The sequence below is a fragment of the Glycine max genome, chromosome 1 (assembly GCF_000004515.6).
Source record: "Glycine max cultivar Williams 82 chromosome 1, Glycine_max_v4.0, whole genome shotgun sequence".
NCBI lineage: Eukaryota > Viridiplantae > Streptophyta > Magnoliopsida > Fabales > Fabaceae > Glycine > Glycine max.
The window spans coordinates 37,706,420-37,846,457 of NC_016088.4; the positions used below are offsets into that span (position 1 = coordinate 37,706,420).

The following is a 140,038-nucleotide window of genomic DNA, read 5'->3' on the forward strand; positions in this document are numbered from 1 at the left end:
ACTCAATAGGTTCCCAGCTACAAGGTCATGACGAAAGACAACGATTGGTACCTCAAAGCCTTACACTGGGGCAATGAGGGGCACCGTGCATGAGCCTCAAGTGAACATAGGGGCCGATCAAAAGTTCACACCCGTCGATGTTTTTAAACAAGAAAAAAAAGGGGGGGACAAGCCCTGGAATTTCAATAGATTGATTAATTATCAAACGACTCCATTCCCGTCACTCCAAAACGGTCAAGTGACTAAATCAAACAGAACATACACTCTGAGGGAGTTCCCAGAGAGATTTGCAAAAAGATAGGATGAGGTTGCATGAATTATCACCTCTTTCAAAAGGACAGTCAATCTGTGTTTTCCAAAAAAATTAAATCTAAATCAAAATCACAAAATAGGGAAAGAATGCCATGAACATTGTACAACTTTCCATTGCATTGCATTGTTTCATATAAAGTCCGCATTTACCCAAATTTCACAACAAAGGTTGCATGCATTTGCATCCCTAAAAATCATGTTAACTGCATAGATTTCCTACATCTAATGTCCAAAACTTGTGGATTTGGGATGACCGGCCCTCTCGATGAGTCGATCTCTTGCTTTCTCATAAGGGTGGACCCTTGGGTACTTGTACCTATCATCTTTAGAGGACTACACGTCCTCGCCATCAGAGGGCTGCACGCCCTCACCTCCAGAGGACTACCTGTCCTCGCCTTGAGAGGGCTACACGCCCTCACCTTGGGTACTAGTTACCCTCACCAGTGAGAGGACTACACGTCCTCGCCATCAGAGGGCTGCACGCCCTCACCTCCAGAGGACTACCTGTCCTCGCCTTGAGAGGGCTACACGCCCTCACCTTGGGTACTAGTTACCCTCACCAGTGAGAGGACTACACGTCCACGCCATCAGAGGGCTGCACGCCCTCACCTTCAGAGGACTACACGTCCTCGCCTTGAGAGGGCTACACGCCCTCACCTTGGGTACTAGTTACCCTCACCAGTGAGAGGACTACACGTCCTCGCCATCAGAGGGCTGCACGCCCTCACCTTGAGAGGACTACACGTCCTCACCATCAGAGGGCTGCACGCCCTCACCTCCAGAGGACTACATGTCCTCGCCTTGAGAGGGCTACACGCCCTCACCGTGGGTACTAGTTACCCTCACCGTTGAGAGGACTACACGTTCTCGCCTTGAGAGGGCTACACGCCCTCACCTTGGGTACTAGTTACCCTCGCCTTCAGAGGACTCCACGTCCTCGCCTTGAGAGGACTACACGTCCTCGCCTTGAGAGGACTACACGTCCTCGCCTTGAGAGGACTACACGTCCTCGCCTTGAGAGGACTACACGTCCTCGCCTTGAGAGGACTACACGTCCTCACCATCAGAGGGCTGCACGCCCTCAGAGGACTACATGTCCTCGCCTTGAGAGGGCTACACGCCCTCACCTTGGGTACTAGTTACCCTCACCGTCAGAGGACTACACGTCCTCGCCTTGAGAGGACTACATGTCCTCGCCTTGAGAGGGCTGCACGCCCTCACCTTGGGTACTACATACCCTCACCATCAGAGGGTTGCACACCCTCACCTCTAGAGGACTACATGTCCTCGCCTTGAGAGGGCTACACGCCCTCACCTTGGGTACTAGTTACCCTCACCGTCAGAGGACTACACGTCCTCGCCTTGAGAGGACTACACGTCCTCACCATCAGAGGGCTGCACGCCCTCACCTCCAGAGGACTATAAGTCCTCGCCTTGAGAGGGCTACACGCCCTCACCTTGGGTACTAGTTACCTTCACCTTCAGAGGACTACACGTCCTCGCCTTCAAAGGGTCATGTGCCTTCACCTTTGTAGGGCTACACGCCCTCACCTTCAGAGGACTACACGTCCTCACCATCAGAGGGCTGCACGCCCTCACCTCCAGAGGACTACATGTCCTCGCCTTGAGAGGGCTGCACGCCCTCACCTTGGGTACTAGTTACCCTCACCGTTGAGAGGACTACACGTCCTCGCCTTGAGAGGACTACGCGTCCTCAGCACCAGAGGGCTGCACGCCCTCACCTCCAGAGGACTACACGTCCTCGCCTTCAGAGGACTGCACGTCCTCACCTTCAGAGGGCTACACGCCCTCGCCTTTAGAGGGCTACGCGTCCTCACTTTCAGTGGGCTCCATATCCACACCTTAAGGTAATTTAAGGTCCTCTGTCCTTAAATGCTTAACCGAGACTTGCACTCCCGGTTAAGGGACCAGTAGTTTCCTTTTAACGGTTCCTGGGCCATCCCCTGATATTGGAGGAGGCCCAACTGTGCGAGCACAACTAGAGAGGGAGGCTATCACACTGCTACTATGCATACTGGGGCAAGATTTCACCCGTGCCGCTGCAAAGAGACGAGTGCGGATCATGCGCACTAACATGACCACCCTTACACAGATATAGATGACATTGCTACTTAGCAACATTCTGCCCAGCGACCGCAATGCCAATCTCCCCCTGCAAAAGTATCAGTTGGTCTGTGTCGTCCCAACATGGGTAAGTATGCATATAGTTCAACTGATTTCTGATACCATCTATTGTTTGCAGGGATCGCACCCAAGAGACACCCAGTGGACCCGGAAAAGTCCAACAGGGCCCTGGGGTTTCCAGCTTTGGTTACGGGCCTCTATCAGTCCTACAGGGTGCTCGTACCCCCCCCCCCCGACAAGGTCACATCATCATAGGTAAGTATGCACATCGCTCAACTGATTCTGATTTCATCTATTGTTTGCAGGGATCGCGCCTGCAAGACACCCAGTGGACCCGAAGAAGTCCAACAGGGTCTTGGAGTTGTCAAGCTCTAATTACGGGTCTCTGTCAGTTCTACAGAGTACCTGTCACCTCCAGCAAGGGCATTAGGCCCCCTACTAATCGAGCTTTCATCAAGAAGTACTGCGTCTCCAGGCAGGCGCAGGGCGAAACACCACAGCAGCCTGGGGATGGTCGGTAGCGGGCAATAGACGCACCGCCATCACCACTAAAGTTCACCTCAGCTCATCCATAAAAAGGTTAGAGCGTTGCCTACGACACATGGCCGACCAATAGGCAACCAAGTCCAAAGCCAAAGGTAAGCAAAGTACTAGGTCAGTGACCGACAAGTCATAAGGCGTCCAGCTAAAGACGTTAAAGAAGCGCTACTAGGAGGCAACCTAGTACCTTTTGAATCTATGCTTGTTATTTGATCACTTTTTATAGTAGGACACACCTAGTTGCTCATGATCCTGGGAATTTAAATAAAACAAGCGCAAGCTCGGAAGGTAGTCATACCTTACAAAACATATATATGTATGTTTAGGTAGTGAAAATACCTTAGATATGCATGTATGTAAACAAAAAACACTTCACAAAATATATATATGTATGTTTAGGTAGAAAGATACCTTAGATATGCATGTATGTAAACAAAAAATACTTCACAAAATATATATGTATGTTTAGGTAGAAAGATACCTTGGATATGCATGTATATAGCAAAAATACCTTACAAAACATATATATGTATGTTTAGGTAGCAAGATACCTTGGATATGCATGTATATAGCAAAAATACCTCATAAAAATATGCACATGTTTAGGTAGCAAAATACCTCATGAAAAAAAAGAAGAAAAAAAAAAACAAACAAGAAAAAGAAATAAACAAATGATAATGATAAAAAAAAGAAGGAGAAAAAAGAAAAATAAGTTGTCTAGCTAAAAACCGACATGCTTTTGAAAAGAGATGATTTCCAACTTTTCTTTGAAAAAAAAAAAAAAAAAAAAAATCACTGATCATAACTAGTTTTTGAAAAAATGGGTATACACCTGAAGGGTGAATGCTGTGAAGTTTTCCCCGGACGCCCGAAATGGACTTGGATGAATGCACAAATGGATAAAAGAACATATTTTGGAAACATTGGGTTGACTAAAATAGAGGAAATGAATCCTGAGCCCTAGCATCACATGACCATAAAAATTTGACACTTGAGTGTCCGCATAGGTGCATGCATGACCAGTTTTGCATAAAGTTTCCAAATCATCATTTTTGCATTTGTGTCATGGAAATAATGTGGGGCATCCCTTTTTATCCTTGAACCAAACCAAACCCTGACATGTATCATGTCTAGCCATTCTACAAGCCTTGAGCCAAAATCCTGACTCACCATAAACCTTACCCTCGGAAGCAAAAAAAAAAAAAAAAAAAAAAAAAAAAAAAAAAAGAAGGAAAGGGAATTTCCAATCAAAGAGAAAGCAAAAATGGAAGGAAAGGAAATTCCCAATCAAAGAGAAAGCAAAAAAGAAGAGAAGGAAAATTTCCAATCAAAGAAAAAGAGAAGGAAAATTTCCAATCAAAGGAAAAAAGGAAGCAAGGAAATTCCCAATCAAAGAGTGGGAGAAAGGAAAAAGAAAAGAAAGAAAATTCCCAACCAAAGAATGGGAGAAAGTAAAAAAGAAGAAAGCTCCTGGTCGAAGAAACCAGAAGAAATGTGCTGAGAGGTCTTTGGGCCGGACAATATCTGAACAATACAGAATTGTCACCAAATGAACAAAAAAGGAAGGAAAGGAAACCACGACCTAAAATGGTCTTCTCCCTTTAATTACCAACCAAAATCCCGTGCGCTAGCGACCCTTTTTTTTCTCGCCCCGCACTAAACAAAAAAACAGAAAAAGAAAAAAGCCAGAAAAATCAAAAGCCAAAAACACACAAAAGCCGAAAGAAGAAACCACCAAAAGAACCCATTCCCAAGGGAAGCCCTATTGATCCATGATCACGCATGTAATTTTTGGTTTGATAGGAAATGATTTGTAAAGTCAAGTCATGACATATCAATGGTTCGGAATTAGGATAAAACACTTACCTGTGCGAGATTGATACACTTTGAGTGGATTTCTTCTATTTTTGTTGAACCCAGTGTTTCCTCTAAATGGTCATTTAGAAACGAAATGCTAACATCCAAAATCTCATTTATGGTTATGGGAGATTTCATCAGCAGACTCTCCTTCCCCGGTAGACGCATTGTTTTTCACTCAAAAAAAAGAGAGCATATGCTGCTCTAAATCAGTTGGAATATTTGTCTCTTTGCTAAAGCATGTTTGCATTTTAGCGAAGAAAACACTGAGACTCTTCCAAGTCTCACAAGTTATCCAGAACTACGTAGGTCTGAGTTCCTCATTGGAGGATACGTAGGAGCAAGAGCCTTGCTTTTGTCGACCACACCGCCTTTTGTTGCCATAACTCAAGAGCTGGTAGCCCGCGGAGACACCTTACGGTTATCCGCACCTCGTCATTCAGTGACCCCAAGTGTGATTGACGAGCAGAGGCCAATGTGGTCATCTGCGCCCTTTCCGGAGATGTCAGCATCTTCCGATGGAGACTTTTCAAGTCTCACAAGTTATCCAGAACTACGTAGGTCTGAGTTCCTCATTGGAGGATACGTAGGAGCGAGAGCTTTGCTTTTGTCGGCCGCCCCATAATCTTTGTCATACTGACCCTGAGGTCATGTGACGCGCACCTTTTTGTCATCCAGAGGCGGCGGGCCCGATGACAAGCAGAGACCAAGTTTGGTCATTCTGCACCCATGATACGCGGAGATACCTTATGGTTATTCGCACCCTTTTGTCATCCAGAGGCGGCGGTCCCGATGACAAGCAGAGACCAAGTTTGGTCATTCTGCACCCATGATACGCGGAGATACCTTACGGTTATCCGCACCCTTTTGTCATCCAGAGGCGGCGGGCCCGATGACAAGCAGAGACCAAGTTTGGTCATTCTGCACCCATGATACGCGGAGATACCTTACGGTTATCCGCACCCTTTTGTCATCCAGAGGCGGCGGGCCCGATGACAAGCAGAGACCAAGTTTGGTCATTCTGCACCCATGATACGCGGAGATACCTTATGGTTATTCGCACCCTTTTGTCATCCAGAGGCGGCGGGCCCGATGACAAGCAGAGACCAAGTTTGGTCATTCTGCACCCATGATACGCGGAGATACCTTATGGTTATTCGCACCCTTTTGTCATCCAGAGGCGGCGGGCCCGATGACAAGCAGAGACCAAGTTTGGTCATTCTGCACCCATGATACGCGGAGATACCTTATGGTTATTCGCACCCATTCTTTTGCTATCTGTAAGACAGAACGCTTGATAGCATGCAGGGGCTGACACAGTCTTCTGCACCTTTTGTTCCTCCAGGAACAACAAAGTCATTTACATGCGGAAATTTCATGGTCGCCCGCGACTCTCGTCAACCGAGAGGAGCGAAATTAGTGTCATACACTGATTTTCGGGGACCTTTGCTTAATGACATGCGACCATTCTTTGGTCCTTGTGAGGTGCTTGGCACCCATCATTAGGCAATTTGTGAAATCCTAGGAACGACAAGTCACGGTCACCCGCGACTCTCGTCAACCGAGAGGAGCGAAATTAGTGTCATACACTGATTTTCGGGGACCTTTGCTTGATGACATGCGACCATTCTTTGGTCCTTGTGAGGTGCTTGGCACCCATCATTAGGCAATTTGTGAAATTCTGGGAACAACAAGTCATTTGCATGTGGAGATTTTATGGTCACCCGCGACTCTCGTCAAATCGAGAGGGACGAAATTAGTGTCTTATCTTTACTTTTCTTTTATCTCCAATAAAAGACAAGTAAAGAGGGGCAACTGTCATACCCTAATTTCGTCCGGGGACCTTTGCTTGATGACATGCGACCATTCTTTGGTCCTTGTGAGGTGCTTGGCACCCATCATTAGGCAATTTATGAAATTCCAGGACATGCCGAAAAACCAAAAAAATGTTGATGCACAATCCGTAAGTTTCCGTGACACATCGGAAATCAAATGGAAGCATCGTTGCATAATTAAGTGAGGTTCCGTAACATTCCGTAAGTCAAAAAGGGGATGATTATGTAATCCGCAAGGTTCCGTAACATTATGGAAAGAAAACAAGTATCGTTACGAAATTCGTAAGTTTCCGTAACTTTACGAAAAAAGAATCACCAAAAAACAGCAGAGGGGGGTGTACTTAGTAAAAATGGGGGTGCAAATAGCACCCAGGCCCATTTGGGCCCTCCAGAAGATTCCTCCAGAAGGCGGTTGCTTCTGGAGGAAGCAACCCTGCTCGCCTGGGCGAGCTGAGCTCGCCTGGGCGAGCTGGGCGGCAACCACCTCCCCTATTTTGCTATAAATAGGGGAGGAAATGAAGAAGAAAGGGGTCCAGCCCCTTAGGCACTTCTCTCTCTTTCGAAATTGCTTGGAAAAATTGTTTCCGTGAAGAAAATCTAAGCCGAGGCGCTTCCGAAACGTTTCCGTAACGTTTTCCGTGAGGAATTTCGCAAAGATTTCAACCGTTCTTCAACGTTCTTCATTCGTTCTTCATCGTTCTTCGATCTTCAACGGGTAAGTACCTCGAACCAAGCTTTTCGATTCATTCTATGTACCCATAGTGGTCCACATTGTGTTTCGTGCATTTTTATTCTCGTTTTGTTTACTTTTTATACCCCCTGTTGACGTGCTTAAGCCATTTTACTTAAGTCGTTTCTCGCTTAACTTAAAAATAAAATAAATTTCCACCGAACGTTTGAATTGTATTATCCATTAACTTCGGTTAAAATAAATTCCGACTGTTCGGTCGTGCCATAACCACGTTGGAAATCAAAAAGAGGTAAAAAATAATATAATAATCAAAAAGACATCTTTTAGTAAAATAAAGCGGAAAATCAATCGGACGTTTTCTCTTTGGGATTTCTCATTCTTAATCGAATTGATTAATAACTAAGGTGAAACAAAGGCTAAAATCAACTCGCCTAGTCAAGCTCGTCCACAAAAATAGGCTTTTGAAGTTTGTCATTTCAATTTCTCTCTAAGTAAAATGGATCATTTTTAAGGTCCAACGCCTTAAAATGATCACCTCTTAAAGTAAAAAAGAATCATTTGATAAGAAAGAACTACGTAGGTCTGAGTTCCTCATTGAGGATACGTAGGAGCAAAAGCCCCGCTTTTGTCGACCACCCCAAGAGATCGTTAATGGTCCAATGCCTTAACGTTTCCCTCCTTTCAAAAACAAGAGATCGTTAATGGTCCAACGCCTTAACGTTTCTCCCCTTTCAAAATCAAAAGACCGTTTAATGGTTCAACACCTTAAATGACCTTTTGTTCAATAAAAACATATTTTGCAAAAAAGACAAAAACAACTTAACCAAACACTTTGTTCCAAAAGAACTACGTAGGTCTGATTTTCTCATCCCAAATTGAGGAATACGTAGGAGCAAAGGGAAACACCCTTGTCGACCACAAAAAGAGAAAATATAAAAAGGGTATAAAGGATATAGAGACATAAAAAGGGAACATAAAAAATCAAAGTCATGTTTGCACATTCGATTAAAGGCTACCGTCCCTTGGGACGGACGTGTGGGGTGCTAATACCTTCCCCGTGCGTAAATACAACTCCCGAACCTTTCACTTAAAAGTTCGTAGATCGCGTCTTTTCCGGTTTTTCCGACGTTTTCCTCAAATAAACGTTGGTGGCGACTCCGCGCGTATTCCTTTCGTGGAACACGCATCCCGCGAGTCACGCGTCGCCCTCCCGCCGAAGGGTAGGTTGCGACAGTGGGCTGAACCATAACTAAAATTCACTAATCATAATTAGTGAAATTTTGGCTCCACAAATTCAATTTCAAATTCAAGTGAAATTTTAATTTCCCTCCAATTTTGTGTGACACTTAGGTTATAAATAGAGGTCATGTGTGTGTATTTTTTTGAACTTTGATCATTTGAATATTAAACTTCAGATCTCAAAGCTCATTTAGAGCACAAAATTTCGTGCTCTTCTCTCCCTCTCCCTTCATTCATCTCCTTCTTCCTCCAAGCTCTTATTCATGGCCTCCTATGGTGGTGAGCTTCTTCTAGACTCATCTTCTCCTTGAAGTGGCGTCTCCTCTCTCTCTTCCTTTCTCCATTCCGCTGCCATTCATCTTCCAAGAAGAAAAGGAATCCATTGATGAAGAAGATCCTAGGCCTACAAGCTTCAATGGAGCTTGCATCATCCCCTTCCCCTTGAAGAGGATTTGACCTCAAATCTGTTAGTTCCTCCTCCTCAATATCAGCTCCACCTGCAAAAGGAGTTAAATCAGAAATGTTAAAAGTGGTGCTGACTCCATACTCTTCTGGGAGGTCCAACCTATAGGCATTGTTATTGATCCTCTCCAAAACCTGAAAAGGTCCATCCCCTCTAGGGCTAAGCTTGGATTTCCTTTTAGTAGGGAATCTATCCTTCCTAAGATGGAGCCAAACCCAGTCACCCTCATTAAGAACTAGCTCTTTTCTTCCTCTATTGCCTTTAGTTGAATACACCTTTGTTTGGTTCTCTATTTGGTTCTTAACCCTCTCATGCATCTTCTTTACAAATTCTAACCTGGATTCCCCTTCTTTATGTATAAAAGAAGTGTCCAGTGGGAGGGGAATGAGGTCTAACGGTGTTAGGGGATTGAACCCATAGACAACCTCAAAAGGGGACTGCTTGGTGGTTCTATGAACCCCCCTGTTGTAGGCAAATTCTACATGAGGAAGATACTCATCCCAAGACTTATGGTTGCCTTTCAGAAGAGCCCTTAAAAGGGTGGATAAAGACCTATTCACTACCTCTGTTTGCCCATCAGTTTGTGGATGACAAGTGGTAGAGAAAAGAAGTTTAGTTCCTAACTTAGCCCATAAGGTTTTCCAGAAGTGGCTAAGGAACTTAGCATCTCTATCTGACACAATGGTCCTAGGCAAACCATGGAGTCTCACAACTTCCTTGAAAAAGAGTTTTGAGATGTGGGAAGCATCATCCACCTTGTGGCATGGTATAAAGTGTGCCATCTTGCTAAACCTATCCACCACCACAAAGATAGAGTCTACACCTCTTTGGGTTCTAGGAAGCCCAAGGACAAAGTCCATACTAATGTCTACCCAAGGTGCAGATGGGATGGGTAAGGGTGTGTATAGGCCATGAGGCATCACCCTAGACTTGGCTTGTAAACAAGCCGCACACCTAGTGCAATGCTTATGGACATCTTTCTTCATATGGGGCCAATAAAACTTTTCTTTGAGTAAGACAAGGGTCTTGTCTATCCCAAAGTGGCCCATGAGCCCACCCTCATGGCTCTCTTTCACAAGTAATTTCCTAATGGATCCTTGGGGTATGCAAAGCTTTCCCTCTTTGAACAAATACCCCTCAGCCAAATAGAATCCATCTTGGGCCTTTTGCCCACAACTCTCATAAATGGGAGAGAAATGTTCATCTAAAGCATACAAGTCCCTAATATTATCAAATCCTAAAATTTGAGCTCCTAGGGAGCAAAACAATGTGTGTCTCCTAGAGAGGGCATCAGCTACCACATTTGTTTTTCCCTTTTTGTATTTGATAACATATGGAAATTGCTCTAGGTACTCTACCCATTTTGCATGCCTCTTGTTTAACTTGCTTTGCCCTCTGATGTACTTAAGTGATTGATGATCACTATGAATGACAAATTCCTTGGAAACAAGATAATGTTCCCAAGTTTGGAGGGCTCTTATTAAGGCATAAAGCTCTTTATCATAGGTGGGGTAGTTGAGGGTGGCACTATGAAGTTTTTCACTAAAATAAGCAATAGGGTGCCCACCTTGTAACAATACAGCTCCAACTCCCACTCCAGAGGCATCACATTCTAGCTCAAAAGTTTTAGAAAAGTCAGGAAGAGCTAGAACAGGTGCCTTAGTAAGCTTTTCTTTGAGCAAAGCAAAGGCTTGCTCTTGTTTTTCACCCCAGGTAAATGCCACATTCTTCTTCACCAGCTCATTGAGAGGTGATGCAATTGTAGAGAAATTAGGAACGAACCTTCTATAGAAGCTTGCTAACCCATGGAAGCTCCTAATATCTCCCACACTTTTTGGGGTGGGCCATTCTTGGATGGCCTTGATTTTCTCAGGGTCCACTTGGACCCCATTTCTACCAACTACAAAACCTAAGAAAACTATATTATCTACACAAAAGGTACACTTCTCTATATTTCATAGAGGGTGTTTTTCCTAAGGACTGAAAGAACTTGTCTGAGATGTCCTAAGTGATCATCTAGGCTCCTACTATACACTAAAATATCATCAAAATAAACAACTACAAATCTACCTATGAAATCCCTTAAGACATGATGCATAAGCCTCATAAAGGTGCTTGGTGCATTAGTGAGCCCAAAAGGCATCACTAGCCATTCATACAAACCAAACTTGGTCTTGAAAGCAGTTTTCCACTCATCACCCTTTTTCATCCTGATTTGGTGATAACCACTTTTAAGATCAATTTTTGAAAAGATATTGGCACCATGCAACTCATCAAGTCTAGGAATGGGGTGCCTATACTTTACAGTGATGTTGTTGATGGCCCTGCAATCTGTACACATTCTCCATGTACCATCCTTTTTGGGCACCAACAACACTGGCACAGCACATGGGCTTAGGCTCTCTTGGACCCAGCCCTTCTCCAACAATTCTTTGACCTGAGACTCTATCTCCTTAGTCTCTTGAGGGTTAGTCCTATAGGCTGGCCTATTAGGAAGGCTTGCTCCTGGGACTAAATCTATTTGATGTTCTATTCCCCTTAAAGGAGGTAGCCCAGGGGGTATCTCTTTGGGAAATATATCACCAAATTCATGTAAGAGTTCTTGGACCTTTGGGGGTAAGGTCTCAAATGTAGGAATTGTGGCAGTGCTAAGGGATGTTTCCCTTGATAGGAGAAGGTAGAAAGATTGTTTAAGAAGGAGTGCTCTTTTAATATCACCTTTTGTTGCAAAATGATTTTCCTTCTTAACAATCTTCTTGGAGGAATCCTTTCCCTCTTTTTCCTTCCCCCTGGCCTTTGAAGACAAGGCCTTACTATCCTTCTTTTTCTTTTGTTTTTCTAATTTTTCTTCCTCATCCCTCTTATCTTTCATAGTTAGTTGATCTTTGGCCACCTGTGAAGGTGTTTGAGGATGCAACACAAATTTAGTGCCAAGATGGGTGAGGGTAATCTCATTAGTTAGGCCATTATAAATGACTTCCTATCAAATTGCCACGGCCTTCCTAAAAGAATATGCCCTGCCTCCATGGGAACTATATCACAATTAACTTCATCCTTATATGTCCCAATGGAGAAAGGTACCTTCACTTGTTGGTTAACTATCATTTCCCCTTGCTCATTGAGCCATTGAAGTTTATAAGGTTTTGGGTGGGGAATGATAGTGAGGTTCAACTTGAAAACTAATCTTGTGCTACAACAATTGCAACAAGATCCACTATCCACAATGAGAGAACAAGTTTTATCTAAAATTTTGCATCTTGTATGAAAGATGTTCTCTCTTTGGGATTGAGATAGATCACAAGATTGACCTCCAAGGAGCCTTCTAACCATTAAGAGGTCACCTTCTTCATGGGGGTAGACTTCCTCACTAGACTCTTCACCCTTTACTTCATCTTCACTTCCACTAGAGAAAGGGCAAGAAGTAGTCTCCTCTTGACTACTATAAATGTCTTGACCCCTCATGATCATGGTTTTCTTTGTGGGGCATTGAGAGGCAATGTGACCTCTCCCAAGACATTTGAAGCATTTAATGTTGCTAGTCCTTTCTTGGGAACTAGTCTTAGGGGTGTATTTCTCTATGGTCTTACCCTTATCTTCCTTGGGTTTTGAAGGTGCAGCCCCTAAAATTCCATGGGCTTGGTCCTTCCTTGGATAAGAGTGAGAGCCATAAGATTTTGAAGAAGGCTTTCTTTTAAGTTGTTGCTCCACTCTTATACAAAGTTGGACTAGCTCATCTAGGTCCCTATATGGAAGGAGTTCAATCTTGTCCCTCACTTCCATATTGAGCCCACTAAGGAACCTAGCTATGCTTGTTCTTTCCTCCTCCCTAAGTCCAGCTCTTAAAAGGAGTAGTTCCATTTGTTGTCTATATTCTTCAACACTCATACTCCCTTGTCTAAGCCTTTGGAGCTTGTCCATAAGCTCCCTTTCATAGTAGGAGGGAATGTGCCTCTTCCTAAGGGCACTCTTAAGATCATTCCAATACTCTACTGGAGGATCCCCATGAATCCTTCGTTCTTTAACAAGGGAAGTCCACCAATAGAGGGCATAGCCTTGAAAGCTAAGGGTAGCCAATGGAACTTTTCTCTCTTCGCTAATATGATGGCAAGCAAAGAGTTGTTCAACCTTCATTTCCCAATCTAAGTAGGCCTCAACATTATCTTTTCCGTGGAAATATGGGAGGCTAATGTTAACCTCTTGAGGCCTTCTATCCTTTTCTCTTCTTTGGGAGTGATGTTTAGTATGTGAACTATGACGCCCTCTATAATAGTCGCTAAGTTCTTCACTTAAACTCTTGCAAGAGTCATGACTACTATAGGAGGCATGTTTTTCTCTTTTCATTTCTTTCATTATTTTTCTTCTTTCTTCCTCTCTTATTTTCTCTCTTTCATCTTGACTTATTTCTTCCACTCTTTTTTTACCTTTTTCTTTTCTCTCTTGTTTTTCTTTCCACAACTTAAGGGATCTCAACTCATCTAATATCTTATACAAGGGGTCCTTAGGAGTAGAATCCTCACCATTAACACTAGATGAAGAATGAAGACTCATGTTGGTTCCTAAGTTATGGTTCTTTCTTGTTGGGGGTTTGAAAACAAAAGGTAAAAGAAACTATGGTTGAAACTAGCCAAAATAAACACTAAAAGAGGTGTGAAAGATAAGGTAAAAACTAATTGGTAAAAGGCAAGCTATCTAGGTGGTTTGACAATGGAGGGTAAAAGAAATAAGCTATGAAAGTAAGCAAGAAATTAAAGTGCAAGAAATGCAAACTAGGCGGATCCTAAGAGTGTTTGGATGACCTTATTTAAGGTTCCCAACAAAACACTCACTATCCTAAGGGAAAATTGCCTAAAATTATTACACACAAATGGAAGTAGGGTGACCTAGCGGAGGCTCCCAACTTACTTCCAATGAAAGGCCTTTTTGTTACAAAATTTGAAAGCAAAGCAAATTGCCAATTACAAAATTACAAAGAAAAAAAAAGTCCTCAATTGTGGTGGCTATCCTCTCTTTAGTGTTTCACTCAATTTGGAGTGCTTCTTAGTCCAATAGCTCTTAAGGTGGTTGGCCCCTTTCTTCTTGACTCAAATTCTTCAAGATATGGCACCAATCCTCCTTTCCAATTCCCTATATGGCAACTCACAACCAAGGAAACAAAGAGACAAGCAATAACCAAAGACCAAAAAAAAATGAAATGAAAGCTAAACCAATAGAGTTTTAACAAGACAAATTTCCAAGGATTATTCAACAATTAAAGCAATGAAAAGCACAAAAGAACAAGCTAGGACTCAAAGAGAAACCTAGAATGGCTCTAGAGTAGAGTAGAAAAACTCTAAAAAAAAAAAGACTCAAGAAACCTCTAGTTTTGGCACTTGTTTTCAAAATAATTTTCAATTGAAATTTCAGAACTAGGATTGGTATAAAATAGGCACCAATTATAGAAAAAATTTTGAGCCAAAACAACAAGCACACTTTCCTTTCACTTTTCTTTTTTTTTTCCTGGACACTGATTTTTCTGCCAACTTGTGAGATTTTTCTTTATTTTTCCTTTAATCCAAATCGCTTGGTTCTTTTTTTATAATTTTGGTCCAGATGTCTAAAAAATTCAGTAAATGTTTCAACTCAAAAAACATAGTGACCAATTCCCAGTAATTTATACAAGTTCGTATGTTCAAGCTGCCAGCACCAGCGATTTCAACCTAGAAATCAAGAGTAGTGTTTATGTTGCTTAAGGCTTGGATAGTTACAATTTGTGTTTGCTTATGCTCAATTATCTTGAATAACACAATTAAAGAGAGCTTAAGACTTATTTTGATTCACAAATCCAGCCACAACTCAGCACCACAACTCAACTTCATCATAGGCATCATGTAGGAAACTTAGAAAGCAAAAAAAAAGTTCAAGAACAAGACTACTTCTAGGAATTGATTTAGAACATGTTATGAACTAAATAACATGCATGAATTAGACTCAAAATTCAAAAGATAGGCTAAGAATGACAAGAATACATGAACAAATGTATCTAGAATTCAATCAACAAAATAAAATTCAACACAAACTTAGAACATAATGTGACAATTACTATGACTAAACATGACTCTAAGACAACATGGATTAAGTGATTTACACTTAGATTTTTGTGTTTTTTTAATCAATATTTTGGAAGAAAATTTAGATCTAAGGTTCAGCACAAGAATATTATGAATGAAAAATGATAGAACCTAAAATCAACACAAAAACAAGATTCAAGAGTAGATCTACAAAATTTGAACCATAGAAATGCAAGAACAAGTGTAGATCTAAGATTTAATCGGTTTATTTTTTTTTGAATCTACTCTAAACAGTACCAAACCACAAGACAATGGAGGATATACATGGAGAATAAGATGAAGAACAAGGAATTAAAGAGAATTCACCGAACAAAAAGATAGAGGAAGCAAAAGAACATCACCTAGATGAAGATGCTCTTGATACCACATGATGCAAACTCCATTGGAGCTTGTAGGCCTAAGATCTTCTTCATCAATGGATTCCTTTTCTTCTTGGAAGATGAATGGCAGCGGAATGGAGAAAGGAAGAGAGAGAGGAGACGCCACTTCAAGGAGAAGATGAGTCTAGAAGAAGCTCACCGCCATAGGAGGCCATGAATAAGAGCTTGGAGGAAGAAGGAGATGAATGAAGGGAGAGGGAGAGAAGAGCACGAAATTTTGTGCTCTAAATGAGCTTTGAGATCTGAAGTTTAATATTCAAATGATCAAAGTTCAAAAAAATACACACACATGACCTCTATTTATAACCTAAGTGTCACACAAAATTGGAGGGAAATTCAAATTTCACTTGAATTTGAAATTGAATTTGTGGAGCCAAAATTTCACTAATTATGATTAGTGAATTTTAGTTATGGTTCAGCCCACTAATCCAAGATCAATTCCAAGATTCTCCACTAAGTGTGCTTAGGTGTCATGAGGCATGAAAAGCATGAAGGACATGCACAAAGTGTGACTATATGATGTGGCAATGGGGTGTAGTAAGCAAATGCTCACCTCCCCCTCTAAAATTTAATTGGATTGGGCTTCTACCAATTCAATTAAATTTATTTCCAACCACACATATCAAATATCCACTTAGTGCATGTGAAATTACAAAACTACCCCTAATATAAAAACTAGTCTAGGTGCCCAAAAATACAAGGGCTGAAAAATCCTATATTTCAAGGGTACCCTACCTACAATATGGAGCCCTATATACAAGGACCAAATATAATGACATCCTAGTCTAATATGTACAAAGATAATTGGACCCAACCTTGGCCCATGGGCTCAGAAATCTACCCTAAGGTTCATGAGAACCCTAGGGCCTTCTTCAGCAGCTCTAGCCCAATCTTCTTGGAGCCTCTTGCTCATGGTTCTAGTGATTGGTCCCTTCCTAGGGAGGATTGCATCATGATCCCTCTTGTTGGACTAGACTTAGCTTAAATAGCTTATGAAAGTTTAGACTAATTTAGCCTAAGCTTTGTCCTCAGATCCCTCTTGTTGAACTAGACTTAGACCAAACAGCATTATTGTAACAACATATTTAAAACCAAAACTTAATCTGCAGATCCCTCTTGTAAGACTAAGTTTCAATTATGCTTTATTCAAGTTCTAAGGCAATAATACATTTCCCAATGCTAAAGTCACCTAACTATGCACACAAATGGGTGATCAGACTAAGAGCATACAAAATTTAAGCACTGAAAGAAGCATTGAACACAAGAAACACAATCAATTAGATATTAAAATAATTACATCAGCTGTTCTTTAGAAATTCCCAACAAGGGTTTTTAGCCAACCATTACAGAAGAAACCCTAACAATAATGAGATTACAAAACCTAGGTATCTCTGCAAAAGATGCTCCTCTTGCTGCCTCTAGAGCTCTTTTCCCAAAATAGGCACTATGGTGTACTCTGGAATGTTGCTAAAATTATGCTATAAAAGTTCTGTACTCTAATTCTGCACAAGACAGGCTTTAAATAGGCTTTGAATCCGCGACGTTACGCTCAGCGCCACCCTCGCGCTTAGCGCGAGTAAGTGGATTTGAGCATAGCGCTAGTTGTGCGCTGAGCCTGGCTGAAGACAACTTTTGCGCTTAGAGCACTGATCTCGTGCTTAGCACGCGGCCTTGATATTGATGTTCTGCCAGAGTCTTCTGTCGTGCTATGCGCGCTTAGCCCACTGATGAGCTAAGCTCAACTGTCACTTTTAGCACTTCATGACTTAGCCTCTTTTTCACTTGAAATTGTACAGATTTCATCATTAAATTCAATGGAAATATTCTAGAGATAGCTCTAACCATAAAACAAGATTTATTTACAAACTACTACGAAATAACCATAAATTATGGGAACTATACAAGTTTTGGAAAATTTTTTCTATACAAAAGTTAGTTGTATAAGACGACTAACACTGTCCAAATTAGTTCATCTCATATAAAGTTGAACCTAATAACAACTGTTATAGATAAGAGTAAATCTGATTTACAAATTCAGAAATAGAAAAGAGTAAAAAAATTCAGAAAAACTAATAACAGAAAGATAGGACAGATGAAGTTATGTTGTGAAAATAACTCCATCTACATCAATTCTGCAAGTACACTTACCAGTATCTTTGCATCTTAATTAGTCAGAGTTGTGAAAATTGAGTTCTCTTGTCATTCCACCTTTTTTTAACACAATGACTCTTGGTAATAATTTCTCTTTATTATTTCTCAGGATATGTTCACTGGAGGGACAGACACAACTGCAGTTACTCTACAATGTTCACTGGCAGAACTAATTAACCATCTGACAATCATGGAGAAACAAGGAAGGAGATTGACTCTATCATTGGCAAAGATAGAATGGTAATGGAAACAGATATAGATAATCTTCCTTATCTCCAAGCCATAGTGAAGGAGACACTGAGGCTTCACCCTCCATCTCCATTTTTATTGAGAGAGTCAACTGGGAATTGCACCATTGCTGGATATGACATTCCAGCAAAGACTCAGGTTTTCACTAATGTGTGGGTTATTGGTAGGGGATCCAAAGTACTGGGATGACCCTCTTGAGTTTAGGCCTGAAAGGTTTCTTAGCAATGATAATGAGAGTGGAAAAATGGGTCAACTTAGAGTCAGGGGACAACATTATCAACTTTTGCCTTTTGGGAGTGGAAGAAAAGGGTGTCCTGGAGCTTCACTAGCACTAAAGGTTGCTCACACCACCCTTGCTACTATGATTCAATGCTTTGAATTGAAGGCTGAAGAAAAAGGAGGGTATTGTGGTTCTGTTGACATGGAAGAGGGACCTTCATTTATTCTTTCAAGAGTTGAACCCCTGATTTGTGTCCCAAAATCAAGATTCATGCAATTCCCTTTGTATCATGCTAAATACTAGTTCTCGGTGTCACTCAAATTAAGACCAAGTATGAAACCTAGAAGCATTGGATTTTCAATTATCATACTATCAATTAAGAGTGTTGCTTCTTTCTTGTTTTTTCTTTTTCTTTCATTGCTTGGTTGTTCTTCTGAAGTATAAATGAGTTGACTATCCGTGAATTATTCAAATCCTTTCGTTAAAATTTTAGCCAAATTTGTCGGTTTAATTAAAAAATGTTTAAATAAGTTTCTAATCCCTCAAATTTAAGTCATTTTCGTTTTTTGTCCTCCAAATAAAAAATTACTAACAAAGTTAGACTCCTTGTTGATGTAGTAAACAAAGTTAGACTCTTTTGGTCCCTTAGATTGAAAATTAATTTTTTTAGTCCCTTGAATTTAAGTGATTTTTTAGTCCTCTAATTTGGAAATAATTAATTATGGTCCACAAAATTGATGTTAAGAAAATATGTTGATGTAGCTGATAGTGTGTTATCTTATAGTTTAAACTCTCAAATTTAAGATGACAAGTAATGCTTTAAAGTAAATTTTGAAACAATTTTAAACCCCCAAAATCAGGAAAGCCAAATCAAACATCGTGTTTGCACATTTTAGCTACAAGTCATCATACCTTAGTCCCAAAATAAAACTGAAAAAACCTAATTGTAAGATGAGATGTGAAGAGAGAAAAAGAACATGAGTGGGCAAGAGAGATGTGGAGGGAGAGAAAAAGAACATGAGTAAGAGAGATGTAGAGAGAGAGTGGGCAAGAGAAAAAAAAGAAGCCAGCAGAGAGACGATAACAAGATGAGATGGGACCTTGTCATCGTGGTTGTGGTAGTAGCCACCTAACTGCAAAGTGGGAAGGGGAGACTAAGAAAGATAAGGGGAAATTCTTAAAATTATAATCCTACATTGAGTACTTCAAACCATCGATCTTAAAGACCCAACATATCTAACCTAGGTTAGTTCTAAAAACTATTTTGAATTGAACTAAACTGATAACTAAATTCAACAAGGCAAACACAAAGGCACAAAAATAGGCAGACAACGATAGCATATGAATTACTAAATGTTGGGTTCAACCATTTTTCTATCATGGAAGGAAAAAAAATGTTTCACGAACAGTGATACTTACCTTTGATGGAAACTTCACTGATCAACTTCTCTGACGTTGCTTCGCAGAGATTGAAGACACAAAGGCACAGTGCAGGTGAGCTCGAGGGTCACTATAAACACAAAGGCATAATAAGCATTCAATTCCTATGAGGGTGAAATAATCAAACTCGAAGACAAACAATTAAGATGCTCTTTTAGCTGAAACTTCAACATTAATATACTCAATCTCAGTACATTAATGTACAGAAAAAAAAACATGAAAATAGTCTAAAAATATTCTGATTTCATGAAAGGAAATAGACAAGGACATGACAAAATGATAGAGGGCCTTCGTCATATACAAAACCAAACTCGTAAAGATTGACATAACATACAAAAGAGAAAAAGGGATAGCCATTGGAATTGGAATGTCCTATAGTATTATTAGTATATGCAACACATAAGCTGGAAGAATCAAGAAATTGCTACATTAAACATGTGGGTACAACCAAATCAATTGTTATGTTGCCAAGCTTTAGCTTATTGGTTCCCCGGTCATATAAACTATTTGCTATACATAAATGCCTCTTCCCCACTCCACCAACCCCTCACTTTACTCTCCCTCCCTCCATAACAAATTTAATTCAATGCACATCTCAAATCAGGAAAAATATGCAATCCACAAAGTCAACCCTATTCATTTATCTATGCGCATTGCTTAAATTTTGTAGCAAAAATCAGAAAGGCAGCTTGCAACGAAAACCATTCAAACAAAGGAAGAAGCAGACGCCACTCGAAGCAGGGTGCTCACTCACGCTCTAGAATAGGGGAAATCACAACACGATTTATGACCAGAGAGCAGAGAAAGAAGCAGGTTTGCCCACATACCTAAATCGCAACACTCACGAACACGAACTCGAACGGGAACTGGTGCGAAGTACTCGAACTCCAACTTGAACACGAACTCCAAATCCAACTCAAACATGAACTCGAATGGGAACTGGTGCGAACTCCAACTCAAACTCCAACTCCAACACGAACTCCAATTCGAACGGGAATGGCAGCTTGAGTGAGGAGGACAAACAGCCTGAGCGATGAGGAAGAAAAGGAGAGAGGGTTTTGGCAACTGGTCGCGTGGGAGGAAAATAGATTTTCGAGGTTTTAACTTATGAATGAGACAACATCGGTTTTTTAAACGTAACCGATATTAACTAGTTGATGTCGACATCGGTGTTTTAAAAAAACCAATGTTAACTTTCAAAACCAATGTTAACTAGTTGATGTTAACATCGGTTTTTCAATAACCGATGTTAAGATATCAATGTTAACATCGGTTTTTGAAAAAGCCAATATTAACATCAACTAGTTAACATCAATTTTTTCAAAATCAATATTAATTAAGTTAACTTATTTACAAAAATATCATCGCATTTTTTTTAACATTGGTTTTTAAAAAATGGATGTTAAGTTTGTCATGATAAATCATAAATTGCAGTGGTGAACTAGAGCTGTCAAAACGGGCTAGCCCAGCCCACATGGGTAAGCCCGCAACGGGTTGAGCTAAAAGTGGGCTAGCCCAGCTCGGCCCACTTTTGTGTGGGCTAACAAAATGTCAGCCCGGCCCGGCCCATCACGGATTGGTGGGTTATGCGGGCTGACCCACTTTTCTGCCTTTTTTGTAAAAAAAAATAAAATTATTCCAAACAACTTAAAATAAAATCCAATATAAAAACCAAACTAAATCAAATCCAAACATTCAATATTAAAGTGATTGAAGTCTTCAAAATAAACATTCAACATTAAGATAATTGAAATTTAAATATCATCAAAAATAAACTTCTAAACTATTGAAATTAAACATTAGAGTCATGGACTGTGAAATCCAGAACAACTTCCTCTTCTTTTTCAACATCACCATTAATTTCATCTACAAAGACAAAAAAAAATAAACAATATCATTAATAAGTCAAATAAATAAAACAACACACATATTCAAATTTCACTTGAATTTGAAATTGAATTTGTGGAGCCAAACTTTGGAGTCAAAATTTCACTAATTATGATTAGTGAATTTTAGTTATGGTTCAGCCTACTAATCCAAGATCAATTCCAAGATTCTCCACTAGGTGTGCTTAGGTGTCATGAGGCATGAAAGCATGAAGAACATAGTGTGACTATATGATGAGACAATGGGGTGTAGTAAGCAAATGCTCACCTCCCCCTCTAAAATTTAATTGGATTGGGCTTCTACCAATTCAATTAAATTTATTTCCAACCACACACATCAAATATCCACTTAGTGCATGTGAAATTACAAAACTACCCCTAATACAAAAATTAGTCTAGGTGCCCTAAAATACAAGGGCTGAAAAATCCTATATTTTTAGGGTACCCTACCTACATTATGGAGCCCTAAATACAAGGCCCAAAAATAATGAAACCTTAATCTAATATTTTAAGAACAATTATTGTTATGCTTTTACCCATTACTTGATATTGATTATGAGAGTGAGAAATTATATAAATGTGAAATTTACTCACATTATTGTTATGATTATTTTAAGAACAATTATTATGATTATATGCTATAAAACTATACTCATATCTTTGATGATTTCAAAGTTAAGTTAATTATTTTATATTTTACTCTTTTTACTTATTTAAATATTAATAAATATGAAATATACAGGTTATAAGAAAATATATGATAAGTTATTTTAATAAATCATAATATTTGATATATTGTATTTTATGATGATAACCCCATGAAAAGATTGATCATCAATATGTTTAATTTTAAAAGATATTCATAATACTTACAAATTTCATTTATAATGAATTATTTATAATAAATTATAAAATAAAAAAATTATTTTATAAATATTTTATAATGCAAAAGTTTAATGAATTTAAATTTAAATAATTATAAATTTATATTTACCATTTTCTTTTTAATTTATACACATAAGGAGCAAATCATGGAAATTTTCAATAGGCTTAAACATGTTTGAAGATAATACCTACGTAATTAAAAATATAATTAATTTTTTTACTCAATTTTAATGTAATTATATTTAATATGATACTAAATATTTAGAAAAGAATAAATTTATTGATATATATATATATATATATATATATTAAATAATATTAAATACCAATAAAATATTAAGAAATTATATTTGTAAGAAATTAAGAAAGGTGCAAGCTTTGCGTAGTTGCCTTGCGGACCATTAACCCTTACTAATTCAATTCAATTGTGCTTTTCTATTGTTTGGTCTTGTTCTATTACCGAATGTGAATGGTCACTTGTGTTGCTAGCTACAAAATAAAAATTTAATTTCTTAATAATTATAAATTTATAATAATAATAAAATAAAATAATATATTATTTTAATTTGATGAGTTGACGGGTTGATCCACCAATCCATGGGTTGAGCCCACCTAACCCACGGGTTAAGTGGGCCGGACTAAAAAAATTGCTGATACCAATTTTATTTTTTTTAAATTGAGCTCGACCCACTCTAGTGCGCAGTGGGCCGAAACCCATATTAACGGCGCTATGGTGAACGTTAGTAATTTAATAAAAGAAGAAAAAACAAACAAAAAAAGAGAGACCCATTTTAACGACTATCCCGAGCTGTAGAAGAAGATATGAGGGGGGTGTTTCTTCCATGGAACCCACCTTGCTTCCACGACGCACTCCATCTCCCTTCCGTCTCGCTCCTGCCAACGAGACCCTTCTTCTTCACCCTCTCAGCCTCCTCCACCCCCTCAGCGCCCGTGGAGTCCGCGTCGCAGCTCAGCGCGCGCGAGAGGAGGCGCGCGAGGAGCGAGAGGAGGGAGACGAGGAGCGGCGCGAAGAACTGGAGGGAGGTGGTGGAGGAGAGGCTCATGGAAAAGCCCAAGAAGCAGAAGGGCTCGTGGATGGACGAGCTGAACCTCGACAATCTCGCCAAGCTGGGTCCACAGTGGTGGGTCATTCGGGTCTCCAGGGTTAAGGGAAACGACATTGCGCAACTCCTCGCTCGCTCGCTCGCCAAGAATTATCCCGATATGGAGTTTAAGGTGATTGTTTTTGTTCTTGTTGGTTTGTTATCTGCCTTGAAAATTTTATTCTTTGGGTTCTGAGGGTTTGGTAACTGCTGTTTAGGTGGATAAGGACGAATGGTTTAGACTAGTTGTTCACATTTTTTTTCACAAAAATATTAAATTTGATTTTTTATAATTCTTTTAGAGAAAATAGCTTATACACAGTCATAACCAACGATAAGTTTTTTAATTTTTATGATAATTATTATTTTGAAAGTCATATCAAATCAAATAGTAATTTGTAATTGGATGACAATGTAAAATTGTTTTACATTATCGATGCATGGTCATTTAACTCTAATTTTTATCTTTTAACTATTTAATATAGTTTATTTGATATGAGAGACTGAAAATAAAAGTATTGGGTGTAGTGTAGGTAGTTTAGAGAATAGTTAAAGGGTAAAGTAGTTGTTAGCTTAGAGAGGAGTTGAAGTATAAAGTAAACTAATGACAAGTGGAGACCAAAAGAGAGTATTTTCTTTAATTAATATAGTTATAGATTATAGAAGTTATAGATGAAAAAAAATTGTAAAAAAAAAAAAGTAAAAATCTTGAAAAGAATGTTCTAGTATTTATTTAAGGCTTTAAGTGCATATTTAATCACCTCTTCTTAAGTGAAAACTTATTCAGGAGTTAGATCAGGAAGTTTATTGAAATGAGTTAGAAGAGTTTATTTTAATAAGCTTTTCCATGAAGTTTATTAAACATACTAAGAACAGTGTACAATAAGGTTTTAACTTGCTTACATAAGTTCAACTAAGTTTTCAACCATTCTCATGATAATTTTCAGTAAGCTTCATAATTAAGCTGGTAAATAAGTTCTTAGAAGTGTTTAATTAAGTTAGTTAGTCAAATATATCCAAAAGTTAAAAAGGACAAAACTTAGATGCAGTTACAAGTGTTATTGGTGCTGCTCTCCAATTTGAATTGGAATTTCACTTCAGAGGTATATGTTGACCTTTATTGTGAACCTTTATTACACGAATTATCAAGATGAAACTCCCATTTCAATTAGAGAACAACACCAAAAGCATCTAAAGAATTGCATTTAAGTTCTGCCTATAGCTTCTTAAAATCTTTTATTTTGTTGTTGTTCATTTTAACTTGGACAAATGGTTTTTAGTTTGCTGTTAATTTTTATGAAAAGTGCTTGTAGTCTCCTTGTTTGAATGAGTTTTAGAGAATGGCCATGTTAATTGATGTTTGTAGCAAACAACCCCACCAGCTTAGGGGATGAAAAGAAAAAATTGAATTCAGTGAATGAGAAGTGATGTTCCATATAAGTTTATTTTATTTATTGATTTGGTAGTGTTTGGTTTTAGATATATGCTCCATCTGTCAATGTGAAAAGGAGATTGAAGAATGGCTCCTACTCCGTTAAACCAAAGCAACTGTTCCCAGGTTGTGTTTTCTTGAGATGTGTGATGAACAAAGAACTACATGACTTCATAAGAGAGTATGATGGTGTTGGAGGCTTTCTTGGTTCCAAGGTTGGAAACACGTAAGAATCTGCTGCTTCTGCCTTTTGTCATTTAGAATTTTGATGTAAATCATTTTATGCAAAGTTGGGTTATTGGGCAAGGCAAGATGCATGATGATAGTTGAGAAGTTGAATATATGTCTTCAATTCATTAGTTATGATAAAGTGACCTGACCACAATCTTGAAAACAATTTCAGACAAGCAATCATCTGAATGAAATTTCTATCTTGTTTCCATTGGTTTACTTGACACGTTAATCAATGGTTAAAGTACAAATTTTTTAAGTTACACTCTTTACTGAATGCAAAGTTTGATAAATATAGACTCTGTTTGGATAAGTTTCTCCATAAGATCTTATAGGAAAAGAAAATAAGAAGGAAAAATGAAATAAGTTTCCCCATAAGAATTTATAGAAGAAAATAAAAAGGAAAAATGAAATAAACTTCACTACTAAGTAATAAGCTATGATTAGCTTTGCATAAACTTAAAATCAGTTTTTTGGAGAAGCTAAATGATTTTAACTTATTCATAAAGATAATTTTAATTATGCATAAGCAAACATATAACTTATGCATAAGCTAATTTTAGTTTATGGGGGAAACTTATTTCATTTTTCCTTCTTATTTTCCTTCCTGTAAGTATTTATGGAAAAGCTTATCCAAACAAGCTGTCTTTGAGCATTGAGGGGTATATCTGATCAAGTTATGATGAATTCAGTTGCTAAGATTTTCTAAGATTTCAAACAGGCAGTATCTTTTTAGTTTGTCTACACTTTTAAGTTTTAATTAATGATTTCAGATGTTAAAAATATCTTAAATCTAATGCTTCTAATGCATATATACTGAAAACTCATAATTATTTTCACATTTGCAGAAAGAGACAGATCAATAGACCGAAGCCAGTGTCTGCTGAAGATATGGAGGCTATCTTCAGACAAGCAAAAGAAGAACAAGAGAAAACTGACCAAGCTTTTGAGCAAGAAGAGAAAAAAGCTTCCCTAGACTCTGGGATTCGCAATACAGAATTAGAACCCGATGATATTTTAAATGCTATTGTTGATTATAAGTCTAAAAGGGGATCTAGAAAAGCTTCTAACCAGGTCAAAGCCACAGATGCTTCATCTACTCGAATCAATTATAAACTCCTTGTTCCAGGTTCCACCGTTCGTGTTCTATCTGGAACATTTTCAGGGTTTACAGGCACCCTCAAGAAGCTGAATCGAAAAACCAAATTGGTGAGCTTCTTCCTTAACATGCATAAATTGACATAAAGATTATTTTTCAGACACACACAAGTTAATCTGATTAAAATTGCTGGAATGCCAATATGAAATAAAAATGCTTATGAAAGCTGTAAATAATGTGTGAATTAGCGGGTCAAGTAATTATGTGAATTCTTTTCTCCCTTCTTTGTAGACTCAAATATCCTTCTTCATGCAGGCCACTGTGCATTTCACTCTATTTGGGAAAGAGAACATAGCAGACATAGACGTTAATGAAATTGCTATAGAGACAAACTGATGGTATGCTTCACGTGTCCAGCAGTAATCATAGAATCGCCAGTAGTATTGAAAAGAAAAGCTTTGAAGAGTTGCACACTGCATGCTCTTTCAGCATTTTTCCATTTGTGGATGAAGCTGGATTTCTTTATAGAGAAATAAATGCATTCTTATATCTTACCTGGAGCTTACTTGTGTATTTTGAGTCATGCAGAAGTTAAGAAATTCACTGCAAGTTTAGCAGGACACAGGTGGAAGCCTTTTGCTGGTGCTTCATTCCCAAAACTGAAATCTTAGATGTATACGCGCTGAAAGCCTAAAATATGAGGTTTGTAGTTGCATTATGGTATTGCTAATGCAGATTTCACAACTGAATCCCTCATTCCCACTGGCTCTGTAAAAGGAATTGATAATTTGACATAATGAATGAACTTTGTGATTATTGAGTTAAAAAGCATGAGTTGGATTTGTACAACTTTGACTAAAAACAAATTAGGATGACGTGACGTAGTTTTCTTCTCCATTGTGTACATGTTTAATTATTTTTTTGGAAAAAACAATAAAAAAATCTTGAGTTCTGAAACTTAGTAATAATATTTCCTATATAATGCCTTATAGGCTCAGTGCCATTTCTAACCATTTGTTTTGTTAACTGATACCAGATATATTGTGTTAAGTTTTATTGAGAGATTAAAGAAATAATTGACATATCATCAGTTACTTACTGGGTTGTCTAATGTAACGAACATTTGTTGATTCTCTTTAACAAATGCTTGAAAGGTAACATATCGGATGAAAACTATCTTCATTCCCTGCGTCATTTTAAATTGCTATTTTGCCAAGTCAATAATTATAGCTATGTTGGTCACTTGGTTGTTAGAAGTCATGACTACTGGTTCTATGAATAGGAGGACAATGTTAATTTTTAAGTCATACCCAAGGCATGAATTTGAATCCGTAAATAAGAATAATCAAGGCATCACTTGAATCAATCACCCATTGGTAATGTTATCAAGACGGTTCATAAGAAGAAAAGTATTTATTATTGAATCAATTACCCATTGGTAATGTTATCATTAATGAATGTTTAGAAGAAAAAAAATTGATACGTAGGAATCAAAATAGAATGAGAAGGATTATAATAACTCACATTATGGGTCTGTTTGGGTGTAAGCTTCTCTAAAAGCACTTATAGAAGAAGAAAATAAGAAGAAAAAAAATGAAATGAGATTCTCCATTAGCTAAAATGAGTTTTCCATTACCTAATTTGTAGATATCATCTCATCTTTTAGAGAAGTTATATTGGTGAGCTTCTAAAAATTAATTCATGGAGAGCTTATTTTTACTTATGGAAAAGTTCATCTCATCTTTTTTTTTCTTATTTTCTTCTTTTAGAAGTGCTTCTAAAGAAGCTTACCTAAACAGACCCTATGTCTAATCAATTGAACTGAACTAAATTCCTTTGAAATGTTTAGAAAATCAAACCAGTTATTGAATTCAATATTTAGAAATGACTGATATATGGTTTATTGTTTGATAGCTTAAGTTAGAATTTCAATATTTCTTTAGTAAAATCATCTACTGTATAAAAAAAAAGTAAAGCATAAAAATTTATTAAAATTCAAATCTTGCTAATAGAATCAAGAGCGGTCAATTTAGAATTTAGATGTATAAAGTTTAAACTTTATAATTTGATAGTTTGGTGTACACTTCTATGATATTTTTACATTGAATTCAAAAGTTCACTGACTTAGCGAATGTGTTTCGTTGTTTTTAAGTGAAATGAAATATTTGTTTGTTTTATTGTTTTTAGTTCCAAAATATGCGCTTTTTTTTACCATTCGTAAATTGCTAAACGTTGAAGTATAATGTACCGCATTAAAAGACATGATTTCTAGCTAAAAAGCTTCTTATCTTTGCTATCTGAAAAAAAAAATGTATATAATATTTTTTTATTATTATGCAACTTGAAATTTTATTTTTAATTAGTTTCTTTAATATCAAACTATTTATTTTAATGAATTATTACATTATTTATTTTGATTTATAGTTAAAATATTTGATTTCTAAATTAAAGTTGATAATAAAAAAATCAAAATTATATGTACACCATAGCGGCCAAATCCCAACAAAAAGATATTCGATTTTACTTACTTTTTAAGATGATAAGTTTTTAAAAATAAAATTTAAATATTACATGTTCATTAAATCAGCTAACTTTCATATTTTCGGTTCAACTTATCAACTTTCAGCTAGGTTATGAGTTTTCAGCTAGTTTATAAGTTAATTTTATCAAACATGACCTTAGAAATGAGATAACTATGAGTTTGTTTACTTAGAGTTTTTTAGTTTTTTTTTTAAAAGTGTTTTCTTTTAAAGGATTATATAAAAATTAAGTTGTTGTTTTTGTTTTGTTATAATTATAAAAAAAAATATTTTGTACTTTAAAGTTTATATTTCAGTTTTTTTCACAAGTATAATTTTCTTTTGTCCTGTATCATAGACCATATGAATATTCAAGAATTAGGAGTAAATAGTTTCAAAATTGTTGGCAGCATGTCCTTAGCTTTTATTTGTTCAATGCAAGGTTTTAAAAAAGGGTCCTCAACCTCGATTTAGACCGCAACATCAAGATTGTTTAACTGTCTTTGACTTGCAATTGGGACCATATTGATCACATTTGTCCATGATTTGTCGCAATATCAACAAATACAATGAAATCAAAACATGACCACGATCGATATTTAAAACCTTGATTCAATGTAAATAGTTATGGAGCTGAAAAAATAAAAATAAATGGTAAATAGCTTAACTGAATCATGGAGGAGAGGCAGAGGCTCTCATCTTTGAGTTCCTCTAAAAGCTGTTTTCAACTGTTGTTGTCATATTCTTTTCTAGTGTTCCTTTGTATCTCTAGTCGGATTCGTACTAATAAAGTTCAGCTGGAGTTATGATCGAAAAAGAAGGAAACGAAAGTTATGTGGAAGCCTTTTTTATTCATATGGTAAGTGATATAGAAGTCTTTCTGGAATGCTTTTAAATTAGGCAGACAAGGGAAGTAGTGGCCATATTGCCATACTGATACTGACCTCCACTAGGACTTAGCCACAACAACACCTAGTTTAGTGGTCCCTACGTTTCTAATGTTTGATCTTTAGTGAGTGTTTAGTTTTGGTAGTGATTCTACTTTTCAGAATTTTATGATATCATCTTAAAATTATAAATTATAAATTTAATTTAATCTTACAAAATTGACTGTTATTCCTCCTTATATACAGTTGTCAATGTGAAATCTCCATCAGTTTGTGTCATCTTTGGAAATCTATGCTCCAAAATCAAGTTTGGCCATGATCTCCGGTTTGAAGTAAGGTAACATTCACTTGCTACTGTGTTTAAATTTTTGTTTTGAAAACTGAATAAATGAACTCGGATTGGATTATATCATTAGAATTCATATATACATGGTTACAAGACAAAAGAAACACAAGATCTTCGAGAATAACATAAAAAATAACTATCAAATAACTAAAGGTAATAAATGGGGCATTGAAGTTGTGATAACAAATGAGAATTTTATATTTTTAAGTTTTTATTATTTTTTTCTATTTTTTCTTTCTTTTAAAATTTTGGTGAGTTAATCTGCTTGTCTATCCGTAAATGGGGTGAGCTACATTTTTCAACACATCCCACAAGTAGGTGATTTGACCTTTGTGCACGTTTTGGTAAGATTACGACAAAGCAGGGCAAAACGATCCACTTTATCGTCTCTACTTGATGTGTTTTGTGCATTCATTGGAAGGTAGAATTTTAACCAATTTGTAGAACAACTTAACTTACTATCACAATTCACAATAATGATGTAAGTGTAATTTGTAGAACAAGTCGCTACTTTATTTTGAAGGGAAGACTCAGCCATAGCCAAGATATCTTGAGGTAATGTAACACTCCAAGGACTACATATCATAATAGTCTTTGCATAAGGTTGGATATAAATTGACTAAGCTTGTGGACATTGAAGCTTAAGTTAGACCTAGTATTAGTAAAATACAGCAAACGCATATAAATTTCCGTAAGACTTGTGATCTGATTCACATTACTAGAAGAAATTTGACAGTTATTTAACAGACCAACTTTTAATCTTGCCACCTCCAATCCTTGAAGAAATTTTAAGTGCTTGAGATCCTTGAATTTGAACTGATTATCCAGAATCTGTTTAACAGATTGGATTTCACCAATGTCATGTTTTGCAAAAACTCTGTTGTATGTCAACCTAAACTAACAAATAGTAATGTGAGGTCCAGTGCGTTTAACAAATAGTGTAATGTGAACCAGTCATGTAGACCTCCTCATGAAGTTCGACATGTAAAAGGATTATTTACATCAAGTTAAAGTACATGGCAACCTTCGGCAACATAGGAGTTGAAAGCCAATGATCTTAATAATAAGTGATAAGGTATTAAAATAGTCCAAACGTTCCTAAGGCTAAGAGTATAACTCTTAGCAACCAACAAAGATTTGAATTGCTTAATGCTTCCATCAGCTTTGTGCTAAATTTTGTAAACCCATTTACATTTGTCAGGAAGTTCAATTAATATCCATGTTTTATTCTATACAACAATTTCTTGATTATAGCATTTCCCCATCACTCGTGTTTAATAGTCTATTTATAAGTTTTTGGTTCTGGTACTTGGGGAAAAGACAAAGCATAATTTATATATGCAGGGGAAAGATTATAATAAGACCTAATATGATAAAGGATAGAATTAGCATATGGATGTGAATTACTCCTTTTTTTTGTGTCATTTTTTATGTAAAAATCAAGACATATAATAAAAAATTTATTCTAATAATCTAGTTGGGAGATTTTTTATTTTATTTTTACTTTATCCCTTTTTATTTGATAAAAAAAAGTAATTAATATGATCTTGAACTTGAGCCACATATAAATAGAAACCATTTTTATAATTTTAAATAAGTGATTTTGATTTTTCTATTTTTAAATCAATACATTCTGTCAATAATTTTGGTCTTCGTAGAAGTTAAACTCGTAAACTTTTATTTAAAGGTAAAACAATAAACCACAAAAACAATTGGTTTGTTTAACTAATTTTATAAAACTATTTTAGATGTATCAGTTATTGAGATTTATTAATTTGTATATTAAAATCAATTTACAAAATAATTTATATATTAATTTCTTAAATTTAATTATAAATTGATAAAATAAAAAATATGTAAACTATTCAAAATAAAAATATATAAAATGATATAAAATAAAGGTTTAAATATGTTGGAGATGTAACACCCTAAAAATAATCCAACAATTATTTAGATAAAGATATCTAAATATACTTTTAGTAAGAGAAAAGATAGATTAAATTATTTTAAAATATTAGACTGTTATTTTTATTTTAGAAAGGTGTTAGTATAATAATATATTGGATTGGTTAAATATAATTATAATTAAAGATAATAGAAATAATAGATAAAGAAAGATCAATTAAACAAATTTCAAATTACGTATAATTCTTATATAAGAATAGATAGTTTTTTCTCTTAGAATCACACACATAAACGATCTATCTTGGTGGTATTAGTGGGTTGCTCTAAGAAAGAAAAAAAAACAAAAAAATTCTTTCAACACACTTGGTAAAGGAGAAGAACAATAACGAAGAGTACAAATTTTTTGCTTCAAAAAGTAAGTGAAACAACTTTTTCTTCATGATATAAATTCTTGAGAATGTGTTTTCTTTATATATATATATATATATATATATATATATATATATATATATATATTATCTAAAGGATTTTATCATTGAATTAATGAATATATAAGTTAACCTTTAGGATTAGGACCAATCTTTAGGTATGTGTGTTATGTTCTAGGTATTGCAAATGTTATATGTCTTACTTATTATATTACTATATAATTGTTATTATATGTGTGGTTTCATATTATTAGTTGATTCAATTCTTGTTGTGGTGTGATTTTGAGAATTATTATTAAATGCATAAAATTAGGGAGTTTGTTGGTAGTTTTTTTTAATGATATTCTTGTAATTTTGTGAGTTGATCATCGCCTTTTGGGAAGGGATGATGTACATTTCTTTTTATTATGAGATTATATGATAGATACCTCCAGTTGGGATGGAGATGAAATTATTATAGATACTTCTAGGTGGGATGGGGAAGAGATTATGGATACCTTCATCTATGATGGAGAAGATAGTTGGACACCATTGTTGCATTAAATATGAGTTCATAGACTCTTTGAAGAATATGAGATCTACATTGGTTCTGGGAGCCAAAGAATTGAGTCGGGTGATTTTGGAAATCACTAAGTTGTATCTGTTATATTTATTTAGATGCATTGAGATGCTTTCGTTTATTTAAATATTTTATTTATTCAAAATTTCATGAATTGTTATTGTTTAATATGATTTTTATTGGTGTGTAAATATATACATATATGGATATCATGGTTGATTTTTGGGATTGCCACGCCAGGCGAGAACAATATTATTTGCAAACTTTTGTTAGTTGTTTTATTCACTAGGATTATTATCATAAGTGTTGTTTTCAGATCACGAGAAAGAAGTTGTTGAATTTGAGAAAACTTGAAGACATAGTTTTCTTAGTTACATTTATTTTAGCTTGGTTAATATTTCAAAATAAGACGTTGGATGCAGTCACTTTCGTTATATTTTTAGTATTCATTTAGTTTAGATGTCCATATTTTGAGGATAATATTTTTACTTATGTAAAGACTTATTTATTTCACTTTATTTATTATACAAGAGGTATTGTCAAATTATTATAATTTTGAGATTTTATATTCTTTAAGTATGAGTTGTTTTTTTAATGAAGGGTGTTATAGGAGATCCCAAAAATATACCCGAATTTCACAACTGATCCCTGGAAAAAGAAATTCTTGTTGGGTCCTTAAAACTTCAAAAGTTTTCTGGAGGATCTCTGTCATTAGTCTACGTCCAAAACGTGATAATGTGTCCGTTAGTTGGACACATCAACGATACATGTGCGGAGTCACATCACAGGTATAAATGACATGACGTGCCACATGGATTTTTTTTATTTTTATATTTAATTTAATAAACTATTTTATTAAAAAAAGAAAATAAAGTTAAAGTGACTTGAAACACACCTAATGGGTATTGTTTTGAAGCTAAGAGAAACCTGCAACTTGTCTCCTTCTTTCTTTGTTAATGCAACTGAGAGAGACCTTTCGATTGCGAGTGTGGGGGAATCAATTGTTGCGTGGAAGGGTGGGCTTCCTAACATGTGGGTGTGGATGGCGAGAGCTTTATGCTTGGACATCAATGGTGTAGTTCATGCATTTGGACGTTTGACATGGCTTCATACATGTATCGCTGACGTGCCAACTAATGGGCACGTCATCACATTTTGGACGGAGACTAACGACAAGGATCTCCCACAAAACTTTTGAAATTGGACCCAACGAGAAGAAAAAAAATTCAAGGATCAATTGCAAAATTCAAGTATATTTCAGGAATCTCCAACATAATTAAGCCTAAAATAAAATTAAGAAAAGATTTATATATTAATTTTTTTTTAATTCGAAAAAATTTAATAATTCTTGACTAATGATACACACAAAATAGTGTTTATAAAGTTAACTAAATAAAGCAAGTATCTTAGTATTTTATTACCTTATCTTTGAGTAAAAAATCATGAATTCAACTTCTATCAAAATTATTTTTATTTTGTACTTTACTTAACCTCTTGTCACATAACCGCATGAGCATTAATATGTTACATCAAAGTCAATATTTGACTTTAAATGGTCAACTAATGGAAGCATCAAAATTGTTTATTTTAAAATATAAAAAAAAACTAAATATCTTGATTTAAAAATAAAAAGATCAAAATCACAAATTTAAAATTATAGAAAAACTAAAATTAACCTAATTCTTTACATAATTGGATAGATGTCTAGATCCTGTGGAGATGCAGATAGGTACTTGTTTGGGAATAATGTGTTGTGTTAGTGATTGGAAAAAAAAATATAAAGATTTTTTTAAAATAAAAATATCTAAATATAAATGATTTTATATCAAAATTAATTTTAAAAAATCAATTTCGGTTCGAAATTAATTTTACAAATGTTCACTCAAGGTATAGGATAGATTAGTGGACTAATTCTCAGACACATTGACTAACTGTTTACACTGGAATTTGGTAAACAACCGCTAGTCTAAGTTAATTGCTTGCGAGATCAACTAGTGAATCTCAGGAGCATGTCATTTGTGTATTTTGCGTTTAAATGTAAAGCTTTTGAATGTTCATCATTGCAACAAACACTCACTGGTTCGGAATTTGCAAAAAGGAAAATTGTTTAACAGAAATCGAAATGCTGGAAGTAACTTGGCAAGGAAAGGAAAATTGCAGAATGTAAAGGAGCAGTGAGTTCATTCGATCGAATGAACCATTTAAAAGACAGAAATTATAAAATGAAACGTAAATTGCATTGCATTCGAAATGTAAAGTTTACAGAAAACTTAAAATGGTTCACAAACATACATTCTCCTTGAGTACTCGTTTCTCTCTGCGCTGGGTACTTTGAGTATATAAGGATTTGTATAAATGATTTGCGACCCTGAAATCTAACTAAAAACTGCTTTATATAGACATTCGAAAATAAACTGCCCTAACGGTCGAACACTACCCTAATGCCAAGTGTCCTGCCACGTACACCTTGCATGCATATAACTGCTCCATAGAACAGTTATCCACATTACTCGAAATCGAACTGATTTTGTGAAGTTTTGTCAGAAATTGTGCTAAGTCCAGAAATCTTGCTGCCTTGACTTCGACTCAACCATACGCCAGCTCGATCCGCCCAATGATTCGAAAGCCCTCTTTCTTGTCCTAGCCTTGTACTTCGTAAATACTTCCTTGAACCTGGGAATCCCTTTCCAAAGACTCTTCTCTCTTTTCGATTCGAACAGGTCCTGACCATACTCTTGCTCTGTAATACGCTTCGAAACTCGAGACGACATCTAATGCATACTTAGAACATATTTTAGCTCATCAAAAATATGGGCTAACAAATTGCCCCCAAAAAATGTCTGCTTCGATTCGAGATCGAAGGAGGATGAGAAGTTGACATTTTTTCTCTTCTTCTTCCAGTTTTCCTGAAACGGCGACACGATGGCACGTTTATTGGTAACCGTCGCCTCGATCTCCCACTACCCATCATTGATTCCACTTTTCTAGGCAGAGTGGGACACGTGTCACGCTGGGGAGTCGGAAGGGAAATCTGATGTGATTGATTTCTGACCCTTGATTCTTATTATATTGTTTTTCCTTTTTTAAAATGAAACCCCATAAATAGCGCCAGAAACTCCAGAAAACCCCTCAGCTTCTCTGCTTCCAAAACCCTTCTTCTTCTGTTGTATCTCCGAAACCTTTTCTTCTTCTTTGCTTCCATTATTTCCGGCGAAACCTTCTTATTCTCAGATACTTGTTACTCCTTTCATCATCAACCTCACCGTATCTCTGAGCTCTGCCGCTGTTCTTCTGTGAATCCAAGCCTTTCACTGATTCCATCAGCTACTAAACCTTTCACGAGAAAATCATCCCTTTTCAGATTTACAATGTCGCAAGGACAAGCAGTTCCGTTTGCTGGGAAATGGCACCGTTTTACAGTCAGGAATGACGGAGAGAAGGTGGTCCCAGAACCACATGGTGACGCCGAACAAACAGAAACCTGGGAATCAGAGGTGATGATCCCTTTTGCAGTGGAAAGGACAGTTTACGCTTTCGGTGGACCTCTGCCAGACCAAGAGTCACTTTCGAGTTCAATGAACAAGGTATTTCCCTGCTACCCAACTTGCGAACCTAGGATTTTTGATAGTGAGCCTTATAACTTTAGTTGCTTAAGCAAACCCCACAAACTCTTTCGATCCGCCCCGTCAATAGCCCATAGGGATTACCTACCTTGGCTTGATCGAGTCGAACAAGCGTATGAAGATTTCTGGAAGACATATGGCATTTTTGATTTGATACAATTCTCTCGATCTGGTCCTGAATATCGACCAGAAATGCTGATAGCAGCTATGCACTTTTTCGAGTCTTCCACCAACACCTTTCAGTTTAAATGTGGTAAGATGACCCCCACTCTCTTAGACGTAGCCGCCCTCACAGGCCTTAGGCCTAGCGGAGAAACGTATGATCCCACTAAATCTAGTGATAATATCAAGCTAGTATATAAGGAGAACACCTTTTCCAAATATATAGCTGAACACAAAGGACCGGTCGAAGAGGAAGTCTCTGTTGAAGAGCATGTAGCCTTCTTGACCCTGTGGCTATCTCACTACGTCTTTTGCACAAAATCCTTGCAAGTAGCCAAAAGGTTTATCCCAATGGCATTACAAATTCATGAAGGTCAGAACTTTGGATTTGGACGCCTCTTGTTAGCAGTACTATACGAATCGCTTGGTGAAGCATGCGATGACCTGAAGAAATCGAAGGATGGGTCTTCCTTCTTAGTATCTGGGCCTATGTGGCTTCTCCAGTTGTGGCTTAATGCCACTTTCGAACAAGAAATGGGATTAATAATCCCACAAGATTATGATGAAGAAGTTGCAAATCGCTCGATCGAAGGCCAGAGAGCACTTCGATTAACACCCAAGACCTTCGATCAAAACCCACAAAAGCTGTTCCTAAAGTACATGAGGATTTTTCTGAGCTTTGACAAGTTTCTTCCCCAACATGCTCCATTCATTAGTCGAGAGGTCGGCCCGGCCTGGTTCACTGACTATTTTCCTGCTGTCGATCCGGACAATGAAGAAGAAGTGAACGAAATATGGTCATTTTACTTGAATCCACAGATCCTGTCTTGTCGTACAGGTGTTCAATCGAACTATTTAGGCTTGGTTGGATACCAGCCTAATTTGGTTTCAAGACAATTTGGCCTCTCGCAAATCCGTCCTAAAAGCTTGTTCGAAGATCCTCGAGATGTTATAAGAGGAGCCAATCTTTCAGAAAAAACTTTCAAGAATTTTTTGAAGATTTCTCTAGATGAAAACTATAACCTGCATCCTTTTGAATTCAACCATTCCCACTTCTGTACCATAGGGTTTGTTACCTGGTGGGAGAAATATTATTCGGGCCGTTCAGTTGGAGACACTACTATCATGATCTCCAGACTTGAGAGTGGTTTTACACAACCAACGGTCGAGAATATCCGCTCAAACCTTCAAGCTCGAGGTACTAACTTACTTTTGATTTTTCTAAATTGATATGTATTTTTGCCTTTTCTAATATTCTTACTTTCAGGCAAAACAATCATGACAAAGAAAATTGTTGAAACGTCTCGAGCTGATGTGAGACCCAAGAAACCCACTGGGGTGAAGATCCAAGAATGGAAAAAAGAAGAGAAGGTAACTCTTCTGAACTTATCTTTTACTCTTAACGTCTTTGCCTCATATTTCTTTATTTTTCAGAGTCGAAAGAAAAATGATAGCACTGAGACTACCACGACCTCAAAACGCTCGAAGCGTGTGGTCATCGAATTAGACGAAGAGAAAGATGCAAGTTTTATTTCTAATGTCAATATTATAACTCTCTTTCAAGTCTATATTCTGACATTTCTTTACCATCATAACACAGGAAGAAGAGGAAAGACCTCTCATAAGAAAAAGAAAATCACCTGCGACTTCGACCAAATCTGCTGACCAAACAGAGGCAGGCAATTCCCAGGCTCAAATGCCTAAGAAGAAAAAGAAGGTAAAGCAGGTCGAGCCTGAACCTCCTGTGGCTGTCGAGGGTGGTGAGTCAATTAAGAAGAAAAAGAAAAAGACCAAGTCCTCAAAAGAACAAGGTAATAATCAACCTGTTGACGTCCAACCACCTTCGACCAACATTGATGGCACTGAAGTAGAGGCTACTCCTTCTATTGCTGAGATGGGCAACCCTGTCGATCGACCGAACTCACCCCGAGAACAATCTGTCGTCGAGGTATCATCCTCTTAATGTGTAATTTTAATCATAGCTTATACGAAACTATTTGTTAACCTTTTCCATGACAATTCGAATTAGGTACAACAAAATGTTTCTGTAGAAGAAATACCCTCGCATGCTCGAACATCTCCCGCTCCTGAGACGGATGCAGTGAATGTTGAGGAACAGGGTGAAGGTCAAGGCATTGGACCCAGCAGTCCTCATGGATCGAGTCAGAAAAGTTCATCCGAAGAAAACTTTTTCGATGAAGAGCCCATAGAAGAGGCTGAAGCTGGTGGTTCGGACATTTACCCGGCGTCTTCAACCTCTAAACTTTCCGCCAGCGTAGGGATCGCAGAAGAAACGTTCATTAAAATGCAAGACGAAGACCCAGCTGCAGCCCTTCGACTCCTGCTGAACACCAGTCAAGCTCACACCTCAAGTGAAAAGATTCCTGGTGCTTCGTCCTCATCTGATGCTGAAATAAACTCTTCAGTACGCCAAGATTGCCTGCTCTTGAAGTTATCAATGGAATACGCACGGGCAGACGTACTTAAATCCATTGAAGAGAACCCCTCTGCTGCTTTTGGGCACCTGAACTTTTTGAAGAAATTGCACAACCCCCTTACCTCTGATGAGATTCTAGGCAAAGTTATCCAAATCGAGTCCATTATCAATCAATTTGCAAGTACTGTGCAGAAAAAACGCGAAAATGACGCCAGACTAGATGCCCAGAAACAGGCACATATCCTTCTGCTCGAGAAAGCCCAAACTGCTCAACATGAAGTCGAACGTCTCACCAAAGAGGCGAAAGAAGGATCTTCTGAGATCAAAGCCTGTGATGATAACATCTCTTCCTGGGAGGCAACTATTATGGATTTGCTGTCTCAGGTTGATGATTTAAGGCAGAAAATTGTGACAGAGCAGGCCAAACGCAAGGAACTCCAGGAGAAGGCCGCTCACTCGATTCAGAAACTGATTGCTGAAAAAGGGAGGGAAGGCCTGAAGGCCTTTAGCGCATCTCAAGCTGTAGCAGATGAGGCAAGAGTTATGGAGGGTGCTGACCAGGTTTTAACTAAAGAAATGGCCACCTTGAAGAAGCTATATGAGGATTTGATCATGACTTAGTAGAACTTATGATTTTTTTTTTTATTTCGAATTCTGTATTTCGATTCTACTCTTGATGTAATATTGACACATGCCCTTTCGTGGCAATTTTACTGTTATCGCCATTTTTATGTTTCCATTACTTCTGTCTATTCTATGCTTATTTTAACTTCGAGCAATGTTGGTTTATATTTTTTCAAATATTTACCATTTATCCTCAAAGTACGTTTCTGAGGGGTTAATTCCTCTAATTCATAAGCACCATTCGAATAGATCTGAATTATTTTAAACGGTCCTTCCCAATTTGGGGACCATTTGCCCAAGGCTCGATCCTTACTATCCATGGGCAGGATAACCTTCCAAACTAAATCTCCAACATTAAAAGTTTTTGACTTCACTTTCTTATTATAAACTTTAGCAACTCTTTCTTTTTGTTTAGTCAAAACTTCTAATGCTCTTAATCTCTCCTCGTCTAAATCAACTAACTCATCTGACATCATTTTCCAATAATGGTCGATTGGAATGTCCATTTGTTTTTGTACTCTGGCTGATTGCAAATGTATTTCGACCGGAAGTACAGCATCGTGCCCATAAGTCAGTCGAAATGGGGTAGTATTAGTTGATTCCTTAGGAGAATTTCTACATGCCCATAGAACTTGATCTAACGTTTTATTCCAATTTCTTGGCTTTTGGGCAATGTGTTTTTTAATCAAGTTAATTACAATCTTATTGGCTGCTTCGACCTGACCATTTGCTTGCGCGTAATATGGTGTTGAGGTTAATAATCGAAAGCCAGTTTTTTGGGCAAATTCTTTCATTTTTCGTCCAGTAAAAACTGAACCTTGATCAGTGGTAATTGTTTCGGGAATACCAAACCTATAAATAATATAATTTTGAATGAAACTAATTACTGCTTCCTGATCAACATTTGGCAAAGGGACTGCTTCGATCCATTTTGTAAAGTAATCGATACCAACTATAATATAACGCTGGTTCTTAGAAGAGGCAGGCTTGATTTCACCAATTAAGTCCAAAGCCCATCCTCTGAAAGGCCAAGGTTTGATTATGGAGTGTAACTCACTAGCAGGTAAATGCTGTATCCCTGCATGCTTTTGGCATTCCTGACAGCCTTTAGCAAATTCTATACAGTCTTTTAACATCGAAGGCCAATACAAACCTTAGCGAAATAAAAGCCATTTCATTTTATGGCCTGCTTGATGTGATCCACAAGCCCCACTGTGAACATGGGAAACTACCAAGTATGCTTCTGATTCACTTAGACATTTTAGCAACACTCCTTCTGCAGTCTTTTTAAACAAATCATTTCCCACAATCACGTAATTTAAAGCCCTATATTTGATCTTTCGAGCCACATTGCCTATTGGATTTTCCAAATATTCAATAATGGACTTTCTCCAATCATTATCTAACATATTGTCAATGGCCAAAATTTGAATTTTTTCCTGAAGATCATTCATACTTTCATCTTCATTATTTTGTGGTATACTTGCCCCCACAAGTTTTGGCATTGGCAATTTAGTGCTTAATGGCTCTGGTAACACCAGTTTATCTTTTATTTCGATCAACTGAGTTAACTTTTCCTTCGACATTTTGTACCCTGAAGCTATTTGGGCTAAATCATTTGCTTCTCGGTTTTCTTGTCGAGGTACATGCTCAATGTTAATATAATCGAAATGATTCAGAAGAGAACTTGCTATAACAAAATATTTTGCTAAGTGTTCATTAACACATTTGTATTCTTGTGTTAATTGCCTCAACACTAATTCTGAATCACCTCTTATATTAACATTTCTTGCCCCCAGGCTAATTAAAATTTCAAGGCCTGTAATTAGAGCTTCATACTCAGCCTCATTATTAGAACAAAGCCCTTTGATTTTATATTTGAACTTAGTTGGAACTTTATTGGGGGATATTATTAAAACTCCAATTCCAGTTCCATGTTTGTGTTTCGATCCATCGAAATACAAAATCCAAGGCTCTGTATCGACATAATCTTGCAGCATCTCGATCAATGAATGATCTACAATAAAATCAGCCACAATCTGACCCTTAACAGATTTCAAAGGCTTGTACGTTAAAGAATATTCTGTTAATGCTAAAGCCCACTTTCCAATTCTACTGTGTAAAATCGGTTTTGACAACATGTGCTTAATAATATCATAATGAGAATACACATAAACATCAACAGGCTTTATATATTGCTTAAGTTTTGCACAAGAGAAATACAGACAAAGACAAAGTTTTTCTATGGCAGTATATCTAGTTTCTGCATCATTTAGTACACGACTAAGATAATAAATTGCATGTTCTATGCCATCATCATCTTCCTGAGCCAACATGCTACCAATGGTCTTGTCAGACGCAGCAATATACATCTTCATAGACTTGTTTCGACTAGGAGGCATTAACACAGGAGGCTTGATCAGATATTCTTTAATTTCATCGAAAGCCTTTTGATGCTCTTCATTCCATTTGAATGGTTCATCTTTCTTGAGTCGAAGTAATGGCGAACAAATCTGAGCTTTGCCACTTAGATTCGAAATGAATCGCCTCAAGAAGTTGATTTTTCCTAGCAAAGACTGAAGCTGTTTTTTGGTCGAAGGAGGCTTCGTCTCAAGAATAGCCTTTGTCTTATTTTGATTTATCTCAATGCCTTTTTTATGCACCACAAAACCAAGGAAATCTCCTGCACGCACACAAAAAGCACACTTTAATGGATTCATTTTTAATCCATGTTTCCTCATTCGTTCGAAAGATTGCCTAAGATAATCCAAATGGCTATCTTCTGAGGAGGATTTGATGATTATATCATCAATATAAATTTGCATAAATGTGTCAATAAAATCATGAAACATGGAATTCATGGCCCTTTGATAAGTGGCCCCAGCATTTTTCAACCCAAAGGGCATAACCACCCATTCATAAGTGCCTAAAGCACCAGGGCATCGAAATGCTGTTTTCGACACATCATTTTCAGCAATAAATATTTGGTTATAACCAGAATAACCATCTAACATGCTTAAAAATTCGAAACCAGCTGCCGAATCTACCAACATTTCCGCTACTGGCATAGCATATTCATCTTTAGGTGTAGCATTATTTAAATCCCTAAAATCTATGCATACTCTAAGAGTTCCATTCTTTTTAATGACAGGGACTATATTTGCTAACCATTCGACATACCTGGCAGCCCTGATGAATTTACACCTCAGCAGCCTTTCGATCTCTTCCTTAATCTTGGACATGATTTCTGGTGCGAATCTTCTTGGTAGTTGTTTTACTGGTCTTTTTCCCTCCTTAATAGGTAACTTCATTTCGACCATTTCTCTGCTTAACCCAGGCATTTCGTGGTAATCCCAAGCAAAACAGTCTTTAAACTCTCTAAGAAGAGGCACCAGCTTTTCTTTTAAACTTGAGGTGATATTGGCACTGATATAAGTTGGCCTTTTAATCGAGCCATCTCCAATATCGACCTCTTCCAAAGGATCTTGAGCCTGCATCTTTGGCGCCTCACTTATGGGATTTTTCTCAAAACCCAGCGGCTCATCATCATAAATACAATCCAGTCTTCGATCCTTTGTTTCTTTGTTTTCATGATCTTCGATCTTGGCTTCAACTGCCATATTTTGTTGAGATTCAGCCTCAAAGGCCGTATTTAGTCTATTTTCGGCCATATAAGCCGTAATTCTGGCCCATGCAGTGGCCTCAGTCATATTAATCTTCATATGTATTCCACCCAGTTGGTGGAATGACTCCATCTTCAGAGGGAACAGCATCAATTTCCTCCCTCTCCCATATAAACCCATAGGTAGGATGGAGTTTGACAGAGTGGACAACATTGTCACTTGATTCGACAACAGCCTCCTTGTCACCACAAGGTGCTATGTTAGCCAACTTTTTGTCAAAGGTTTGTGCAGTAACATTATCGACCTCTGACTTATAGAAGCTTTGATCCGCCTCTATATTTTCCACAATCCCATCCTCCCTCCAGATAATGAGCTTCTGGTGAAGGGTAGATGGCACAGCCCCAACTCCATGAATCCACTCCCTTCCTAATAGCAAGTTAAAATTAGCCTTAGACTGTATCACCAGGAAAAGAGTTGGTCGAACTATACTGCCTACAGCAACATCTACTTGAATGGCTCCCAAAGAATAGCCAGTTTTACCCTCATAATTCGAAAGCACAATGTTGTGGGCAGATAGATCAGTGTCATGTTTCCCGATCTTGTAGAGCATAGATCGAGGCATTAAGTTGACAGCCGCTCCTCCATCAATGAGCACTTTGTTGATTCCAACATTCTCAACTTTTGCTCTGATGAAAAGAGGTTTGAGATGACTTTTCATCTGAAAATCTGGCTTTTCAAAATAAGCTAATTGCTCTTCCACACAGCCATTATTCATAACATAGTAACATACTGGCTTTGGGTCAGCCATATCAAAATGATCGAACTCACTTTCGATCTCAGTAACTTCAGATTGGACATCATATTCAGATGGCAAGATAGATATCACACAGATGACATCGAAATCTGGCTCAGAATCCAGTAGATCCTCATCCTCCATCTTGTCTTCATCCACTGGAGGCAGGAGTCTCTCCTTTACCGGCCTCCTAGATACTTCTTTATACTGGCCCGTTTGTAGATTCTGTTGGGCCAATTTCTTCTGACGCTGGAACCTGCGCCATTGGGTCCTCATCATAGGATTCTTTCCTTTGTAATTGTTCCTATAAGAGTACTTATTAGCCTCTTGTGGGCCAACTTGCTTCGTTCCACTCGAACCACCTACTTCCATGATCCCTTTGTTAAACCTTATGAGTCCCTGGTGCATCCATTTTTCGACCGGAACTGAACCAGGAAGAGCGAAAGTATTCCTTCGACCAGACTTCTGATTAATATTCGATTGCACCATAACTCTTTTGCCTTTATCGAAACGTTGGTTCTGCTTTGCCCCCTTGTTAACAACTTGGTATTTCTTGAGGCCCTCAGTAGCCTCCCTATCACGTACTGCACTGCAGCGAGGGCAGAGCATCACAATCTTGTTTTCAAGTTTGCATCTGTTCAAGAAATCAATTAACTCCTCCTCAGCCTGAGGATACACAACCTTCATTTGTTCGTTGTAATCTTCTTCAGATATGTCCTGAACTTGCACATGAGATACCTCCATTGTTTCGACCATCATTATTTCTTGGGGCTCCGCATAGAGAGTTTCAGCAGCTTTGGACGTTTCAGCATTTTCCTGAACAACCTTTGGTTTCTCACCAAATTTGAGCCTCCCTTCGTCGAGAGCCTTTTGAACCAAATCCCTGAAAAGAACACAACGTGAGGTTTTATGGCCAAGGAAATTATGAAATTTACAATAACCCCTTTTCTTCTGTTGTTCGATTGGGGGTACTTTCAAGCCCTTAGGAACAACAATCTGGCCATCTGTGACTAATAAATCAAATATTTCATCACATTTAGTTATGTCAAATGTATAAGTTTTAGACACAAATTTATCATTTTTAGGTTCAACAGGGTTTTTCCCATTGGAAGGTCTAAGGAGTTTACAAACATAAGGAGGTCCAGGTTTTAATTCTGCTAAATCAACCTCATTGTCTTCGATATCTTCATAAATAATATCGAACTCCTGGTCACTGTCATTGGTTTCGACATATGCAACCTTTTCCTTCTTGTGGAATTTAGAATTTCTAGCCTTTTCAGCCTTCAATCGTTCGAGTTGCCGAACCCTATCAGCCAATTGAGCCATATCCCTTAAATACTGGGTATCTAATTTCTTTCTGATCGAATAGTCTAGGCCACCAGCAGCCATTTCGACTAATTCATGTTCAGGGACTTGGGTGAAACACCTTGCCTTCAAGAGTCTGAATCTGTTCAAATAATCATCAATTGATTCAGGTGCCTTGCGTCGAACGCTGGCTAACTCTTTAAGGCTGATCTTAGATTGTCCCATATAAAATTGCTCATGGAAAATCCTTTCCAATTGGTTCCAATTATGTATGGAATGAGGAGGAAGAGTTGTAAACCATGTAAAAGCATTTTTAGTCAAGGAATTAGGGAAAAATTTCATTCTTAAATTTTCATTATTAGCCAAATCCCCTGCCTCGACCAAATATCTAGCAATGTGTTCGACAGTGGACTCATTTGTCTCCCCTGCAAACTTAGTAAACTTAGGGATTTTCACACCCCTTGGTAATTCTGTCTGTAACACATACTCAGACAATGGAGACACAAAATTAGGCCTATGTAAGCCTAAGTTCAAACCATTCTGCACCAAAATCGTTTCGACCATTTGGGCCAGGTTATTCTGCCTATCGAAACGGTTTTGTTGAATATTCCCTATTACTTCGTCAGCATTTTGGTTCCTATTTACCAATACTATACCAGGGTTTGGTTCGACCTGTTGGACTGGTGGCTCTATGCGTGCCGCTGGTTGTGGTGCTTGAGCCATTTGCATCCCTGGGTTATTAGGCATCTGTATCTCTTGGACAGGCGCCTGTATTTGGATCTGTCGAATTGGTGGTTGCTGTATGGGTGGTGCCCCAAAAAAGTCAGCAATTCGACTTATTTGATTTGTTAACATTTGGTAACTGTCATTTGTATTTTGAATTAAGGGGTTAATAACAGTTCCTATTTGTTGTGTTAACATGTTAACCATATCATGGTTACTTTCATCCATTTGTTGTCTAAGTGACAAAACGGATGTATTGGTTAAATGTTGAGGAATTACCCTACCTTGATTGCCCGCTACAGATCCTGATGGAGAGGACATATTAAGATTCTCTATATTTGGTTGAGAGTTTTGCAACCCTGCCATCAAAGATGTAGGCATGCCATATAGAGGGTTTTGAGGCGGTCGAAAGGGACTCCCACTGGGATTCCCTAAACTAGGGTTATTCCATGGGGCAAAAGCAGACGCTGACGTGGTCGAACTTGCCAACGTCATGTTGGTCATAGGAGAAGTTACCCCCGTCTGATTCATAACCGTCGAAGCGGTCGAACTTATCGTGCCAACAGTTTGGTCAGGAATTGCTCCTATGCCAGAATTTATATTGGCATTACTGACAGATGTCTGCGTTGGTTGTCCCTCCATATTTGGAAGGTCATTGTTTCGATTACTTGGGGGTGGTCTAGTCATCCTTGTACGAGTTTTGAATTCTGTTAAGTGTGGAACAGATTTCCCACTTCTTAAATGCATACAAGATCAAAACAATTAAGAATGCAATAAACCAACTGTTGTAAACAAAACTTTTTAAAAATAATTTTAAGCAAAACACAATTGACCTGTCCCACTGGGCGTGCCAATTTGTTTACACTGGAATTTGGTAAACAACCGCTAGTCTAAGTTAATTGCTTGCGAGATCAACTAGTGAATCTCAGGAGCATGTCATTTGTGTATTTTGCGTTTAAATGTAAAGCTTTTGAATGTTCATCATTGCAACAAACACTCACTGGTTCGGAATTTGCAGAAAGGAAAATTGTTTAACAGAAATCGAAATGCTGGAAGTAACTTGGCAAGGAAAGGAAAATTGCAGAATGTAAAGGAGCAGTGAGTTCATTCGATCGAATGAACCATTTAAAAGACAGAAATTATAAAATGAAACGTAAATTGCATTGCATTCGAAATGTAAAGTTTACAGAAAACTTAAAATGGTTCACAAACATACATTCTCCTTGAGTACTCGTTTCTCTCTGCGCTGGGTACTTTGAGTATATAAGGATTTGTATAAATGATTTGCGACCCTGAAATCTAACTAAAAACTGCTTTATATAGACATTCGAAAATAAACTGCCCTAACGGTCGAACACTACCCTAATGCCAAGTGTCCTGCCACGTACACCTTGCATGCATATAACTGCTCCATAGAACAGTTATCCACATTACTCGAAATCGAACTGATTTTGTGAAGTTTTGTCAGAAATTGTGCTAAGTCCAGAAATCTTGCTGCCTTGACTTCGACTCAACCATACGCCAGCTCGATCCGCCCAATGATTCGAAAGCCCTCTTTCTTGTCCTAGCCTTGTACTTCGTAAATACTTCCTTGAACCTGGGAATCCCTTTCCAAAGACTCTTCTCTCTTTTCGATTCGAACAGGTCCTGACCATACTCTTGCTCTGTAATACGCTTCGAAACTCGAGACGACATCTAATGCATACTTAGAACATATTTTAGCTCATCAAAAATATGGGCTAACACTAACTAAATCTTTTTCTCGTGAAAAAAGATAGCTTTTGCATATATGAAACAAAGTAAAGATATTGATTGAATCCAATGAATATAACATAGTTGATACATTGAATATTTGAAGAAAAAAAGAATTCTAAATGTAATTAATTAATGTCATATTCGATCCAAATGACTGAAGCATATGAAAATACTTGCATCTCATCATCAAGTTAACATTTAAAAAAATTAAAAACATTGAAGAGTTTGATTAATTTTTTTAATTATACATTTAAAAGTAATTTGAAGTGTGTGAATAGCTGTTCTACCTTAATTAGTGATGTTGAAGTCATGTCCTTCTTATGCAACTGCATATATATATTTGGAAGGAAAATTTTATCTTCATGCCAATAAAAAAAGAAAAATTACCTAAATACATGCTTAGCATTTGGACTCGAACACGATGTTGCCTGATAAGGAACATTTTTTTTCAGATGATGAAACACAAAGCAAACAAAGCACTGCGAAAGCGATATAACGGAAAGAAAAAGGAACAAATGGCCCTACTCTCTTCACCAACCAGTGTGTGGTTGTGACCCTTCAACCTTTTGAAATCACACATTTTTTCACTGTTTGCAGAGACCAGGCCTCAAAAAGATGATAGAAGGATAAGAGAGGATACAAAGTCCGAAGGGGAAAACATCATTCTCCAACGCTCGAATTGAAACTTATTAGACCAGAAGACAAATAGGAAGATTATGCCATTTTTTTATTCTTAATTTCTATTTTTTAGGTCTACATTGTACTATAGTTTCTAGCCCACTTCCAACTTTTGAGGAGAATGTTATCCTATTTTTTATATCTTCCGTGTATAAATCCACTTCCAACTGTTTATCACTTTTTATATAACTAACATTTTAGCTTATACATTATATATGTTGATAAATATTTATACCAAGTTTTATTACTAACTTATTTTTAAAATAAACCATAAAATTACATCACTTCAAAATCAATTATACTTAACATAAATTTTACAAAATTAATTTCAAATACTCACAAAATCATGTACCTCAAAGTTTTTCAACATAGTAACTCAAGTTGGAAGCTTTCGATTTTCATGGCATGCAAATTGACCATTTGTTTAATGTTCCAACCTTAAATTCTCAGAGATCTTTCAAATTATCTCATTTAAAATATTATCTGTTTTAATACTCAATGAACCATCATTTACATTTACTAAAAGATGTCTTGATAGTATGAGGGAAAAAAGTGTTTATAAATTATTCTTGAAAACAGTTGAAATCTAATATTGAGTGAAATTTAAAATGAAACATTGATCACCAAAGAGAAACAATTTGACTGATCAGAGGAAATTGATGCTGATGAGATTACTACTTGGTATTACATTTTCTCTGTTTTTCGTCCAGCATAAAAAGTTCTAGGGAGTGATAGAAAAGTATGACAAAAATAAAATAAAATAAATAAACTCTTCTAGAAAGTGTAGAATCTAAACGTATTTTCCTTTGACCAATTAAGGGCAGTTCATAGGGTTTTCAGTCATAAGGTCAACTTTAATATACGTATAAAAAATAAAAATAGAATTTGGTGTCTTGACCAATGAAAGACTTCCTCTTGAAACCCTATCATTCTTCGTCAAACCACATGAGCTATGTTTGTGAGAATGAACCTTTATCATTCAAATCATGATTGATGGTGGTCTAATACTGTTTATTTATTGTATTTGTGGCCTTTTTAATCCAGATTCCTTAAATTCTTAAGGATGTTAATTTATCATGAGATGTGCAATTTTGATTCTTAATATTTTCCACAGTCTGTTAATTAATTATGCCCCCAGAAAAAGCATGATCTTTGTTTGATTCTAACTTCTTTTTTTGCTATTGTTTATGTGTACAAAGAAAGTAAATAAAGAAACTATTTTATTGAGAAATATGTAAAACTGTTCAACGTGCACACTAAGTCACTAACTTAGGTGGGCCATCAATATCACTTAGCATAAACATGCTAACGAATATGACATGATGACACTGAACCAATATCATTAACTTCTAATACACCTAGATAACATTATGAGCACAAACAACATTTAAAATTGACATTTAAACAGACAGAAAGAAACATAATCAAGTAGTTTTGAATCTTGCTTTGTTTAAACAAAGTATTTGTATTCTTAATTAGGTTCTTGCTTTAAAAAAGTAACACACACAAAAGTTTGTTAAGAGTCTCACGTCGGATGATTCATAAACATGATAAGTGTTTATATAGCTGGGTAGGTCACCCTCTTACGAACCGATTTTTAAGGGAACCTTTCGGATGTCTTTGTTGCACTATAAAATTTAATATGGTATCAGAGCCATATTCTGCCCGGTGGGTGTCGTCAGTCCTCGCTTTGTGATGACGAGCCCTGCCTCGAGGGAGCGTGTTAAGAGTCTCACATCGGATGATTCATAAACATGATAAATGCTTATATAGCTGGGTAGGCCACCCCTTTATGAATCGGTTTTTAAGAGGATCTTTCGGATGTCTTTGCTGCACTATAAAATTTAATAAAGTTCTTAATTAAAATTTTGAAAGATACTTATAGAGAGAGAAGGAGAGAACAATCATAAAAATTGCCATGCAAATAAATGATAGTATTTTTTTTCTCTACCAAGGGAACATAGTGAATGTTATAAGAAGGCTAGGTAGGATTCCATCCAGTTCACCATTCACCAATCACACCAATTCCGATTGAATTGCAATTCAAATTATTCGGTATGCTATAATATGATTATATAAATATAATTATTGACAATAATGCTGCAACACACAAAGTCTTGGCCCTACGTCAAAACCCATATATCCTTTCATTGCTTTCATTTGACATTCGACGCAAACATGTGTCAAGAGCAACACCCTGATCGGTTGGGACCAAACGACAAACACTTGAAGACGGGGAGGAGAAAACCGACTCAAGTAATATCTTTACACTTTTTGAATGAATGAGCATGGGGAATAAGTTTAATGTTATTTTTACATTAACCCCTGCACATAGATTTAAAAGCTCAATACCAACAACAAACGCAAACTCGTAGCATTATGTCCCTTAACTAAGTTCTCCATGTTCGAATTTCAATTTTGGTTATAGAATAAATAGTATTAAGAACAAAATATCTATCATGTATGTGCTTATAGTCCTGGATGAAAATTAGTTGTTATTTTCGATGAGATTATTTTGTATCAATATTATAGTTATAAAAAAAATTAAAAGTTTAATCATTTATTTTTATAATAACAACAATAAAGATCGAATTTAAGATTTGATACATATTATTCAAATCTCTTACTATTAGGCCAACTTGGGTTAAAAGTTAAATTTAAATTTGTTATGGGTGTACAATTTTTCATAATTATATATTCAATATTATTGCATTTGTTACCACTTTAGTGGGGGTTTAATTTCTAAGCATTGTTAGTGTAAAAAAATTTACATGGTCAACTAATTAAAAATTATAATAAATGTAGGAATAATTTTTAAAATAATTATTAGAAAAGTCATTTTTTTTATTTATGATTAAATGATAATATAATTTTTTTTACAGATGTATAGACTAATTTCTCAATTCCCAATTTGTTGCAAACAAAATCATTTTATAATACATGCACAAGAACACATAATTGATATAATAATGAAAATAATTGAACTGAAGTGTTTTTTTAATCTTTCACATGTTAAGTACATTTTGGTTGTGTGCATGTGAGCACAGCAGTTCAAATGTTACAGCCTACTTAAATTAAAGAGCGTTTTATAAATTGTTCACGCACCAACTAACCTCTACACCAAATAACTCAATAAAAAATGCATGATTAATCATAGGAACAATATTTTAGCTGCCATTTTCTTATCTTGAAAAATAAAATAAAAACCATCCACCAAACACTTGAAGCACGACAAGGTGTAGGTGAATGAAAATGTCACGGTAACTAACATAATTCTTTGTTGAGTTAAAAGAACAAAGACAAGAAAGCACGCGAGATTAGTTTGAAGAGTGAGCTTCGTTCGTTCGCCCATGCCAAAGTGGGCACGGCGCACAAGCAAGCACAACTCACCCCCACCTACTTTCTCCTTGTCTAACGCAAAATGAGAAAGTGTGTCGTGATGTGGCGTGGAGGTGGAGGGTGTGAACAAGATAAATACATATGAATATGAGCCCCTTTCAGCAAAATGGAACCAATTTACGGAATGTTTTGCTTGAGTTTGGCATTTGTCAACCTCCCTCACAAGTCACAACTTTATAATATTTCCAAATAAATAATTACTTGTAATTTACTACATTTACGTTTTCACAATAACTAGTTGGTAATAATATTGGATAAGTTTGTTTAAACTTAAAAAAATAAGTGTTTTTTTATATAAGTAATTTTTAAAAAATAAATAGGATTCACTTATTAAAATAAGTAGAATTTTTTTAAAAACAGAAATATTTTAGACAAATACAAAAAAGAAAGTTATTTATTTTATTTAAATAAATACTTATTTCAACAAATAAGTTTAAACAAATTGCATTAAAGTGGGAAAATGAAACCCTTGGAAGACTGGATATATACTTTACTAGTGATGAAAAACAAATTCACTTAATTGGGTATAGCGGAAGTGTATTCGACTAACCAAATAGCCGAACACGCAAAAAGAGTTTTCATTTCGAGATTGCGTTATTGGAAAATGTCCAAGTATTTAGCTGGCTAAATGACCGAATACCCTCTTAGAAGAATTGTTCCAAGACATACGGATATTCAAGTCACTAAGTGCTAAGATAGGATCTATGGTATATGATTGGTCGAATAGCCAGATACATTCCGTGATGGTCGAATACTTTAGATAATCCAATCCATGATGACCAACCGTAAGGACATTATAATCAAGATTATTCATCCAATTATCATCATAACGATAATTAAGACTAGATTACGGAAAATGGTAATTAAGACTAAACTAATGATATCTCCATTTTTTTAATGGACATTGTTCATTTGTTGTCATGTTTTCCACTTTTCCCTTCTAAAATACTAGAACTCTACTCCATAGTTCATACTTTTATATCGTGTAACCCGTAAATTTTTGTTTGAGGCAAGCAAACCTCGTCTGCATTTTGCCACGTTTATACAGAACCAAAATTTAATATTTGATTTGAGCCATGCATTGATTTGCTGTCATTATACCATAACATGCCCTGTTTGCTTCAAATTTTCTGCCTTTCACTCGTCTTGTTATTTTTTTAATCACCATTACTGTGCTATTTAGGATTTCTTAGCCCGTCACACTCTCGCTGACAAATTTCTCCGTAAAACATTCAACAAATGACTATTTTATGAAAGCACTAATATGTAAACAACCACAATTATACTCGTATCATTCAACCAACCTATTGGTGATAAATCACTTTCTTTCTGTTACTCTCCATCACATCAATTATCTTATCTCAGTTTTTTCCTTTTTTTTTTCTTATTTCTCTCTTTGGTATATTCTAAATTCTTCAAACTAATTGTAAAATTTAAATTGTTAAATATTGCTACTATTGTAAGACTAATTTTGTTAAAAATGTATGATAATTTGTTGGATCCATTTGGTGAATCTTTTATAACTGCACTGCTAAAAATAACTTTTCTAGGGTTAAAAATTAAAAATTAATGAAGTTATGTAAAATAATAAATAATGTTATAATAAAATCCGTAAAACAGCAAATTTAAGCAACTTAAGGGAGATTCATATACGGTTATATTAGCCAGCTCGAACAAGGAATCTACCTCTAGTCTTCTACGACCTAACACCACAAGACCAAAAATTAAAAGCACATTCACAATTAATGGAGTGGTCCACAGTGAACCCAGAATTTAAAAAATCAAATACAACTTAAGCCAGTGATTTATGAATTTACCTAAGGTTGTGAGTTCAAATATTGCAAAAGGAAAGCCTCAAACTGCAAAAGAAAAGAAAAATATTGCTTTTATTTTTTACAAAAATTGCTTTTGATTATATTCCCTTGGTCATCTGCCACTGAGAAAAAGTGAACCACCAAGTTGCAGAATCTAGTAAAATATATTAAATTTTCACAACCTCCAACCCAACTTCCCCAATATGTCTTTACTTTCTTTCTTCTTATGCTTTCTTCCCTCAACCCTCTAAAAATCACAGATTCTACCTTTTGATGCAAATGGGATCAACTCACCAACCCTAGGGTCACATACCAGCAAGATTCATTCGTTCATTCATCTCAAACCAAACCACCCCACTTCAATTATGGCACCATTTCCCACTTCCCATTATTACTTCAGGGCCTTCACTTTCTCCATTTTGTTCCTCAAAACCCTAGCTTTTGACCCAATTCCTCTGTTTTATTATGCTGGCTTTGGAAAAGATCTGAAATTTACGCCCAACGTGGCCCTTTTTGGTAATGCAAAGGTTCTCAACGAAGGGTCTGGGATTCATTTCTCTGGCTCTGGGAGTTCAGGAGACACTGGGAGAGTCATGTACAAGAAACCCATCAAGCTTTTTCAAGGTAAACCAAGGCAATTAGTGTCTTTTTCTACTTACTTTGCATTTTCAGTCTCATTGGAAGATGGGGGTGGCTTGGCTTTTGTTATGGCTCCAAAGGGTTCTGAAGGTGATATGTTTTATCAAAGTTCTTATGGGTTGAATAGTAGAAAATTTGAAGTTGTTGGTGTTGAGTTTAGTGCCTCAAAGGGTGGTAGAAAAGGGGTTTCTTCTAGTTGTCATGTCAACATGAATATTGGTGGTTTTGTTGCTAAAAAAAGTAACACCTCTATTGGAGAAAAGTTGCATGTTTGGATTGACTATGAAGCTAGTTCAAAGCGCTTAGAAGTGAGACTGAGTCAGCATGGTAAATCGAGGCCATCTTATCCATTGCTGTGGCAATCAATTGACTTGTCAAATGTGTTGAAGGAGAAAGAAATGTTGGTGGGTTTTAGTTCTGTGAAGGGGAATGACTCTCAAGCATGCTTTCTATATTCATGGAGCTTTGTTCTGAGGAATTTCCCACATTCAATGCATTCAGAGCCCTTGGATCCAAAGGTCTTTGTCAAAAACACTGAAAGTCCAGTGGTTAAACAAAGGAGTGATTGCTTTTTGAGAGTTCTTGCTGCAATGATATTTGGTACTGGATGTGGAGCTTTGACAGCATTTATTGTGCTTTACTTGTGGACCATCTTTGGCAACAATAAACGTGCTGTGGTGCCAGAGGAATCTGTTGTGCAACCTGTAGATGTTGAATATAGGAAAAATGTCAGAATTGTTGTAGATAAAACCATCGAAGATGGTAAGAAGTAGAAGAACCTCATGAAGGAAGAGATTGGAGGAAGCTTGTGTTTGTAAATTTAGCTTGTCTTGTATTTAGGTTTTGCTCTATTGTAGTAGTAGTCTTGGTAAAGGGCCATGGTTCTCTTTCCTGACGTTGTCCATTGTTTATCAAATTGAGATTGAGATCCAACTGTGTTAAAGATTGCTTACTTTTTTGAAACATGCCCAAATTGAGGTTATTAATGTACTATATGATGTTGTCGACATAGATATCATTGTATGAGTATAACCACTATCAACCTATATCAATGAATTGGTTACTTGGACTTTGTTTGGTAATAATTTATACCTACAAATTTTACTTCTCTTACGACTTATGGTTCCTTTCCATTCAAGAGAAGATTGTAAAGTCTATGGAGATATAAAAGCTACTAAAAAAAAGCCTTGTGTTACTTATGGTTTTTCTGACTATTATTATCCAAGAGAAAATTGTAAAAAATGTGACCCCCTCTAATATTTCCTCTTCCATACTTGTAAATGCAGTAGTGTTGAAATCCTCTACAGCTCTATTCCTTCGAGCCATTTATGTAGCCTACGTCTAAATCTTTAAATTTGTTATTACAGTATACATCACAATGGCCTAATTTGTTCTCATAATCCTCTACAGCTCTATTCTTTCGAGCCATTTATGTAGCCTACGTCTAAATCTTTAAATTTGTTATTACAGTATACATCACAATAGCCTAATTGGAGAGTACGGAGATTATGAGAATAAATGCTACATAGAGCCTTGTGGCACTGTAATTTTAAGAATCTCAATTATCTTTAAACGAAATAAAGTGTCACAAATACACAATATTTGACAACAAGGCAACATAAATTCAGAACAATAATATTTGAATTACTCTAATTCAAGTAAAAAATTGATAGAAAGGTAAAAATGGCATCATCAACTAGTGCACAAAAAGTCTTATGCTGAGTTGAAAATTTAGAGCCGTCGGGAAATTCAAACACACGCAACGCAAGCTCTCTCCCATAAAATTTAAATTTCACTCCCGGACAAATTTCATTTATCGGCACGAGGGAGCCTTTTTTCTATTAAAAACTTGACTTGACAAAGACTTTGATTAACTCTCCCGCTTGCGATTTGTCCTACAAGTTGGTTCAATAAATACTTGGTTTGAATAGATTCTTTTTCACTTCAAACTAACAGAACAGCAACCTCCAATAAAATGATTCGGTTGAATAAATTCTTTTTCAGGATATGCATAAAAGAGTGCAAGGCGTAAAAAAGAAACACCAATCATCGGGCATTTAGTTGGATTGAACATTTAGAGCTTTAAAATAATAGCAGTTTCATATTGTCTTCCCTACAAACAACAGGTTACATAAAAACGGAAACAAACAGAACCAGTTTTATAGAACAGTAATGGAAACTAGATCTAGCCGGAACAGAACCATCCCCTCAAAAGAGACAATCAACCGGCAACAGGAAGTTGCGGCATGTTATACATCTTCAAGCCACCGCAATACATTACCAAGTTCAAAATCACATATCATGTTGGCCATACTCCTCCTCCTCCTCTTCCTCCTCATACTCATCCTCATCAGCAGTGGCATCCTGGTACTGTTGATACTCTGACACAAGATCGTTCATGTTGCTCTCAGCCTCAGTGAACTCCATCTCGTCCATGCCTTCCCCGGTATACCAATGCAAGAAGGCCTTCCTCCTGAACATAGCAGTGAATTGCTCACTCACTCTACGGAACATCTCCTGAATGGAGGTAGAGTTGCCAATGAATGTTGAAGCCATCTTCAAGCCGGTTGGGGGAATGTCACAGACTGTGGATTTCACATTGTGGGGAATCCATTCCACAAAGTATGAGGAGTTCTTGTTCTGCACATTGATCATTTGTTCATCGACCTCCTTGGTGCTCATCTTTCCTCTAAACATGGCTGAGGCAGTGAGGTAGCGGCCGTGTCGAGGGTCAGCAGCACACATCATGTTCTTGGAATCCCACATTTGCTGGGTGAGCTCTGGAACACTCAAGGCTCTGTATTGCTGAGAGCCACGAGATGTCAAAGGAGCAAATCCCACCATGAAAAAGTGGAGCCGCGGGAAGGGAATGAGGTTCACTGCAAGCTTTCGCAGATCAGAGTTTAACTGACCAGGGAACCTCAAACAACAAGTGACACCAGACATTGTCGCTGAGATCAAATGGTTCAAGTCACCAACTGCACAAGAACGAAACAACACAGTCAGTATATCCTCATTGAACAATTGGACAAACTCCCTAATATTGATTGTAAAAACGGTTATATGGGATTTGTAAAATCTTACAGCTAGGGGTGGTTAGCTTGAGGGTACGGAAGCAGATGTCATACAAAGCTTCATTGTCAAGCACCATGCACTCGTCTGCATTTTCAACAAGCTGGTGAACAGAGAGAGTAGCATTGTAGGGTTCCACAACAGTGTCTGAAACCTTTGGAGATGGGAAAACAGAGAAAGTAAGCATCATTCTATCTGGGTACTCTTCCCTGATCTTAGAAATCAACAAGGTTCCCATTCCTGATCCAGTTCCTCCCCCCAGGGAATGGCACACTTGAAAACCTGCAACAAGAAGAAACATCTCAAAAACAATCACAGAACAAACATTCAAATCCCCACCCACAAAGCCCTCCAAATAAACAACTCCATTTCAAAATTCAAACACAACATAAACTTCTCATCTCAGAAATCAACCCCAAACCCTGGAAATAAACATCATTTCAAAAATCAACCATAAAATATACTTTTCATCTCAAAAATCAAAGACAAAACCCTCCAAATGAACACTTCCATTTCAAAAATCAACATGTTTCCAAATCAACCACAAAACACATCAAGTTAACAAAGATAACAACCGTCTTCAAGAAAAACACATGCAAACCCAAAAACACCAACAAAACCCTTAGAAACAAAGTCAATGACACACCCAATCCAAAACCACCCCAAAACCCCTAAAAAGCTATCACCTTTAGACAAAAGGTAGCCACTCACAAACCCTCATTTGCGAACCACCCACAAAACCCTTCCATCACACAAACCATCTTTCATTCACTCAACAAATTCACACAAAGAATTGAAAACCACCACCCCACACCCTAATTTCGAAAAACCAAAAAACCACCCACAACACTAAAAACAAACCCAACAAACCCTCATAAACTTCTCCATGAAACCCACAAAACCAATTCAAAACCCACCAACAAAACCCTAAAATGCTGCAACCTTTACCAAAAAAAAAACCCCACATAACACCTCCATTTAAAATTTCAAACACAACATAAACGTCTCATCTCAGAAATTAACCCCAAACCCTGGAAATAAACACCATTTCAAAAATCGACCACAAAATATACTTCTCATCTAAAAAATCAACCACAAAATCCTTCAAATAACCACTTTCATTTAAAAAATCAACATGATTCCAAATCAGCCACAAAACACATCTAAGGCTACCGTCTTCAAGAAAAACACATGCAAAACCCAAAAACACCAATAAAACCCTTAAACAAAGTCCATGACACACCCAATTCAAAACCACCCAAAAAACCCTAAAAAGTTTCCACCTTTAGACAAAAGGTACCACTCACAAACCATCATTTGCGAACCAACGACAAAACCCTTCCATCACACGAACCATCTTTCATTCACTCAACAAATTCACACAACCAATTCAAAACCCACCCACAAAACCCTAAAATGATGCAACCTTTACCCATGAAACCCCCTCACATACCTTGCAAGCAATCGCAGTTCTCAGCCTCCTTGCGCACAACATCGAGAACGGAATCAATCAATTCCGCACCCTCAGTGTAATGCCCCTTGGCCCAGTTGTTCCCTGCCCCGGACTGCCCAAACACAAAGTTGTCGGGCCTGAAGATCTGCCCGTACGGCCCGGACCGGACGCTGTCCATGGTGCCCGGTTCGAGGTCCATGAGAACCGCGCGCGGCACGAACCGACCGCAACTGGCCTCGTTGTAGTAGACATTGATCCTCTCGAGCTGCAACTCCGAGTCCCCACCGTACCTTCCGGTAGGGTCGATCCCGTGCTCCGCGCAAACCACCTCCCAGAACTTGGCGCCGATCTGGTTGCCGCATTGGCCACCCTGGATGTGAAGGATCTCACGCATTTTGAAATTTGAGGGAAGAAATGAAAATTAGGTTTTGCAAGAGAGAGAAAAAAGAGGGTTTTGGGATTGAGTGGTGTAAGATGTGGGTGAGGGGTGATTTTATATAGAGAAAGTTGGTGGCTTCTTGTTGCAACGGTTGGATTTTGATTATGGGGGTGGGGTAAACGGGTGTGAGCTGTGAATTTTTTTTTTAATTTTTTTTTATTTTGATGAGAGAGGGTTCTTTTGAAATTTGAAATTATTTGAATGTACAGCTGGAGGGTACTGTTTTTTTGTGGACCCTATGCGGGTGAGTGTTTCTCTCTCTCTCTCTCTTGTGTGATGAGGGTGGCAGTCAAAACTCAAACGGACGAGTTTTTATTGAGATTTGAAACTTTTGTCCTGAGAATTTAATTTAAAATGTTGGGGAATTTAATATTGTGATTTGTTTAAAAGAGATTTAAAACGGGTGTAATGACAAGTTTGCTGGTCTAATTTTGCGGGATGTGAGTGAGTTTGCTCAAAAAAGTGGAGCCTTTTCTCAAATTTATTGTTTTGATTGATTAAGGGAATTGGCTAGGGTGGTTCAGTTAATCAATCAGGCGGTATGGTGGGCCAAAAGGTGTGGATCATTAGATTTAATTAATGTAAAATATTGGATGGTGGGGATTTTTTACCTAGTACTCTTTGAGATGATCTTTTGTTATTTTATGTATATGTGTATTTTGAAACTGAGTTTATTAAAATGTACTGTTGCATATATGGATGTGTAAAAAATAGTTTGGACTAAACCAAACTAAAATCAAACTGGAACTAAATTGGTTTACACTTAAATTGGTTTGAAAAAATAAAATTACATGGCTTTAAAACTAGTTTTGATTCAAATCAGATTGCTTCTTCCAAAGAGGTTTGGTTCACTAGTAATTGAACCTCTCTCAAGTCTCAACTTAGATTGAGCCAAAGTATAAGGCTCTCGAATTAGTGGACTATTTCATTATTTTTTATAATCAGAACCTTAAATCGCAATCTTGTCTAAGTTGTCACTTCAAATCACAATCTCGTAGATTCACAATACCAAATCCTAAATCCAAATTTTGCATCTCTGCAACGGCGATCACAATAGTCATGGTGGCAATCATAATAGTGGTGGCGGTGGTGGCGGTGATGGTGATAATTTTAATGACAATTTTGATGTAAATTAAATCTTTAAGATATTTGATTTTTTTTTTGGTAAATCTTATGAAAATTTTATGGTTAAATAAAGTTTCAATTTGAATTTAAAATGTTTTAATCTTGACCTTTCATTTTAATCTAATGGTTGAGACTAATCATTCTCATTCTCACATAAGATAATTATTCTCATATGATACATCCTCTCTCTCTCTCTCTCTCTCTCTCTCTCTCTCTCTCTCTCTATATATATATATATATATATATATATATATATATATATATATATATATATATATGCTCCAATAAAAGTCAAATTAAAACAATCACAATTTATTCTCATAACATTCTCAATAAATAAAATATTTAAATAAACACCAACACCTCAATCAATTAAATAAACAACATAAACACAATTCAGTGGTTTCTGGAATCACTAGTGTATTGTCCGGGGTCCACAAAATGGATGTGGCGCTCCAATATGCATGTCAGCCCTAGCACAGGAGCACGAACACCTCGCCCTTAGCATTTGGGCTACTGGGTTGACAAATTATCTCTAATACCTCATTATTTAAATATTAATGATAATGTTGCAATCCCTTATCCCCTTATCAAGAGGTAGGTACTTAATTATCTATAAGATACACATGAACTATAAGCCACAGCTTATCTACTAGCTATTATCTACAAGCTAGGAATTATCTATAAGGGTTTTTACATCATTGTAACAACTCCAACAAACAAGGACCTGAAGTTCCTATCTGACTCTATAAATATCAGGTTTTATCTCACCCTTTTCATTCCATTCTCACCTAACTCATGTACTTACTTTAGCATGAGAGTCCTTTGTTTTGCAGGTCCCTCTTCTTGTCCTCCTAACAAAGGGTTCTCACAGTCCGACATGCGAGATCGTGGAGCCCACCTTTGGCACATCCACCCTGATGTCGATCAGCTCCAAATTTTGGTAAGTATATTTGGCACCCACTGTGGGGCCGCAGTAAAACTTACCCCACGACCTCTTTTCCAGTAATGGTTAGCATACAGTCTGGCCTCAGATGCAAGACCCCTCTAGAAAGCTCCAATCCTCCCCCAACAACCATGATAGACACCAACACTTTTTAGAAACTCTAGACACGTATTGCGGAGATGAAGCGATGCCATGAGGAGGAACTCAAAAAGCTGAAGGTTGACCACAACTAGTTGGAGGCTCGTGTCAGATGCCCCTAGGGCGACGAGCACTTTGCCCATACAACGAATGAACATACTTGTCGCAACCTACCCTTCGGCGGGAGGGCAACGCGAGACTCACGGGTGCGTCTTCCAAGAAAGGAAAAAGCGCGGAGTCGCCACTAACGTTTATTCGAGGAAAACGTCGGAAAAACCGGAAAGGTGTGGTCTACGAACTTTAAGCGTGAAAGGTTCGGGAGTTGTTTTTACGCAAGGGGAAGGTATTAGCACCCCCCACGTCCATCACAAGGGACAACAACCTTTAATCAAGTGTACAAATATGACTTCAAAATGTTTTATTTTCCCCTTTTTATGTCTTTTTGTGTTTTTATGCTTTTTATGTTTTTTGTATTTTTTATCTTTTTGTGGTCGACAAGGGTGTTTCCCTCGCTCCTACGTATCCTCAATTGCGATGAGGAAATCAGACCTACGTAGTTCTTTGAGAACTAAACGTTGGTTAAGTTGTTTTTATCTTTTTTCGCAAGATATATTTTAATCGAACAAAAGGTCATTTAAGGCGTTGGACCATTAAACGATCTTTTGATTTTGAAAGGAGAGAAACATCAAGGCGTTGGAACATTAACGATCTCTTGGTTTTTTAAAGTAGAGAAATGTTAAGGCGTTGGACCATTAACGATCTCTTGGGGTGGTCGACAAAACTGGGGCTTTTGCTCCTACGTATCCTCAATTGCGATGAGGAAATCAAACCTACGTAGTTCTTGCAAAAGCGGTAAAGTTACATGTTGATTTTATGCTTTTGAACGGTCCATGTTAATCGATAAAAGCAAAGAGGACCGTTTAAGGCGTTGGATCTTAAAATGGTCTTTAGTGATTTTTGCGGACAAAGCTTGATTTGTGAGTTGATTTTAGCCTTAGTTTCACTTTGGTTATTAGTCAATTCATTCAAGGAAACTTCCAAAGAAAAACGTCCGATTGATTTTTTTGATTATTTTACTCAAAGATATTTTGATTATTTTATTATTATTTTTTCAAGATATTTTGATTATTTTATTATTATTTTGCCTTTTTTGGTTTAACCATGGTTACAACGTGAACGATCAGTTAGATTTTGTTTTAACAGTGATTAAACGAGATTACAACACAAATGATTGGTTGAAATTCATTTTATCATTTATTAGGTGAGAAAACGACTTAAATAAACGGTTAAAGCACATTAAAAATGGAAGAAAAGAAAACTGAAAGTAAGCGAAATGAAAGTGAAAGTACACAAAACAAGTAGGGACCACTAAGGGTGCATAGAATGAATTGAAAGATTCGATTTCGGGAACTTACCGATTGAAGACTGAAGAACGACGAAGAACGGTGAAGAACGATGAAGAATTTCCACAGAATCGCTTACGGAAGCGTTACGGAAGTACTTCGACTCGATTTTTCTTCACGAAAACGTGTTTTTTTGCCCAAAATAGTCGAAATGCATAGCTTAGGGGTCATGAATATTTTTGAAACAGCCCCCCTCCCCTATTTATAGGGAAAAAGGAAGGTGTTTGCCGCCCAGAGGCTTCTTGAGGAAGCTTTCTAAGCGCACCCAAATTACTAAGTTCACCCCCCTTTTCGTACTTTACGGAAAAGTTACGGAAGCTTTACGGAAGTGTTTTGGATTTGATTTCATCTTTTTTTTCTCTTCCCTTTCACCAATGTTAAGTGAAATATGCTTACCCAAGGTTTTTGGAAATTTTACGGAAGCATTACGGAAGCCTCGGAAACCATTTTTCGAAAACGTGGAGGAGCTTGCTGCCCAGTTGCTTCCTCCTTAAGCAACCCAACTTCCAAAATGTTTTGGAAAGGCTAGATTCGAATTGCTATTTACACCTCTATCTTGATAAGTTCACCCCTCCATTTTTGTGTTTTTGGTTGTTTTCTTTCCGAAATCTCACGAAACTTTACGGATTTTGTAACGACATCCATTTTCTTTCTGGAATATTGTGAAACTTTACGGATTATGCAACAATGCTCTTTTTGACTTCCAGAATGTTGCGAAACTTTACGAATTACGCAACAATGCTTCTTTTTGACTTTCGGAATGTCGCGGAACTTTACGGATTACCTAACGATGGGTGTTAAGTACCTCAAGGCGGTCAAGTGAAGGTTGCATGCCCCCAAACAATGGTCCCCCAGACGAAATTAAGGTATGACAATTGCCCCTCTTTACTTACCTTTTATTGGAGATAAAAGCGAAGTAAAGATAAGACACTAATTTCGTTCAAGCGGAACATCATTCAACCGGTCAATATCCCAACCAGCGGAACCTATCATTCAGAAAGAAAGAAAAGGCATCAGAAGCGTCAACAAAACTTCAATGTCTTGAAAGCGATAAAATGGGATAACCACGATGTTTCCACGTGCTATCGCACTTGATCGTCCCCGCTAAGCAGAGAAGAATCTCATGCGTCATTGGGGCTTGAATGTCTCTGGACGACTAGAGTAAACCTGCAAAAATTTTGAAAATAATCAGAATCGAATAACCAACATCATCCTGATATCGTCGAATTCGTTTGCCTCGATTGACGAAAGGTGTGGATGACCATAAGGTATCTCCGCCTACCACCTGACTTCCCAGGTCATGGTTAATAGAAAACGTTCATGTAGATAACCACTTGGGTATCTCCACATGTCATCGGACTCGTTGTCTCGGGATGAAAAAAGGTGCGGATAACTATACGGTACCCCCGCATGTCATCAGACTTGTCGTCTCTAGATGACAAAAGGTGAAGATAACCATACGGTACCCCCGCATGTCATTGGACTCGCCGTCTCTAGATGATAAAAGGTGCAGAAGACGACGTTAGTCTCTGCGTGCTACTGGACTCTGAGTCTGACGGATAGCAAAAGAGTGTGTGCGGGTTACCGTATAGGGCGTCTCCGCGTGCCAACGAGCTCACAAGTCACGATAGCGAAAGGTGGGGCGGTCGATAAAAGTGGGGCTTTTGCTCCTATGTATCCTTCATCGTGATGAGGAATTCTGACCAACGTAGTTCTTGCTTTGTGAGACTAAAATAGTCTCGGTATTCTCTCACTAAAATGCGAACATGTTTTAGTAAAGAAACAGAACCTCCAACTGATCAAAGCAACATATGATTCTTGATGAAAAACAATGTGTCTATTGGGGAAGGAGAGTATGATGATGAAATTTTCTCATAATCATAAATGAGATTTGGGATGTTAGCACTTCGTTTCTAAATGACCATTTAGAGGAAACACTGGGTCCAACAAAAGAAAATCACTCAAAGTGTATCAATCTCACATAGGTAAGTGTTTTATCCTAATTCCGAACCATAGATATGTCATGACTTGATTTTGCAAATCATTTCCTATCAAATCAAAGATTACATGCGTGATCATGGATCAGTAGGAATTTTTCGGGAATGATATTTTGGTGAGGAATTTGGTTCTAAGTGTTTAAGCCTTTCCTTTTTCTATTTTTGTTTAGTGCAGGGCGAGAAAGTCGATAGCGCACAAGATCTTGGTTGGCGATCAAAGGGAGAGGACCACTGCAAGTCGTGGTTTCCTTTCTTTTCTTGTTTACCTGTGACAATTCTGTATCGGAAATTTTCTTTCTTTTTTGCTTTCTCCCAATCTTTGATTGGGAATTTCCTTCTTTTGCTTTCTTCCGATCTTTGGTCGGGAACTTTCTTTTTCTTTTCTTTCTCTTTCTTCTGAAGGCAAGGTTTATGGTGAGTTGGGATTTTGGCTCAAGGCTTGTAGAATGGCTGGACATGATATATGTTAGGGTGTTAGTTTGGCTAGCGGTTCAGGGATAAAAGGGATGTCCCACATTATTTCCATGACACACATGCAACAATAATGATTAGGAAATTTTATGCAAAACTGGTCATGCATGCACCCATGTGGACACTCAAGCATCAAGTTTTTATGGTCAGGTGACACTAGGGCTCAGGATTCATTTTCCCTATTTAAGTCAACCCAGTGTTTCCAAAACATGTTCTTTTATCAATTCATGCGTTCATCCGAGTCCATTTTGGGTGTTCGGGAAAATTTTCACAGCATTCACCCTTCAGGCGTATACACATTTTTTTCAACAAAAACCCTTCGTTTCGATCGGCGAATTTTTCCAAAGAAAAGCTGAAAGTTATTTCTTTTCAAAAGCGTGTCTGCCTTTTAGTTAACCAAATAATTTTTTATTATTTATTATTTTTCCTTTTCTGACAAAGTTGACATCTGCGATCTCTCTCTCTCTCTCTCTCTCTCTCACACACACACACACACACACACACACACACATATATGTATATATTTTTCTTTTCTAAAAAGTTGTGCGAACGAATGTACACATGGCCTACCTACGTCAAATCATCAAGTAAACGGAAACAATGCAATGATATGTCGCAATGAAAAAAAAACAGTGACAACACAATCGAGAGTCGTAATGCCGGATCACAGTGGAAACAGAAACAATAACTAAATTTAGTAACGTTAGATCACACAAAAAAACAAATAACTGAAAGAAGTAATGTAAATCATAATGGAATTAAAAAGGGTGGCGACCTTGGTCATGTGGCTCCGCTCCCTCCCAAGAAACCAAGCAGGTCAGTCATATCCTCATCCATACGAGATTCATCCGCCACACCAGGGGATCCTGCAGGCTCCTCCCCTACCTGGGCATCGGGCCAGTCTCCAGGCCATGCGACCTCAGCCCCAAACTGCTCCGGGGTAGGGCATACAAAAGGGGCGGAACCCTGCCCCTACTGATTAAGGCTAAATCGGTAAAGACACTCATGTATCTGCACATGTCCACGGTGGTTGGTCGCTTGCTGGGCCACGTGAACGCTCATCTGTGTCAGGATGACATACACCAACTGGCACTTAGGCAGAGGGAGGTCGGAGTTGTGGTCACTAGGCAAGACATCGCTGAGCAGCAGTGTCATCCATATCTGGGTCAAGGTAGTCATGCTGGTGCGCATGATCCGCACCCGCCTCCCTGCAACGGTCCGGGCGAAATCCTGCCCCGGTATGCACAGCAGCTGGGCGATGGCTTCCTCATCGAAACCGTCTGCCTGGCTCCTCCTCTGGCTGAATTCACACTACTGGTCTTCCTCCAAAATCAGCGGGTTGCCCAAGAACTGGCTGATGGCATCTGCATCAAAGGGGACCCAGTGACCCCTCACCCATGAGCGCATGTCCCGAACCCCCTCCTCAGTGGGCCAGGCATTGGCATAAAATTCTATGACTATCTCCGGGTCGAACTTAGCCATAGGGGTCACTAGTCGTGCCCAATGCCTGCAAGCTATCTCTCCCTAGAAGTCAGGGTACTCGTCTTCCCTGAGCTGGACACGCCTCTCCCTGTGGAATGACCATCCCTTGATGGCCTCGAAGCGTTGTTGGTGCTCGACACTCCGAAAACGGTGACTATCAAACTCTGAGGCGGCAATGGAGCCTTCTCCAGTGGCGTCCCTTCTAGACCTCTTCGTGGAGAGTTTCTTCGGAGCCATTTCTTGCGAAAAAATAACTACGCTGCCTCCTAGTAGTGCTTCTCGATCATCTAGAGCTGGACGTGGGACAACGATCTGTTGATCACGGGCCTAGCATCCATTCGTGCCCGTCCCTGAGTACCTGAAAGCAGGAAATAACATGGCGCAGCACATCGTGATCACGCTACCACTTACCTTGATTCATCTTTGTATTGGATTTGGCGCGGTATTTGACCATTGCTTAAAACAATCCTGTCCCGGTCACAAGGTAACAAAATATGCATGTACATGCGTATGCATGAGTATTTTCAAACACAATAATTCTTTAGCAAAAACTTGTCTGGTTTAGTCTTAATTAAGCGCTTGGGGCACCCCTATGGACTGAGCGAAAAGGGCTTGGGTCATTTAAAGACTACGCATCTTTTAAGGCACAAAGCGAGGATCAAAACAACGAAACCCCAATCCTACGTCCCTTAAAAGACTGCGATGAGAAAAAAAAACAAAGGATAGGAATCCCTAAGGGAAACCACAAAAAATTAAAAACATGCAGCGACTTCCTTAATTGCCCCAGGTCTTTAGCGTAGTATCGCTTGACAACGTCGGAGTTCATGGGTGAAGGTATTTCCTCGTCATCCATGTTGGCGAGCACAAAGGCCCCTCCGGAGAAAGCCTTTTTTACGACGAAAGGCCCTTCGTAGTTTGGGGCTTACTTTTGTAGACAAAGGATCAAGCTGAAAGTTTTGATGATGCCAAAGGATTACATGAATCATATGCTTCTCAAAGATTTACTCAAGACAAAGCAATTAGAGATATTCAAGATGGATAATCAAGACAGTCTATAGAGTCTTAGAAAGGATATTAAATAGGAAGGGAATTCCTATTGAAATCGCAAAAGGTTTGGCCAAGAATTTTAAGTTAAAAAAGTCTTTATCAACAAATTTACTCTCTGGTAATTGATTACCAGAGGATGTAATCGATTACCAGTGGCCAAAACTGATTTACAATAGCTATTAAAATTTGAATTCAAAATTTGCACTCTGTAATCGATTACACATATATGGTAATCGATTACCAGCAGTTTCTGAATGTTTTAATTTAAATTTTAAAGAGTGTAATCGATTACACACTTATTGTAATCGATTACCAGAGGAGTTTTTCAGAAAACATTCTCAATAGTCACATCTTTTTATGTGGTTATTGAATGGCTATCATAGGCCTATATATGTGTGACTTGAGACACGAATTTCACAGAGTTTTTTGAGAACAACAAGTGTTAATTCTCTAAAAGAGCAAAATTGTTTTATCCTCTTAAAGATTCCTTGGCCAATTCAATTGCAACTCATTAAGGAATTATTTGAGCGCTCAATCTATAAAATCCATCTCTTTCTAGAGAGATTCATTCTTCTTCTTCTACTCATTCTCTAAGGGATTAAGAGACCGTGGGTCTCTTGTTGTAAAGGAATTCTAAACACAAAGGAAGGATTGTCCTTGTGTGTTTAGAACTTGTAAAAGGAATTTACAAGATAGTGGAACTCTCAAGCGGGTTGCTTGGGGACTGGACGTAGGCACAAGGGTGTGGCCGAACCAGTATAAATCTGAGTTTGCACTTTCTCTTCCCTTAATCTCCTTTGTTTATTATTGCTTTACATTCATATTCAAATTGTTTTATTTGAATTAATATTTAAGAAGTTCATTGTTAAGGGAATCTATAACTTGAAAAGAAAGTGAAATAAATTTTAAATTGGGGAAGTAGTTTGGAATATCTTAATTCAACCCCCCCTTCTTAAGATATCTGAGGTCACTTGTCTAACAACTTTCCCCTATTGTCTTTCAGGGCTTAGGAGACTTTCTTCAGTACCAGGTCCCCTTCGCTGAACCTGCGCGAGCGTACCTTCTTATCAAAAGTGTTCTTCACTCGTTTCTGATATAAATGCTCGTGGCTCATGGCGGCCAGACGCTTGCCTTTTATGAGATTAAGTTGATCGAAATGTGCTTGGGCCCACTCTGACTCCTTTAATCCGGAATTTGCCAAGATTCTTAATGACGAGACTTCCACCTCAAATGGCAGCACAACCTCCATTCCGTATACCAATGAGAACGGCGTTGCCCCGGTTGATGTGCGCACTGAGGTTCGGTAACCATGTAGCGTGAATGGGAGCATCTCATGCCAATCCTTGTATGACACAATCATCTTCTGGATAATCTTCTTGATATTCTTGTTGGCTGCCTTCACTACTTCGTTCATCTTGGGCCTGTAGGGTGTGGAATTGTGGTGTTGGATCTTAAAATCCTCGCACATTTCCCCTATCATCTTGTTATTCAAGTTGGTGCCGTTGTCTGTGATAATCTTCCTTGGCAAACCATACCGGCATATAATCTTCCTCTTGATGAACCTGACCACCACACTCCTCATGACGCTAGCGTATGAAGCAGCTTCGACCCACTTGGTGAAGTAATTGATTGCCACTAGAATGATACGATGTCCGTTCCCAGCTTTGGGCTTTATGGCCCCGATCACATCTATTCCCCACATGGAAAATGGCCATGGTGCGGCCAAAACATTCAGAGGCAAGGGCGGAGCGTTGACATTGTCCGCAAACGTCTGGCATTTGTGACACTTCCTCACATGGAGACAACAATCGCTCTCCATGGTGAGCCAATAGTATCCCGCCCTTAAGATCTTCCTAGCCATGGCGTGCTCGTTAGCATGCGTACCGAAAGAGCCCTCAGGGACCTCCCCCAGCATGCTCTCAGCTTCTTTAGCGTTCATGCATCGGAGCAAAACCATGTCATGGTTTCTCTTTTATAGTATGTTTCCGCTCAGGAAGAAACCGGTCGCTAATCTCCTTAACGTCCTCTTGTCGTTGTCAGAAGCCTCCAGTGGGTACTCTTTGCTTTCAACGTATCGCTTGATATCGAAATACCAAGGCTTACCGTCCTGCTCCTCTTCCACCAAACAACAATGTGCGGGTCTACCGCGACACTTGAACTCAATGTATGGTAGGTCTCCGTGCGGTGTCAGCTGGAACATGGACGCTAAAGTGGCAAGCGCATCTGCCATTTGATTTTCCTCTCGGGGAACGGGATGGAAGGAGATCTCATCAAAGAACTCAGCCAATTCCTTGATATGGGCCTGGTAGGGTATCAGTTTGTGATCCCTAGTCTCCCATTCTCCTCTCAGCTGGTGAATCACCAGCGCTGAGTCTCCATACACCTTGAGTAGCTTGACGTTGAAGTCAATTGCTGCCTGGACGCCCAAAGCGCATGCTTTGTATTCAGCCATGTTATTGGTGCAGTCGAACCCCAGCCTGGCCGTGAAAGGTATACATTGATTGTCCAGAGAGACCAGTGCTGCTCCAACGCCATGGCCTAGAATGTTTGACACCCCATCAAACCACATAATCCACTTGTCCCTATCCTTGTCTAGCTTTTCTTCAAATGAGGCCATAATGTCCTCATCCGAGAACTCGGGATGCATGGGTTGATAATCATTGAGAGGCTGCTGAGCCAAATAGTCCGCCAAGGTGCTTCCCTTTATCGCCTTTTGGGTGACTTAAACTATATCGAACTCGGATAGCAAAACCTGCCACAGAGCGATCCGCCCCGTGAGAGCAGGTTTCTCAAAGATGTACTTGACCGGGTCCATCTTGGATATTAGCCAGGTGGTATGGCTCAGCATGTACTGTCTTAAACGGTGGGACTCCCAGACTAAAGCACAACATGTCCTTTCCAGCAGGGAGTAGTTCATCTCATAGGCTGTGAATTTCTTACTCAAGTAGTAGACGACTCGCTCTCTCTTCTCGGACTCGTCATGTTGCCCTAGCATGCACCCCATTGACTTGTCCAAAATCGTCATGTACAAGATGAGAGGTCTCCCGGACATTGGCAGCATAAACACGGTAGGGTTCATGAGGCACTGTTTGATCTTTCCAAACGCCTCTTGACAGTCCTTGTTCCAGTGGATGGATTGGTTCTTGCGTAAGAGCTTGAACAGCGGCTCACAGATAGCGGTGAGCTGTGATATGAATCTGGCAATGTAGTTCAAACGCCCCAGGAAACCTCGGACCTGCTTCTCGGTACGTGGTTCTGGCATCTCAAGGATGACTTTTACCTTTTCAGGGTTCACCTCTATTCCTTTCTGACTTATGATGAAACCAGTAATTTTCCTGACTTGACCCCGAAGGTGCACTTAGCGGGGTTCAACCTCAATCGATACTTCCTAAGCCTTTCGAACAACTTCCGCAGATTGACAAGGTGTTCCTCCTCAGTTTTAGACTTCGCGATCATGTCGTCTACATAGACTTCGATTTCTCGGTGCATCATGTTGTGGAACAAAGCCACCATAGCCCGTTGATAGGTTGCCCCAACGTTCTTGAGCCTAAAGGACATCAGTTTATAGCAGAACGTCCCCCACAGGGTGACGAAAATGGTCTTTTCCATATCCTCTGGAGCCATCTTTATCTGATTGTAGCCGGAGAAATCGTCCATGAAGGAAAACAAAGTGAAATTGGCCGTATTATCCACGAGGACATCGATGTGCAGCAGAGGGAAATTGTCTTTGGGGCTGGCTCGATTTAGGTCCCAATAATCCACACACATTCGTACCTTTCCATCCTTCTTAGGGACTGGTACAATGTTGGCATCCCATTCCGGGTACCGAGCGACAGCCAGAAAGTCGACGTCAAATTGTTTCTTTACTTCTTCTTTTATTTTCAGGGACGTCTCATGCTTTATCCTCCTCAATTTTTGTTTTACCGGGGAACACTCAGGATTTAGAGGTAACATGTGCTGTACAATGTCAGAACTTAAACCGGGCATATCTTGGTACGACCAGGCAAAGATGTCTTGGTAGTCTTTCAGCAGGGCCATTAATTCTTTACGGATGGGTGCGGTCATACCCGTGCCTACTTTTACTTCCTTTTTCCTACTGCCGGTTCCTAGGTCTACGAGTTCTGTCTCTTCCTGATGCGGCCTTATCTCTCGGTCCTCCTGAGCGATTATCCTCTCCAGCTCTAGGGAAAGCCCTACATCCTCTTCCTCTTCATTCTTCATCCGACTTGCTTCTTGCTCGAAATCGATGGCCAGGTCCCCGGTATTGGTACCTTCGTGGGACTCGTCATTGGATCTGTATCGTTTTAAGCGTAACAAGGAAATAAACATGCAAATGAATGAGAATGGGTAGAGGCATAGGAACAGATGGAGAAAGATCTTTATATTATAACTTCAAGAACAATAGACATAATGCCTTAACAAAAGGAAACCCTAAAGTCTAGGCCCAACCGTAGAGTTTTAAAGCTAAAAAAAGGTTACATTATGCTTGTCGCGTAAACGTCCGGGCGTTCCTCCACCCACCAATTTCCTAGTTGGAAACTTGGAGGGCATGGCTGTACCAAATCTGATCTCCTCAAGGAGTCCTCATCGCATATCTCGGCAACTTGTCCTTCGCGTCTTAAACCCGCACTTACGAAACTCCTACTGATGTGGCACGGCGGAGCCTCTTTGGCTTGCTGTCCCGACCGCGGGCCTTGACCTTTGTCCTTCCTTTCAGAGATATTTTTCCTTATGTCAGCCTGCGTAGGTTTATAGCCTAACCCAAACTTCCCACGGTTTCCTCTGCTGCTTACCAGGTTGGTCCTGCCGCCGTTGTTCTTGCCCAAACCCATTTCGGGCTCGTAGCCGTGCCCCAGCATCACCCGGGCCATCATCATTGCCACATCGGACAGGCGGGGCTGCCTAGAGAGGGAATCTACAGAGGTGATGCTTACTACCTCAAAAGATTGGAAAGCCATTTCCAATGAATCCTTTGCGGCTTCCATGTAAGGCATAGAGGAAGGACAACTTACCAGGACATCTTCCTCACCTAATACTATGACAAAATGTCCTTCCACTACAAATTTCAGCTTTTGGTGGAGTGTGGAGGGGACGACTCCCTCTGAGTGAATCCATGGACATCCCAAAAGACAGTTGTAGGCCGGATTGATATCCATCACTTGGAATGTAACTTGGCAGGTATGAGGCCCTATTTGTACTAGGAGGTCGATCTCTCCCTTTACCTCTCGGCGGCTGCCATCGAAGGCCCGGACCACCATGGAACTCAGCCTTAGATGGGAGGCGTTAAATGGCAACTTCTCCAACGTGCTCTTGGGCATCACGTTCAGGCTTGAGCCGTTTTCGATGAGTACTTTGGCCATAACGTGTTCCATGCATTTGAATGACACATGCAAAGCCCTGTTATGTCCTCTCCCCTCAGCGGGGATTTCCTCTTCAGTGAAGGCGAGGTAATTATTGGCTGTGATGTTATTGACGATCCCCCCAAAGCCTTATATGGAGATGTCTTTGGCTACGTGAGCTTCATTCAAGACTTTTACCAGCAAAGCTCGGTGAGGCTCAGAGCTCATGAGCAGCTCTAGAAGGGAGACTCTAGCTGGGGTCTTGTTGAGTTGTTCAATGACTTTGAACTCGCTTTGTTGGATAATGCAGAGGAACTCGCCGGCCTCTTCGAGTGATACCTCTTTCTTGCCACAACCCTCTCTTCCCTCGGAAAGATCCTTCGTCGGAACATCCTCGTCTGGTGCGGGGATCACCTTGACATTTTGTCCTTCGGTCACCTTTGCTTTCCCTTTAGTGGTTGCGGGATGCATCGGCAGGCCAGGGGGTGCGAACACGCGACCGCTGTGGGTTATGCCGCTCAGCCCGGTGATATTGGTCACTTTGGTCGATAGTGAGCTGATATCGGTAGCTTCTTCCTTCCTACCACCCGGAAGGGCATACCTCCACGGAACTGCTTGGCTGTTCTCGTAAGGAAATGGAATAGGTCTACTGCCCAAAACTGCCGAGGGGTGTTGAGGTCTTTGGGGAGTCGTGTCCTTAGTGAAGTGTATTACCAAGGGTTTAGGCTTTTTAGGACCTTCCTTATCTGCCAACTGCATGTATACATGTTGTTCCTCCTCCCCCTCATTGCCGATCTCAAGCCGGCCTTGGTCTATCATTTGTTGCAATAGATCTCCTACGGCTGAACATGTTTCCATATCATGCAGCATGCCCGGATGCATTAAACACGAATCCTCGTTGTGCTCGCCATGGGGAATCACGCCCGCCTTTTGCAAGGCTTTGTAGATAAACCTTCTGGAGGTCGTTACGTCCTTCAAAAGTTTAGGCCCGTGCGACCTACTTACCTCGATGGCATTAACAGCTCCTCCTCCATGATTAGCAAGAGGGTTTGTCTTTATGTTGGGCCCGTCCTCTTGAAATGTCAACCATCCAGCTTCTGTCAAACTCTGGACCTTGTTCTTCAAGGCCAAGCACTGCTCGACTGAGTGGCCCGGGGCTCCCCCATGGTACGCGCAGGTTGCGCTAGGGTTATACCACTTTGGGAATGGAGGCTGGGGGATCTTTCCCAGAATCACCACAGCCAATTGGTTGGCGATGAGAGACGGTAAGAGATCCCCCTACGTCATTGGGATCAGGGCGAAAATCTTAGCTTGCCTTGGAGAGAAGTTCCTTGCCGTGTTGGGGCCCGTGCCAAAGTGGGCATTGTTGACTGGATGAGGCCGGGTTGGAGCCGGAGCCTGAGGAGTCCCTCCCTGTGGGGGCGTGGGCGCCCTCGGTTGGGCGAGTGCTGTGTCGGCTGAGCCCCCAGTGCGAGCCGGAAAACTCGGATGATGCTGTGCATATTGGTGGGTACCGTGGGGGGTTTGCGGCGGCTTGGGTCACGCAGATGTTGAAGTGATGGTATGGGCATCTTTCTCTTTCTTCTTTGCCCCAGCTATTCCAGTCCTCTTACCGCTGGCACCTACCGGGGAGACGTAATCAAACTTTCCCCTCTTCAAACCCACCTCAATTCTTTCTCCGGCGAAAACCAAGTCCGCAAAGCTAGAGGGCATGTAGCCTACTAACTTCTCATAGTAAAATACAGACAAGGTATCCACCATCATAGTAACAATTTCCCTCTCGACCATGGGAGGGGCTACTTGCACTGCTAGGTCCCTCCAACGCTGAGCGTATTCTTTAAAAGACTCATGTTCATGTTTAACCATGTTTTGTAGCTGAGTCCGATCATGAGCCATGTCAAAGTTATACTGATACTGCCTAAGGAAGGCGGTAGCAGATCCTTCTAGGTGTGGATGCGAGAAGCTTCTAGATTAGTGTACTAGATGACCGCTACCCCAACCAAGCTATCTTGAAAGAAATGCATCAATAACTTCTCATCCCTGGAATACGCACCCATCTTGCCACAGTACATTTTTAGGTGATTCTTAGGACAAGTCGTCCCTTTGTACCTATCGAAGTCAAGTACTTTGAACTTCGGAGGGATGACGACGTCCGGTACCAGGCATAAGTCGGTCATGTCTGTGAACGGATAATCGCCGCACCCTTCAACCGCCCTCAATCTTTCTTCAATGAGATCGAGTTTCCCTTTTCCTTCCGCTACCCGGGGTGGCCCTCTCGCGGACAGAAACATTGGCTGCATTGGGTGGTTTCGAGGTTCTCCCATGATGTTGGGTTGAAGTAGTGCGTTGGGCGCCGATCCCTCGGCAGGAAGCGGGGAGTAGGAGTCGACGCCTCCCTGAGCATGCTCTCGATGATCCTCGTGGACTACGTCAGGATGTCGAGGAGGCTCCCCTTCGAGGATGAGGGGAGGAACGTGACCCGCGTCGTCATGTATGACTGGTGGTGTGTAATTAGGTGGTAAACCATAGGGGTAATTTCCTCAGTTGTACCCCGGATGGGGGTTGCTGATGTGCCCCGGTGTGCTTCTCTCTCGTCCCACTTTGTTTGGAATAGGGTGGTGCGCGGTAGTTGGGAGAGTCGGGTCTGCTTCGGTAGCCGAACTAACAGTGGCGGTGGTGGCCGTATTACTCTCCATTAGTTCTTTCATTCCCAGCATGGCATCCATCATGGAAGCCATTTGTTCTTTCAAAGCCGACATGTCGACTTTCATCTGTTCCTGTACTTCCTCTAGGTCACCTATCGTCCTAGATTTGGATCTGGTGCGATAGGGATGCCTGGGGGCGCGTTTAGTTATGGCGTATTTCCTAAAAAGACCAAATGTGAGGAGTAGGTAATGAGGAATGAATGTATGCTAGATAAAATGTGGGAGTGATTTGATTCACACTAATTTTTTAGAGTAAAATCACGAGATAAACTCATTTTATTCAAAAAGTTATAACTAGTCAAGATCTGAGTAACAATACAAACTTCCTAGCGGTTCCTAATTATATGGGCCATTAAGTCTATCATATGTTGACAATAGCTGAGGAGCCCATGGATCTCCTCGGGGGTGGAGTAGGCGTCTGCCATTGCTTTGGCCTTGGCCAGCAATCGGGGAAGTTCTTGACTCCCGTTCAAAGTAAGAGAAAACCGGTCCATCCACATCGTTGCTTCTTGATGTAACGAGTCAATCACCCTTCCTCTAGCCTCCTTTTCTGCGTACACCTGGGCATATTCGTCCACCACTTTGTGCTCGTGGGCGGTGGCTAAATTTAATTCTTCTTGGTACTTGCTGATGATGGCTAACATGTTTATTTCGGTTTCGCATAACCGCTGAGACAAACTCCTATTTGACCTTAGGCAAGTCTTCAATTCGTCCTTTAGAATCAAACCATCTACTCGCGACTGGTCCCTTTCTTCTCTTCGGAGCTTAAGCTCACTGTTACTGCCCCATAGAGCCCCTCAGAATTTGTTCCGGCCATGTTCTTCCCTACAGGCCCTCTTGGTCTCTTGCTCCAAGGCCTTGGTGGTGGCTATATTGACGTCTCTCAGTTTGGCATTCTCCTTTCGGATCCTAACAGCTGTTGACTTGAACTTTTCTTTGACTGTTTGGGCTTTCTCAAGTTCTGTCTTGAGGGCCTGTACCTCTTCGTCTTCTTTCAGAGTTTCAACCTCCATCCCCTTAGTGGTCCTCAAACTCGGGAGCCAATTCAGATCTTGTGCGTAGGCTTTCAACCACCTATGGTAACCGCTGATGGGCCCGTTGCTACTCCCCCTAAGTTCCTTGTCCTTCCTTTGCGACATTTCCTATGCCTTGTGGACCCTCTGAAGCACCCCCGCGTTGGTGCTATTGAAACCTCGTGTAATAAAGGGTATGAGGCCTTCCTCTGATGGCGCCCCTCTCATAGGGTAACCAAGTTGTCTTATAGTGAGGACGAGATTCTAATTGATGCAACCCCTTGTCCCCATCAAGGGAACATTTGGAAATTTCCCACACGAAATAAGAATCCCGGTTCTTCATTCCTTCCATCGGGGGAACCAATTGACAGACGCTCATTCTTTGCTCACTAAGAGTCGGTCCCAGTTTGCCTCTTTTTTCTCGGTGTATGAGTGGTGGCCTTCTAGCGGGCAAACGTGTCTCATCTCTTGGCGAAAGAAGTGTGAAACCAACCATACGTAGAGAGTCGGTGTACAAAAAACGGTCCTTGCATTGTTCTTTTCACATATTCAGTCGAATGTGTCATATAGATCGGCTAAGATAGCGACAACCGGGCTTTCCTTGCGGTCGTAAAAGGTGAGAAAAGCATCAATCACTGCCCGATCCACCAACCCATCCACATTTGGAAAGAAGACCACCTCGAAGATCAAAAGTGCCAGGATGTCCATGAATGGGGCCCATTCGTCTTGACTTGCCAAGACTCTCGCCTTTGCTTCCAAACATTTCCTTGGTACTCCAACCACCCCATTTTCGACTTGCTTCCCGCAGTCCAATTCTTGTGTTGAGATTTTGACTATTTTTGAAATTCTAGCTAAGGAGGGATAAAATCCTGAGAAAAGATACGGTTTCCTTCCTCCCAAAGGTCATCCCGGGATCTCTTCAAACTCTTCCACCGTAGGTGTTAACTGGAAGTCCCCAAAGGTGAAGCACCTCAAAGGCTGGTCATAATATTGGGCGAGGGAGGCAATGGCCTCCGTGGAGACCTCAGCCATGGTTAGGTCCCAGATCTTACCATAAGCTTTGCGAAAGACTTGTCGCTGGAGCTGACCCATCAACTGTCCTAACTCTTTCAGACTGGCGATTCCTAGGCTCTTGATCTTGACTTGATAGAACCTCTTTTTAAGCCAAGGCGTCTGACTCGATCCCATGTTTTACTAAAGTGGAATAAAAACCAGTGCAAATCAAGACTCTGTCATCTATCACAGGTGAAATGGATGAATGCATGAAGAAATGCGTATGGCACAGATGCATTTTACGGATACGAGAGCCCGGGAGATTATCTCCTTCTTACATACAACATTCGGCAGCATAGCGCCCGATGCATGCATTTAAGGTGACATGGACCTTCCGTGTTCTCGTGACAAAGTGAGGGGATCAAGATGCAACTTGTGCATGATGACATGATGCAGATGCGAAAAAGAAAGGGTAACAAGGAGATGTACACAGCATGGCAATATCCACAAATAATCATACAACAAAGGCGTACATGACATTTAGGTTATATGCATGGCAGTGTTTAAAAGACACGCAGCATGTTCGCTTCGTGCCCCTATTTTAGGGACCTAAACGGGAGGAACTAAAAGGCTTTTAGTGATAATTCCTAAGGTGGTCATATCTCTCTTGATGGTTTCTAGAGGTATCATCCCCTTTGAAAAAACATATTGCGGCAGTAGGGACTACCAGCAACAATATGTTATCAAAGAGAAAAACTCTAGATGAGGGTTCACTATTATCAAGCAAGTCGAAGACCCAACATGACCTCAGATTCACCTCCACTCCTTATGTTCCCATGGACCCGGGTATAGGGCCCCTTTTCAACTCACCGTGTGTACAAATAGTGTTGGTGTTTGTGTGCATCAAATGAATAAATATCTATCGCATGCATACATTTCAAAAACACACTAAAAGCATCAAAGAGTTATATACAAGAACATAAGGAAAAATAAATGAAAACGAACAAAGGAGAAGTCATGGTAAGGAATGCACATTGATTGATTGGCCTAACTCCCTAAAAACAGTCCCCAGTGGAGTCGTCAACTGTTGCAACCTACCCTTCGGCAGGAGGGCGACGCGAGACTCACGAGTGTGTCTTCCAAGAAAGGAAAATGTGCGGAGTCGCCACCAACGTTTATTCGAGGAAAATGTCGGAAAAACTGGAAAGGTGTGGTCTACGAACTTTAAACGTGAAAGGTTCGGGAGTTGTTTTTATGCACGGGGAAGGTATTAGCACCCCCCGCATCCGTCACAAGGGACGACAGCCTTTAATCAAGTGTGCAAATATGACTTCAAAATGTTTTATTTTCCCTTTTTTATGTCTTTTTGTGTTTTTATGCTTTTTATGTTTTTTTGTATTTTTTTTATCTTTTTGTGGTCGACAAGGGTGTTTCCTTCGCTCCTACGTATCCTCAATTACGATGAGGAAATCAGACTTACGTAGTTCTTTGAGAACTAAACGTTGGTTAAGTTGTTTTTATCTTTTTTCGCAAGATATATTTTAATCGAACAAAAGGTCATTTAAGGCGTTGGACCATTAAATGATCTTTTGATTTTGAAAGGAGAGAAATGTCAAGGCGTTGGACCATTAACGATCTCTTGGTTTTTGAAAGTAGAGAAATGTTAAGGCGTTGGACCATTAATGATCTCTTAGGGTGGTCGACAAAACTGGGGCTTTTGCTCCTACGTATCCTCAATTGCAATGAGGAAATCATACCTACGTAGTTCTTGCAAAAGCGATAAAATTACATGTTGATTTTATGCTTTTGAACGGTCCATGTTAACCGATAAAAGCAAAGAGGACCGTTTAAGGCGTTGGACCTTATAAAACGGTCTTTAGTGATTTTTGAGGACAAAGCTTGATTTGTGAGTTGATTTTAGCCTTAGTTTCACTTTGGTTATTAGTCAATTCATTCAAGGAAACTTCCAAAGAAAAACGTCCGATTGATTTTTTTGATTATTTTATTCAAAGATATTTTGATTATTTTTTTATTATTTTTTCATGATATTTTGATTATTTTATTATTATTTTGCCTTTTTTGGTTTAACCGTGGTTACAGTGTGAACGATCGGTTAGATTTTGTTTTAACATTGATTAAACGAGATTACAACACAAATGATCGGTTGAAATTCATTTTATCATTTATTAGGTGAGAAAACGACTTAAATAAATGGTTAAAGCACGTTAAAAACGGAAGAAAAGAAAACTGAAAGTAAGCGAAATGAAAGTGAAAGTACACAAAACAAGTAGAGACCACTAAGGGTGCATAGAATGAATTGAAAGATTCGATTTCGGGAACTTACCGATTGAAGACTGAAGAACGACGAAGAACGGTGAAGAACGATGAAGAATTTCCACAGAATCGCTTACGGAAGCGTTACGAAGGCACTTCGACTCGATTTTTCTTCACGAAAACGTGTTTTTTTTCCAAAATAGCCGAAATGCATAGCTTAGGGGTCATGAATATTTTTGAAACAACCCCTCTCCCCTATTTATAGGGAAAAAGGGAGGTGCTTGCCGCCTAGAGGCTTCTTAAGGAAGATTTCTAAGCGCACCCGAATTACTAAGTTCACCCCCCTTTTCATACTTTATGGAAAAGTTACGAAAGCCTTACGGAAGTGTTTTGGATTTGATTTTCATCTTTTTTTCTCTTCCTTTTCACCAATGTTAAGTAAAATATGCTTACCCAAGGTATTCGAAAATTTTACGGAAGCATTACGGAAGCCCCGGAAACCATTTTTCAAAAATGTGGAGAAGTTTGTCGCCCAGTTGCTTCCTCCTTAAGCAACCCAACTTCTAAAATGTTCCGGAAGGGCCTAGACTCGAATTGCTATTTACACCCCTATCTTGATAAGTTCACCCCTCCATTTTTGTGTTTTTGGCTGTTTTCTTTCCGAAATCTCACGAAACTTTATGGATTCCGTAACGACATCCATTTTCTTTCCGGAATGTTGCGAAACTTTACGGATTAAGCAACAATGCTCTTTTTGACTTCCGGAATGTTGCGAAACTTTACGGATTACGCAACAATGCTTCTTTTTGACTTCCAGAATGTCGCAGAACTTTACGGATTACCTAACGATGGGTGTTAAGTACCTCGTGGCGATTAAGCGAAGGTTGCATGCCACCAAACAATGGTCCCTGGACGAAATTAGGGTATGACAATACTCAAGGAGAATCATACCCCCAACACACCATCAACACCCAAGACGATCCTAGTCTCTCACACATACACCGCTAAGAAGGGCGGACGACTCGTCAACTGATGTAGCTCCATGTAGAGCTTGTAGGCCTTGGATCTTCTTCATCAATGGAGTCATTTGCTTCTTGAAGATCAATGACAACGGGATGGATAAGGAGGAAAGGTTATTGGAGATGCCACTTCAAGGATAAGATGAGTTAAGAACAAGCTCACCACCATAGGATACCATGGATAAGAGCTTGAAGGTAGAAGAAGATGAGTGGAGGGAGAAGGAGAGAAGGGGCACGAAATATATGCCTCAAATGAGGTCTAAACTTTTAAGTGTAATTTCTCAAATGATCAAAGTTGAAAAAATGCAAACACAAGGCCTTCATTTATAGCCTAAGTGTCACACAAAATTGGAGGGAAATTTGAATTTCTATTCAAATTTCACTTGAATTTGAATTTGAATTCGTGGAGCCAAAATTTTACTAATTATGATTAGTGAATTTCAGCTATGGTTCAACCCACTAATCCAAGATCAAGTCCAAGATTCTTCACTAAGTGTGCTTAGGTGTCATGAGGCATGTAAAGCATGAAGGACATGCACAAAGTGTGACTATATGATGTGGCAATGGGATGTAGCAAGCAAATGCTCACCTCCCCCTTAGGCTGGACCAAAATTTAATTGGATTGGGCTTCTCCCAATTCAATTAAATTTCTCTCCCAACACACACATCAAATAGTGCACTTAATGTTTGTGAAATTACAAAACTAACCCTAAGACAAAAACTAGTCTAGGTGCCCTAAAATACAAGGGCTGAAAAATCCTATATTACTAGGGTACCCTCCCTACACTATGGAGCCCTAAATACAAGGCCCAGAAATACTAAAACCCTAATCAAATATGTACAAAGATAAGTGGGCTCATACTTAGCCCATGGGCCCAAAATCTACCCTAAGGCTCATGAGAACCCTATGGCATTCTCCTGTATCTTTGGCCCAACTTCTTGGTGTCTTCTATCCAATACCCTTGGGGGTAGGATTGCATCATGGATGCCGACCTACCCTTAGGTTGGAAATCGCTCAACCCAGAGCACTATGATGGAACCACAAATTCAGACGAACATTTGAATGTGTTCCTCACCCAAGCAAATCTCTACACCAACAATGACATAATTTTGTATCGCATTTTCCCAACACCCGTCAAAAGGGCAACACTAACATGGTATGAAGGACTCCCTCTGAGGTCCATCGACAGCTTCAACACCCTTGTCGAGCATTTCAATTCTTAGTATGCAACTAGTTGGTCACATCGCATGACTTTCATTGCGTTGGCCAGTCTGTGACAGGCATACGATGAATCCCTTCGAAAGTTCATGGATAGGTTTGGATGAATTGTAATCCAGATCCAAAATCTTAACCTGAAAGTAGCACTACATTCCATACAGTATATGCAAAAAACCTCCCAACAATATGGACAAGTTACGCGAACAAGCCAAAGGCTATATTTAGATGGAGGAGATTTCAAGGTTATAAAACGAGGTCCGACAAGCTGGAAAAAAGCAAGACAAAAGAGAAAGAGGTACCAGGACCGACTCACACAAGTCAGACAAAAGACACAAGCCAGACAAGCGTCAACCTCTCCTAAAGGGACCTAGGTACGAGCGTTACACACCTCTAACGATCAATCGAGCCATTATTCTTAAGGAGGCCTTCAACGCAGAGGTGCCCATAAAGCTACTTCTGCGACTTCCTCCCAGGTTGGGATTAGACAAAACCAAACATTATAGATATCATCGTGATCGAGGCCGTACCCGAATAAAAAAAACATGAAAATGCAGTAACTAGGAAGTGATCCTAGGTCGTTTCCCAACGAGCAGTGACAAACCAAATGTTCATAATATACTTGCAGTAACAGTAAAGTAACGATTGGGGGGGGGGGGTTTGTTTGTTTTGTGATTAAAGAGCAGAACAAGTAAACTGGAATACGAAACTACTAATATTAAAAACGGGTTGTTTCCTCTGATTCAGAAGCCATTCTCTTATCCTGGGTTATGGAGATTCGTCCCTACCAGACAACCACTTAATCCAACCCTATTTCAATTTACTAAGCGAAAATCAACTTAGGGTTTTCAATACGTGATTAAGCACCACATACACCAGTTAGCCCTTCGTCCATTAAGCATGAACGCAAGTTAGGCTCAGAGGCAATTAATCGAACACGAAGCGTGCACTGATTAATATTCACGAATTTGGGATACTGGTGAAGGGAGAACTGCCAGGAAACCACATTACAAGCGAAACCTCAAAGAGAGTTGGGCTTCGTCCTCAAAAAGGAAACAACACCAGAAAATCTAGCCTTCCATGGATTCAAACAGAAAACGCAATTAAAACATGAAGCAGAAACGTAAATGAACAGAAACGTAAACGAACAGAAATGTAAAATGGAACAGAAACGTAAATGAGAGTAGAAGAAGAAGCAAGAACGAAATTGTAATTAGAAGCAGAAAACGTAAAATTGCATTACGAACTCAGAAGCATCAAAGCAGAAAAACGAAAACCCTAAAACAAAAGCTCTGAATAATGAATAGCATCACAGAATGCCTTGCACGAATCCCAAGGCTGCTATTTAAAAAGAGTCACTCAAAGTCACTGGGCCCTATTACAATACTCTGGCCCAAAATGAAATAAACACTGAACAACATAAAATAAAATTGCGAAATTTCCTAATTAACTAAGGTAAGCGCTGCTTAATTTGCCCTCTTCAAGTCCATAACCAAAATCCGGATTAAGCCCAATGTTTCATTAATTCCTGAAATTAGATTAAAAACATCAAATTAGCTAAATGAGCCCAAATAATAAAACTGCCTGATTAATTGACAATTAAGACCAATCAGTAATTAAAATGGTGCAAAAAGGGTTTAGAAAATAGAAGAAAATGATGGCACATCACATCGCAATTATGGTCACAATATAGAAGATTATTGAGCTCTAAAGGATAAGATTGAAGAGCTTATATAGGCTGTATCTCTAGCCCAATTTGTGAAGAGGCCTAATAATCACCTACCAGGAGCAAGACCCAGAGGACACCATGAGGACTAGCACAAAAATCACGATGCCAATAAAAAATGGGGCAGAGCAGAAGATAGAGGTAGACAGAGGCATCACCACCAAAGACATGAACGCCAACCTCTGCAAGAACAGGAAAACGAGCCCGCCCAACAAATCAGAGGTGTAATCAACACCATTGTGGGCAAATTATCATATGGATGGTTGTCTAGTCAGTCCCGAAAGTGGCATCTCCGCGCCATTCAAGATATCAACATCAACTTAGTCGACATACCACCACCATGAAGTTTCTCTCCCATAAGATTCACCGATAGAGACTTCAAGGGCATTAACCTTATCAACCAGGACGACCTCATGGTCGTCTCCATCGTGATTGCAAATTTCATGGTGTCCAAGGTCCTCATTGACCAGGGCAGTTCCACAAACATACTTTACTAGAAAACATTCCAGAGGCTCGAAGTCTCATCTAACACAGTCCAACCATACTCTCGACCACTCCTTGGCTTTTCCAGAGAAAGAGTAGAGACCAAAGGCTACATCGACCCTATGACCACTTTCGGCCAAGGCCAACTCTCAAGGAGCTTCACCGTCATGTATTTAATCATAGATGTAGATACCTTCTACTTTGCTTTGATTGGCAACAAAACGCTAAACAAACTTGAAGCCATTGTCTCGACACCACATCTCAAGATGAAATTCCCAACCTTGATGGGAGAGATCATGACTGTCAAGGTAGATCAAAAGCAGGCCCGACAATGCTATGTTGAAAGCTTGAAAGTGGAACCATATCCCCCTTCTAGGTAGCTAGACAAGCCTAATGCCATAACTGGTGACAGTAGTCAAGTCATAAGCTTAGACAAAGGGTCTCCAATCCGAACCCTGATCGTCTACAAGGCAAGTTTGGGAGATCAAGATGGTGTATTCGATGTGGATCCATGCGACGACACTATTGGCAAATGCCCAAAGCCTATAGAAGAACTTGTCAAGCTGCAGCTCAGACCCAAATCTAGGCAATGTATGCAGCTCAGTAGGGACCTTACTAGTCACGAGTACAAATGCATAGTTGAAGCTCAGTAGGGACCTGTCATACCCTAATTACGTCCGGGGACCTTTGCTTGATGACATGCGACCTTTCTTTGGTCCTTGTGAGGTGCTTGGCACCCATCATTAGGCAATTTGTGAAATTCCAGGACATGCCGAAAAACCGAAAAAATATTGATGCACAATCCGTAAGTTTCCGTGACACACCGGAAATCAAATGGAAGCATCGTTGCATAATTAAGTGAGATTCCGTAACATTCTGTAAGTCAAAAAGGGGATGATTATGTAATCCGCAAGGTTCCGTAACATTACGGAAAGAAAACAAGTATCGTTACGAAATTCGTAAGTTTCCGTAACTTTACGAAAAAAGAATCACCAAAAAAAAAGGTAGAGGGAGGTGTACTTAGTAAAAATGGGGGTGCAAATAGCACCCAGGCCCACTTGGGCCCTCCAGAATATTCCTCCAGAAGGCTGTTGCTTCTGGAGGAAGCAACCTGGCTCGCTTGGGCGAGCTGGGCGGCAACCACCTCCCCTATTTTGCTATAAATAGGGGAGGAAGTGAAGAAGAAAAGGGTTCAGCCCCTTAGGCACTTCTCTCTCTTTCGAATTTGCTTGGAAAAATTGTTTCCGAGAAGAAAATCTAAGCCGAGGCGCTTCCGAAACGTTTCCGTAACGTTTTCCGTGAAGAATTTCGCGAAGGTTTCGACCGTTCTTCGACGTTCTTCATTCGTTCTTCATCGTTCTTCGATCTTCAACGAGTAAGTACCTCGAACCAAGCTTTTCGATTCATTCTATGTACCCGTAGTGGTCCACATTGTGTTTCGTGCATTTTTATTCTCGTTTTGTTTACTTTTTATACCCCCTCTTGACGTGCTTAAGCCATTTTACTTAAGTCATTTCTCGCTTAACTTAAAAATAAAATAAATTTCCACCGAACGTTTGAATTGTATTATCCGTTAACTTCGGTTAAAATAAATTCCGACCGTTCGGTCGTGCCGTAACCACGTTGGAAATAAAAAAAGGAGGTAAAAAATAATATAATAATCAAAAAAAATCTTTTAGCAAAATAAAGCGGAAAATCAATCGGACATTTTCTCTTTGGGATTTCTCATTCTTAATCGAATTGATTAATAACTAAAGTGAAACTAAGGCTAAAATCAACTCGCCTAGTCAAGCTCGTCCATAAAAATAGGCTTTTGAAGTTTGTCATTTCAATTTCTCACTAAGTAAAATGGATCATTTTTAAGGTGCAACGCCTTAAAATGATCACCACTTAAGTAAAAAAGAATCACTTGATAAGAAAGAACTACGTAGGTCTGATTTCCTCTCCAAAGGAGGGTACGTAGGAGCAAAGGGAAACACCCTTGTCGACCACAAAAAAGAAAAAATATAAAAAGGGTACAAAGGATATAAGGACATAAAAGGGAACGTAAAAATCAAAGTCATGTTTGCACATTCGATTAAAGGCTGCCGTCCCTTGGGACGGACGTGTGGGGTGCTAATACCTTCCCCGTGCATAAATACAACTCCCGAACCTTTCACTTAAAAGTTCATAGATCGCGTCTTTTCCGGTTTTTCCGATGTTTTCCTCAAATAAACGTTGGTGGCGACTCCGCGCGTATTCCTTTCGTGGAACACGCCTCCTGCGAGTCTCGTGTCGCCCTCCCGCTGAAGGGTAGTTTGCGACAGTTGGCGACTCGACTGGGGACTGTTTTTAGAGAGTTAGGCCATTTAATTTTGTGCAATGTTTTACCATGACTTATCCCTTTGTTAGTTTCCCTTCATTATGTTCTTGTGTGTATAAGCTCTTTATTGCTTCTAGTGCGTTTTAAAATGTATGCATGAGGTAAATATTTATTCATTTGATGCACACAAACACCAACACTATTTGCACACACTGTGAGTGAAAAAGGGCCCTATACCCGGGTTCGTGGGAACATAAGGAGTGGAGGTGAATCTGTGATCATGCTAGGTCTCCGACTTGCTTGATTATAGTGAACCCTCATCTAGAGCTTTTCTCTTTGAAAACTTATTGTTGCTAGTAGTCCCTACTGCTACAATATGTTCTTCAAAGAGGATAATACCTCTAGAAACCATCAAAAGAGATATGACTACCTTGGGGGTTATCACTAAATGCCTCGTTAGTTCTCTCCCTTATAGGTCCCTTTAATAGGGGCACGAGCAAACACGCTGCGTGCCATTTTTCACACTGCCATGCATAAGTATCATATACCCTTTTGCTTATGTTCAGTGAATATTGTCATACTGTGTACATTCCCGCATTGTGTCTTTTGCATAGGCATCGCATATGGGTTCTGTCTTGATCCCTTGTGTAAACAAACCAACGGAAGGTCCGGGTCACCGTTTTAAATACATACGTTGGGGCACTTTGCTACCCCTAGACGTTGTGTCTAAAAAGGAGACAATGTTCCGGGCCCCCGCATTCTTAAATTACAGTTGTGTCATATGCATTCCTTCATGCATTCATCCATTCCACCCATGATAGATGTCGGAGTTTTGATTCGCACTAGATTTTATTTCACTTTAGTAAAACATGGGATCAAGTCAAAAGCCTTCACTTAAAAAGAGGTTCTATCCAGTCAAGGTCAAGAGCCTAGGGATCACCAGTCTAAGAGAGTTAGGGCAATTGATGGGTCAGCTCCAGCGGCAAGCTTTTCGTAAAGCTTACGGTAAAATCTGGGACCTAGCCATGGTAGAAGTCTCCACAGAGACCATTGCCTCCCTCGCCCAGTATTATGATCAGCCGTTGAGGTGCTTCATCTTTGGGGACTTCCAGCTATCACCAATGGTGGAAGAATTTGAAGAGATCCTAGGATGTCCTCTAGGGGGAAGGAAACCATACCTCTTCTCAGGGTTCTACCCCTCATTGGCCAGAATTTCTAAAAAAGTCCAAATCTCGGCGCAGGAATTAGACCGCCAAAGGCAAGTCGAAAATGGGGTGGTCGGAATACCGAGAAAATATTTGGAGGTAAAAGCAAGAATCTTGGCAGATAAAGGCGAGTGGATCCCATTCATAGATATTCTCACACTGTTGATCTTCGGGGGGGGGGGGGTCCTCTTTCTAAACGTGGATGGTTTGGTGGACCTAGCAGCGATCGACGCTTTTCTCGCCTATCATAACCACAAAGAAAGCCCGGTTGTTGCTATGCTAGCCGATCTATACGACACCTTTGACCGGGGATGTGAAAAGAGCAGCGCAAGAATTGTTTGTTGTGCACTGGCTCTCTGTGTGTGGTTGGTTTCACACCTTTTTCTCCAAGAAGGTAGGCCCGTCTATCCGCTACAAGGTCACCGCTCGTGCATCGAAAAAAGAAAGGCGAATTGGGACCAACTCTTGGCTAGCATGGAGGGGTGTCTGTTAATTGGTTCCCTCGCTAGAAGGAAGGAAGAATCAGGATTCTATCTTCATGCGAAGGATGTCCAAATGTTCCCTTGATGGGAACAAGGGGTTGTATTAAATATAATCCCGACCTCGCTATAAGACAGCTTGGCTACCCCATGAGAGGAGTGCCATCAGACGAAAGCATCACGCCTTTCATCGCACGGGGTTTCAGTGACCACAATGCGAGGGTACTCCAAGGAGTTCGCAAGGCATGGGATGCGGCGTGAAGAAAGGACAGAGAGTTTAGGGGAAGCAGTAATGGGATCATCGGCGGCTATCATAAGTGGCTGAGAGTCCGGACACAAGGATTGGATTGGTTCCCAAATCTAAAGACTGTGAGTGACAATGAGGTTAAAGCTTCGGAAGAAAGTGATGAGGTTCAAGCCCTAAAGGCGAAGCTTGAAAGAGCCCGGGTAGTCAAAGAGAAGTTCAAGTCCATAGCCATCAAAATCTGAAAAGAGTATGATGAACTAAGGGACGTCAATATGGCCACCGCTGAAGCCTTGGAACGAGAAACCAAGAAGGCCCGAAAGGAAGAACACGACCAAAGCAAAGTTTTGAGGGGCTTTATAGGGCAGCAATAGTGAGCTCAAGCTCCGAAGAGGTGAAAGGAATCATCACGGGTCAAAGGCATGATCTTGAAGGACGAGCTAAAGGTTTGCCTTAGGTCGAAAAGAAATTTGTCCCAACAGTTAAGCGAGACTGAAGGGAATATGTGGGCCATCATCGATAAGTGCAAAGAGAAGCTAAATCTAGCGGCGACTCACGAGCAAAGGCTAGAGGATGAGTACGCCAAGATATCAGCAGAAAGGGAAGCAAGGGAAAGGGTAATTGATTCATTGCACCAAGAGGCAACAATGTGGACGGACCGATTTGCTCTTACTTTGAACAGGAGTCAAGAACTTCCCCCATTGCTAGCCAAGGCCAAAGCAGTGGCGGACACCTACTCCGCCCCCGAGGAGATCCACGGACTTCTTAGCTATAGTCAGCATATGATAGACTTAATGGACCATATGATTAGAAACCGCTAGGAAGTTTGTATTGTCGCTCAGATCTTGACTAGTTATAACTTTTTGAAAAAAATGAGTTTATCCCACGTTTTTACTCCAAAAATCAGTGCGAATCAAGTCACTCCCACATTTTATCTCTAGCATGCATTGTATGTTGGTCTCGTCCTTTGTCACGGGAAGCCGGAAGGTCCATATCACCTTCTTAATTGTACACATGGGGCACTGCGCCCCCAAATGCGCAAGTAAGAAGAGATAATTTTTCGGGCTCTCGTGTCCGTAAAATGCATTCATATCATGCATCGCATAAGCATCTCTTCATAACATCATAATGAACATATCGTTCCTGCATTTGTCCGTTATCATATTCCAGCCTCACATTTTGCATGAGTCATGGCATCATCATGCATATGCGTTCAACAAACTTTTTGATCTGCAAAATTGCATACCATTTGTTTTCATGTTTGCTCATCCTTGTGTTTTCCTCTACAAAAACAAAAAAGGGGAAGCGTGAAACTTCACACTACATTCTTAGTTGCATGTGTTAGGCACCATGAGCCAACCATGTTGGGATCATAAACCCATTTCTAAAAAAAGAAAAAACACACAACAACAAAACAAAATAATTGAACATGGTACCTAATGCATGGTTAACTAGGAAATGGTGTTTCTTCGGGCATCTCAATTTCATAATTACATTTTCCATGCATAGCTTAAAGTATGCCCGAGTCATTCATCCCTATGAGATGTTGTTGAAGTATTGGCGATCAGAATTGCCATTCCTTGGATTATAGGGTTGAACCAAGCTCATGCTTTTTCGAAAAAAGTTCATCAAGTCAAGTTGAAGTATGGAAGTAACTATCTTGCAAAAATTGGGGCAAAAGATGAATCGAGTTACATCACTGCTTCATTTTCTGCCAAACACATTTAGGACTGTTGATGTCCTTGTTACTTCCAGTTTCACCTTGACCAAGATGTCATGAACCATGTGGAAAAATCTAAATTGATTCAACCCCATGTCCTGCGTAAAAATTCGCAATACTTCAACTGTACATCATTCGCATACATCCATGTTTTTCATTGGTTGCATTGCTCATTGCATTCTTTCCTTGAAAAATAAAATAAAATAAAATAAAATGAACTTAATCATTGTTATCAAAAAGAAAAGGACACGCTTTACGAAGCCCTTACCGAACTCGTGCTAGAGCTAGAGTAATGGGTGAAGCAGAGGAGGTGCAAGAGAAGATGAAGGCCGACATGGAGGCCATGAAAGAGCAAATGGCCACAATGATGGAGGCCATGATGAGCATGAAGAAGATAATGGAAGCCAATGCGGTTATAGTTGCCGCTACTAGCGCTGTCGCTAAGGTGAACCCGATGCTCCCATCTGGCCTCAAGCAAATGAATCATCCAACCTCAAATATGGTAGGCAAAGATTTGGGAAGTACGGACGACCCCATGATGTGCAAATTCAAAAAGAGCACGCCTTCCCATCATATGGCTTGCCTCCCAACTATACACCACCCAACGTGGCATACACTCTCAATGAAAATCTCAATAACTCCACTCCGATACTCATTGAGAACCAATAACCTCAATCTGATCAGGCACATATCTCTCAAACCATGGGGGAGACACATGAAATTCCCCACCACAATCTAGCTGACTTCGAGCCTTGGCTCGGATATGCCACTGAAGGGCAAGCAGTTGGTGGTATACCCTTTGAAAACACTTTGGAGGGCCCTCAGTTTCGCCCACAACCACAACCATTGCATTTTGCGGTGGGAAGAGCCCCTCCTGCTATGGCCGAAAAGGGAAAGGCGGATCATCTAGAGGAAAGGCTCAGGGCCATTGAAGGAGGTGAAGATTGTTCCTTTGCTAATCTAGAAGAGTTGTTCCTAGTACCCAATATCATCACCCCTCCCAAGTTCAAGGTGCTGGACTTTGACAAGTACAAGGGGACTACTTGTCCCAAGAACCATCTAAAGATGTATTGTCAGAAAATGGGGGAATACGCAAAAGATGAGGAATTGCTGATACATTCCTTCCAAGAAAGTCTTACTGGGGTAGCTGTAACCTGGTACACTAACTTGGAATCTTCCCGAGTCCATTCTTGGAAGGACCTAATGGTTGCCTTTGTTAGGCAGTATTAGTACAATTTTGATATGGTTCTGGATAGGATGCAACTACAGAACATTTGCAAAAAGGGGGATGGATCTTTCAAAGAACACGCCCAAAAGGTGGAGGGATCTGGCGGCCCAAGTGGTACCCCCAATGATGGAAAGGGAGACGATGATTGTGATGGTAGACACATTATCGATACTCTACTATGAAAAGATGGTGGGCTACGCACCCTCAAAGATTTGCGGATTTGGTCTTCGCCAGTGAAAGGATCAATGTGGGTCCGAAAAGAGGCAAATTTGATCATCCTACTAGGACGACTGAGAAAATTGGGGCAAATAAAGAGGGTGAGGATGAGGGAGAAACCCATGTTGTGACTGCCATTCCTATACGGCCAAGTTTCCCACCAACCCAACAATGTCATTACTCAGCCAATAACAAACCTCCTCCTTACCCACCACCCAGTTATCCACAAAGGCCATCCCTAAATCAACCACAAAGCCTGTCTACCGCACTTCCAATGACGAAGACCACCTTTAGCACAAACCAAAAAACACCAACAAAAAGGAATTTTGCAGCAAAAAGCCTGTAGGGTTCACCCCAAATTCCGTTGTCATATGCTAAACTTGATCCCATATCCACTCAATAATTCAATGGTAGCCATAACCCTAGCCAAGGTTCATCAACCTCCATTTCTCCGAGAATACGACTCGAACGTAACGTGTGCTTATCATGGAGGAGCCCCGGGGCATTCCATTGAGCATTGTATGACCCCAAAGCATAAAGTGTGAAGTCTAATTGATACGGGCTGGCTGAAATTTGAGGAGAATCGCTTGTTGAATCCTAACATTGACAAGCAACACCATACATGGGGCAATTCTGGAAGCTGTTGTTATGACTCATCAGGATTTTCAAGTTTATGCCATAAACCACAGTTACAATGCTAAATGATATGGATAAAATGGACATCCTTGTCTCTCTCATCCTCTCACAAACACATCTTTGCTTATTCAACTTCCACCGGAATGTGGGTGCAAACCATTGGTCTGTTTGCTCAAGCGACCTGCGCTCCTGAGTGTTGACTTCCAAGACTGTTCAATCAGAGATTACTCGTCTTGCACGTTGGTGAGGGTGTCATAAAACAACGAGTAAAGTTCAAAACAAATAAGTTTCAAAATAAAAAAAAAAGAGTTTCAAAATAAAAAAATAAAAAAAGGCATTTGATTGACTGTGTTTTCAAGTAAAAATATAGACGTTCATGTGACCTCATTTTGTCTTTTTAGAGAGAAGTGAGTTATCAAGAATAGGATGTTAGACAAATGGCCTCAGTTACCTTAAGAAAGGGGGGGTTGAATTAAGATACAAAGACTATTCCCCAATTAAACTTTCACTCTCTCTTTTCGGATTAACAATGCACCCTTAACATGAATTACTCAAAAGACAATTCAAAATAAACTTCTTTAAAGCGAAAGATAAATAGCAATAAATAAAAGAAGTTTAAGGGAAGAGAGGAATGCAAGCTTGATTTATACTGGTTCGGCCACTTCCCGCGCCTACGTCCAGTCCTCAAGCAGTCCACTTGAGATTTTCCACTCTCTTTGTAAAACTCCTTTTACAAAGTCTGAACCACACAGGGACAACCCTTCCCTTGTGTTCAGGAATCCTCTACAACAAGAGACCAACGGTCTCTTAATCCCTTTTCAGAAATAAGAAGAAGAGAAGAAGAGACCTCTCTTAAAAGAGGTAGATTGTAAAGTGAAGATCAATAAAAAATTCCTTATTGAATATGCAAGTGGTTGACCAAGGAATCTTTTTGAGAGGACTACATGTCCTCACCTTCAGAGGGCTACACGCCCTCGCCATCAGAGGACTACACGTCCTCGCCTTGAGAGGGCTACACGCCCTCACCTTGGGTACTAGTTACCCTCACCGTTGAGAGGACTACACGTCCTCGCCTTGAGAGGGCTACATGTCCTCACCTTCAGAGGGCTGCACGCCCTCACCTTCAGAGGACTACATGTCCTCGCCTTGAGAGGGCTACACGCCCTCACCTTGGGTACTAATTACCCTCACCGTTGAGAGGACTACACGTCCTCGCCTTGAGAGGGCTACATGTCCTCACCTTCAGAGGGCTGCACGCCCTCACCTTTAGAGGACTACATGTCCTCGCCTTGAGAGGGCTACACGCCCTCACCTTGGGTACTAGTTACCCTCACCGTTGAGAGGACTACACGTCCTCGCCTTGAGAGGACTACACGTCCTCACCATCAGAGGGCTGCACGTCCTCACCTCCAGAGGACTACATGTCCTCGCCTTGAGAAGGCTACACGCCCTCGCCATCAGAGGACTACACGTCCTCGCCTTGAGAGGGCTACACGCCCTCACCTTGGGTACTAGTTACCCTCGCCTTCAGAGGACTGCACGTCCTCACCTTGATAGGACTACACGTCCTAGCCAACAGAGGGCTACACGCCCTCACCTTGAGAGGGCTACACGCCCTCGCCTTGGGTACTAGTTACCCTCACCTTCAGAGGACTACACGTCCTCACCATCAGAGGGCTACACGCCCTCACCTCCAGAGGACTACACGTCCTCACCTTGAGAGGGCTACCCGCCCTCGACTTGGGTACTAGTTACCCTCACCTTCAGAGGACTACACGTCCTCACCATCAGAGGGCTGCACGCCCTCACCATCAGAGGACTACACGTCCTCGCCTTCGTAGGGCTACATGCCTTCACCTTTAGAGGACTACATGTCCTCGCCATCATAGGGCTACATGCCCTCACCCTGAAGAGGACTACACGTCCTCGCCAACAGAGGGCTGCACGCCCTCACCTCCAGAGGACTACACATCCTCGCCTTGAGAGGGCTCCACGCCCTCACCTTTAGAGGGCTACGTGTCCTCATTTTCAGTGTGCTCCACATCCGCACCTTAAGAGAGTTTAAGGTCCTCTGTCCTTAAATGCTTAACTGAGACTTGCACTCCCGGTTAAGGGACCAGTAGTTTCCTTTTAACGGTTCCTGGGCCACCCCCTGATATTGGAGGAGGGCCAACTGTGCGAGCACAACCAGAGAGGGAGGCTATCACACGGCTACTATGCATACCGGGGCAAGATTTCACCCGTGCCGCTGCAAAGAGACGAGTGCGGATCATGCGCACCAACATGACCACTCTTACACAGATATAGATGACATTGCTACTTAGCAACATTCTGCCCAGCGACCGCAATGCCAATCTCCCCCTGCAAAAGTATCAGTTGGGATCGCACCCACAAAGACATCCAGTGGACCTAAAGAAGTCCAACAGGCCCTGAGGTTTCCAGCTCTGGTTACGGGTCTCTGTCGGCCCTACAGGGCGCCGGTTCCCCCCAGCAAGTTCATGTCGTTGTGACATAGGTAAGTATGCACCTCCCCCAACTGATTTCTGATGTCATCTATTGTTTGCAGGGATTGTGCCCGTAAGACACCTAGTGGACCCGAAGAAGGCCAACAGGGTCTTGGAGTTGCCAGCTCTAAATGCAGGTCTCTGTTAGTTATAGGGGGTGCCTGTCGCCCCCAGCAAGGTCATCAGGCCCCCTATTAACCAGGCTTTCATCAAGAAGTACTGCATCCCCAGGCAGGCGCAGGGCGAGACACCACAGCAGCATTGGGATGGCCGGTAGCGGGCAACAGATGCACTGCCACCACCTCTTGAGTTCACCTCAGCTCATCCATAAAAAGGTTAGAGCGTTGCTTACGACCCATGACCGACCAATAGGCGACCAAGTCCAAAGCCAAAGGTAAGCAAAGTACTAGGTCCGTGACCTACAAGCCATCATGCGTCCAGCTCAAGACGTTAAAGAAGCGCTACTAGGAGGCAACCTAGTACCTTTTGAATCTATGCTTGTTATTTGATCACTTTTTATAGTAGGACGCACCTAGTTGCTCATGATCCTGGGAATTTAAATAAAACAAGCGCAAGCTCGGAAGGTAGTCATACCTCACAAAATATATATATATGTATGTTTAGGTAGTGAAAATACCTTAGATATGCATGTATGTAAACAAAAAACACTTCACAAAATATATATGTATGTTTAGGTAGAAAAATACCTTAGATATGCATGTATGTAAACAAAAAAACACTTCACAAAATGTATATATGTATGTTTAGGTAGAAAGATACCTTAGATATGCATGTATGTAAACAAAAAATACTTCACAAAATATATATATGCATGTTTAGGTAGAAAGATACCTTGGATATGCATGTATATAGCAAAAATACCTTACAAAACCTATATATGTATGTTTAGGTAGCAAGATACCTTGGATATGCGTGTATATAGCAAAAATACCTCATGAAAAAAAAGAAGAAAAAAAACAAAAAACAAACAAGAAAAAGAAATAAACAAATAAAAAAAAGGAAAAAGAGAAAAAAAAAGAAAAAGAAAAATAAGTTGTTTAGCTGAAAAACCGACATGCTTTTGAAAAGAGATGACTTCCAACTTTTCTTTGAAAAAAAATTCATTGATCATAACTAGTTTTTGAAAAAATGTGTACACCTGAAGGGTGAACGCTGTGAAAATTTTCCCGGACGCCCGAAATGGACTCGGGTGAATGCACAAATTGATAAAAGAACATATTTTGGAAACATTGGGTTGATTTAAAATAGAGGAAATGAATCCTAAGCCTTAGCATCACATGACCATAAAAATTTGACACTTGAGTGTCCACATAGGTGCATGCATGACCAGTTTTGCATAAAGTTTCCAAATCATCATTTTTGCATTTGTGTCATGGAAATAATGTGGGGCATCCCTTTTATCCTTGAACCAAACCAAACCCTGACATGTATCATGTCTAGCCATTCTACAAGCTTTGAGCCAAAATCCTGACTCACCATAAACCTTGACCCAGGGTGAGAATGTCAATCCTTACCCTCGAAAAAAAAAAAAGGAGAAGGAAAATTTCCAATCAAAGAGGAAGCAAAAAAAGGAGAGAAGGAAAATTTCCAATCAAAGGAAAAAAGAGAGGAAAGGAAATTCCCAATCAAAGAGTGGGAGAAAGCAAAAAGAAAAGAAAGGAAATTCCCAATCAAAGAATGGGAGAAAGAAAAAAGAGAAGGAGAAGAAGGAAAGAAAGCTCCTGATCAAGGATCGAAAGAAAACAGAAGAAATGTGCAGAGAGATCTCTGGACCAGACAATATCTGAACAAATACGAAATTGTCACCAAATGAACAAAAGAAAGAAAAGGAAACCATAACCTAAAAGTGGTCTTCTCCCTTTGATTACCAACCAAAATCCTGTGCGTCGGTGACTTGTTCGCCTTGCACAAAACCAAAACAGAAAAGGAAAAGGGGCAAAAACACACAAAAGCCGAAAAACCCACCAAAAGAACCCATTCCCAAGGGAAGCCCTATTGATCCATGATCACGCATGTAATTTTTGATTTGATAGGAAATAATTTGCAAAGTCAAGTCATGACATATCTATGGTTCGGAATTAGGATGAAACACTTACCTGTGCGAGATTGATACGCTTTGAGTGGATTTCTTCTATTTTTGTCGAACCCAGTGTTTCCTCTAAATGGTCATTTAGAAACGAAATGCTAACATCCAAAATCTCATTTATGGTTATGGGGGATTTCATCAACATACTCTCCTTCCCCTGTAAACGCATTGTTCTTTTCACTCAAAAAAAAAAAAAGCATATGCTGCTCTAATCAGTTGGAATATTTGTCTCTTTACTAAAGCGTGTTTGCATTTTTAGTGAAGAAAACACCAAGACTTTTTTAAGTCTCACAAGTTATCCAGAACTACGTAGGCCTGAGTTCCTCATTGGAGGATACGTAGGAGCAAAAGCCTCGCTTTTGTCGACCACACTGCTTTCTATTACCATGACCCAAGAGCTGGTAGCCCGTGGAGACACCTTACGGTTATCCGCACCTCGAGTGTGATTGATAAGCGGAGGCCAATATGGTCATCTGCGCCCTTTCTGGAGATGTAGGCATCTTCTGGTGGAGACTTTTTCAAGTCTCACAAGTTATCTAGAACTACGTAGGTCTGAGTTCCTCATTGGAGGATACGTAGGAGCAAGAGCCTTGCTTTTGTCGGCCGCCCCATAATCTTTGTCATACTGACCCTGAGGTCATGTGACATGCACCCTTGTGTCATCCAGAGGCGGCGGGCCCGATGACACGCGGAGATACCTTACGGTTATCCGCACCCTTTTGTCATCCAGAGGCGGCGGGCCCGATGACACGTAGAGACAAATTTGGTCATTCTGCACCCTTGTGTCATCTAGAGGCGGCGGGCCCGATGACACGCGGAGATACCTTACGGTTATCCGCACCCTTTTGTCATCCAAAGGCGGCGGGCCCAATGACACGTAGAGACAAAATTTGGTCATTCTGCACCCTTGTGTCATCCAGAGGCGGCGGGCCCGATGACGCGCGGAGATACCTTACGGTTATCCGCACCCTTTTGTCATCCAGAGCCGGCGGGCCCGATGACATGCAGAGACTGACATAGTCTTCTGCAACTTTTGTTCCTCCGGGAACAACGAGTCATTTACATGCGGAAATTTTATGGTCGCCCGCGACTCTCGTCAACCGAGAGGAACGAAATTAGTGTCATACCCTAATTTCGTCCGGGGACCTTTGCTTGATGACATGCGACCTTTCTTTGGTCCTTGTGAGGTGCTTGGCACCCATCATTAGGCAATTTGTGAAATTCCGGGAACAACAAGTCATTTGCATGTGGAGATTTTATGGTCACCCGCGACTCTCGTCAAATCGAGAGGAACGAAATTAGTGTCTTATCTTTACTTTCCTTTTATCTCCAATAAAAGACAAGTAAAGAGGGGCAACTGTCATACCCTAATTTCGTCCGGGGACCTTTGCTTGATGACATGCGACCTTTCTTTGGTCCTTGTGAGGTGCTTGGCACCCATCATTAGGCAATTTGTGAAATTCCAGGACATGCCGGAAAACCGAAAAAATATTGATGCACAATCCGTAAGTTTCCGTGACACACCGGAAATCAAATGGAAGCATCGTTGCATAATTAAGTGAGATTCTGTAACATTCCGTAAGTCAAAAAGGGGATGATTATGTAATCCGCAAGGTTCCGTAACATTACGGAAAGAAAACAAGTATCGTTACGAAATTCGTAAGTTTCCGTAACTTTACGAAAAAAGAATCACCAAAAAAAAAGGCAGAGGGAGGTGTACTTAGTAAAAATGGGGGTGCAAATAGCACCCAGGCCCACTTGGGCCCTCCAAAATATTCGTGCAGAAGGCTGTTGCTTCTGGAGGAAGCAACCTGGCTCGCCTGGGCGAGCTGGGCGGCAACCACCTCCCCTATTTTGCTATAAATAGGGGAGGAAGTGAAGAAGAAAAGGGTTCAGCCCCTTAGGCACTTCTCTCTCTTTCGAATTTGCTTGGAAAAATTGTTTCCGAGAAGAAAATCTAAGCCGAGGCGCTTCCGAAACGTTTCCGTAACGTTTTCTGTGAAGAATTTCGCGAAGGTTTCGACCGTTCTTCGACGTTCTTCATTCGTTCTTCATCGTTCTTTGATCTTCAACGGGTAAGTACCTCGAACCAAGCTTTTCGATTCATTCTATGTACCCGTAGTGGTCCACATTGTGTTTCGTGCATTTTTATTCTCGTTTTGTTTACTTTTTATACCCCCTCTTGACGTGCTTAAGCCATTTTACTTAAGTCATTTCTCGCTTAACTTAAAAATAAAATAAATTTCCACCGAACGTTTGAATTGTATTATCCGTTAACTTTGGTTAAAATAAATTCTGACCGTTCGGTCGTGCCATAACCACATTGGAAATCAAAAAAGGAGGTAAAAAATAATATAATAATAAAAAAATCTTTTAGCAAAATAAAGCGGAAAATCAATCGGACGTTTTCTCTTTGGAATTTCTCATTCTTAATCGAATTGATTAATAACTAAAGTGAAACTAAGGCTAAAATCAACTCGCCTAGTCAAGCTCGTCCATAAAAATAGGCTTTTGAAGTTTGTCATTTCAATTTCTCACTAAGTAAAATGGATCATTTTTAAGGTCCAACGCCTTAAAATGATCACCACTTAAGTAAAAAAGAATCACTTGATAAGAAAGAACTACGCAGGTCTGATTTCCTCTCCAAAGGAGGGTACGTAGGAGCAAAGGGAAACATCCTTGTTGACCACAAAAAAGAAAAAATATAAAAAGGGTACAAAGGATATAAGGACATAAAAGGGAACGTAAAAATCAAAGTCATGTTTGCACATTCGATTAAAGGCTGCCGTCCCTTGGGACGGACGTGTGGGGTGCTAATACCTTCCCCGTGCGTAAATACAACTCCCGAACCTTTCACTTAAAAGTTCATAGATCGCGTCTTTTCCGGTTTTTCCGATGTTTTCCTCAAATAAACATTGGTGGCGACTCCGCGCGTATTCCTTTCGTGGAACACGCCTCCTGCGAGTCTCGCGTCGCCCTCCCGCCGAAGGGTAGTTTGCGACAGGACCTTACTAGCCATCTGACATGTCAGGTATCCACCCTAGCATTATATGCCATAAGCTGGCCATCTGTCCCCAGGCCAAACTAGTGTCACAAAAAAAGAGAAAGATGGGAGAAGAGTGACGCAAGACAATCAAATAAGAGGTGGACAAGTTACTCAAAGCCAATTTTATTAGAAAAGTTAGGTACTTTACCTAGCTAGCCAATGTCGTCATGGTCAAAAAAACCAACGACAAATGGTAAATGTTGACCAACTACACCGATCTCAACAAGGCGTGCCCCAAGGATGCATATCCATTGCCTAGCATTGACAGGCAAGTCGACAACGCGTCTGGGTTCCAAGTACTGAGTTTTCGAGATGCCTATTTAGGATACAATCAAATCAAAATGCACACCCAAGACGAAGAGAAAACAACATTCATAACTAAGGATGCTAATTTCTACTATAAGGTCATGCCCTTTGGCCTGAAAAATACAGGCACCACATACCAAAGACTGATAGACTGGATCTTCAAACAACGATAGGTTGGAATGTCGAGGTCTACGTGGATGACATGGTCGTCAAGTCCTATAGCATAGCCCAACACATGGCAGACTTAGAAGAGGTATTTAGAGAACTCCACAAGTACGAGATGCGCCTCAACTGGGAAAAATGTGCTTTCAAGGATGGTGGAGGCAAGTTCCTGAGGTTCATGATCACATGTTAGGGAATAGAAGCCAACCCCGCCAAATGCACAATCATACTAGAGATGCACAACCCTATCAATGTCGGAGTAGTCCAAAAACTAAACGAAAGACTAGCATCTCTGTCCAAGTTCCTCCCAAAGCTCGTAGAGAAGGCGAAACCACTCTACAAGTTACTTAGGAAAATTAAGCCATTTTCATGGGATGAAGCTTGCAAGCAAGCTTTCTTAGCCTTTAAGAAAACTATTGCCACGCCACCAATCCTGAGTCAACTCAAACCAAGAGTACCCTTACTCTTGTACCTCTCAGTAGCTGACAAGGTTGTCAGCTCAACCCTCGTGTAGGAGGATGAGAAACACCAACTTCCCATCTATTTTACCAGTCATATCCTTCATGATGCTGAGAAATAGTACCAGATGATATAAAAGGTAGCGCTGACACTCATTACCTAGGCTCAATGCCTCAAGCCATACTTTCAAAGTCACCAAGTGGTAGTCAAGATGAACTACCCTATCAACAGGTGTAGTGAAAGCCTGAGCTGGTAGGAAGGATGACAGCATGGACCGTAGAACTATTAGAGTTTGATCTCCAGTATAAACCTCATGGCCCCATGTAGACACAATTCATGGAAAACTTCCAAACAGAGTTTGCTGGCAACAACCAAACCACCCTAGATTGGTGGAACCTCTACGTGGATCGAGCGTCCAAAGTAACATTATGAAATTTTGCTAACTGAAAATCTATGTTTAATGTATTTCTTGTGTTATTTGATTATTTGATTGATTTGGATGAGTTGAGATGTTATGTGAATTAGCTATGTATGATTGCTTGATGTGAATATTAGGTTATGTGGAGTTTGATTGACCTATGTTGAAATTGTGAGATTTTAAGTTTTACCCAAACCTGTTTTTGTAAAACTGTGATCCTAGACTCGTTAACCGTTGGATCACTTTCAAATTGGTAATCTAGGTTTGTAACCCAAGTCTACATGTTTTGACCATTGGGATGTGCAAAATAACACTTCTGGGAATCTCTCTTAGTGAGACAAGCGCATTAAGCGCAATTCTAACTCGAGACAAATTGCATTCAGCACAAAATGTCGCGCTCAGTGCAAATTCCAACTTGAGAGGAATTGCCCTCAGCATGAAATGTTGCGCTCAACGCCAGAAATTGAATTTCGCTTTGCGATATCTACAGATTATAAATACGTCCAACAGTGTAAAGTTATGCATTTTTAGCTCTTTCTCTCTCTAAACTCCGTTCGAAAAACCTAGAAACTCCTTTTCCACCACCCATGACCATCGGTGGCCACCACAAGCCGCCATTGCTTGCCACCGAACCACCGCACGGAGAGGAAAATTTTAATCGGAGCAGAATCCTTAGAATCCACCTCAAGGATTTGGTAGAGAAACAAGCTTTTAATCCTTTCTTTCGTAGTTTATCTGAGGTAACCTTGACTTCTATGCCTTTCTCCTAGTTAGTCTGAGCTTCTCTTAGTATCTCTTGCTTTTTGGGTACCATAATAGGACTTTTTTACACTTCCTTTGATAAAACCTTGAAAATGAGACGTTGTAAAAGTTATCTTTTATAAAATTAATGTTGTCTTCATGACCTTCGCTGAACCCCGGTCACATTGGCGTGATCGAAATTTCGAAATGATGTCTCTTTGTAGTAGAACCCGAAACACCCCTTAGCCCATTTTATTTTGATAGGGGTATTTGACCCTGAGTGTTGATATTGACCTTGTTTTTGAAATCTATACTAAATTGTCTTCGATTTGGTATATAGAACTTTGCGTTTGGACCGACGAACGTGAACCTGAGAGGCCTTTGAGCGACACAGAGAGGAGCTGACAAGAGTTCACGATAGGTGAAGAAAGTTTATTATAATTTATGTCTTTGATACCATAATTGGGGTCAGGGAACCCAATTATAGGAATGTATGTTTGTCCATGTGCATGTTGGTTTTCAAGAAAAATAATGTTTTCGACTAATGAGATGCGATACATCTGCTATTGATAAATGATATTATTGTTTTATTAGACTTATGTTGTCTAAAGACCTGGGGAATGTGAATTTCAGGCATGAAATTTATATGTATGTATATGTGAAATGTGATTACTGATGATGTTGTTATTGATGATAATAATTGATAAGAGACGATGTTGGTGTTTATGATAATATTGATATGGGGTGATGTTGTTATTGATGATAATGTTGATATGAGATGATGTTATTTATGATAATATTGTTGATGTTGAGAATGACATTGAGATGAGATGATGTTGATGTTGAAAAAGACATTGAGATGAGATGTTGTTGATGTTGTCATTATGATGATGTATGATGTGTATATACATGGGGGGTGCAGTGACCAAGTTGGATATCCCTGATGGGGGAAATAGAGTGGTTAAAGAGTTCAAGCATCTCTGGAATGAAGGGATGACTTAAAATCTTTAATTATCCACGGTCAGTGCATTGATGGTGCCCATCTGTTATACTTCATACTGCATGGAAATAGTATAAACTTTGTCAATAAGTATTTGTAGTTTTTCATGAGAGAAAATACTTGTACTTGGGAGCATGTCACTCGGTTTGGAACTCCCTTGTGACTCAGGGTGATCACATGGGAGGGGGAAGGGGAGTTGCCTATGCACGACAGGGTGATTTCGATACTTGTTACCTAGTTTTCATGAGTGTGAGTATCGGGTGGACATGCTCAGGCTATTTCCTGACGAATGGTACCACATTGCATTTAAGGATTAAGGTCAAGTGCATGCATCATATTGAACATGATTGATTGGAATTGTGGAAAGCTTATGACTACTTGTTGAATGTATGTTGGACTAATGGACATTTTATGTATGATTATGATATTTGTTAATGTTTTCTTACTAATCATGGTCATTTGATTTTCGTGTTGATTCCTTTTATAATAAACTCACCCTTTCAATTTTTGTACCGTGTGGTTGATACTTGTGATGATCGCAAACCTTCGTTCATGGGAGCAGACAGACAGTAATAAATGACATGGAGTGAGGTTCTTCTGTTGGAGCTGCCAAGCCGACGTGATGACATTTGGATTATTTTGGGAAAGAGTTTTGTTTTGTTAATCAACTCCTCTGTAGTTGGTTCTGTAATTCTTTTTGAATTGAGGATGTAAATCAAAAATTTAATTATATATATGAACTAATTTACTTTCCGTCATGTGAATGATGTGTACTAAGTTAATATATCTATATATATATTCATTTAAGTATTTGTGCGTTGTTTGGTGAACGTATATCGCGAAAAATTTACTCTAATTTTTCATAAGTAAATTAACAGAATTTTCATTTAAAAATTGAAATTTACGCGATTTAAAGTAGTGATATCATAGCGACAAAGTGGGTCGTTACATCCAATGTGAAAGGAAGTGAGGCAGGTATCATCCTTTAAAGGCCCAACAATGTTCATTTAGAGCAAGCTCTCAAGCTCAACTTCAAAGCCTCAAACAATCAAGCTGAATACAAGGAACTTATAGCAGGCCTAAAACTAGCAAAAGAAGCTGGGGACAAGAAGATAAGATGTTACACTCACTTGCAGCTTGTCCAAGGGCAAGTTGCCAACAGATATCAGACCAAGGAAATAGTATTGCTCAAGTACTACTATCATACCCTAATTTTGTCTGGGGACTATTATTCGTTGATCTTTTGATCCTTGCTAGTCGACTTATAGTGTTGAACGCCAGTTACAGTGCGAAATAGATGATCACTCAATGTTTTGATCAAGAATGCAAAAAATACCAAAAAAGGAGGGCAAACGGGTCTTTTCCTTGGTTTTCTTGACCCTAGCTCACCCAGGCTAGCCTTTGGCTCGCCTGGGCCACCAAATAGCTTCATGGTGAAGAAACCAGCTCGCCTGGGCCGCTCATTGCTTCAGCACTAAGGCTTAGCTCGCCTGGGCGAGCTGCAACTGCCCCAAAGTGACCCTTTGCCTATAAATAGGCGTCCTAGGGGTGTTTTAAGGGGTTCCAAGGTTCAGAAGTGGAGGGAATTGAGAGAACTAAAAAAGAAGAAGAAGAAGAAAGGAGAGGAAACGAAGCCGAGGTGCTATCGAATCGCAATTGTGATCAATCTCTACGTCATTCCTTGTTCGATGTTCTTCGTGTAACTGTTGGTTAGTTTTATTTTTTTTGGTTTGAATGTGATCTATGTACTCTTAGGGGTCACCCTTTTTATTATGTGCACATTCATCTTCTCCATCTATCATTATTGATCTCATTTTTCTTTGTAAAGTTCAATCTTAACCAATCGCTAGTGTTGTAAAGTTGTCTTTAAAGAGATCGAAAGTTAATAAACAAAACCAAGATAAAACCAACTCATAACTAACTTCTTTTTATCAAATATCTCGTGAGATCATTTCAAGGTCCAGCGTCTTTACGATTCTCTCCGCTTTTCAAATTTAAAAGATTGTTTCAAGGTCCAACGCCTTTACGATTCTCTTCGCTTTTCAAATTTAAAAGATCGTTTCAAGGTCCAACGCCTTAATGATTCTCTCCGCTTTTCAAAATTTAAAACATCGTTTCAAGGTCCAACGCCTTAAATGACTTTTTGTTCGCAATTAAAATAAATCTTTCAAAAACATAAAAATCAATTTAACACACAAACATTTAGACTTAAAGAACTACATAGATCTGAATTCCTCATTGCACCTGAGGATACGTAGGAGCAAGGGCAACACCCTTGTCGACCCTAAAAATAAGAAAATATAAAAAGGGAAAAGTAAATAATTTTGAAGTCATGTTGCACACTTGATTAAAGGCTGCCGTCCTTTGTGACGGGCGCATGGGGTGCTAATACCTTCTCCATGTGTAAACAACTCTTGAACCCTTATCTTCAAAATTTACAGACCTCTTTTTGGCTTTTCTAACGCTTTCTCTTAAATAAATGTTGGTGGGGATTCCACGCCTTTTCTTCATAAGAAGACGTCTTTTACCTTTCGCCTCGCCCTCTCATCGAAGGGTAGGTTACGACATATGGCGATTCCACTAGGGACTGTTAGAGAGTTAAGCCATTTGATCAGTGTGCAATGTTTTATCGTGACTTCTTCTTTATTTATGCTCCCTCTTCTCTTTTATCTTATTTTTGTCCATATTTGTGTATAAACTTTGCTATGTTGTTGTGTCTGGTGTGTGTCTGTCTATCTATTACATTCGTGGTTAGAAATATTTTTGTTCTATGCACACATGGCACCTACACCTTTGCACACACGTTGAGATATTAGGTCCTATACCTAAGTCTATGAGAGCCATAAGGAGTGGAGGTTGATCTGTTGTCATGTTGGGTCTCCGACTCGCTTGATAACAGTGAAGCCTCATCTAGAGTTTTCCTCATTTAGTGATGCATTGTCGCTGATAGTCCCTATCGTCGCAATGTATTACCTAAGAGGATGATATCTCTAGAAGCCAGTAAAGTTACATGAAACCACCCTTGGGAGTTGTCACTAGAAGGGGACTTTTAGATCCTTTCCATTAGGTTCCTAAATTAGGAGGGGCACATAGCAAACTCACTCTGGCTTGTTCCTTGATTGCATCATGCATCTCTTCATTGCATCGCAATGGACATACCATTCCTGCATTTATCATTTATCATATTCATGCATTGCATTTGCATGAGTCATTGCATTATCATACATCTTCATTTAGCATGCTTTTGTTCTGCCAACTACATACATTCTATTTTCATCGTTCGCATGTTATGTTCACTCATGCATGATCCTTGCATTTTCCTCTGTAAAAAAACAAAAAAACAAACAAAAAAAGAAAGAAAAAATAAAGTCACAATGAAGAATGAAGTTTACACCATGTTCATAGTTACATGTGTTGGGTACCATAATGATAGCTATAAACAGACCATGTTGGGGTTATACACCCATTTCTCTTGAAAAATGATTGAAAATCATGTGAACATGGTACCTAATGCATTGTTAACTAGGAAAGGATAGTTCTTCGGGCATCTCATGTTGATCTCATAATTACATTTGTCATGCATAGCATAAGTATGCCCTAATCATTCATCTCTATGATAGGTTGTCGAAGTATTGACAATCAAAATTTCTATTCCTTGGATTATGGGGTCAAACCAAGCACATGCTTTTAAGAAAAGGTTTTCATCAAGGCAGGGTCAAGTATGGAAGTAACCAACTTGCAAAAGTTGGGGCAGAAAGATGGATCAAGTTACATAGCTTCTTTGTCTACTGCCAACGCATGATTGGGCTAAATAATTTACAAAATTAAGGACTGCTGATGTCCATGTTTTATTTCCAGTTTCACTTTGACTCTAACCAGATGTGATGAACCATGTTGTTTTAATGAAAATCTAAATTGATTCGACCCTATGTTCTACTGAATGTCCTGTGTAAAACTTGCAATACTTCAACAATATATCATTCACATACATTCATGCTTATTTTTCTTTTCACATTTGGATGCATTGATCATTTCATTCTTTCCTTGAAATCAGAACCGTAATCATTGTAATCATAAGGAAATAACGCACTTTACGGTGCCCTTACCGAACGTGTGCCAAAGCTAGAGTGATGAGTAAAATAGAGGAGGTGCAATAGCAAATGAAGACCAACAAGGAGGCCATGAAAGAGCAAATGATCACAATGATGGAAGCCATGATGAGTATGAGAAAAATGATGGAGGTCAACACGGCTACATTCGTTGCCGTAAGTATCGCCATTGAGGTGGACCTGACTCACCCATCTGGCCTCAACCAAGTAAATCGCCTAGCTTCGGATATGGTAGGTCAAGGAGGCAAAGCATTGGGAAGTGCGAGCGGCCCCCATTTTGTGTAGGTCCAGAGCAAGCATTCCTTCCCACCATATGGCTTGCCTCCCAACTATACACAACCCAATGTTGCACACGTTCCCAATGAGAATGTCGACAACTCCACACCCATACCCATTGAGAGCCAACAACCCCAATCTGATCATACACTTGTCTCTCAACCCATGTGGGAGATACATGAAGCACCTCGAGACCAGAATCTAGTTGACTTCGAACCTCACCTCGGATATGCCACTGAGGGGCAAGCAGTTGGTGGTGTACCCCTGCCAAACACTTTGGGGGGCCCTCAATTTTGCCCACAACCACAACCCTTGCATTTTATAGTGGGAAGAGTTCCTCCTGCTATGGTGGAAAGGGGAAAATTTGATCATATAGAGGAAAGGCTGGCGGCCATTGCTGACATGGTACAGTTTTGCCTAGTGCCTAACGTCGTCATCCCTTCGAAGTTCAAGGTGTTGAATTTCGGTAAGTACAAGGGGACTACTTACCCTAAGAATCACCTGAAGATGTATTGCAGGAAAATGGGGGCATACGTGAAAGATGAAAAATTATTGATGCATTTCTTCCAGGAAAGTCTTTCTGGGGCAACCGTCACCTGGTATACTAATTCGGAACCTTCCCGAGTCCATTCTTGGAAGAACCTAATGGTTGCCTTCATTAGGCAGTATCAGTACAATTCTGATATGGCTACGGATAGAATACAACTACAGAACATGTGTACGAAGGAGCATGAATATTTCAAAGAATATGCCCAAAGGTGGAGGGATCTGGCAGCTCAAGTAGAACCCCCAATGATGGAGAGGGAGATGATAACAATGATAGTAGACACATTACCAGTGTTCTACTATGAGAAGATGGTGGGTTACACGCCTTCAAGCTTTTTTGATTTAGTTTTCTCCAGTGAAAGGATCAAAGTGGTTCTGAGAAGAGGCAAATTTGATTATCCTACTTTGATGAATATGAAGCCTGGGGCAAATGAAGAGAATAAGAAGGAGGGAGGAACCCATGCTGTGACTGCCGTTTTTACATGGCCAAATTTCCCACCAGCTCAACAATATCAATACTCAGTCAATATCAATCATTCTCATTACCCACCACACTATCAGCCAAGAACACCCAATCATCCATAAAGGCCACCCCTAAATCAGCCACAAAACCCGCCTGCTGCACATCCGATACCAAACAACACCCTTAACACGAACCAAAACACAAACTAGGGAAGGAATTTTCCAGAAAAGAAGCCTGTAGAATTCACCCTAATTCCGGTGTCGTATGCTAACTAACTCCCATATCTACTCAATAATGCAATGGTAGCCATAATCCCACCAAAGGTTCCTCAACCTCCATTTTCCCGAGGATACAACTGTTGGATTTCCCGTACAGTTACTTTTTGGTCCACTTTTTCTTTATACAAATATGTTCAAGGGAAATCCGGTTTGCCAGAAAGTGCATCGGATCGTCAAGTATTTAAAATTAAAATGGATGAATCCGAGTATCAAACTCAGGGAACTAGTCTTAGACAGGGTTAAATTCAGAAATAAGGCATTGTTGAAAGAAACATTGATAATGGATGATTTAGAACAATATTAAACTAAGTCTAGGCTAAAAACAGTAAAAATGCAAATAAGTAAGATTGACAGCAGTAGGTAGAAGTGTTGGGTTTTTCTAACAGAGTAGCTGATGTACATAAAGATGTTTTTGTAATCAATCATGCTTTTGTGTTCTATGTTGTAGCCTAAATTACTAAACCTCGATCCCTAGTTAGACTGAATCAATCCAAGCTTCGTCCTCAGATCCCTCTTGTTGGACTAGGCCCAATTTATATAGCCCTCCTAGGTTTAGACTAACTTAAACTAAGCTTCGTCTTCAGATCCCTCTTGTTGGACTAGACTCAGCTTAAATAGCTTATGAAAGTTTAGACTAATTTAGCCTAAGCTTTGTCCTCAGATCCCTCTTGTTGGACTAGACTTAGACCAAACAACATTATTATAACAACATATTTAAAACCAAAACTTAATCCGCAGATCCCTCATTTAAGACTAAGTTTCAATCCTGCTTCAATCAAGTTCTAAGGCAACAATACATTTCCCAATGCTAAAGTCACCTAACTATGCACACAAATGGGTGATCAGACCAAGAGCATACAAAATTTAAGCACTGAAAGAAGCATTGAACACAAGAAACACAATCAATTAGATATTAAAGTAATTACATCAGTTGTTCTTTAGAAATCCCCAACAAGGGTGTTTAGCCAGCCATTACAGAAAAACCCCTAACAATAATGAGATTATAAAAACTAGGTATCTCTGCAAAAGCTGCTCCTCTTGCTGCCTCCAGAGCTTTTTTCCCGAAATAGGCACTTTAGTGTGCTCTAGAATGTTGCTAAAATTCTGTTGTAAAAGTTTTGTACCCTAATTCTGCACAAGACAAGCTTTAAATAGGCTCTGAATTTGCGACGTTGCGCTTAGCGCCACCCTGGCGCTTAGCGCGAGTAAGTGGATTTGAGCTTAGCGCCAGTCGTGCGCTGAGCCTGGCTGAAGACAACTGTTGTGCTTAGCGCACTGATCTCGCGCTTATCGCGCGGCCTTGATATTGATGCTCTGCCAGATTCTTCTGTAGCACTAAGTGCACTGAAGCTACGCTTAGTGGTGGATGCACGCTTAGCCCACTGATGAGCTAAGCTCAACTATCACTTTTAGCACTTCATGACTTAGCCTCTTTTTCACCTGAAATTGCACATATTTCATCATTAAATCCAATGGACATATTCTAGAGATAGCTTTAACAATAAAACAAGATTTATTTACAAAATCACTACAAAATAACCATAAATTGGGGGAACTATACAAGTTTTGGAAAATGTTTTCTATACAAAAGTTAGTCATATAAAACGACTAACAAACTCCCCCAAATTTATAGTTTTTCTTGTCCTCAAGCAAAGAAAGAAAAGTTCACTTGTCCTCAAGTGACAAGCTATAGTGGTCACTCAAAATGGTGCTTGCTTCACAAATAAATTCAACCATATGAACTGAATATCATGGACTGCTTCAATAAATTGATTTTCACAAACATGTAGCTTTTCAAAGATAGGAACATACACATTAGAGTCACAACTGAAATAAGCTAGTAAGGATGGCAGAAATCAAGGAAGAATAATCAACCACAACCTCACAGTCATTGTTTCACTCAAGCTCAAGTGTTTTGGCTCATTCCATCATAAACAACTAACACAAGTCCCAACCTTTGCATTTCATCTCATGTCATACAGTAATGAACACACAAAATGAATTCGAAGGACTTTCTAGGCTTGTAATGGGGTTAGGCTGCCAACACTCATGGTTTTTCTAGGATTCAAAAGCTTAGTTTCTAGGAGAGAATTCATCCATAGATAAACCTTCACTTTTTCATTCATTCACTCCCCATACTTGCCTTTTATTTAGGCACTCAGCTTCATTTCATTATTTTGCAGCATACACACTTATTAATTTCATTTGTACTTACAATTTTTTTAACACAATATATACAGAGACATTATGTGTATATATAGAAATAGTGTGTGTATGCTATTTACTTTGACCATTGCAATTCTTACCCAGTGCCTCCCCCAAATTTGGAACAAATTTACCTTGATAATTACTCCCCCAAATTTGGGACAAATTTGCTTTGAACCATGCTTCATGTGGATGATGCTCTCCTACAACCTAAGTCAAGGTAGCAGGAGATAACACTGTATAGGCTCAGGGTTCCATCAATCAATAATTCATTCAACTCAAACTAGGTACAAGGGATAATTCATTCAAGCACATGGTCAGCTTTTTGGCTAAGTGGCTATCACAATCAAACATGGTCTTCATCATCCTCAATTTCATGCATTTAGTCCATACTTCAGAGATTCACGCAAAAATCAGTACTAAATGATAGTCGTTTCTCTCAAAATTTAAGGATCACACTCTCACTGGATACGATTAATGCATTCCCTCACAATCAATCTGACAAACTGACTAACATTTCCAGTCATACTTCCAACCACATGCTCATTCTCTTCTAATGGCTACAAGCTTGATCAAAACAATTATCTAATCATTCCAATCCACTCATGATGGAAGCTTGCTTGTAGGGCTTCTATGGAGGCTGGATCTTTGAGCTTCAATGAGGTCCTTTAATGGTGATTTTCCACCATGGAGATGCAGCGGAAGACAAAGGAGAAGAGGTGAAAGGAGGCGCCATCCACTAGGGAATAAGCCATGGAAGAAGGAGCTTCACCACCAAGATGAGCCTTGGATAAGAAGCTTGGAGAGGGTGCTTCAATGGAGGAAAAGAAAGAGGGAGAGAAAGAGAGAGGGGGGAGCACGAAATTGAAGGAAAAAAAGGGAGAGAAGTTGAACTTTGAGTTGTGTCTCACAAGACTCTCATTCATCAAAGTTACAACAAGTGTTACACATGCTTCTATTTATAGAGTAGGTAGCTTCCTTGAGAAGCTTTCTTGAGAAAACTTCCTTGAGAAGCTTCTTTGAGAAAACTTCCTTGAGAAGCTAGAGCTTAGCTGCACACACCCCTCTAATAACTAAGCTCACCTCCTTCAGAAGATTCCTAAAGAAGCTAGAGCTTAGCTACACACACCCCCTATAATAGCTAAGCTCACCCCCATGCCAAAATACATGAAAATATAAAAAAAGTCCCTATTACAAAGACTACTCAAAATGCCCTGAAATACAAGGCTAAAACCCTATACTAATAGAATGGCCAAAATACAAGGCCCAAAAGAAGGAAAAATCTATTCTAATATTTACAAAGAAGAGAGGACCCAACCTTGGTCCATGGGCTCAGAAATCTACCCTGGGATTCATGAGAACCCAAGGCCTTCTTTAGTAGCTCTAGCCCAATCCTCTTGGAGTCTTCTATCCAATACCCTTGCGGGGTAGGATTGCATCATCCCCTCCACCTTGGAAAGGATTTGACCTCAAATCCCGAGGTTCTTCATATTCTGGGCTCCTTCCCTCGACACCTGTAAAAAGAATAAAAACATATGTATTAGTGGTGTTGGGTATGTTAGAGTAGGGTAAGGTCTGAAAGCCCCTTTCATGGACATCTTCCTATGAGGGAACATTGTTCCTCACCAACTCAATGAGTGGCGCTACAAGTATATAAAAATATGGAACAAACCTTTTGTAAAAGTTTGCTAAGTCATGGCAGCCCCAGATTTCCCTTATACTTGGTGGAGTGGGCCAATCGGGAATGACCTTTATTCTCTTAGGGTCTGTGGGAACCCCTTGACCACCTACGCATCAAACTCATCCATGCTCATGATGGATGACAAAGTCTAATTGATGCAGGCTGGCTAAAATTCGAGGAGGACAATTGCTTGTGAATTCTGAAATTGTCAAGCGACACTATGCGTGGGGCAATTTGAAGGTTGTTGTTAAATGTCTCCAATGACTGATTAGGATTTTCAAGTTTATGACATTCCTGTAAACAATAGTCACAATGCTAATAAAATGGATAAATTTAATGTCCTTGCCTCTCATTCCTTCACAATTACATCTTTGCATATTTTAACATTCACTAGAATGTGAATATACGTCGTTGGTTTGTTTGCTCAAGTGACTTGCGCTCCTGAGTTGATCTCCAAGTCTATTCAATAAAAAATCGCTTGTTGTACACATTTGGTGGGGGTGCCGTAAACGACGAGTAAAGTAAAAAAAGAAGAAAAAATGTTTGATTGATCGTGTTTCAAATCAAAATAAGAAGTACAAACATTTATGTGACCTCATTCTTAAAAGTTTTCTATTTGAGAGAAAAGTGAGTTGTCAAGAACAAGAGTCGATCGACTTAATCTGTCAATTGGAAATCCTTTAAATATTTCTTGTCCTTGAAAATTCATTTTTGAGAACCTACACAGTTTCTTTCATTTTTCCTTGCTACAAGGTCATGACAAAAGACAACAATAGATACCTCAGAGTCCTACACTGGGGCAATGAGAGGCACCGTGCATAAGCCAAAGCATATTTGTTTCCTAAAAACGACACACAAAAAAACAACAAAAATAAAATAGGAACCCTGAGTAGGAACCACCGCTAAACCAGTGGGAAGAGCAATGCAAACAACACATGCATGAAGTTGGGCAACAATGAAAAGAAAAAAGAAAATAAAATCTGCCAAAGGCGAGTGAAGAAAAAGAAAGACAAAAGATCTCCTGATTTTACAAGGAAGGCACAAAAGTGCAATAAGGATTAATGTATAAGACAAAAAGAGTAGAGCCTGACCTAAGAGTTGAAAGGAATAAAAGTACAAGCAAGACTCTCAAGGTTCTTACTCAATATAACCCTTAAACACTCTTCGAGTCTCTCTGATCCTTTCTTTCATAGCCCTTTTACCCCTGACCATGTTACAAGCCCAATAAAGCCCATGTGGATCAAGAAATGACTAATTTTGCACATGCATGTCATTGTTGAATATATATATATATATATATATATATATATATATATATATATAAAAGAATCCTCGAGGTTTCACACTTGCACATTTGAGAAGAAAAGTCATTTGACCAGGAGCTCGTGGGAAATGCCCAAAGATAATTGTGATGGTAGGGTACATTTGATGTTAGTCACTCATGCAGACTCCTTAGGATTCCTTTTGAATCCAAGGGTGGCCTTTGCTGTATAAATTCTTTTGGGATCAACCCATGTCATCAAGTTTCAGCGGGATCGACAAACCCTAGGCATCACTCTATGATCTTAAATCGGGAAAGTTTCACTTGGTCACATACCAAAGTGTGACAATCCATAACCATCCTTCAATGGGGCGCACGATCGATCCCAAAGCCTTATGTTTTCTTGTTGTGCAGAATAATCAAAGTTTTTAAAAAGAAAGGGGAAAACCCTAGGATCAATTTTTCGGTTGATTGATTAAATGTCACAAGGCTCCATTGTCGTCACTCCAAAATTGTCAAGTGACTAAATCAAACAAAACATACACTCTGAGGGAGTCCCTAAAGAGATTTGCAAAAAGATAGGATGAAGTCTCATGAGTTATCACGTCTTTTAGAAAGAGACGGTTAATCTGTGTTTTCCTCTGCAAAAAAAAAAACAAACAATAAAAATCAAAATCACAAAAATAGGAAAGAAAGTCATGAGCATTACACAATTTTCACGATTCAAAACCTTTTGCATTACTAGCATTTCAAGATTAAGGTTGCATGCATTTGCATCCCAAATATCATGTTCATATTAGGCTATAAGTGCGTAGATTTCTCTTTATATACCAATTTCCCAAATCTAATGTCCTATCTTTTAAGTTTAGGATAAAAGGCCCTCTCAAAGAGTCAACCTCTTGCTTCTCATAAGGTTGAGCCCTTTAGTACTAGTGCATATTGGCTTGTTTCATAGGACTCAACACCCTCGCTTTTATCTTTCACAGGACTCAAAGTCCTTGCCTTTATCTTTCATAGGACTCAAAGTCCCCTGTCTTTATCTTTCATAGGACTCAAAGTCCTCTGTCTTTATGCCTTCATAGGACTCAAAGTCCTCTGTCATTTAAATTTCAAAGACTTCAATGTCTTCAATTATTTACGCTTTCAAAAGACTACAATTTCTTCATTTAAATTTCAAAGAGTTCAATGTCTTCAGTCATTTACGCTTTTAAAAGACTACAATGTCTTCATTTACATTTCAAAGATTTCAATGTCTTCAGCCATTTATGCTTTCAAAAGACTACAATGTCTTCATTTACATTTCAAAGACTTCAATGTCTTCAGTCGTTTATGCTTTCAAAAGACTACAATGTCTTCATTTACATTTCAAAGACTTCAATGTCTTCAGTCATTTATGCTTTCAAAAGACTACAATGTCTTCATTTACGTTTTGAAGACTTCAATGTCTTCAGTCATTTACGCTTTCAAAGACTACAATGTTTTCATTTACAAGATTTCAATGTCTTCTGTCTTTTACACTTTATAAGACTTCAATGTCTTCTGTCTTTTATAGGACTCAATATCCTTGTCTTTGTGCTTCTTAGGACACAACGTCCTCTGTTTCTATACTTTGAAAAAAAAACTTCAAATGTCTTATGATCTACAGGACTTCAATGTCCTCCATTTTATGTTTTATAAGACTTCAATGTCCTCTTGTGTTTTTGGTTTCACTTCCTTGGTTTTCGCCAATTGCCCGATCGAATAGCAAGGTCACTCGAACGAAATTAGTGTCCTTATCTTTACTTCCCTTTTATTTCCAATAAAAGATAAGTACAGAGGGGCAACTGTCATACCCTAATTTCGTCTGGGGACTATCGATCGTTCATCTTTTGATCCTTGCTAGTCGACTTACGGTGTTGAACGCCAGTTACAGTGTGAAATAGATGATCATTCAGTATTTTGATCAAGAATGCAAAAAATACCAAAAAAAAGGGGGCAAAAGGGTCTTTTCCTGGACCCTAGCTCGCCCAGGCCAGCCTTTGGCTCGCCTGGGCCACCAAATAGCTTCATGGTGAAGAAATCAACTCGCCTGGGCCGCTCATTGCTTCAACACTAAGTCTTAGCTTGCCTAGGCGAGCTGCAACTGCCCCAAAGTGACCATTTGCCTATAAGTAGGTGTCCTAGGGGGTGTTTTAAGGGGTTCCAAGGTTCGGAAGTGGAGGGAATTGATAGAAATAAAAAAGAAGAAGAAGAAAGGAGAGGAAATGAAGCCGAGGCACTATCGAATCGCAACTGTGATCAATCTCTACATCATTCCTTGTTCGATGTTGTTCATGCGACCGTCGGTTAGTTTTATTTTTTTGGATTGAATGTGATCTATGTACCGTTAGGGGTCCCCCTTGTTATTATGTGCACATTCATCTTCTCCATCTATCATCGACGATCTCGTTTTTCTTTGTAAAGTTTAATCTTAACTGATCACTAGTGTTGTAAAGTTGTCTTTAAAGAGATTGAAAGTTAATAAACAAAACCAAGATAAAACCAACTCATAACTAACTTCTTTGTATCAAATTTCACTTGAGATCGTTACAAGATCCAACGCCTTAACGATTCTCTCCGCTTTTCAAATTTAAAAGATCGTTTAAAGGTCCAACGTCTTAACGATTCTCTCTGCTTTTCAAAATTTAAAACATCATTTCAAGGTCCAACGCCTTGAACGAATTTTTGTTTGCAATTAAAATGAATCTTTCAAAAACATAAAAATCAATTTAACACACAAACATTTAGACTTAAAGAACTACGTAGGTTTGAATTCTTCATCACACCTGAGGATACATAGGAGCAAGGGCAACATCCTTGTCGACCCCAAAAATAACAAAATATAAAAAGGGAAAAGTAAATAATTTTGAAGTCACGTTGCACACTTGATTAAAGGTTGTCGTCCCTTGTGACAGGCGCTTGGGGTGCTAATACCTTCTCCACGCATAAACAACTCCCGAACCCTTATTTTCAAAATTCGTAGACCTTTTTTTGGTTTTTCTAATGTTTTCTCTTAAATAAACGTTGGTGGCGACTCCACTTGTTTTGTTCATGAGAAGACATCTTTTACCTTTCGCCTCACGCTACCGTCGTAGGGTAGGTTACGAAAACTACCATATTGTAAAAACTCTCATTGACGACTTTGAGATGTACCACATACCCAGGGAGAGCAACACTAGAGCAGACCTGCTCTCCAAGGTGGCTAGCACTAAAAAGGTCGGGCATCTCAAAACCATCATCCAGGTGACACTCCAAGCTCTGACCATTGACACCAAGGAGGTCATGGCAGGAGAAAAGGAGGAACCGGACTGGATGACTTCCTACAAAAACTTCTAAATTCGAGGGGTGTTGCCACCAAACAAAAATGAAGCTTGAAGCTTAAAAAGGAAGGCCAGCTACTATGACATCCTTGATGGCGAGCTATTCAAAAGAGGGTTGACAACACCATTGCTCAAATGCCTGAACAGCCAACAGACAGATATGTCATGTGAGAGCTTTATGAAGGGATTTGCGGCCTTCATACTGGGGATGCTCCCTTGCAACCAAAGTGGTGCATGCAAGATACTGTTGGCCGACACTCAAGGTCAACACCCACGACTTCACTAGGAGGTGCAGACGATGCCAAGAGTTTGTAGACATTCTAAGCACTCCTCCTAACAACCTCCATAGCTTGGGCACCCCTTGGCCTATTGCCATGTGGGGAATGGACATATTGGGACCACTATCAAAAGCCCTAAGAGCAATCAAGTTCTTACTAGTTGCCATCAGCTATTTCACCAAATGGATTGATGCAAGGCCATTACGGGAAATCTCAGCCAATGAGGTAGAAAAGTTCACCTGAAAACACCTCATATGCAGATATGGCCTCCCTTACGCCATCATCACTGCCAACGATACTCAATTCAAAGCCCAGGCTTATGAAGAATTCCTGATGAGGCTAGGTGTCAAGCACCTCGTAACCTCTGTCAGACACCCCTAGACCAATAGTCAGGCAAAGGCAGCTAACAGGGTCATCTTTAAAGCCTTGTGCACCATACTCGACATGTACAAGGGTATATGGATGGAAGAACTCCCCAATATAATCTGGGCCTATCACTGTTCACCCCAGACAACAACCAACAAAACTTCTTTCCAACTTACATACGACACAATGAAGAGAAAATAAGGGTGGGACTAGAGACAAAGGAGGAAGTTCGAGGGATGGCTAGAATCAAAGAAGAGGCCACCAAGCTTCAAGCATCAAGGAGATTCAATACAAAGGTTCAGCCTCAAGCTTTTAAACCTAGCAACCTAATGTGACGAGTCCAAGGTAAAGCCAGGAAAGATTTCGATTGGGAAAGCTTGGAGCCAACTGGGAAGGCCCATTCATGGTCATGGCAAGCATAGACAATGGAGCATATTGGCTAGGGGAACTAGATGGTAAAGCAATTCCAAGAACATGGGATGCTGCCTATCTAAAGTTCTATTTCAGTTGATCTACTGCAAGAGCACATGTTGTACTTTTTTTCCTACTCAAGTCTTTTGTCCCAAAAGAAAAAAAAAATCAGGGTTTGGGCTTAAGAGGTTTTAACAAGGCACGCCTAGGGAACGAAGGGAATTTGTACTCAATTGACTACATTGAATAAAATTCTACCTCCCTTCACCTTTTATAATTTTATTGTGCTGACTATACAAAGGCTTCTTAAACCCAAGTTCCATCCTTGGTTAGCCTTGACAAAACCTAGGATGGACGTGTCCTTGTTCGCTTCTCCAAAGGCTTGTCAAACCTAAGGTTCGTCCTTGGTGAGTCTCACATCTCCAAAGGCTCGTCAAACCTAATGTCCACCCTTGGTGAGTCTCACTTCTCCAAAGGTTTTTCAAACCTAAGGTTCACCCTTGGTGCGTCTCGCTTCTCCAAAGGCTTGTCAAACCCAAGGTCTACCCTTGGTGAGTCTCGCTTCTCCAAAGGCTCATTAAACCTAAGGTCTATCCTTGGTGAGCCTTGCTTCTCCAAAGGCTCATGAAACCCAAGGTCCATCCTTGGTGAGCCTTGCTTCTCCAAAGGCTCGTTAAACCCAAGGTCCGCTGTGTGTGAGTCTCGTATCTCCAAAGGCTTGACAAACCCAAAGTCCGCCCTTGGTGAGCCTCACCAAAACCCAAGACAAATGCATTCCTAGTCCAAAGTTCGTTAAACCCAAGGTTCGCCCTTGGTGAGCCTCTCCGTTGCCAAGTCTCGCCTTCGTGAAAATCCAAGGTATGCAAGGTCCATTCTTGACAAGCTCTTCTATTCCAAAACTTTATCTTTGCAGGAATACAAGTTCGTAGGAATGCAAGGAACCCAAGGTCCGCCCTTGGTAAGCATTCCTACAAAAACCCAAGGCACTCCCTTGGTAAGCTCACTCCTTTGGAACTACGACGAGCATAGCCAAAGGTCCAGATTAAACTACTTGTCCTCGAATAAGAGGTACCACAAGGCAAAATGAGATACCACCCAACTGGTCAGCAAGACCTTCAATCAAGTGGAAATCAAATCATCATAAGCATCAGGGGAAAAGCTCCGTAAAGCGAAAAGAAGCACCACCAAGATGATTGAGAAGACCTTTAACCATGTTGAAATCAAGCCTGGGATGATTTTTGGACATCTAGCTCTCTATTTTATACAAAGCCGTTATGGTCTTGCTTCCTACATCGCCAAGATCTAACTCTTGTCAAGGCGACCTATCCTTACTACCACAAGCAAAAAAGTATTGTATAGACAACAAGGCAATAATATGCAAGGCACACAACAAGACAAGTTCAACAGCAAATAAGACAAATGCATTATAAAAGGAAGAACCATTGTCAAAATTACAAAGCCATTACAGCCAAAAACCAACAAAGAAAAAATATAAAGAGAAGGACAACCTAAACATTGGCTTCATCGCCTTGGCTCCTCACCAGCATCCTCTTCCACAACAACTATTTCCTCTTTGTCAAGCAGTCCACTGTCTTTCATGTCCTTCAATTGGTCAAAAAGATCCAAGATCCTCAGTGAAGAACCCGACTTGCCTAACGGCCTTGTAAAAACCCTTTTTGTGATGTTCCGCAACTTCCTTCTTGAACATCAGCAGTTCATCCTTTAACTCTTTGTTGGTCTCCCTCTCCTTGGATACCCTAAGCTCGGACTCTTCCAACCTGGACTCTGACTCCTTCAATCGGGCCTCAAGGTCAGCAACCACCTTGGCTAGCTCTTCCTTTTCGGCAACAGTGTTATCCACTTTTCCAGCCAAGTCATTCTTCTCCTTTAGCAAGTCCTTGTAGGGCCCAAACATCTCGCCTCCATCCAGTTTGGTGCATAGCAACTTGGCAAGGACATCGCTAAACTTGGACGACAACTGGCAGTTAGACCTGACGACCTCAACGAAGGTGACAGTGGCGTTGGCCACCTTAGGACGCTCCATTCTCCAAACAGTCTGAGTAGTGGCCCTCCACTTGGCAACCTCAGCCTCTAAGAATGCCACCTTGCTTAGAGCTTCCTGGTGCCTTTGTCCATTTTACTCCAAAATTGCCAGACCCCTCTGGAGAAAGACATTTGCAAAGTCAGTTGCATTTTGAACCCTGACTAATTGAATAAGATTCTTGTCAAAAGAAGACACAAGGATAGTTGGAGTTCTCTGCTCTAGCCTATATCCCACATTGGGGTCAAAAGAGGAGGAAGATGATGTTAATGCCAACACAGCTAAGGGGGAAACCGATGCCAACACTTTTATCGTGGCCGTCACACCAGCGCTAAGTAAAGGCGTAACAATTGTGGAGGTAGGAGCCACAATAGGAGTGACCAAAGAAATCGACACCATGACCATAGTAGAAAGGGGGATAGAAACCTCCTGAATAGATAGGAAAGGAGGAATCGAAGGAGCAGAAGCAACAACAGTAGCCTAGACGGCCGACGGAGCCAAAGGCGGACCTTGCGAACCAGCAGTAGAAGGGTGACCTGAACTGGACATCAACACGATAGTTTGCTTCATAGCTCAGAGGCTGAGAAGGGCCTTTGACTTCTTGTGGCTTGGCACCCCAGCGCCATCATCTCACTTCCTCTTAGCCAAAACAGAGGAAGGAATGTTAAGGGTGACCTCGACAACTTCATCTATGTTAGGGTCAACCCTAGTAGTAATTTGACCCTCCTTTTCTAATAAGAGGATCGACAATAGAAGGCGGCACAGTCCCACCAGCATGTCCGACCTACTTCAAACACAAAAGCTTAAAATGCAGAAAAATAAGAAAAATGAAAAAACAAAAAAAACAACAAAGCTTAATTCAGGTTAGAACCTACATCAAACACGAAAGAAGATAAGGTAAAACATTTTACCATCTAATACAATGAAATGATCGTCTGACGAAGGAAGAGACAAGGTGGCCCGAGCATCCAATGAGGCTGGCAACTGCTCCAAAATGGCCTTGTTAACCCTCTCCACTAAGTTCAGCAGATCCTCGTCAAAAGACTTGAACCTAGTAGGGTCTGACTGCCAGTAGAATTGAACATCATTAGCAACCCATTAGCCACGATGTCAGTTGCCAGGACCTTGAAAAAATAGTCCTTGAAGTGGCGAAACACGTTCAAGTCAATCTCGAACAACTTCTTGGACACGCTGTTCAAGGATACCCAACCTATTTTCCCTGTTAATTTCATTTGGAAAAATACAAAAACACGGACACACTGGGTCGTATGTTGAAAAAGGGGCACAGGACCTCGAAGGCCCTTACCATAGCCCAACTATTGGGATTGAGTTGAGAAGGGGCTACATTTAAATGTTCAAGCAGAGCACATTGAAAAGAGTTCAAGGGGAGAAGCAGACCCAAGAACTCGAAGAGATAGTGATACATGAAAAAAAAGGGCGGACAACCTAACACCACCCTAAGAAAGGGAAAATCATCACTCCCACAAGCCTGGATGACCATCTTGTAGGAATCCTTTGAGTTGGCCAATTTCAGTTGGCGCTTCAGAGCAAAAACGCTTGCCACAGAGGTAATGGAGAATCGATATTTCAACACATCGTTCCATACCAACTCATAGCCAACAACAGTGGGAGAGGACGAAGGTGACCTAGCATTGCAGCTACCCCTATTGTAGGGAGAAATCCTGATATCCCCGCTGCCACTCCTTCTCACTCCCCTAGAAGCAGACAGGGGAAAGATCATGGTGACTGGAACAGGTTCCCTGTCCAGAGAAGCAGAAAAAAGTTGTGCCCTCTTATAAAGGCGAGAAGAACCTCCGCCAACACGGCATGAGTCCACCAACCTTTCAAAGGAAGAAGACTTGCTATTAGAAGCTTCTTGGCGAGTCCCCTCTGAGGAGAAGCCACTGATTGGAATGACCACTTGGTCCACCACGGGTTGCTAAATTGCCCCCCCCCCCCCCCGGAGTCACTTTCGCCCATAACCATGGCGGAGTTAGAGATGAAAGACATGGTGGAAAGAAATAGCACCTTAAAATGAAAAAGACAATCGGAAGAGAAGGGGAAATCACAAAATGTGAGTAGAAGGCACGAAATTTTCAGGAGAAAGAGCATAAATTCAAAGTGGTGGTAATAAAAAATCAAATGGATACTTCATTTAAGTGGAGGCATGACTCTTCAGTAATTAGCGGTAGCTGAAATGATGCAATGAAAGTTCGCACCACGAGGTAGCCCTACTATCCCATGCACCACATCTCCAATACGTGTCCACTCCTCAAGTGACACATATGCTAGAGTAACATGCGTGCACTGCACTTGCCCGTAGTAAAAGACAAATGAAATGCTTGTCTTCAATGCGTTCTCCAATGGTAAAAAAAAGATAGAATTGTCAATCACAAGGACTTCCCTTGCTTGACATGTTTGACTTTTCCTGCAAAACAAGAAGTGTGTCCTCCCTGGACAACTTAACAGAAAGTAGCTCGGACAACACTTGTCCAAGCTAGGGGGCTTGACAAGCTTGACAAACCTGTAACTCTTGCACCTATCAAGGTTATCACCTTCGACACCGGACAACACTTGTCCAAGCTTGGGGGCTCAACAAGCTCACGACCCTCCTACTTGTCAAGGCTCTACCCTTGACACTAGACAATCTCTTTCGCCAACAAGCTGGCTCAAAACTTGGGGGGCTTATGTATTGTTTAGGGTCCACAAAATGGATGTGGCAAGTGACGTGGCACTCCATTGTGCACGTCAACCCTGCATGTCAACCCTGACACAAGAGCATGGACGTCTCGCCCATAGCAGCTGGGCTACTAGGCCGACAAGTTATCTCTAATACTGCATTATTTGAATATTAATGATAATGTTGCAACCCCCTTATCAAGTGGCAAGTACCTAATTATCTATAACATACACATTATCTATAATCCACAACTTATCTACTAGCTAGGAATTATTTGTAAAGATTGTTACATCACTGTAACAACCCTAACAAACAAGGACCTAAAGCTCTTATCTAACTCTATAAATACCAGGTTTTATCTCATCATTTTCATTCCATTCTCACCTAACTCATTGTACTTACTTGAGCGTCGGAGTCCTTTGTTCTGCAGGTCCCTCATCTTGTCTTCCTAACAAACGATACTCACAGTTTGATGTGTGAGATCGTGGAGCCCACCTTGGTCATGTCCACCCTAGTGTCGGTCAGCTCTAGATTTTGGTATGTACAACTGGACTAAACTCTTTGGTTCCTAGAACCAGTGTGGATCTCAGATTCTTCAAATGGTCTATGAGCTCATATTCATGCAATGACGTCCCTCTCGTTAGAAATAGGGGGAGCAACATAAAGACTTAGCCTTAAAGCTTGAAGAAGAGCTTCAAGAAGTTTTGTCTTTTACATGCCCAACTCTTTTGAGTGGCATTTGTATTGATTGTTGAATTGTGTGTTGCATCTTAGTATCCATCATTTCATATGTGCATCATGCATCATCATGAAGGAGTAAAAAGAAAAGCTTCTAAAGTTAGGAAATTTCTTCTAAATTTAAAACTCTCTGTTTTAATCAATTATAGGCTATAATTGATTACACAAGTGTTTGAAGCTTGCAGAGAAGTCTCTCTTATCGATTTAATTGATTACAAGCTTATAGTAATCGATTACACAGTTCTTTTTAGGAAATGATTGATTTTTTCAAAAGTCTCTGCTTTAATCGATTACCAGGTGATATGATCGATTACTTCTCTTTTAAAAGTGTTTCAGAGGTGATCAAGAACACTTTAATCGATTACATCGAGAATCTAATCAATTATATTGTTCTTGAAAGTTTTCCAATTTTTGGGAAGAACACTTTAATCGATTGAAATGGTAATATAATCGATAACTTCTTCGAAATAATCGATTACATTGTATATTTAATTGATTACCAACAGTTATTATTGTTTTCTCTATAAATAGCCACCTTGTGTTCTCACTTCTAACAACTTTTGAATGAGCTAGAATTATGAGTTGATATTAGTAATACAAAGAAGAGAAGTAAAATTGCTTAGAAACAGTGTGACTCAACTTCTAATCTTTGATTATGAAGATCATTTTGTGATTAGTGAGTTATGAATTTGTCTTGATTTCAAGAAGACACTCATTCATTCAAGCAAGATTCTTGCATAGGATTGATCAGGTTGTGTCTATCTTTGACTTTACTTTTTGTGTGGTTTACACATTGTTAGTTTATGCATGAATTTCTGAAGGCATGCTAGAATAGGTTTTTCTAGTTTGGGCTAAGGGTAAGTTTCTTTTAGGCTTTTATTCACAAAGGACCCTTGTCACGACCTGCCTCGTTGGTACGATATCACTACTCTAAACTGCGTAAAATTTTGGTTTTAATTGAAAACTTTGTTAATTTGCTTATGAAAATGAGAGTAAATTTGTTGCGATATACGTTCACCAAACAAATGCACAAATACTTCAATGAATTTATACATATAGATATATTAATTCAGTACAGATCATTCACATGACGGAAAGTAAATTAGTTTATACATATAATTAAATTTTGATTTACATCCTCAATTCAAAAAGAATTATAGAACTAGCTATGGAGGAGTTGATTAACAAAATACAACTCTCTCCCAAAATAATCCCAACATCATCACATCGGCTTGGTGGCTCCACAAAAGAATCTCACTTCATGTACTCTACTGTTGTGCATTTGCTCCCACGAATGAAGGCTCGCGATCATCACAGGTACCAACTACACAGTACAAAAATTGCAAGGGTGAGTTTATTATAAAAGAAATCAACACAAAAATCAAATGATCATGATTAGTTACAAAACATTAACAAATATCATAATCATGCACAAACATCCGTTAGTCCAACATACATTCAACAAGTAGTCATCAACCTTCTATAATTTCAATCAATCCTGCTCAATATGATGCGTGCACCCTACCTTAACTCTCAAATGTAATGTGGTACCATTCGTTAGGAAATAGCCTAAGCGTGTCTATGCGACACTCTCACTTAGGAAAACTAGGCAGCAAGTATCGAGGTCACCCTGTCATGCACAAGCAACTCCCTCCCCCATGGTGATCAGCCTGAGTCTCAAGGGAGTTCCAAATCGAGTGACATGCTCCCAAGTACATGTATTTCCCCTCATGAGAAACTACAAGTACTTACTAACAAAGTTTATATTATTTCCATGCAATATGAAGTATGAAAATGGCACCATCAATTCATTGACCGTGGATAATTAAGGATTCTAAGCCATCCTTATCCAGAGATACTTAAAACTCTTTAACCACTCTATTTTCCTCACCAGGGATATTCATCATGGTCAATGCACCCCCCATGTACATATACAACATATATCATCACAATGACATTTTCAACATCAACAACATATCATCTCAATGTCATTATCAACATCATCATCATCTCATCTCAATGTCATTTTCAACATCAACATCATATCATCTCAATGACATTACTGACATCAAGATCATCTCATGTCACATCATCATTAATAACAACATCATTCTCATATCAATATTATCACCAATAATAACATCATTCTTTATCAATTTTATCTCCAATAACAACATCATTCTTTATCAATATTATCATCAATAACAACATCACGTCATATCAACATTATCATCGATAACAACATCATCAGTAATCACATTCCATATATATACATGTAAATTTCATGCCTGGGATTCACAATCCCCAGGTCTTCAGACAACATAAGTCTCATACAACACAATCCATAATATCGCAAGACTGATATTTTAGGAAAAAAATTATAAATTAAAGAGAAGAACTATGGTTTACAAAACAAATGCTTAAGCCCATTTATAATTTAATAAAGATGTAAATAGAAGAACAAATATCAAATTTTGGGCAAAGTCTCCTTTGTAATTAGGACTTTTCCCAAAAATTCCAATCGTTACAACAACGCCATTCATGATTTCATTTATCAATAACAAATATATCACATCCTATTAGACAAAAATACAGTTTTTCTTGAAAATCAGCATGCAACAGGGACAAGCATACGTCCCCATAGTTAGGTTCCTTGGCCCCAACTATGGTATCAAAAGACGTAAATTATAATAAACTCCCTTCACCTATCGTGAGCTCTTCGTCAGCTCCTCTCTACATCGCTCAAAGCTCTCTCTCGTTCACATTCATCGGTCCAAATGCAAAGTTCTATATACCAAATCAAAGACAATTTAGTATAGATTTAAAAAATAAGGTTAATAATAACATTTGGGGTCAATTACCCCTGTCAAAACAAAAAAGGCTAAGGGGTGTTTCGGGTTCTACTACAAAAAGATATAATTTTGAAATTCTGACCACACCAATGTGACTGGGGTTCAACAAAGGTCATGAAAACAACATCAATTTTATAAAAAGATAAATTTTACAACATCTCATTTTCAAGGTTTTTCAAAGGAAGTGTAAAAACATCCTATTACGGTACCCAAAACACAAGAGACACTAAGAGATGCTCAAACAAACTTGGAGAAAGGCATATAAGTCAAGATTACCTTAGACAAACTATGAAAGAAATGATTGAGAGCTTGTTTCTCTACCAAATCCTTAAGGTGGATTGTGAGGATTCCACTCTGATTAAAATATTCCTCTTCATGCGGTGGTTCGACGGCAAGCAACGACAGCTCGTGGTGGAGGAGGAGTTTCTAGGGTTGTTTGGGCGGTGTTTTGAGAGAGAGAGAGGCGTGAAATCATGTTTTCACACTAAAGAATGCATTTATAATATGCTGATCTCACTTAGCAAGCTTGTCTTGCTAAACAGGAATCCATTTTTGGTGCTTAGCGCAACTTTTCGTGATAAGCACAATTCCTCTTGGGTTGGGATTTGCGTTGAACGCGAAATTTCACGCTGAGCGTAATTCCTCTTGGGTTGGAATTGCACTTAGAATGCTTCTCACTCTAAGCGAGATGTCAAAAAGTGTTATTTTGCAAATCCCAAAATTCAAACCGTGGGGACATGGGTTACAAACCTACAGTCCAAATTTGAAAACGATCCAACGATTAACGAGTCTGGGATCTTGATTTTACCAGAACATGTTTAGGTAATACTTGAAATCTTATAATTTCAACCTAAGTCAATAAAACTCCACATAACTCAACATCTACATTAAGAAAATCACACATGGATAGTTCACACAACACCTTAACTCATTCATGTCAATTAAATAATCAAATAACATAGGAAATACATTAAACATTGATTTGCAGTTAGTGAAATTCCTGGGCGTTACAACCCTAGGGTTGGGTACCTTAGTCTTTTTTTTAGGGTAGGAATTGAGATCGCTTGTAGGAATTTTATATGCATAGTGAAAATCTAATTCGGGTTAGATTAGATAACTAGATTAGCTTCTCTAGAGATAGAGAATGAACCAATATAAAAATTGGTGTCCTTATTCTCTTGATCTTATTTTTCTTTCTCATTCTGGTCTTGATCAATTTACTAAAGGGTAAAGAAAATATCTTTTTGAAAGAAAAAAATTTAACAAAAGGATTTTGTGTAAAGGGTGATTGATTAAATATTGATTTATTAAAAGTTTGTGATACGATCCGCGCAAAATAAGTTTCTTTTAACTCTAGTTTTAAAAGTCTATTTTGTTTTAGAAATAAATTCACCCCCCTATTCGTTTGTGAGTTCCATCATCTTTTTCACCACTATCTTCCCCATCATAAATAGAGGTATCCAAAATATCTTTCCATCTTAGATTGAGGTATCTATAATAAATCTCATTCTCATCCTAGATGGAGGTATCTATCATATAATTCAAATTTATCAATTTATCATATGGGCAACGCATCATTCACGGTTGTTCTTAAATAAAAAAAAAATATACAAATACCAATGTGATCGCTCAAGCACAAGACACAAACACACTTGCAAGAAATTATGACGAAGTAACATCAATCTTTGTGCGAGCATGTGTGTATATATATACACACACTATTTGTACGCCAATTTCTCCTTACTACTATCATGCAATCTAAATACGCTTTGGCTTACAAAATATCTTCTAAAGTTAGACCAAATGCACTTCAATTTATATATTTAACTAAGCAGCACTGTGATTTGAAATTTATAATAGGGGTCCCTTTAACAATTAGAATGAATTGATGCCCACTAGAATATTTAAAGCACACGCAATCATATCTCTCTTTTCCAAGTTTTTGATTTGGATGCAAGAACAAGAAGAAGCAGTATCATCACTACAAATTTCTACTATATTGAAAATTAAATACCAGCATAGTAGACTTCTTTAATTTAATTATTAACAAATTATGACTAAGAAATTTTCTTGATGAACTTCAATTACTCCGAATTTTGTTGGTCCAATTTCTTTATATTAGGAATACAAAACACTGCCTTTAAAAACTTTATATCATGGAAGTTGTACTTACCAAAATTTTGAGTTGACTAATGTTAGAGGAGATGTAGCCTGGATGGGCTCCACGATTTCACACGTCAGATTGTAGGTACCCTCTATTAGGAGAATACGTGGGAGGACCTGCAAAACAAAGGACTCCAATGTTCAAGTAAGTACATGAGTGAGTTGAGAATGAAATGAAAAGGGTGAGATAGAACCTGGTATTTATAGTGTGGGATAAGAGCTTCGGGTTCTTGATTGTAGGAGTTGTTACAGTGGTGTAACAACTCTTGTAGATAATAGCTAGTAGACAAATCATAGCTTATAGACAATAGATAATAGATAATTCATAGCTTCTAGATAATAGCTAGTAGATTATTCATAACTTGTAGATAATTCATTACTTTTAGATAATCCAATGGATTATAGATAATTAATCGCTTATAGATAATTCATTGCTAGTAGATAAGTAGGTACCTGCAACTTGATGAAGAAATAATAGTATTATCATTAAGATTCAAATATATAGATATTTGTTAATAACCTGTCAGCCCAATAGCCCAGCTGCTGAGGGAGTTACGTCTACACTTTTGTGTCAAGGCTGACTAGGAGGGCTGACGTGCACATTCTAGCGCCATGTCAATTTTGTGGACCCAATACTGTACATAAGCCCCCAAGCTCTAGGTCCAGCTTGTTGGAAAAAAGGGTTGTTCAGTGTCGAGGGTGGAAACCATGACAAATTTGAGGGTTGCAGGCTTATCAAGCCCTCCAGCCTGGACAAGTGTTGTCCAAGTTGCTTTGTTTGAGGAGCTTATGCTCGTTGTTCTGCAAGCAAATTCAATTGTGTTATATAAAAGGCCCTTTTTTTTTTACAATTATGCCTTTTCTAACCGTTAGAGTGAGCATTAAAGAGGGGCATTTCATTTTTTCATAATGGGTGTGTGTTGTTCACTCACTTTGCTTTTGCACACATGTTACTCTATGAGTGGGCACATCTTAGAAACGTGTTATATGGGTTGGTCAGATCACATCGTGGTGCAAATTCTAAGGGCGTCATTTCAACTCTCGAAAATTACTAGAGGGTTGCATCCTCACTTAAATGGGGTGTACATTCGGTTTCGGTCACCGTCATTCTTGAGTTTTGGTTCATTTTCTGTAATCTCTTTGCATCTTCTGTGCGGATCTTGCAATTTCCTTCTCTCTTTTGATCGTCTTCCTCACTTCAAGGTACATCCTTATTCCATTATGTCTTTTGTTTCTGATTCCGCTATGGGTATGACCGGAAGTGATTTCGAGGTATTCAACAACCCCTTGTGGATCGTGAAGTTGTTCCAATCGGTGACTTCTCCTCGGAGGAGACATGACGTGAAGCTTCTGACAACGAGTCCTCTTCCTCCAAGAGGTTGGTGGACTTGTGCCATATCAGTAGGGGTACCTCGTCCTCACAGTAGGGTAAGGCCTTCTGATGCCCCTTTAGATGAAGAGTTTGTCCCTGTCACCATGATCCTTCCCTGTGTACCCAGAATGAGGTATTTGGATGTTGTAGAGACTTGTTGGAAAAAGAGGAATGATTTGGAATGCAAGGTGGAGCGTATTACTAAAGAGAAGGAAGATCTTGCAGTGATAATGACTGAATCCGCTAAGGTGATTGCTGACCTTCAAGCCTGGCTAAGGGAATTAGATCTTATTATGTTCGACCTCTAGTATAGGTTGAAGGAGTCTATGCTCGAGGTGACAAAGGAGATAGAAACAACCAAAGAGTTGGAGGAGGAGCTCTTGATGTTTAAGAAGGAGGCTATGGAGCAGGACGAGAAGGGATTTTACAAGGCCGTTAGGCAAGCCGGGTTTTTCACCAAAGGTCTTGACTTGGGTCTTTTTGAACCATTTAAGGACGTGAAGGATGGTGAACTGATTGATGTGGAAGAAATAGCCGCCACAGAGGAGGGCATCGAAGAGGAGCAAGATGTTGGGGCCAATGTTTAGGCCATCTTTTTTTTTCTTTACTAGATTTTGGGCCATAACGACTTTCTAACCTTGACAATATTTCTTCTAGTTATAACGCACCTGATTTACTTTTCTATTGGAATTTTTCCTTGTCTAGCATTTGTTGTTCCTTGCTTATACAATGCTCTGTGGGGTGTGGTAGTGGGGATAGGCTGCCTATAAGGTCTTGGCAGAATAAAGAGTGATTCCTTGACAGGCTTGAATCCTTGATGGATTTGTATGAAATAGAAAATTCAATGAAGGTCTTGTTAACCAATCTAGTGGTATCTCTATTTTCTTTGTGGAACCACTTATTCGAGGACAAGTGCTTCAATTTGGACCTTTGGCTATGCTCGTCATAGTTTCAAAAGAGTAAGCTTACAAAGGCGTGCCTTGGGTTTTTATAGGAGTGCTTACCAAGGGCAGACCTCGGGCTTCTTATGTTCTTGCAAAGATAAAATTTAATAATAGAGAAGCCCACTAAGGGCGAACCTTGCATAACTTAGGTTCCTGTGAAAATGATACTTGGCAACAAAAAGGCTCACCAAGGGCGGACCTTGGGTTTAACAAGCCTTGGACCAGGGATGCATTCGTCTTGGGTTTTGGCAAGGCTCACCAAGGGCAGACCTTAGGTTTGACAAGCCTTTGGAGATTCAACAAGGGATGCGTTCATCCTGGGTTTCAGAGAGACTCACCAAGGGTGAACCTTGGGTTTGACAAGCCTTTGGAGAATCGACCAGGGACACGTTCGTCCTAGATTTTGGTGAGACTCACCAAGGGAGAGCCTTGGGTTTGATGAGCCTTTGGAGATTCGACCAGGGACGTGCTCTTCCTGGGTTTACCTTGGACTTGCCATATGTAGAAGCAAGCTTCATGATGATGAATCAAGTTGATTCAAGTAGTTTTGCTAATGACAAAGATGATGACAAAAAGCCCAAAGAATGATTTCAAGATTGAGTCAACAAGTTCAAGATCAAGTTTAATTTCAAGTTTCAAGAAAAGAAATCAAGAAGATTCTTTGATTTCAAGATTCAAGAGAAGATGAATTCAAGATTCAAGAGAAGAAATCAAGAAGACTTCACAAGGGAAGTATTGAAAAGATTTTTCAAAAAAACAAACATAGCACAGTTTTGTTTTTCAAAAGAGTTTTTCTCAAAATTTTCTAAGTTACCAGAGTTTTTACTCTCTGGTAATCGATTACCAGTTTCCTGTAATCAATTACCAGTGGCAAAGTTTGATTTCAAAAGCTTTCAACTGAATTTGTAACGTTCCAATTGATTTCAAAATGGTGTAATCGATTACAAGGTATTGGTAATCGATTACCAGTGTATATGAACGTTGAAATTCAAAATCAATTGTGAAGATTCATATCCTTTCATAAAAAGCTTTGTGTAATCGATTACATGGTTTTGATAATCGATTACCAGTGACAAGTTTTGAATAAAAATCAAAAGATATAACTCTTCCAATGGTTTTCAGGTTTTTGCTAAAGCTTATAACTCTTCTAATGGTTTTCTTGACCAGACATGAAGAGTCTATAAAAGCAAGACCTTGACTTGCATTTCAATAACTATTATATATTCTTTTACAACCTTTGAATCTCTTTGAAAATCTTCTTGAACTTCTTCTTCTTCTTCCTTTGCCAAAAGATTTTTGAGTTTTCTAGTTTCCAAACTTTGTTCTTTCACAAAAAACAAAAGTGTGTTATTCATCTTTTTCATTCTCTTCTCCCTTTGCCAAAAAGAATTTGCCAAGGACTCACCGCCTAAATTATTTTTCTGTCTCTTTTCTCCCTTTTCCAAAAGAACAAAGGACTAACCGCCTGAATTCTTTTGTGTCTCCCTTCTCCCTTGTCAAAGAATTCAAAATGACACAGTCTGAGAATTCTTTTGATTCTTCCCTTTCCTATAAACAAAAGATTTCAAAGGACTAACCGCCTGAGATATCTTTTGTTTCTCCTTCACAAAGTTTCAAAGGACTAACCGCCTGAGAACTTTGTCTTAACACATTTGAGGGTACATCCTTTGTGGTACAAGTAGAGGGTACATCTACTTGGGTTGTTGTGACTGAGAACAAGAGAGGGTACATCTCTTGTGGATCAGTTCAAGTGGAGGGTACATCCACTTGGTTGTTCAAAGAGAACAAGGGAGGGTACATCCCTTGTGGATCTTTGCTTGTAAAGGATTTTACAAGGTTGAAAAGAAATCTCAAGGACCGCGGGTCGCTTAGGGACTGGATATAGGCACGGGTTGTTGCCGAACCAGTATAAAACTCTTGTGTTTATCTTCTTCTTCCCTACACTCTTTATTTTCCGTTGTGCACTTTAATTATCGCTTTTACTTTTGGTTAAGTTTCTATTTTTGTTCTTTACTTTCTTAACATTATAGTAAAAGCCTAATTTATTTTACTAACATTAAGAAGGATAGATTTTTAATTAGTAAAGGTTCATTAATAATTAATTGAACCCCTCCTTCTTAATTATTCCGAGGTCACTTGATCCAACACCATACTAGGTTGCCAGGCTGAAATGCTCGAGGCTGGACCTTGGTGTTATATATTCTTGATGCTTAGAGCTTGGTGGCCTCTTCCTTGATTCTGGCCATCTCTTGGACTTTATTCTTCATCTCTAGTTCCACCTTCATATTTTATTCATTTTGTTGTGCCTGGAAAAACAACCTTCTTATCGATGGTTCCCCGACTTCAACAAGGATCATGGCGTCCGTGTCATATGTAAGTCGAAAAAGGGTTTCATTGGTCGTCATCTAGGGTGAACGGTGATAAGCCCAAAGTATGCTGGGGAGTTCCTCCTTCCATAGACCTTTGGACGAGTCAAGTCTTGTGCGCAGGGCTTTAAGGATAACCCTATTGGCTGCCTCTGCCTGACCGTTGGTCTAGGGGTATTTGACAGAAATCACGAGGTGCTTGACACCTAGCCTTGTCAAGAATTCTTCATAAGCTGGAGCTTTGAATTGAGTATCATTGTCAGTGAGGATGGCATAAGTGATGCAATCCTACCCCCTAAGGGTATTGGATAGAAGAATCCAAGAGGCTTGGGCTAGAGCTACTAAAGAAGGCCCTAGGATTCTCATGAACCTTAGGGTAGATTTTTTAGACCATGGGTCAAGGTTGGATCCACTCTTCTTTGTAAATATTAGAATAGGTTTTCTCATCTTTTGGGCCTTGTATTTTGGCCATTCTAGTAGTATAGGGTTTTAGCCTTGTATTTCAGGGCATTTTGAGTAGTCTTTGTAGTAGGGACTTTTTTTTTGTATTTTCATATAGGGGGTGTGTAGCTAAGCTCTAGCTTCTCATCTCAAGGAGGTGAGCTTAGCTATTAGAGAGGTGTGTGTAGCTAAGCTCTAGCTTCTTTAGGAATCTTCTCAAGGAATCTTCTCAAGGAGGTGAGCTTAGTTATTAGAGGGGTGTATGTAGCTAAGCTCTAGCTTCTCAAGGAAGTTTTCTCAAAGAAGCTTCTCAAGGAAGCTACCTAGTCTATAAATAGAAGCATGTGTAACACTTGTGGTAACTTTGATGAATGAGTCTTGTGAGACACAACTCAAAGTTCAACTTCTCTCCCTTTTTCTTCCTTCAATTTCGTGCTCCCCCCCCCCCCCTCTCTCTTTCTCTCTCTCTTTCTTTTCCTCCATTGAAGCATCCTCTCCAAGCTTCTTATCCAAGGCTCATCTTGGTGGTGAAGCTCCTTCTTCCATGGCTTATTCCCTAGTGGATGGCGCCTCCTCTCACCTCTTCTCCTTTGTCTTCCGCTGCATCTCCATGGTGGAAAATCACCATTAAAGGACCTCATTGAAGCTCAAAGATCCAGCCTCCATAGAAGCCCCACAAGCAAGCTTCCATCAAGTGGTACTCCACCTTGGAAAGGATTTGACCTCAAATCCCGAGGTTCTTTATACTCTGGGCTCCTTCCCTCAACACCTGTAAAAAGAATAAAAACATATGTATTAGTGGTGTTGGGTTACAGTAGGGTAAGGTCTGAAAACCCCTTTCATGGACATCTTCCCATGAGGGAACATGGTTCCTCACCAATTCAATGAGTGGTGCTACAAGTATAGAAAAATATGGGACAAACCTTTTGTAAAAGTTTTTTAAGTCATGGCAGCCCCAGATTTCCCTTATACTTGGTGGAGTGGGCCAATCAGAAATGACCTTTATTCTCTTAGGGTCCGTGGGAACCCCTTGATCACTATTTAAAAAATTAAGGAAAGTAATGCAATAAAGCGTACCTTTTTCTGTATTTTTATGTTGATTATTCCTACAAAAAAATACGACAAACCTAAGGTGTCCCATATGAGCACCTAAGTTTGTATTAAAACCAAAAATAAGAACAAACCTACCTAATGAGTCCCTATGTACATGAATCATGAAGACGTTGGGTGCATGACTAATTTTACAAAAGAGGGTTGCAACACTCAACACATTCATCATATCACTTATTGTAGGGATTTGGTGCCTAATAATACATATTTTGGGCACCAACAAAGCACAAGGATTTAAGCTCTTATGAACCAAACATTCATCCAACAACTCCTTTACTTGAGGAATAACCTCAAGCCCAAGAGGTGTGGCAGTGTTAACAAGTGTCTTTTTACAAAGGAGAAGATGTGGAGGTTGTCTAAGAGGGGAAGTTTCTTTAATAATTGTCTTTATTTCCAAATGACTTTCCTTCTTAACTAACCTCTTGGAGGAGACACTTACCTCCTTACACCCCTCCTTAACCATTAAAGGTTGTCCTTCTTCTTGGGGGTAGATTTCTTCACTAGATTCTTCCCCTTTTGCTTCTTCACTTTCACTAGAGGAAGATGAAGTAGTAGCCTCATATTGGCTACTATAAATGTCTTGGCCCCTCCTAATCATGGTTTTCTTGGTGGGGCATTTAGAAGTAATGTGTCCTCTTCCAAGACATTTAAAGCACTTCATGGAGCTAGTCTTCTCTTGCATATTAGCCTTAAGGGGTTGTTTTTCTATTGTCTTCCCCTTATCATCTTTGGTCTTAGAAGGTGTCACCCCTAGGATGCCTTGGCCTTGGTCTTTCTTTGGATAAGAGTGAGAGCCATAAGATTTTGAAGTAGACTTCTTTTTAAGTTGTTGCTCTACCCTTATTTCCCAATCTAAGTTAGCCTCTACATTGTCCTTCCCATGGAAGTATGGGAGGTTAATGTTAGACTCTTGAGGCTTTCTTTCCTTTTCTCTCCTATGGGAGTGAGGTCTAAGATGTGCCCTATGCCTTCCTTCATAATAGTCACGAAGTTCTTCACTTAGGCTCTTGCAAGAGTTATGACTACTATAGGAGGCATGTTTTTCTCTTTTCATTTCTTTCATTATTTTTCTTCTTTCTTCCTCTCTTATTTTCTTTCTTTCATCTTGACTTATTTCTTCCACTCTTTTTTTTCCTTTTTCCTTTTTCTTTTTTCTCTTGTTTTTCTTGCCATAACTTGAGGGAACTCAACTCATCTAAGATTCTAGATAAAGGGTCTTTATGACTAGTACCCTCGCCATTAACACTAGATGAATGATGACTCATGTTGGTTCCTAAGTTGTGGTTCTTTCTTGTTGGAGGTTTGAAAACAAAAGGTAAAAGAAACTATGGTTGAAACTAGCCAAGATAAACACTAAAAGAGGTGTGAAAGATAAGGTAAAAAAAACTAATTGGTAAAAGGAAAGTTATCTAGGCGGTTTGACAATGGAAGGTAAAGGAAATAAGCTATGAAAGTAAGCAAGAAATGTAAACTAGGCGAATCCTAAGAGTGTTTGAATGACCACATTCAAGGTTCCCAACAAAACACTCACTATCCTCAGGAAAAATTGCATAAAATTATTACCCACAAATGGAAGTTTGGTAACCTATTGGAGGCTCCCAACACACTTCAAATGAAAGGCCTTTTTGTTACAAAACTTGAAAGCAATGAAGGTAAGTAAATTGCAAATTACAAAATTACAAAACGGTCTTCAATTTTGGTGGTTGTTCTCTCTTTGGTGATTCACTCAATTTGGAGTGCTTCTTATTCCAATAGCTCTTAAGGTGGTTGGACCTTTGCTTCTTGACTCAAATTCTTCAAGGGATGGCACCAATCCTTCTTTCCAATTCCCTATATGGCAACTCACAAACAAGGAAAAAAAGAGACAAGCAATAACCAAAGACAAAAAAAAATGAAATGAAAGCTAAACCAATGGAGTTTTAACAAGACAATTTTTCAAGGATTATTCAACAATTAAAGCAATGAAAAGGACTAGAGTAGAGTAAAAAAACTGAAAAAACTGAAAGCTAGGACTCAAAGAGAAACTTAGAATGGCTCTAGAGTAGAGTAAAAAAACTGAAAAAAAAAAACTCAAAAAACCTCTAGCTTTGGCACTTGTCTTCACACTAATTTTAAATTGAAATTTTGGAACTAAGATTGGTATAACATTGGCACCAATTATAGAATAAATTTTGAGCCAAAACAACAAGCACACTTCCCTTTCATTTTTTTTTCATGGATACTGATTTTCCTGCCAACTTGTGTGATTTTTCGTATTTTTTCCTTTTATCCAAATCACTTTTTTCTCTTTTTCTAACTTTTTTCCAGATGTCTAGAAAATTCAGTAAAAATTTCAGCTCAAAATTAGAAGTAACCAATTCTCAGTAATTTTTACAAGTTTGTATGTCCAAGCTGCCAGCACCAGCGATTTTGTTTTTTAAGCATGGTATATTGATTGCCTTGGGCTTACTTTCAACCTTCCTATGTATGTTGAACTCACTAGGATTGTTTACCACAATTTTAGGAGTTCAGTATTCACTTAGGATCAAAATTTCAGCCAGCAATTCAATCACCAAAACTCAAATTCACAATAGACACAATCATAAGGAAACCTAAAAGTTCAAGAAAAGGTTCACAATCAAAGACTCTCTAAGAATTTTGCATGAACATGTTAAGAACTAATTAACATGAAATATTTGACTCAAATCAAATAATAGGCTAAAAGAATTTCATACACTCATGAGAAAATGAGTTAGACAAAGAAACAAGAAAATGAAATTCAGCACAACATAAGAAATCATGAGTGAACAAGTCACTCTAGATTTTTGAGGTTTTCTTCTACTTTAATATTTTTGTAAGAATTTTATGGTATAGGTTTCAGCCACAAAAAATAACAAGACAAAACTCAAAGGAACCTAAACTCAACAAAATTCATGGTTCAAGAACAAGAACAAGAAATTTGAACCATAGAAAATAAAATCTAGCTTCTATAGCAAGTTTAATCGGTGAAAACTCTAAAGAATCATGTTAACAACATTTAGCACAAGACATTTGAGGAGATACATGGAGAAAAAATGAAGAAAAAACAATGGAAGAGAAGGTAAAGCAAAAAATTAATGGAGGTTTAAGGAGCACCTACTTGAAGCTCTTGTGCTCTGATTACCACTTGATGGAAGCTTGCTTGTGGGGCTTCTACGGAGGCTGGATCTTTGAGCTTCAATGAGGTCCTTTAATGGTGATTTTTCACCATGGAGATGCAGCGGAAGACAAAGGAGAAGAGGTGAGAGGAGGTTCCATCCACTAGGGAATAAGCCATGGAAGAAGGAGCTTCACCACCAAGATGAGCCTTGGATAAGAAGCTTGGAGAGGATGCTTCAATGGAGGAAAAGAAAGAGGGAGAGAAAGAGAGAGGGGGGGAGCACGAAATTGAAGGAAGAAAAAGGGAGAGAAGTTGAACTTTGAGTTGTGTCTCACAAGACTCTCATTCATCAAAGTTACCACAAGTGTTACACATGCTTCTATTTATAGACTAGGTAGCTTCCTTGAGAAGCTTCTTTGAGAAAAACTTCCTTGAGAAGCTAGAGCTTAGCTACATACACCTCTCTAATAACTAAGCTCACCTCCTTGAGAAAATTCCTTGAGAAGATTCCTTGAGAAGATTCCTAAAGAAGCTAGAGCTTAGCTACGCACACCTCTCTAATAGCTAAGCTCACCTCCTTGAGATGAGAAGCTAGAGCTTAGCTACACACCCCCTATAATAGCTAAGCTCACCCCCATTCCAAAAATACATGAAAATACAAAAAAAAGTCCCTACTACAAAGACTACTAAAAATGCCCTGAAATACAAGGCTAAAACCCTATACTACTAGAATGGCCAAAATACAAGGCCCAAAAGAATGGAAAACCTATTCTAATATTTACAAAGAAGAGTGGATCCAACCTTGACCCATGGTCTCAAAAATCTACCCTAAGGTTCATGAGAACCCTAGGGCCTTCTTTAGTAGCTCTAGCCCAAGCCTCTTGGAGTCTTCTATCCAATACCCTTAGGGGGTAGGATTGCATCAATAAGGGAGACCATATCTGTATATTAGGTGTTTCCAGGTGAACTTTTCTACCTCGGTGGCTGAAATTTCTCGTAATGGCCTAGCCTCAATCCACTTAGTGAAATAGTCGATGACGACTAATAAGAACTTGATAGCTCCTGGGCCTTTCAGCAATGGTCCCAGTATGTCTATCCCCCACATGGCGAAAGGCCAAAAGGAGCTCAAGCTATGGAGGTTGTAGCAACACCCCCCGAATTAAGAAATTCTTAAAGGGGGTCATCCAATATGGTTCCTCCTCTTCTTCTGCCATGACCTCCTTGGTGTCCATAGTTGGAGCTTGGAGTGTCTCCTAGATGATGGTCTTGAGATGCTCAAAGCAATCAAAGTCATTATTGAGGGGTTTTGCAACATGATAGTACTTAAGCAGTACTGCCTCATTGGCTTGATATTTGTTTGTAACTTGCCCTTGGACAAGCTACGAGTCAGTGTAGCACCTTAG

General features: G+C 39.5%; 4 protein-coding genes across 5 annotated transcripts; 2 read left to right on the plus strand and 2 right to left on the minus strand.

The window, feature by feature from the left end:
• The first annotated feature begins 23,155 nt into the window (after positions 1-23,155).
• LOC100815839 (uncharacterized) lies at positions 23,156-27,093 on the plus strand. 2 transcript variants are annotated; one of them, XM_006573265.4, is made up of 5 exons: positions 23,165-23,636; positions 24,983-25,161; positions 26,015-26,375; positions 26,581-26,663; positions 26,854-27,093. In XM_006573265.4, exons 1-4 carry the CDS (start codon positions 23,223-23,225, stop codon positions 26,659-26,661), a joined length of 1,035 nt encoding a protein of 344 aa, XP_006573328.1. In that variant the 5' UTR covers positions 23,165-23,222; the 3' UTR covers positions 26,662-26,663; positions 26,854-27,093. The 2 variants fall into 2 exon arrangements, with proteins under 2 accessions (XP_003516923.1, XP_006573328.1); XM_003516875.5 differs by having other exon boundaries at positions 23,156-23,636; positions 26,581-27,093.
• Positions 27,094-39,880: 12,787 nt separating this feature from the next.
• LOC106799742 (protein NYNRIN-like) lies at positions 39,881-40,891 on the minus strand. The gene has a single exon (XM_014779043.1). The coding sequence runs from the start codon at positions 40,889-40,891 to the stop codon at positions 39,881-39,883; it is 1,011 nt and encodes a 336-aa protein (XP_014634529.1).
• A 13,016-nt stretch (positions 40,892-53,907) lies between these two features.
• Positions 53,908-55,566, plus strand: LOC100816374 (L-type lectin-domain containing receptor kinase I.7). Its single transcript, XM_003516876.5, has one exon. It carries the CDS (start codon positions 54,211-54,213, stop codon positions 55,255-55,257), a length of 1,047 nt encoding a protein of 348 aa, XP_003516924.1. The 5' UTR covers positions 53,908-54,210; the 3' UTR covers positions 55,258-55,566.
• A 979-nt stretch (positions 55,567-56,545) lies between these two features.
• Positions 56,546-59,760, minus strand: LOC100816898 (tubulin beta-2 chain-like). The gene is made up of 3 exons (XM_003516877.5): positions 59,010-59,760; positions 57,569-57,838; positions 56,546-57,462 (listed from the first exon to the last, which is right to left on the minus strand). Exons 1-3 carry the CDS (start codon positions 59,401-59,403, stop codon positions 56,777-56,779), a joined length of 1,350 nt encoding a protein of 449 aa, XP_003516925.1. The 5' UTR covers positions 59,404-59,760; the 3' UTR covers positions 56,546-56,776.
• Positions 59,761-140,038: the final 80,278 nt, after the last annotated feature.

Coding starts and splice junctions, on each gene's coding strand:
- LOC100816898 (XM_003516877.5), bottom strand. CDS start 59,403: ATGCGTGAGATCCTTCACATCCAGGGTGGCCAATGCGGCAACCAGATC. Junction 57,839..59,009: donor GAACTGCGATTGCTTGCAAG/GTATGTGAGGGG, acceptor TTCTTGTTGCAG/GTTTTCAAGTGTGCCATTCC. Junction 57,463..57,568: donor CAAGCTAACCACCCCTAGCT/GTAAGATTTTAC, acceptor GTTCTTGTGCAG/TTGGTGACTTGAACCATTTG.
- LOC100815839 (XM_003516875.5), top strand. CDS start 23,223: ATGAGGGGGGTGTTTCTTCCATGGAACCCACCTTGCTTCCACGACGCA. Junction 25,162..26,014: donor GGTTCCAAGGTTGGAAACAC/GTAAGAATCTGC, acceptor TCACATTTGCAG/AAAGAGACAGATCAATAGAC. Junction 26,376..26,580: donor TGAATCGAAAAACCAAATTG/GTGAGCTTCTTC, acceptor TTCTTCATGCAG/GCCACTGTGCATTTCACTCT.
- LOC100816374 (XM_003516876.5), top strand. CDS start 54,211: ATGGCACCATTTCCCACTTCCCATTATTACTTCAGGGCCTTCACTTTC.
- LOC106799742 (XM_014779043.1), bottom strand. CDS start 40,891: ATGTTAAAAGACTGTATAGAATTTGCTAAAGGCTGTCAGGAATGCCAA.